This window comes from Anolis carolinensis, chromosome 1 (assembly GCF_035594765.1).
Source record: "Anolis carolinensis isolate JA03-04 chromosome 1, rAnoCar3.1.pri, whole genome shotgun sequence".
NCBI classification, from domain to species: domain Eukaryota; kingdom Metazoa; phylum Chordata; class Lepidosauria; order Squamata; family Dactyloidae; genus Anolis; species Anolis carolinensis.
The window spans coordinates 64,976,545-65,120,723 of NC_085841.1; the positions used below are offsets into that span (position 1 = coordinate 64,976,545).

Consider the following 144,179-nt stretch of genomic DNA (forward strand, 5'->3'; position numbering starts at 1 on the left):
ACTGGACATATAACTTCATTTATTTGGACTATTTTTGATCTTTCCTAAAAGGACAATTGCTTGACTATATACTCTGCATACTTTTGTTTTATTCTTTTATTGCATTAGTAAAGATATTAGATTGTTTATTGGCCTCCGCGTTGGTTTCCAGTGCTCACGCAGTCTAGGGGTGTTACAGGAGGCAGGGGAAAAGGCTTTTGTCAGTGGGAGGTGAGGAAAAAAGACTTTTGGAGATGAGGGAGAAGCAGGAAAGAGGAGGGAACGCTTGAAGGGGAAGGGGGAGGGAGGGGGAGGGGGAGGGAACAACAGACACCTCTGTATGTTTTGCAGAGCCCTAGCCACCCCCACCCCCCGGAGCACACTTTGAGAACCACTGATGTAGTGAGTCTTCTAGATAATACCAAGTAAAAGGGCAGGTTTTCTAAAGTTTGCATTCATAGAACTTTATGTACATAGACCAAGTATGGGTGTGTGTGCTGTGTGTGTGTGTGCTGGGTGTGTGTGGACATGGGAGGGGGAGGGTCTAGGAGAGGGTGGGGCCAGGAGGGGGCAGGGCAGGGCAGGGCAGGGCAGGGCAGGGCCTGGGTCATCCTCAGGTGGTTCTCCCAGCATAAGGATGGGGCTGCTCACCCTATCTTTATGCTGGGAGGAAGGCGGAACACACAATGACTGCCCTGTTCTTCAGGCTGTCATCTTATGTTGGGAGGTGGCGGCAATTGAGAGTGCTCTGGAAGGCTATCAGCTGCTATGTAGCTTCCTCCCCCATCTTTTTGGCATAAGGACACGGCAGGGTGCGTGTCCTTTTGCCAAGATGACAGAGAAAATGAGGAGGGCTCAAGCCCTCCTGTATTTTTATTTTGTTTATTGTGGAAATTTGGGCTTGGCTCCCAATGTTAGCTGCCCTGAGTCCCTGCGGGGAGATGGAGGCGGGGTATAAAAATAAAGTTGTTGTTTTTGTTGTTGTTGTTGTTGTTGTTGTTGTTGTTATTGTTGTTGTTATTAGGGGCTGCATCCGGTCCCCGGGCCTTAGTTTGCCCATGCCTGACATAGACAAAACTGATCCTGATATGCCTGTATGGAACGTACAGAGATATCAGAGACAGAACAAGTTTTTAATGGAGAAAGTAAGACACGTATTGATAAAGAAAATTGGCTCCTGGATAAAACACTTTAATCTGATCAGGTTCCTCCACAGTTTTCAACTGAATTTAGAAATCTACACACCAGAGTGTTTGTCCCTTCAAGATGCATGTTGGCTTATGGTGAACCCATTAATTTAAAAGGGTTTTCTTAGACAAAGCAGTGTTTCCATTTACTTCCTCTGAAATGTAGTCTACAGCACCTGGTATTTGTTGGTCATCTCCTTTCCAACTACTAACAAGGACTGATCTTGCATAGTTTCCAAGATCAGACAGGATCTAGTGTCTTAAGGGTATTTATACCATATTCTATGCATCTGACTCTACTCTGCCAAACTTCTAGCTATTATATATATTGATATTTAAGAAACCTCAATGCTCTTTTTATTGCTTTTCACTGTTCTCTGAAAATATAAACTCATTGGCCTTCATTGAAATTTTGGTCCAACTAGAATAATTAATACATTAATAAACACCTTTATAAACCCTATTGATTCAATAGTTCTATTCAAGTTAGTACAAGCAAAACCTAAATTATTGACCTTGGAAGGATTCGATTTGAGAAAAGGTTGGCACAATGTGTTCTGTCCACCAATGTCCAACATTTTCATGGATTTACGGGCACAGAAACAAAGTTACACAAGTAGAAGAAGGACTTTCACAGTGAAGAAAACCCAATTGAACAGGAAATAACAATTTCAAAGCAGGAACAGATTTCTGCAATTTTTTAAAAAATAATTTCTTATATAAGCTATGAAAATTCGCAATAAATCTGAGGATATGGCAAATGTTCTGCAATTTCGTGAGCAAGCAGTGCTCAATGTGTCCTCCCAATGTACCAAATTTGATCAGGATAGCTCAAAAAATGAGGGTGCGAGAGCCCCATAAAATTCCCCCCTGAGGCTGTTTTTTTGTGACTGTGCATGCACGTCCGCCATTAATGAATTATTTTCAAATATTACTAATATTCGTTAGGTTCCGCAAATTTTGGAGACAAAATTCGGAAGTAACTTCAGAAACGAAGCGCCAACGCCCCTTACTTTTGAAGCGAGTTTAGAACCATTTTTTTCATGGATCACTCATGCCTAATATCCACATCAGCACTTATGAGGTCCAGCTCATTTTGGAGAGGCAATTTAAAGAAATCTTCCAGCGTATGTCCCACATCCATCTTGCAGATTTCTAAAATATGCTATAACCGAACCTGTCTGGATGCTGGGGGACTATTTTCTGGGACTGACAGCTCCGTGTTTGTACTTGCTTTCAGGTACTGTGAAGGCACGCTGGGGGAAAATGGCTATCTCTAGGTCTGGCTACCCAAGCGGCTTCGGTTTACCCTTTAATTATACCTCAAACCCCAAAGTAAATACTCTAGAAGTTGATTAAAGATAACCAAAAATATATTTATTAAACACAGGAAACAGTCATTTTAATAATATGAGGTAAAATTGCTGAAATAATACAGAAATAAAACTATATTGAGAATGAAGGCTATAAAGACTATAAAGGATAAACACACAAGCTATGAGGAAAGGTAGGTACTATAGGGTACATACAATGCTATGATAAGCACTATCTATAATGACTATAATGACTCTGAGGTAAACTATCAGCTATAACTATGTGGTAAATACCAGCTATAGTGAACTATCTATAATGACTATGAGGTGAACTATAAGGTAAGTACAAGGCTATGAGGTAAGCTATGAGGCTGAGGTAAACTGTAAGGTAAGCACATAAAGCTATGGTGCTATCTTTGAGGTAAATACTTTACTATGAGGTATACTATCTAAGCTATAGGTAAGTACAAGGCTATGACGTAAACTGTAAGGTAAGTACGTGGCTATGATGAACTCTATCTGTAATGGTAAGTATGAGGCTATGAGGTAAATACTATCTATAATGACTGTATGGTAAGTACTATCTATGATGATAAGTACATAAAACTATGATGTGACTATAAGGTAAGTACGTGATTTATGTTGCCTGTTTGAATTTGCCAGGTCAAAGAACCCAGACCAAATTCTAAGACCTATCTCTAAGAGGTTTTTCTCTGGAATTGCAATTGGAGGGAAAAAAGCCTCTAGAGATTAGCTCCCAGGCTGAACCATCTCATCCAAACCTTAAGGGGAGTCCCAAGCTCCACCCCCAAAATGAGAGCCAATGGAACATTCCTCCCAAGAACAGCAACCAGGAAATAAGCAAGGGAGGGAAAGCCAAGTAGGACAGCACAGGTACCATGTTTTCAAAACACAGTTCTTTGTCCCGCATTATGAAGTTTTCTGGAAGGGCCCTAAAAAGTCTAAATCATGACTAGAAGATACTCTCTTTTATTAATTCTATGCACAAATCTTTCAAATACTCTCAAGCAACACCTAGAATACTAATTTAAAAATTTAAACAATCAGAATATTGTTGTTGCAGTATACATTAGCGGTTGCCCTTTTTTCAGAGTCATGCAGCAGCAGTATGGAAGGCAGACAAAAGCTGTCCACTTGAGCAGCATATTTCTCACTGTGCGTGATGGTAGAACTGACTGGCCCCAAAGTTGCTATGCATTGAAAGGCTTTAGCTTCACCCGTTTCCTGATGTACCTGTTCCCTGTATGTTGTAATCTATACCCCCGTATAGGGGAGTAGCCTATTAAATGAAATCCACAACTGAGGTTGACATCAAATGACGGTAGACATTTTGGATGGATGCAGTCTAAATCCTCATTATCCCCCCAAATCATCAGAAATGGTTAAAATCAAGTCAGATCTATCCTTGCCTTGCAACCAGAGCCGGTCCAACAATTAGGTGAATTAAGCTGTCGCTTCGGGCGCAAAGCATACGGGGGCGCAGTCGAGACTGCTTTTTCTGATGATTTGTTGTAAAACATGATGTTTTGGTGCTTAATTTGTAAAACCTTAATGTAATTTGATGTTTAATAGGCTTTTCCTTAATCCCTCCTTATTATCCAACATTTTCGCTTATCCAGCGCTTTCATTTTTCAGTGATTGGTTTGGGGGGGGGGGGGGCGCCAAAATTCTGTTCGCCTACACTTGAAAAATACCTAGGGCTGGCTCTGCTTGCAACTATAGACTTTTAAAGAAAAGTAGTCCTTCTGTGTGATTTTCCAGCAGCTGGAAGAGGTAGCAGAGATACGTCTTTGTGGGTAGCTTTTCACTTCATCTCATATACAAGGGAATAGTAGGGGCCCTCCCCCCTTTTGTAATTCTTCTAGAGATATTTTTACCTCCTTGGAGAGAGTCTCAAACTTCCAGGAGTGCTTTCCAATCACAATACTAAGAGCAAGATGTATTTTTTTTGGTTGGGAAAGAATCCATAGTTTCAACGTAGATCCTGAACTGGCCAAAACAACATCAGGTGCTGCAAATTAGAAAAGTAGGGAAAAGGGATGAATGGAAATGATGATTTACACAGAGAGAGGCTGCATACCTTTTTCCAGACTTAGGAATGTCAAGCAATAAACGTCTGAGTGGGAAAGTGTGGTTTTGAGAACATTTTCTCTGAAATTAACTGTTTTTTTCTTTTGCCTGTTTTGGCTCTTGATTTTTTTTTCTTAGCAAGAGAAACATATTTGTTTCAGGATTCACTCATTTTCATATGTTCTTTTTATTGCTTTCCTTAAAGTGTATTTATGCTTGGTGGTTTTGTTGCATCTGACTTTCCACCCGCTGAAAGGGGACAATTAATGTCAAACACACAAAGGCAGCCTGTCTCCTTTGCCTAATGGTAGGACTATCCTTGCAAAGAAGCAGTAGTCAGTCACCAAATATGGCACAAAATTACATCTCAAGAGCTTTTTAGAAGAAAATCTAATTTGGTTTTATTAGGAATATTTTTATGCCTACTATAGAGAACTGTTTACATCTTTCTTTGAAACATGTTGATACTATCTGTAATGTTCTAAAAATAAGAATTAAATTATACGGCTGTAAAAATCACTTAAAGAATGTTTATTTTATCTACTGGTCAAACTAGGGTTCTGTCACACCAAATGCAAAAGAAAATAAAGGAAACACAGAAGAAAACACTTGCCTTTTTAGTGTTAGTTTCTCACCCATATAGGGCAATTGCAGGTTTTGATTATGTTGTTTGGGCACATTGGATATCCACAATCCAGATACAATCTAGAACTTCAGCATATCTATAAACCATTTCTTTCAGAAGAAAGGAACCCGTGCAGACCTGTGTAGTGCACACAGTGGATTATCTAAACTAAGCAAGAAAACATATCATGGGAACAGTAGAACCACTTTACTACAGGTCATTTCCCAGTAAGCCATCTCCTAGGATCTCCAGATATTTTGTGAGATATGCTTACATTGTTGTTGCAACATTAAACTATAGCTTCTAGAAGCCTGTTGTTGTCTAATCATTCAGTCATTTCCGACTCTTTGTGACCTCATGGTCCAGTCCACTCCAGAGTTTCCTGTCGGCCGTCACCGCCCCCAGTTCCTTCAAGACCAGGCCAGTCACTTCAAGGATACATTCCACCCATCTTGCCCTTGGTCTGCCTCTCTTCCTTTTTCTTTCCATTTTCCCCAGCATCATGATCTTTTCCAAGCTTTCCTGTCTTCTCATGATGTGGCCAAAATACTTCATCTTTGCCTCTGATATCCTTCCCTCCAGTGAGCAGCTGGGCATTATTTCCTGGAGTATCTTATTGCGGCCCAAGTGTCACGACCCAGGCTGCAGAGCACCAATAACCATACACAGAGGCCAGAATCTATCTAATATCTTTATTGAGGAAATATATAAAGTTAATAAAAGCAAGTGTAGAAAATAGTTCAGAAGTAGATCTTTCAGGAAAGGTCAAAATTAGTCCAGAGAAACAATGTCCAATATGACATATTAAGGTCCAAAGTTGTAATCCAATAACCGAAACACTCACTTTGCCAAGCAAAGTGAGGGGAGAAGACAAGGTCCTTAAGTCCATGAAACTTAGGCAAGGCAAGGAAATAACTTGATTCTTGGATACAAGGCTTAATTCAAGGCAACAAAGAACAAGGAGCAAAAACAGGATCCGTGGTAAATTCGTGGCGAGGTCAAGGAAGGCAAGGCTGGGTCCGCGAAGCAAAACAAGGTCCTGGGAAGCAAAGCAAGGCTGGAAACGGGAGCGTAGTCCACACACAACCTACTCCCGTAGTTGACGAATTGACTCCGCAAGATTCCTACGAGGGCAAAACACCTAAGTAGGGTCTCGGTTTCCCACCAAGAGCAGATTCTCTGGGGAACCAGAAGCGAAAGCCATTCTCTGGGTCCAGATGCATGACTCCTTAAAGTTTCTCATGGGAAGCAGGCTAATCAACCATTTGTTTGGCCGCGATTCTCAGGCTTCTGCGATTAGCCTGTTGAGCTCCTCTCTGTTGTTGACAATAATCACGGCGAGAAAAAGGGGGAGATTTTGGCTCAGGGCTTGTTTGGCAAACTTCTGGAAAGCAAACCTCCTGCAGGTGCAAGGGTTCCAGTTCTGGCTAAGAAAGTTCCAATTCTGACTGAAACGGAGGAAAACCTAAGTTTTCCTCTTCATCTGTCACAACAGCGCTAGGAACGGGACTACATGGCCCATGAGTCATCACACTATCCCCCTCCTCAAGCCCCCTCTCAAAAATGGGCTCTCTCCCCGAGGTGCGGGGCCGCGGCTTGGCGGGGTAGGTCTGATGGAAGCGGCGGGTTAAATCGGGGGCATGGACTGTGGAAGCGTCTTCCCAAGAGCGTTCTTCGGGGCCAAAACCCACCCAGTCAATGAGATACTGAAGGCGGCGGCGATGAAAGCGAGAATCCAAAATGTCCTGAACCTCAAATTCCTCCTCCCCATCCACTAAAACAGGAGTGGGGGCCGGCCGGTCTGCATCAGGGCGCACACCATCCGCCGGAAGGAGCAGGGAGCGATGAAACACTGGATGAATGCGCATAGAGCGCGGAAGTTGGAGTTTGAAAGTCACGGGGTTTAGTTGCGCCACCACTGGATAGGGACCAATGAAACGGGCATCTAGCTTCCGGCAGGGACGGTGGGAGGGCAAGAAGCGAGTGGACAGAAAAACCCGGTCTCCTACCTTGATTTCGGGGCCCGGCTGGCGATGACTGTCAGCGTGGCGTTTATAGTCCTCCTTGGCTTGGTCTAGTTGTTGGAGCAAAAGTTGTTGCACCGCTGTGAGTTCTTGCAGCCAGTCCTCTGCTGCGGGGACTTCTGAGGTTTCAATGACAGAAGGAAAGAAACGTGGATGGAAGCCGTAGTTTGCAAAGAACGGGGTTTCTTTAGTTGAAGCCTGGACACCATTGTTGTAGGCAAACTCCGACAGCAGCAACAGGGAAGCCCAATTGTCCTGTTGATAGTTTACATAACAGCGAAGGTATTGTTCCAAAGTGGCATTGGTGCGCTCAGTTTGCCCATCCGTTTGGGGATGGTGAGCCGAAGATAAACGAGAGTCTATGCCTAATAGTTTTTGTAGTGCTTTCCAGAAACGAGAGGTGAATTGAGACCCACGGTCTGTGACCAAACTCTTGGGCAATCCATGTAATCTGAAAACATGCTGAAGGAATAAATCTGCGGTCTCCTTGGCCGTGGGGAGGCCATTGCAGGGAATGAAATGGGCTAATTTGGTAAAAAGGTCCACCACCACTAGGATCGTGGTGAATCCAAAGGAAGGTGGTAGGTCGGTGATAAAATCCGCAGAAATTATTTCCCATGGACGGGATGGTGTAGGAAGGGGATGCAATAGCCCCGAGGGCTTCTCCCTTCTTGTCTTGGAACGCTGGCATACCGGGCAGGTATTGACATATTTTTCCACATCCTTGCGGATCTTGGGCCACCAGAAATCTCTTAGGATCAAATGCATGGTTTTAAATAGTCCGAAATGCCCTGCTGGCTTGCAGTCATGACACAGACGAAGGGCCTTTTCCCTGCCCGGTCCGGGAGGGATGTAGACGTGATTTCTATAGCAAAGTAACCCGTCCTTAAGCGAGAAGGGAAATTGTAGTCCTTGACGAAGTTGATCTTGAGCCCAGGCATCCGCCTGTTGACTGGCCCTGATTTCCTGAGCACAAAGGGGCCCTGGAGAAGAGGGGGTTGATTCAATTGGAGTGGATTTGGTGTTCCCCACTGTGAGCGTGGCAAAGTTCTCGGGCTGCAGCAATTGGGATTCAAAGGTCTCTCTGCGCCCTGCAGCATATTCTGGTTTCCGTGATAGAGCATCTGCTTGCTTGGTCTGAGCTGGGGTTACATAATGAATCTGGAAGTCAAAACGTTCAAAGAATAAAGCCCAGCGCTGTTGCCTCTGATTTAACTTGCGGGCAGTTCTTAGATGCTCTAGATTCCGATGATCAGTATGGACCTCAATGGGAAATTTGGCCCCTTCTAACCAATGTCTCCAAGTTTCAAAGGCTGCCTTTATGGCCAAAAGTTCTTTTTCCCAAATAGTGTAATTTCTCTCTGGGGCTGTTAGTTGACGGGAGGAAAAGGCACAAGGGTGAAGATGACCTCCCACTGGTTGCAAGAGTATAGCCCCAATTGCCACATCGGAGGCGTCAGCCTGCACAACAAAAGGGGTTTTAGGATCTGGGTGCTGAAGGATTGGCTGGGACGTGAATAATTTCTTTAGTTGCTGGAACCCTTTCTCTGCTTGTTCCGTCCAGCGGAAGGGCTGTTTCCCACGGATGCAGCTGGTGATTGGATCAGACCAGCGGGCAAAGTCTGGAATGAACTTGCGGTAATAGTTCGCGAACCCCAAGAAACGTTGCACCTCTTTCTTGTTGGTTGGTGCCCGCCATTCCAATACTGCTGAAACCTTTGCCGGGTCCATGGAGAGCCCTAGTGGTGAGACACGGTATCCCAGAAAATCTACCTCTTGTAGATCAAAAGCGCATTTTTCCAGCTTGGCGTAAAGTCCATGATCCCGCAATCGTTGTAACACCATTCTGACGTGGTTCTCATGTTCCGATTGTGATCTAGAAAACACCAAAAAATCGTCCAGGTAGATGATCAAGAACCGATCTAGATAATCCTGAAAGATATCATTGACAAAATGCTGGAACGTTGCGGGAGCTCCACATAAACCATAATTCATGACCAGGGACTCGAATAATCCGAATTTAGTCTGGAAGGCGGTTTTCCACTCGTCCCCCTCCCTGATGCGAACTAGATTATAAGCCCCCCGAAGATCCAGCTTGGTGTAAACCTTGGCCCCTCGTAGCCGATCTAATAGGTCCGAGATCAAAGGCAGGGGATAACGGTTCCGCTTAGTGATATTGTTCAATGCTCTATAGTCCACCCCCAAGCGTAGATCCCCTGACTTCTTTTTCACAAACATCACTGGGGAAGCGGCTGGGGATTGAGAGGGTCTAATGAATCCCTTGTGGAGGTTTGACTCTATAAACTCCCTGAGAGCTTCTTGCTCTGGTTCAGTCAAGGAGTAGAGGTGTCCTCGCGGGATCGGGGCCCCCTCCACCAAGTCAATGGCACAGTCATAAGGCCTATGCGGGGGTAGTCTCTCGGCTTCTTTTTCATTGAAAACATCCCAAAAGTCTGAGTATTTCTTGGGCAAGGTGATGATGGGTTCAGCGTCTGTGGCGTGGCAGACCTTGGCTACAAGACAATGGTTTTGGCAATATTTAGAAGCAAACTGCAGTTCTCTGTTGGTCCAAGAGATGCTAGGGTCGTGGAGGGTCAGCCATGGGATTCCCAAAATCACAGGGAAGTGAGGAACCTCGGTAACAAAGAAGGAGATCTCTTCCATGTGTTCCCTTATCCACATTCTGGTGGGTTCAGACCATTGGCTTACTGGACCTGTCTTGAGGGGGCGGCCATCTATGGCTTGCACCACCCGGGCGTTCTTGAAATCGTGATATTGTAATCCCAGAGAGTCGGCATACTCTCTATCAATGAAATTGTTTGTCGCTCCTGAATCTATCATGGCATGGATCATGACGGGTCCTTTTTTTGCTGACCACAAGGTGACCACTAGGAGAAATGGGACCCCGGTTGGCGGCTCTTGAATGGGGTTTTTGACCGGGTTGGCGAGCCTCTCTACGCCCGGTCGCTGGCTTCCCCCGCCGGCTTTGCGCCAGCCGCCTCGGACGTCTCCACGGAGGACGCCGCCGCCAGTCTTGCGGCGGGCTTTCCTTTGGCTGGACACTCTCTGGCAAAGTGGCCCCCGTTTCCGCAGTACCAACAGAGCTTTAAACGTTGGCGGCGCGCCTTCTCGGCTACATCCAATCTGGGACGCACATTGCCCAACTGCATCGGCACCTCCTCGTTTCCTCTGGTGTACGGGGCTGGTGGCGGGGGTCTCCACGCTGGACGCGGCTGGATGCCGGCGGGAGCGGGAGGTTTTGCTCCGGCTCTTCCACTCTGGCCTCGGATCCACTGCTTCCTGTTGGCAAGCATGACTTCAGCTCGTAAACATTGATCAATGAGTCTTTCAAGAGAGTTTGGAGGGTCCACTTTTGTCACGACCCAGGCTGCAGAGCACCAATAACCATACACAGAGGCCAGAATCTATCTAATATCTTTATTGAAGGAATATATAAAGTTAATAAAAACAAGTGTAGAAAATAGTCCAGAATTAGACCTTTCAGGAAAGGTCAGAATTAGTCCAAAAAAGCAATGTCCAATAAGAAATATTAAGGTCCAAAGTTGTAATCCAATAACCGAAACACTCACTTTGCCAAGCAAAGTGAGGGGAGATGACAAGGTCCTTTAGTCCATGAAACTTGAGCGAGGCTAGGAAATAACTTGATACTTGAAACAAGGCTTGAACGTGGAACAAGGTAACTAAGAACAAGAACAAGGTCCGTGGAATAACTTGATAAATCCGTGGAACAAGGCAAGGATTGATCCTGGGAAACAAGGCAAAGTCCGTAGATAAACAAAGGCTGGGAAGCAAGGCGAAGGCTGGATAGCAAGGCGAGGCTTGAGCAGGAGCGAGGCTTGAATCGGAGCGCGCTGTCCAGACACAACTCGCTCCGTAGGCTGACGAATTGACTCCGCGAAGTTACTACGCGGGTAAAACACCTAAATAGAGTCTAGCTTTCCCGCCGAAGCAGTTCTCTGGGAATCAGAACCGAAAGCTAACTCTGAGACCAGATGTGAGACTCCCCAAAGATTCTCACGAGAAGCAGTCTTAATTGGCCACATTCTTAGCTGCAATCCTCGCACTCCTGCGCGAAGCTGATTCCAAACTTCTCTGTTGTTTACAAAACTCCCGGCGCAAGAACACGGGAGAAGTAGGCTCTGGGCTTGTTTGACATACTTCTGGGAGACAACTTTCTTGCAGGTGCAAGGTTCCCAGATCTGCCTGGGAAAGATCTGGCTGAGAGGAATCCAGTTCAGACTGGGAAGGTAAAAAACCCAAGTTTTCATCTTCATCAGGAATTACAATGTCCTGAGCAGGACTACAAGGCCCATGGGTCATCACACTATCCCCCTCCTCAAGGCCCCTCCCAAACTGGGGCCCTCTCCCCGAGGCGCGAGGTCGCGGTTTGGTGGGATAGGTCTGATGAAAGCGACGGGTTAGATCAGGAGCATGGACTGTGGAGGCGTCTTCCCAAGAGCATTCCACAGGGCCAAAACCCACCCAGTCAATGAGATATTGTCACGACCCAGGCTGCAGAGCACCAATAACCATACACAGAGGCCAGAATCTATCTAATATCTTTATTGAAGGAATATATAAAGTTAATAAAAACAAGTGTAGAAAATAGTTCAGAATCAGACCTTTCAGGAAAGGTCAGAATTAGTCCAAAAAAGCAATGTCCAATAAGAAATATTAAGGTCCAAAGTTGTAATCCAATAACCGAAACACTCACTTTGCCAAGCAAGGTGAGGGGAGATGACAAGGTCCTTTAGTCCATGAAACTTGAGCGAGGCTAGGAAATAACTTGATACTTGAACAAGGCTTGAACGTGGAACAAGGTAACTAAGAACAAGAACAAGGTCCGTGGAATAACTTGATAAATCCGTGGAACAAGGCAAGGATTGATCCTGGGAAACAAGGCAAAGTCCGTAGATAAACAAGGCTGGGAAGCAAGGCGAAGGCTGGATAGCAAGGCAAGGCTTGAGCAGGAGCGAGGCTTGAATCGGAGCGCGCTGTCCAGACACAACTCGCTCCGAAGGCTGACGAATTGACTCCGCGAAGTTACTACGCGGGTAAAACACCTAAATAGAGTCTAGCTTTCCCGCCGAAGCAGTTCTCTGGGAATCAGAACCGAAAGCTAACTCTGAGACCAGATGTGAGACTCCCCAAAGATTCTCACGAGAAGCAGTCTTAATTGGCCACATTCTTAGCTGCAATCCTCGCACTCCTGCGCGAAGCTGAATCCAAACTTCTCTGTTGTTTACAAAACTCCCGGCGCAAGAATACGGGAGAAGTAGGCTCTGGGCTTGTTTGACATACTTCTGGGAGACAACTTTCTTGCAGGTGCAAGGTTCCCAGATCTGCCTGGGAAAGATCTGGCTGAGAGGAATCCAGTTCAGACTGGGAAGGTAAAAAACCCAAGTTTTCATCTTCATCAGGAATTACAATGTCCTGAGCAGGACTACAAGGCCCATGGGTCATCACACTATCCCCCTCCTCAAGGCCCCTCCCAAACTGGGGCCCTCTCCCCGAGGCGCGAGGTCGTGGTTTGGTGGGATAGGTCTGATGAAAGCGATGGGTTAGATCAGGAGCATGGACTGTGGAGGCGTCTTCCCAAGAGCGTTCCTCAGGGCCAAAACCCACCCAGTCAATGAGATATTGTAGGCGGCGGCGGTGAAAGCGAGAATCCAAAATGTCCTCAACCTCGAACTCCTCCTCCCCATTCATCAAAACAGGAGGGGGGGCCGGTTGGTCTGTATCAGGTCGCACACCATCCGCCGGAAGGAGCAGGGAACGGTGAAACACTGGGTGAATGCGCATTGAACGCGGAAGTTGGAGTTTGAAAGTCACGGGGTTTAATTGCGCCACCACTGGATAGGGACCAATGAAACGGGCATCTAACTTCCGGCAAGGGCGGTGGGAGGGCAGAAAGCGAGTGGACAGGAAAACCCGATCTCCTACCTTGATTTCGGGGCCCGGCTGGCGATGTTTGTCAGCGTGGCGTTTATAGTCCTCCTTGGCTTGATCCAGTTGCTGGAGCAAAAGTTGTTGCACCGCTGTGAGTTCCTGCAGCCAATCCTCTGCTGCGGGAACCTCTGAAGTTTCAATGACAGGGGGGAAGAAACGTGGATGGAAGCCGTAGTTTGCAAAGAACGGCGTTTCTTTTGTAGAAGCTTGAACTCCATTGTTGTAGGCAAACTCAGACAGTGGTAACAGAGAAGCCCAATTGTCCTGTTGATAGTTTACATAACAGCGAAGATACTGCTCCAAAGTGGCATTGGTGCGCTCCGTTTGCCCATCTGTTTGGGGATGATGAGCTGAAGATAAGCGAGAGTCTATGCCCAATAGTTTTTGTAGTGCCTTCCAAAAACGAGAGGTGAATTGAGATCCACGGTCTGTGACTAAACTCTTGGGCAATCCATGTAGTCTGAAAACATGTTGAAGAAATAGATCCGCAGTTTCCTTGGCCGTGGGGAGGCCTTCGCAGGGAATGAAATGGGCTAACTTGGTGAATAGGTCCACCACCACTAAGATCGTGGTGAATCCACAGGAAGGTGGTAGGTCAGTGATGAAATCCGCGGAAATTATTTCCCATGGGCGAGATGGGGTAGGAAGGGGGTGTAAAAGCCCTGAGGGCTTCTCCCTTCGTATCTTGGAGCGCTGGCATACTGGGCAGGTGTTGACATATTTTTCCACATCCTTGCGGATCTTGGGCCACCAAAAATCCCTTAGGATCAAATGCATAGTTTTAAATAGTCCGAAGTGTCCTGCTGGTTTGCAGTCATGACACAGACGAAGCGCTTTTTCCCTGCCCGGTCCGGGTGGGATATAAACATGATTTCTATAGCAGAGCAGCCCATCTTTAAGCGAAAAGGGGAAATGCAGACCTTGGCGAAGTTGGTCCTGCGCCCAGGCATCTGCTTGCTGACTAGCCCTGATTTCTTGAGCACAGATGGGTCCTGGAGTAGGGGAAGTTGAACCAATGGGAATGGATTTGGTGTTCCCCACCGTGAGCGTGGCAAAGTTCTCAGGTTGTAGCAGTTGGGATTCAAAGGTCTCCTTGCGTCCTGCAGCGTATTCCGGTTTACGTGACAGGGCGTCTGCTTGCTTGGTTTGGGCTGGGGTCACATAATGGATCTGGAAGTTGAAACGTTCAAAGAATAAAGCCCAACGTTGCTGCCTCTGATTTAGTTTGCGGGCAGTTCTTAGATGTTCTAGATTACGATGATCAGTGTGGACTTCAATGGGAAATTTGGCCCCTTCTAGCCAATGTCTCCAAGTTTCAAAGGCTGCCTTTATGGCCAGTAGTTCTTTTTCCCAAATGGTGTAATTCCTCTCTGGTGTGGTTAGTTGACGAGAATAAAAGGCACAGGGGTGGAGGTGATCTCCCACCGGTTGTAAGAGTACAGCCCCAATTGCCACATCAGAGGCGTCCGCTTGCACCACAAAAGGGGTTCCAGGATTTGGGTGCTGTAGAATTGGCTGGGAGGTGAATAGTTTCTTTAGTTGCTGGAACCCTTTCTCTGCTTGATCAGTCCAGCGGAAAGGCTGCTTTCCACGGATGCAGCTAGTGATGGGGTCGGACCAGCGGGCAAAATCTGGAATGAACTTGCGGTAGTAGTTCGCGAACCCCAAGAAACGCTGCACCTCTTTCTTGTTAGTTGGCGCCCGCCATTCCAATACTGCTGAAACTTTGGCTGGATCCATGGAAAGCCCTAGAGGCGAGATGCGGTAACCAAGGAAATCTACCTCTTGTAGATCAAAAGCGCATTTTTCCAGCTTGGCATAAAGTCCATGATCCCGCAATCGTTGTAACACCATTTTGACGTGGTTCTCATGTTCTGATTGTGATCTGGAAAACACCAAAAAATCGTCCAGGTAGATTATCAAGAACCTGTCTAGATAGTCCTGAAAAATGTCATTGACAAAATGCTGGAACGTTGCGGGGGCTCCGCATAAACCGAAATTCATAACTCGGGACTCAAATAATCCGAATTTGGTCTGGAAGGCGGTCTTCCACTCGTCCCCTTCCCTGATGCGAACTAAGTTGTAAGCCCCCCGAAGATCCAGCTTGGTGTAAACCTTGGCTCCTCGAAGCCGATCCAGTAGATCCGAGATTAAGGGCAGGGGATAGCTGTTCCGCTTGGTGATATTGTTCAATGCTCTGTAGTCCACCACCAAGCGTAGTTCCCCTGACTTCTTCTTCACAAACATCACTGGGGAGGCGGCTGGGGATTGAGAGGGTCTGATGAATCCCTTGCGAAGGTTTGTCTCTAGGAATTCCCTGAGAGCTTCTTGCTCTGGTTCAGTCAGGGAGTAGAGATGCCCTCGCGGGATCGGGGCCCCCTCCACCAAGTCAATGGCACAGTCATAAGGTCTATGTGGGGGTAATTTTTCGGCTTCTTTCTCATTGAATACATCCCAATACTCGGAGTACTTCTTTGGCAAGGTGATGATGGGCTCGGTGTCTGTGGCATGGCATACCTTGGCTACGAGGCAATGGTTTTGGCAATACGGTGAAGCAAACTGCAGTTCTCTGTTGGACCAGGAGATGTTAGGGTCGTGGAGAGTCAGCCATGGAATTCCCAAAATCACAGGGAAATGGGGGACCTCGGTAACAAAGAAGGAAATCTCTTCCATATGTTCCCTTATCCACATCCTGGTGGGTTCCGACCACTGACTTACGGGGCCCGTCTTGAGGGGACGGCCGTCTATGGCTTGCACCACACGGGCATTCTTGAAATCATGATATTGTAATCCCAGAGAGTCGGCATACTCTCTATCGATGAAATTGTTGGTAGCTCCAGAGTCTATCATGGCGTGGATCATGACGGGTCCCCTTTTTGCTGACCATAATGTGACCACGAGAAGGAACAGGACCCCGGTTGGCGGCTCTTGGATGGATTTTTTGACCGGGTTGGCGAGCCTCTCTACACCCGGTCGTTGGCTTCCCCCGCCGGCTGTGTGCCAGTCGGCTCAGACGCCTTCGTCTCCGTGGAGGACGCCGCCGCAAGACGGGCGGCAGGCTTCCCTTTGGCTGGGCACTCTCTGGCGAAGTGGCCCCCGTTCCCGCAGTACCAGCAGAGGTTTAAGCGTTGACGACGGGCCTTCTCGGCGGCATCTAGTCTGGGACGCACATTGCCCAACTGCATCGGCACCTCCTCGCCTCCTCTGGGGTATGGGGTTGGCGGTGGGGGTCTCCACACCGGACGTGGCTGAACGCTGGCGGGAGCGGGGGGTTTTGCCCCGGCTCTACTGCCCTGGCCTCGAACCCACTGTTTCCTGTTGGCAATCATGACTTCAGCCCGTAAACATTGATCAATGAGTGCCTCGAGGGTCTGGGGAGGATCCACCTTGGAGATTTCTTCCAGCATTTCAATGTTGAGACCCTCCCGGAATTGTCCCCTGAGGGCTACATCGTTCCAGCCGGTGTTGTGGGCCAGCACTCGGAACTCGGCTATATACTGAGACATAGGTCTGTCTCCTTGGAAAAGGCGACGGAGTTTGTGACCGGCTGCCTCCAAATTGTCCTCGATTCCCCAAGTCTCCTTGAGGTGGTCCAAGAAGTGTTGCGCTGATCTTAGGTGTGGAGAGGCTTGGTCGAACAGTGCCGTCGCCCAGCTGCCCGCTGGCCCGTCTAGAAGACTGTAAACCCATGCCACTTTGATGTCTTCTTGGGGAAACTCGGCAGCACGGGCCTCCAGATAAGCTTGACATTGGCGACGGAAGACATGAACCTTAGAAGCTTCTCCAGTAAACTTGGTTGGCAACGCCATGGCCGGAAGACGAACTCCGCGTTCCTTCAAACCCCTTATTTCTCCATCCTGTGCATTGAGCTTATCACGGATTCGGTCCACCTCTTCCTTGTCGATGGTGTAGGTAATCGGCTGGCCGCTCGGCCCAGGTACGACTCCGGTAGACATTCTGGCCGAGGTTAATTGGTGCTTAGGGTGGCGGAGTCAAACTGTCACGACCCAGGCTGCAGAGCACCAATAACCATACACAGAGGCCAGAATCTATCTAATATCTTTATTGAAGGAATATATAAAGTTAATAAAAACAAGTGTAGAAAATAGTTCAGAATCAGACCTTTCAGGAAAGGTCAGAATTAGTCCAAAAAAGCAATGTCCAATAAGAAATATTAAGGTCCAAAGTTGTAATCCAATAACCGAAACACTCACTTTGCCAAGCAAGGTGAGGGGAGATGACAAGGTCCTTTAGTCCATGAAACTTGAGCGAGGCTAGGAAATAACTTGATACTTGAACAAGGCTTGAACGTGGAACAAGGTAACTAAGAACAAGAACAAGGTCCGTGGAATAACTTGATAAATCCGTGGAACAAGGCAAGGATTGATCCTGGGAAACAAGGCAAAGTCCGTAGATAAACAAGGCTGGGAAGCAAGGCGAAGGCTGGATAGCAAGGCAAGGCTTGAGCAGGAGCGAGGCTTGAATCGGAGCGCGCTGTCCAGACACAACTCGCTCCGAAGGCTGACGAATTGACTCCGCGAAGTTACTACGCGGGTAAAACACCTAAATAGAGTCTAGCTTTCCCGCCGAAGCAGTTCTCTGGGAATCAGAACCGAAAGCTAACTCTGAGACCAGATGTGAGACTCCCCAAAGATTCTCACGAGAAGCAGTCTTAATTGGCCACATTCTTAGCTGCAATCCTCGCACTCCTGCGCGAAGCTGAATCCAAACTTCTCTGTTGTTTACAAAACTCCCGGCGCAAGAATACGGGAGAAGTAGGCTCTGGGCTTGTTTGACATACTTCTGGGAGACAACTTTCTTGCAGGTGCAAGGTTCCCAGATCTGCCTGGGAAAGATCTGGCTGAGAGGAATCCAGTTCAGACTGGGAAGGTAAAAAACCCAAGTTTTCATCTTCATCAGGAATTACAATGTCCTGAGCAGGACTACAAGGCCCATGGGTCATCACAGATATTGTAGGCGGCGGCGGTGAAAGCGAGAATCCAAAATGTCCTCAACCTCGAACTCCTCCTCCCCATTCATCAAAACAGGAGGGGGGGCCGGTTGGTCTGTATCAGGTCGCACACCATCCGCCGGAAGGAGCAGGGAACGGTGAAACACTGGGTGAATGCGCATTGAACGCGGAAGTTGGAGTTTGAAAGTCACGGGGTTTAATTGCGCCACCACTGGATAGGGGCCAATGAAGCGGGCATCTAGCTTCCGGCAAGGGCGGTGGGAGGGCAGAAAGCGAGTGGACAGGAAAACCCGATCTCCTACCTTGATTTCGAGGCCCGGCTGGCGATGTTTGTCAGCGTGGCGTTTATAGTCCTCCTTGGCTTGGTCCAGTTGCTGGAGCAAAAGTTGTTGCACCGCTGTGAGTTCCTGCAGCCAATCCTCTGCTGCGGGAACTTCTGAAGTTTCAATGACAGGGGGGAAGAAACGTGGATGGAAGCCGTAGTTTGCAAAGAACGGCGTTTCTTTTGTAGAAGCTTGAACTCCATTGTTGTAGGCAAACTCAGACAGTGGTAACAGAGAAGCCCAATTGTCCTGTTGGTAGTTTACATAACAGCGAAGATACTGCTCCAAAGTGGCATTGGTGCGCTCCGTTTGCCCATCTGTTTGAGGATGATGAGCTGAAGATAAGCGAGAGTCTATGCCCAATAGTTTTTGTAGTGCCTTCCAAAAACGAGAGGTGAATTGAGATCCACGGTCTGTGACTAAACTCTTGGGCAATCCATGTAGTCTGAAAACATGTTGAAGAAATAGATCCGCAGTTTCTTTGGCCGTGGGGAGGCCTTCGCAGGGAATGAAATGGGCTAACTTGGTGAAAAGGTCCACCACCACTAAGATCGTGGTGAATCCACAGGAAGGTGGTAGGTCAGTGATGAAATCCGCGGAAATTATTTCCCATGGGCGAGATGGGGTAGGAAGGGGGTGTAAAAGCCCTGAGGGCTTCTCCCTTCGTATCTTGGAGCGCTGGCATACTGGGCAGGTGTTGACATATTTTTCCACATCCTTGCGGATCTTGGGCCACCAAAAATCCCTTAGGATCAAATGCATAGTTTTAAATAGTCCGAAGTGTCCTGCTGGTTTGCAGTCATGACACAGACGAAGCGCTTTTTCCCTGCCCGGTCCGGGTGGGATATAAACATGATTTCTATAGCAGAGCAGCCCATCTTTAAGCGAAAAGGGAAAATGCAGACCTTGGCGAAGTTGGTCCTGCGCCCAGGCATCTGCTTGCTGACTAGCCCTGATTTCTTGAGCACAGATGGGTCCTGGAGTAGGGGAAGTTGAACCAATGGGAATGGATTTGGTGTTCCCCACCGTGAGCGTGGCAAAGTTCTCGGGTTGTAGCAGTTGGGATTCAAAGGTCTCCTTGCGTCCTGCAGCGTATTCCGGTTTACGTGACAGGGCGTCTGCTTGCTTGGTTTGGGCTGGGGTCACATAATGGATCTGGAAGTTGAAACGTTCAAAGAATAAAGCCCAACGTTGCTGCCTCTGATTTAGTTTGCGGGCAGTTCTTAGATGTTCTAGATTACGATGATCAGTGTGGACTTCAATGGGAAATTTGGCCCCTTCTAGCCAATGTCTCCAAGTTTCAAAGGCTGCCTTTATGGCCAGTAGTTCTTTTTCCCAAATGGTGTAATTCCTCTCTGGTGTGGTTAGTTGACGAGAATAAAAGGCACAGGGATGGAGGTGATCTCCCACCGGTTGTAAGAGTACAGCCCCAATTGCCACATCAGAGGCGTCCGCTTGCACCACAAAAGGGGTTCCAGGATTTGGGTGCTGTAGAATTGGCTGGGAGGTGAATAGTTTCTTTAGTTGCTGGAACCCTTTCTCTGCTTGATCAGTCCAGCGGAAAGGCTGCTTTCCACGGATGCAGCTAGTGATGGGGTCGGACCAGCGGGCAAAATCTGGAATGAACTTGCGGTAATAGTTCGCGAACCCCAAGAAACGCTGCACCTCTTTCTTGTTAGTTGGCGCCCGCCATTCCAATACTGCTGAAACCTTGGCTGGATCCATGGAAAGCCCTAGAGGCGAGATGCGGTAACCAAGGAAATCTACCTCTTGTAGATCAAAGGCGCATTTTTCCAGCTTGGCATAAAGTCCATGATCCCGCAATCGTTGTAACACCATTTTGACGTGGTTCTCATGTTCTGATTGTGATCTAGAAAACACCAAAAAATCGTCCAGGTAGATTATCAAGAACCTGTCTAGATAGTCCTGAAAAATGTCATTGACAAAATGCTGGAACGTTGCGGGGGCTCCGCATAAACCGAAATTCATAACTCGGGACTCAAATAATCCGAATTTGGTCTGGAAGGCGGTCTTCCACTCGTCCCCTTCCCTGATGCGAACTAAGTTGTAAGCCCCCCGAAGATCCAGCTTGGTGTAAACCTTGGCTCCTCGAAGCCGATCCAGTAGATCCGAGATTAAGGGCAGGGGATAGCTGTTCCGCTTGGTGATATTGTTCAATGCTCTGTAGTCCACCACCAAGCGTAGTTCCCCTGACTTCTTCTTCACAAACATCACTGGGGAGGCGGCTGGGGATTGAGAGGGTCTGATGAATCCCTTGCGAAGGTTTGTCTCTAGGAATTCCCTGAGAGCTTCTTGCTCTGGTTCAGTCAGGGAGTAGAGATGCCCTCGCGGGATCGGGGCCCCCTCCACCAAGTCAATGGCACAGTCATAAGGTCTATGTGGGGGTAATTTTTCGGCTTCTTTCTCATTGAATACATCCCAATACTCGGAGTACTTCTTTGGCAAGGTGATGATGGGCTCGGTGTCTGTGGCATGGCATACCTTGGCTACGAGGCAATGGTTTTGGCAGTACGGTGAAGCAAACTGCAGTTCTCTGTTGGACCAGGAGATGTTAGGGTCGTGGAGAGTCAGCCATGGAATTCCCAAAATCACAGGGAAATGGGGAACCTCGGTAACAAAGAAAGAAATCTCTTCCATATGTTCCCTTATCCACATCCTGGTGGGTTCCGACCACTGACTTACGGGGCCCGTCTTGAGGGGGCGGCCGTCTATGGCTTGCACCACACGGGCATTCTTGAAATCATGATATTGTAATCCCAGAGAGTCGGCATACTCTCTATCGATGAAATTGTTGGTAGCTCCAGAGTCTATCATGGCGTGGATCATGACGGGTCCCCTTTTTGCTGACCATAATGTGACCACGAGAAGGAACAGGACCCCGGTTGTCGGCTCTTGGATGGATCTTTTGACCGGGTTGGCGAGCCTCTCTACACCCGGTCGTTGGCTTCCCCCGCCGGCTGTGTGCCAGTCGGCTCAGACGCCTTCGTCTCCGTGGAGGACGCCGCCGCAAGACGGGCGGCAGGCTTCCCTTTGGCTGGACACTCTCTGGCGAAGTGGCCCCCGTTCCCGCAGTACCAGCAGAGGTTTAAGCGTTGACGACGGGCCTTCTCGGCGGCATCTAGTCTGGGACGCACATTGCCCAACTGCATCGGCACCTCCTCGCCTCCTCTGGGGTATGGGGATGGCGGTGGGGGTCTCCACACCGGACGTGGCTGAACGCTGGCGGGAGCGGGGGGTTTTGCCCCGGCTCTACTGCCCTGGCCTCGAACCCACTGTTTCCTGTTGGCAATCATGACTTCAGCCCGTAAACATTGATCAATGAGTGCCTCGAGGGTCTGGGGAGGATCCACCTTGGAGATTTCTTCCAGCATTTCAATGTTGAGACCCTCCCGGAATTGTCCCCTGAGGGCTACATCGTTCCAGCCGGTGTTGTGGGCCAGTACTCGGAACTCGGCTATATACTGAGACATAGGTCTGTCTTCTTGGAAAAGGCGACGGAGTTTGTGCCCGGCTGCCTCCAAATTGTCCTCGATTCCCCAAGTCTCCTTGAGGTGGTCCAAGAAGTGTTGCGCTGATCTTAGGTGTGGAGAGGCTTGGTCGAACAGTGCCGTCGCCCAGCTGGCCGCTGGCCCGTCTAGAAGACTGTAAACCCATGCCACTTTGATGTCTTCTTGGGGAAACTCGGCATCACGGGCCTCTAGATAAGCTTGACATTGGCGACGGAAGACATGAACCTTAGAAGCTTCTCCAGTAAACTTGGTTGGCAACGCCATGGCCGGAAGACGAATTCCGCGTTCCTTCAAACCCCTTATTTCTCCATCCTGTGCATTGAGCTTATCACGGATTCGGTCCACCTCATCCTTGTCGATGGTGTAGGTAATCGGCTGGCCGCTCGGCCCAGGTACGACTCCGGTAGACATTCTGGCCGAGGTTAATTGGTGCTTAGGGCGGCGGAGTCAAACTGTCACGACCCAGGCTGCAGAGCACCAATAACCATACACAGAGGCCAGAATCTATCTAATATCTTTATTGAAGGAATATATAAAGTTAATAAAAACAAGTGTAGAAAATAGTCCAGAATTAGACCTTTCAGGAAAGGTCAGAATTAGTCCAAAAAAGCAATGTCCAATAAGAAATATTAAGGTCCAAAGTTGTAATCCAATAACCGAAACACTCACTTTGCCAAGCAAAGTGAGGGGAGATGACAAGGTCCTTTAGTCCATGAAACTTGAGCGAGGCTAGGAAATAACTTGATACTTGAAACAAGGCTTGAACGTGGAACAAGGTAACTAAGAACAAGAACAAGGTCCGTGGAATAACTTGATAAATCCGTGGAACAAGGCAAGGATTGATCCTGGGAAACAAGGCAAAGTCCGTAGATAAACAAAGGCTGGGAAGCAAGGCGAAGGCTGGATAGCAAGGCGAGGCTTGAGCAGGAGCGAGGCTTGAATCGGAGCGCGCTGTCCAGACACAACTCGCTCCGTAGGCTGACGAATTGACTCCGCGAAGTTACTACGCGGGTAAAACACCTAAATAGAGTCTAGCTTTCCCGCCGAAGCAGTTCTCTGGGAATCAGAACCGAAAGCTAACTCTGAGACCAGATGTGAGACTCCCCAAAGATTCTCACGAGAAGCAGTCTTAATTGGCCACATTCTTAGCTGCAATCCTCGCACTCCTGCGCGAAGCTGATTCCAAACTTCTCTGTTGTTTACAAAACTCCCGGCGCAAGAACACGGGAGAAGTAGGCTCTGGGCTTGTTTGACATACTTCTGGGAGACAACTTTCTTGCAGGTGCAAGGTTCCCAGATCTGCCTGGGAAAGATCTGGCTGAGAGGAATCCAGTTCAGACTGGGAAGGTAAAAAACCCAAGTTTTCATCTTCATCAGGAATTACAATGTCCTGAGCAGGACTACAAGGCCCATGGGTCATCACAACTTTGGAGATTTCCTCCAACATCTCGATGTTAAGACCCTCCCGAAACTGTCCTCTGAGGGCTATGTCATTCCAGCCAGTGTTTTGGGCCAGCACTCGGAACTCGGCTATGTACTGGGACAAGGGCCTGTCCCCTTGGGAAAGGCGCCGGAGTTTGTGGCCGGCCGCCTCTAAATTGTCCTCGATCCCCCAAGTCGCCTTAAGGTGATCCAAGAAGTTTAGCGCGGAACTTAGGTGCGGGGAGGCTTGATCGAACAGTGCCGTCGCCCAATTGGCCGCTGGCCCGTCTAGGAGACTATAAATCCATGCCACCTTGATGTCTTCTTGGGGAAACTCGGCATTTCGGGCCTCTAGGTATGCCTGGCATTGGCGACGGAAAACATGAACCTTGGAAGCCTCTCCAGAAAACTTGGTGGGCAACGCCAGGGCAGGGAGACGGGCTCCACGTTCCTTCAAGCCCCGTATTTCTCCCTCCTGCGCATGGAGCATATCACGGATCCTGTCCACTTCATCCTTGGCGATGGTGTAGCTGAGTGGTTGGTCACCCGGTCCGGCTCCGGTAGACATTCTGGCCTAGGTTAAATGGTGCTTAGGGTGGCGGAGTCAAACTGTCACGACCCAGGCTGCAGAGCACCAATAACCATACACAGAGGCCAGAATCTAATATCTTTATTGAGGAAATATATAAAATTAATAAAAGCAAGTGTAGAAAATAGTTCAGAAGTAGATCTTTCAGGAAACGTCAAAATTAGTCCAGAGAAACAATGTCCAATATGACATATTAAGGTCCAAAGTTGTAATCCAATAACCGAAACAATCACTTTGCCAAGCAAAGTGAGGGGAGAAGACAAGGTCCTTAAGTCCATGAAACTTAGGCAAGGCAAGGAAATAACTTGATTCTTGGATACAAGGCTTAATTCAAGGCAACAAAGAACAAGGAGCAAAAACAGGATCCGTGGTAAATTCGTGGCGAGGTCAAGGAAGGCAAGGCTGGGTCCGCGAAGCAAAACAAGGTCCTGGGAAGCAAAGCAAGGCTGGAAACGGGAGCGTAGTCCACACACAACCTACTCCCGTAGTTGACGAATTGACTCCGCAAGATTCCTACGAGGGCAAAACACCTAAGTAGGGTCTCGGTTTCCCACCAAGAGCAGATTCTCTGGGGAACCAGAAGCGAAAGCCATTCTCTGGGTCCAGATGCATGACTCCTTAAAGTTTCTCATGGGAAGCAGGCTAATCAACCATTTGTTTGGCCGCGATTCTCAGGCTTCTGCGATTAGCCTGTTGAGCTCCTCTCTGTTGTTGACAATAATCACGGCGAGAAAAAGGGGGAGATTTTGGCTCAGGGCTTGTTTGGCAAACTTCTGGAAAGCAAACCTCCTGCAGGTGCAAGGGTTCCAGTTCTGGCTGAGAAAGTTCCAATTCTGACTGAAACGGAGGAAAACCTAAGTTTTCCTCTTCATCTGTCACAACAGCGCTAGGAACGGGACTACATGGCCCATGAGTCATCACACCAAGGAAGTCTCAAGATTTTCCCAAAAACCAGTTAAAGCATCTATTTTCCTTCGCTCAGCCTTCCTTATGGTCCAGCTCTCGCATCCATAGGTTACTATGGGGAATATCATTGCTTTAACTACGTGGACCTTCGTTGCTAGTGTGATGTCTCTACTCTTCACTACTTTATTGAGGTTGGCCATTGCTTGCCTCCCAAGAATTTATTTATTTATTTATTTCCGATATTTCTACCCTGCCCTTCTCCCACTACCAGTATATCATAATACAATAAAATAATGCAACAATTAAAATAGTTAAATAACATAGTAAAATACAATATATAAAAGATTTAACACAGTGCAACACCGAATATATATGCCAGTCATCCATCAGACCTTGTGCAAGAGCCTTAATCCAATCCATGTCAACGCTAATTGAGTTCATTCATTAAACGCTTGTGCACATAGCCTGGTCTTCAACTTCTTTCTAAACCCCAGAAGGGATGGAGCCTGCCGGATGTCACTGGGGAGGGAGTTCCCTAGCTGAGGAGCCAGCATGACTGCATGGAGTACAGAAGCCTCCTAGAGCAGCTAAAAATGGAGTTGACCAACTACACCACAGATCATGCCAACTCCCTGGGCCCTTTTACACAGGCACATAATGTGGCATGAAAAATGCAAGTTCTGAGTAGCACTGAGGTCACACAAAGGTGTACTGAGTCACCTTGGAGGCGAAACACTAGCAGCACAGTCCAGCCAGGCTGAAACCAGTTTCAGTGTGGATGGGAATGGAGTAGGATTCAATATTTCATGCATTGGATGAGTTTTTTAAAGAAAAAGAAATACCTCTGAGTAATATCTTTTCAGTAGCCACAGATGGTGCTCCAGCGATGGTAGGGCACTACAGGGGTTTTCTTGCATATTTAAAAAGGAGGTGCCGAATGCATTCACAGTACACTGTATCATCCATCGTCAACATCTAGTTGCTAGAAATTTAAGTGCATGCCTACATAATTCATTACAATATGTAATTAAAGCTTTCAACACAATCAGAAGCAAATCATTGAATAACAGATTATTTAAATAGCTTTGTATTGAAAACGATGAAGAATTTAATCATTTGCTGCTTCATACAAAGGGTGCCTGTTTAGATAGATTTTATAAGCTGTTTAACTCAGTACTGGAGTTCTTGAAAGGTAAAAATGATGCTTTACAATCCAATTTAATTCAATCCAAAAGTGACATTGCTCACTTGACTGACTTGTTTCAAAAATTTAATGAAAGCAATCATCAGCTTCAAGGTGATGAACTGAATTTAATAAAAACAAAATCTGTTATTTCTGCTTTTGTGACAAAACTTCTTCTGTAGAAATGAAATTTTGGACGGGGGGAATTCAGCCAGTTCCCAAATTTATCAGAAGCAGAAAAAAAAAAGATGAAGACATACTTTCTTATTGTGAGCACTTGGATGCTCTCTATTCAGATTTTAATCAACGATTTGATGATATTTTGAAAATGAACATACCTGATTGGATTTTGGATCCCTTTTCAAGTGTAAACGCAGAGGATCTCCACAGTTACAAGAAGAACTGATGGAAGTAACTACAAATGATGAATTGAAATTTAAATTCAAAAGCGGCTAGCAACAATTCTGGCTGCAAAAGGAGATCCCTATGGCTTATCCTGAAATATGGGCTGTAATTAAAAAGTTCTTAATTGCATTTCCTTCATCATATTTAGTGGAATGTGGATTCAGTGAGGTAACCAATTTATTAACAAAAAAGAAAAAAAAGAAACCGATTGCAAATAGTCAATCGTGGTAATTTAATTTACACCTTTCTTTACTATATTTTACAAAAAAGGTAGAATATATATCTTATATATCATATATCTTTCTGTTTAATTGCTATTAAAAATTTAAAAAATTAATTTCCAGGGGGCACTGAGTAATATTTTTTCTGGAAAGGGGCGGTAGGCCAAATAATTTTGGGAACCACTGGTATAGATACACCCGTTCTTTCAGACCATTATTTCATTCTTTCAGAGGTCTGTGGAGAGAGTTGAAGCTATGAACTTTATGAGACTGCATTGTTACAGTGCTTTATTCCAGTTTAACTGCCAGGGCAACATCCAATGGGTTCCTAGGGTTTGCAGTTTAGAGAGAAGCATTTAAGGGAATGTGAGCTCCTGGACCCCACAAAATTACAAACCTCAGACATCTATAGAATGTTGCCATGAAAATAAAAATGGAATGTAGTGCAATAATAAGATAGTTTGATAAGGACCTATAGGTGGGCAGAACCAGAGCAGAAAGTTTTCTTTTCTCTTCTCTCTTACTCTCACCATACATACAAGGCAGATACAGATATGTTTGCCAGGAGTCTGAACTGATAGCTTGTTTGCAGAGGGCCACACATGACCACAGGGCCCTAGACTGTTCACATCTGATTTACATAAAACATAAAAGACCAAGCTGCAAAGCAGATGGCACAAAAAGCATTGACAAATGCAATGTGTTATCACCCGAGACAGAAACATCACAGCCATGGCCTAACTCTTTCATATTGCATGCTTTTGCTCTCCTGGCTTGATAGAGCAGGAGCAAAACCACACTGAGAACATGTGGACTGCATATACACTGATATAACACAGTCTCAAAATAATTTGCCCTGACTTGTAGCAACCATGTTCCAAAAAACCCCTATGGCCACTACTGGTTTTAAAGCTTTTGACAGAAATACAACTATTCACTGTATCCACTGAAGGCTGGAGGCAGGGTGGCAAAAGTATGACCATTTCAAAGAGATGACTGCTTCTTCCTAGTTCAGTAAGATGTTTACTAGAAGAGAACTATCACTGTCTCCTTCCCTGCTTTCTGCCCCTCTATATTTATCATTTCTCTCATCAATGTATCTATCTGTTCCATCTATCCATGCGTCCTCATACATCCTTCTGCCAGGAAAAAGGCACTCAAGGCTTTCTGACACACAGACACATACAAATATTCCAGCATGTGCCAGACAGATTAAGAAACAAAGCTCTGGCAGGCATTCTGTTGTGGAAGCTCTGGGAAGCATTATTGGCTGTGATAAAACACTTTCACAAGCTTCTGTAACGTGGAAGCTGGACAAGACATACTGAAAGGAAATTTCTAAGAAAACTGGTCTTCCAAGCACAAAACCTCTCCCTTTTACTCTACAAACCAATCCAGATATTGTGTTTCCTCTGTACCTCATATATTATTGTATGACAGTGATTTTTACATGCCAAATAGCTGAACTCCTAGTGAGTTTTCCCAAAAAGAGTCACTTCAAATGCTATCTTTCTTACCACATGGCATATAGCATCAGTAGTCTGCCATTGCCATTTGGTTTTTTGTCCACCATCTCTCTCTCTTTCTCTCTGATACATACACACGTGTGCATGCACACACATCTGTCTTTTCAATATGTCATGCTGACTCTTATGCAAAAAGTGAGAATAGAGTAGAAATGATCTCATTATGACGGGAAAACCTTCGTATCTGTTATCTATATTCACATATTTATATTGAATAAATGAACAAGCATTGTAGACCAATGTGTGAACATGAAACTATGCCACATATCATAAGGTTTTTTTCCAATGCAAAAAAATGTGGGCAGTAAAATCATTTTTTTAACAAATTTACTATTGAAGCCCCCTTGTAGTTCTCTGATAGTCACTTGATTGAGCTGGTGTCAGTATGAGAATGAAAGGGGTAGCAATTTTCAAAGAATAATATGTATGCATGCCTATTCAAAACTTAGTAATGAACCAACAGAATGGAAAGCACACAAAGGATCATAGAATATGGAGCAGCAAGGGCTTTTATTTTATCATTGCTGTCCTGTTTGAACGGGTGTAGACAGCACTGACAGGAATAGAAAGCTTTAACTTTTTGCTCCTACCTCTGGGCCAGTGATTCTCAACCTGTGGGTCCCCAGATGTTTTGGCCTTCAACTCCCAGAAATCTTAACAGCTGGTAAATTGGCTGGGATTTGTGTGAGCTGTAGGCCAAAACACCTGGGGACCCACAGGTTGAGAACCACTGTTCTGGGCTTTTGAGAGTGTGGGAAAGGGACACACACTTGATGACTCCAGTTATAATTGGAAGTTGGGGTTGTGAAGCTCCTCCTCGCCCCACCATGTGGCCATTAGCATATGGGCTGCCACGTGAAACTATCTTGTTGTTTCTCTAGATTTTCCAGGATAAAGATACTTTAAAAATTCCTTATTTTATGAGATAATATACAAGTTGAGTATCCCTTATCCAAAATGCTAGCAACCAAAAGTTCTTTGGAGTTCAGATTTTAAAAAATAAGGTCAGCCCTTCCTATCTACAGATTCTGCGCCCATGGATTCAACCATCCATGGTTTGAAAATATACCCTCCCCCCAAAAAAATATCAAAAAGCAAACCTTGATTTTGCCATTTTATGAAATGCCATTGTATATAGTAAGACTTGGGCATGCATAGATTTTGATATCCATGGAGAGAGGAGATGTCTTGGAGCAAAAGTCCCACAGATGTCTTAAATGTGCAAATCAGAATTATAAAACTCTCCAGATTAAAATTAAAATCTACAACAATATAGGTTTTGTTCTGAATTTTCCATGTTGAAATAAACGGCAAGCAAGCCTTCTTACCAAGATATCATTATTCATGATTTTCTAAATGTTGGAATTATTGACCTTTTACTTGGAGCATATCTGCAGACAAATATGGCAAATTTCCCTATACACTAAACACTGTAGGTACTATAAAATATTTTATGATTGAAGGACTTTAAACATTGAGTCCTAAGGCAAATTCAGTTCTCTCTCATGTTTTTATCCAGTAGGCAAAGCCAGGCATTGTGCTTTGAAAAGTTAAATCTCAGTTTAATTACTTTTAATGCTATAATGTCAGCAATATAACGGACATCCTACTCCTTTAAACTGGAGATAGGCCTTTTTTTTGATCTGGTCTAACCACAGACAAGGCTGGTGTCAGGTTAAATTGAGTAAGCCTTTCACACTCACTGGGGTTAGAGGCACAGGACCCCTGTGAAAGTAAAATAAAGAAATGAACACAATAATTGCTCTTTTTTTTACCCAAGAGAACACCTCTTTAGGAATATTTACTGGAGTTCTATTGTGGCTCCACTACAAAATCCTATTAAAAATAAAACACAACCGCTGAGTTCATCTTGATGTCACCCTCAGCCAAACCTAGTGGCTGTTTTATATAATTTCTTTTTATTGCAAGGAACCACACACTTCGCCCAGCTCTAAGACTGGCCCTGATCACAGACAATGGAATAGTTATTCTCTTGTTCTCTACTCTAGGTCTTCTCAACTTTCCTTGGACACATGTTGGGGCCTCTGTTTTCATTTGGTCATTAAACATGATACAGTAACCACAGAGCTCAAAAGCATGTCATTCAATAAAAACTCTAAGTTTAGTGCAGAGGAAAATGCCTTTCCATGTGAAAATTAAGTTTCCTAAGCTCTGCACTGGTGGTTTGAACAGAAAGAACAACCCACCGAAGTTTTCCCAGCTCCATTTAACACCTTTGCAAGCCCTAATTTTAACACCCTGAAAATATAGTTCAACTCAAAAAACCTTTTCAAGCCAAAAGAAGTTTTGCAAACTTTCTTTTAATTTTATATGCTCATTACCAGTATTCTCAATTGACTAAATTTTATTTTCTATTTATATAGTTAGATTCAGGAATTGAGGAATCACTATAATCATAATCATAGTTCTTAAAATCACCATATATTTTGCAGAAGGGGAGATGGAATAATCTTAGCTGTGGAAATTTACTCAAAAGCAAGCCATGTTGCGTTTAATAAGATATTGGGTCTTCTTAGAATTCATACAGTTTGGCACCATTTTAACTGTCATGATTCAATACTATGGAATCATGGGAGGTGGTGTTTGATAGGCACCAACACTCTTTGGCAGCATTAAGCCTTGGCAATTAAAGTGGTACCAAACTGCATTAGTTCTATAATGCCATTGCAACCCTTACATTTTAAAATAGAGAAATGTATCATATATCAGTCACGGTTCAAGGGCTTCTTTTTTGTAGGGATGAAAAAGTTGAAGGCTGGATCTACACTGTCATATAATCCAATTTCAGAATGCAGATTAACTCCATTGGATTATATGAGACCCCATCTACACTGCCATATAATCAAATGCAAGGCAGTTACTCTGAGTTCTGAAACAGGTTTATATGACAGTGTAGATCCAGCCTATGGACTTCATCAGACATATTGCAGAAAGTTTACAAATCAGACACTTTAAGTTCTCCAGCCTTCTCCCATTCTGTCTCATGTTCTGACCATCACACCCCGCTGCTCAACAAAATAATTTGTTTATTTATAAGTTCATGCTCTTCGCCTTTTCTTCTTCTTCCACCATATACTGTAAGAGTAAATCTGATTTTAATCTTGTAACTGGTAGAAGCAAGGTTTATTTATTTAATTCGTTTAAAGTATTGCTGCTCTGCATTTTTCTACACATAGGCCTAGTGCCATGGTAGTCCATATAAGCTCATAAAACAAACTGACACATTTAAAATAATATTATCAAACAAACTAAACAGAAGGAGAGCAGCAGCAAGAAAGTGGCACTGGAAAATATTAAAAAGGTTTAAAAAGACCAGCATGGGCCTGTGGAAACATTTCTTTCCAGAACTGATGTGTGAAATAGGTCTTGCCAGAGAGCTGTAAAATGACACCATACTATCTCAGGATCATAGAGCTGGGAAGGGCCACAAGAGCAGTCATTTCCAACTCGCTGCCATGCAGGAATGCACAACTGAAGCACTCATGAGAAATGACTATTCAACTGTTGTTATAATACTCCAAAGAAGTGAACTTCACCACCCTTTAAAGCAGTCTATGCCATGGTCAAGCAGCTCTTAACTGAGTTGTCTTCACTAGTGGAAGAACACCTGTAACATCTTCACTCTGCATTTAATGCTAGTAGTCTTCACAACATGAGCAGTAAGTATCTAGAGTATTGTGCTCCTAGCCTGATTTTACTTAGCACTAAAAAACCCTCTGGAGATATTCTAGAATTTGCAGGAAACTGGAGCATCTTTGGGCTTTGGGTCTGATCTATGGCTCACACACACACAGTGCTGCCACTACTTCTTCCCTGCAAACACCTGGCTCTCGCAGTCATGTCTACTAAGTTCCCAGTGATTAAGTTATAAACCGTATTTGGAATATGGGGTTGGCAGAGATAATAAAGTTTGTTGAACATAATTAATGATTTAATTACAATTAGTAAGTTAAAATATATTTAAATCACATTTACATTTCAAGGGGAAAGCAAACCATAAATTTAAGTTAAATTGTCATTTCCCCCTCGAAATATGTAAGTAAGGAAGTAAAATTGTCATTTAAATTTATGTTAAGTGAGTGCATTAAAAGACTACAGGTATGAGAAGTTGCAAAATGAGATTCATATACAGCAGAGTCTCACTTATCCAACATAAACTGGCCAGCAGAATGTTGGATAAGTGAAAATGTTGGATAATAAGGAGGGATCAAGGAAAAGCTTATTAAACATCAAATTAGGTTATGATCTTACAAATTAAGCACCAAAACATCATGTTTTACAAGAAATCGACAGAAAAAGCAGTTCAATTCACGGTAACGTTATGTGGTAATTACTGTATTTACGAATTTAGCACCAAAACATTGCAATGTATTGAAAAGAGTGACTATAAAAACGCAAGACTACTAAAAGGCAGACTGTGTTGGATAATTCAGAATGTTGGATAAGCGAAGGTTGGATAAGCGAGACTCTACTGTATGTTGCTTAATAATTTAATCCTTTTTACTAATTTCCTTATGCCCCCCAGAAACCATCCCATAAGCTTCATACTTCCATTTCAAGGGACAGAGGAAGAGCCTCTATGTGGTGTATGTGGTAGCAGACAGGAAGAACAAGATCACCCTGTTTTAAGGTGCCCTTACTATGATTGGTTTAAACATCTTTAAAACTTGGAATTAATTAACATATCCCAAATTCTGTTGGTTCGTTAGCAGTCTCTCTCATTAAATTAAATTAGCCGCTTTGACTCTCTTTTGTGAAGAGAAAAAGTGAGGTATAAATGAACATAACAACAACAACAACAACAACAACAACAACAACAACAACAACAATAATGCAATTAATAGCAGAATTAATTCCCAACTTTCTAATTTTTCAGGGAATGAGACACTGAAAATAATTCACACCTAGAATTTTTCATGTGCTGTGTTTTTATTATTTTGGTCCCATTTCTTACCTCTTTTCCTTGGATGCCTAAACTGTATTTCTAAATGCTCAATTGAAGTAATAAATCACTACAATGCTGGAAATTTGAGGACTGAAGGAAGATTTCCTTGCAGAATTCTTTTTTTGCAGGGCAATGTTCTCATTTTACTTTCTCCTCTGTAGCTGTACTCATGGCTTATGTTAATTATTCTCAGTTAAAAATAATATTGAAGTTATCCTTTTTCATAAGAAAAATTCCATGTAATTGACAATTTGATTGATTTTAACAAGTTAGCTTCTATAGTTGGGAAATTTCCAGGCTTTGCTTAGAAGCAGGAGGCAAAAAGGTAAGAGGGATCTTCAGCTACTTTTTGAGACTTGTCACAAAATCAATCTTCAGATTGAGAGGTGTGGCAGAAACAGATTCCTATACGTGGCTCCAAGGCTGCCTCCTGTATGGCAGCCTGTAGGAATGAAAGGGGTTTCCCTCCCTGCTCTATCCTTGCAGCTGAATCTTGCAGAGCACACTGTCTCATTTTCCTCAGGAGCCCTGCTGCTCTGCAGCTTCCATCCAGCATGCCAGTATCTATCCAGAAGTGAAATATGCAGCCCTCCCTTCAGTCCTATTCCCTTTCCTCCCTGTTCCCCCTTCCTCTATATTCTCTGGTTGGAACTGGGAAGACAGAGGCAGCTGCTGCTATTTCTATTGCTATGTGGCTGCAAGCCTTGCACCGATCCAGCTAATGAGGGCCAGGTTTATTCCACATGCTTCAGGAGGCTGCCAAGGAGACAGTTCTTGTAGAAGATTTGAGAAGGAATCCACGTCAGGCACGACTTCCCACTGCCTCTTTCAGTCCAGCAGTTGGAGCAATTGGTAATGTAATGAGGGATTTGTGAGACTTAAACACAGTTGCAGCCAGCCCCACTGCCCTTTCCTAGAAAAGCAGATATTTAACTTTGATCATGATGTTCAGGAAAACCAGGGCTTAGAAACATGACTCAAAAACAATGTAGTTCATCATCATTATTGTTCCAGAATAACACAGAATACTCGTGTGTGTGTGAGAGAGAGGGGGGGGGGGGGGAGAGACCTCACTCACTTTAGATCACTACAGAAGATGCACTATAGTTGAATTGATTCAACCAAGAAAGCCATAGCCCTGAGGTTGCAAGATCTGCCAAAAGTAGTTGATGGTCAGGAATCTCAGAGGCTTCTCTTTCATAGGATCACCATAAACCATAATCAGCTTTTGGGCTGATTATTGATAATACATCAATACAAAAGACAACAGTCCACCTCACCCCCAAATTCCTCAAACTTTGGTAGTTGTGATACGCTTTTCAGACCACGCTGAGGAGACTGAAATTGCCTTTCAGGACTGAGGTTGCTGATGCTGGGGAGGAGATGAGTGATGTCAAAGTTTTGAGATGACAGTCTTGTGCTAGGCAACCTGCTTTACACTCCTGAAAAAAGGGTACTGTGCTGATTTGAAACTGCCACTTGCCCGTCATCAGCTCAACAGTGACATGGTGTAGTGGTGTAATGGTTTGAGCACTGAGCTATGACTCTGGTGATAAGGGTTTAATTTCCACCCTATCTTGGCAACTTACGGGTGACTTTGGGCACATCATACACTCTCAGTCCCAGAAAACCCCTTGGGGTTATGATAAGTATGAGCCAAATGAAGGCATGCAGCAACAACAAAGCTAGGAGGGCTGTGGGAATTGCTCCCCTAATAAGGGTATAGTTGCTGTTGTTGTATGCTAGTAGTTTCCAACCTGTGGTCCGTGGACCACCAGTGGTCCGCAAGAACTAAAATATGTTCTGCGGCCTCACCATTACTACACTGTTGCAACAAGAGTGACTGGTCTCACAAAACCCTCTTATAGTGCTGAGGCAATGGGGATGTCAGGAGAAGAGAGGCTGACAAAAGGTGTGACAACAAACTTACTGACTGCTGCTTCTCCTCCTTCTCCCTCCTCCTGAGCGGAGCCATTCCATGTGGTGCTTGGAAGAGGGGGTGCTTTAATGTCTTCAATTTTCAGCCTGTTCCTGGGGTTGTTTGGGGTGCTGATTCAGAAAATTGCATTGGATAGACCACATCAGCTCTAGATTATTAAATATGGTTTTCTGTCGGTGAGCAGATAGTGCCTATTGGATGGCATATGTTCTGTATCAGAGACTAGAGCTGTTTTCTCAAGGTAGTTTTCTGCACCCCAAATAATCAAACCAAATCTAAAGTTGTCCAAAAACTGATTTGTAACCCTTTTGGTACTAATTCCTGTTTTATTGACTATTCTAAAGCTTTTGACTATGTGGATCATAATAAATTGTGGCAAGTTCTTGGTGGTATGGGGATACCAAGTCACCTTGTCTGTCTCCTGACGAATATGTATAACAATCAAGTAGCAACAGTAAGAAAAGACCACGGAACAACAGATTGGTTCAAGATTGGGAAAGGAGTATGACAGGGCTGTATACTCTCACCCTACCTATTCACCTTGTATGCAGAACACATCATGTGATGTGTGGGGCTTGATGAATCCAAGGCTGGAGTTAAAATTGCTGGAAGAAACATTAACAACCTTCGATACGCAGATGATACCACTTTGATGACTGAAATTGAGGAGGAGCTGAGGAACCTTATCACCAAGGTGAAAGAAGAAAGTACAAAAACTGGATTGCAGTTAAACATCAAGAAAACCAAGATTATGGCAACCAGACTGATTGATAACTGGCAAATAGAGGAAGAAAACATGCGGGCAGTGACAGACTTTATATTTCTAGGCACGAAGATTACTGCAGATGAAGACTGCAGCCAGAAGATATTTACTTCTTGGGAGGAGGGCAATGACCGACCTCGATAAAATAGTGAAGAGTAGAGACATCACACTGGCAACAAAGGTTCGCATAGTTAAAGCAATGGTATTTCCCGTAGTAACCTATGGGTGTGAGAGCTGGACCATGAGGAAGGCTGAGTAAAGGAAGATGGATGCTTTTGAACTGTGGTGTTGGAGGAACATTCTGAGAGTGCCTTGGATCACAAGAAGATCAAATCAGTTCATACTCCAGGAAATAATGCTCGACTGCTCACTGGAGGGAAGGATATTGGAGGCAAAGATGAAGTACTCTGGCCACATCATGAGAAGACAGGAAAGAGAGAAGAGAATGATGCTGGGGAAAATGGAAGGAAAAAGGGAGAAGGGCTGACCAAGGACAAGGTAGATGGATAGTATCCTTGATGTGACTGGCTTGTCGTTGAAGGAACTGCGGGTGGTGACAGCTGACAGGGAGCTCTGGAGCTCTGGCGTGGGCTGGTCCATGAGGTCATGAAGAGTCAGAAGCGACTGAACGAATAAACAACAACAATTGGTACTAATGTTGGAGAGTGGTCTCTGGTCAAAAAAAGGTTGGGAGCCACTGTTGAGCTGCCCAAGTCATTTAAATCACTATACCACATTTTATTCCCCTTCTCTGTTCCTTCTCCAAATGTCTAGCAGGGCAGTAACTTAAAGCGCCAATGGAGCATTTAGAAAGACAACGAAGGCATCCAAAGAAAACCACTAGGCAAAGATACCAAGGAAATGAAAAAAAAATCAGCAAGTACTGTATTGGAGTTCTGGATGTGAACTATTTTCAGTTTGCACTCTTTCAGATTTTAGAATCTTTCCATCAAAAGCGCCACTGGCTCTTCCTAGTTTTGGCCTCTAACTTTTCCAAGCTCCTATTTATTTATTTAACCCTTCTTTTTCTGGTGCAGCTGAGTGGCACAGGCGTGGCAAAGGTGCTCCTCTTGGCCCTCTTGCCCAGCCACCGCCAGACCCTGCTTCACTATGAAAGTCTTGGGGGTGGGGAGGGGGGGGGGGTCATAGTTTGGAAGCAAATAAAGCCCCGTTCCAAGTCTTTCGAGGTGGGGGTGGGAGACAGAGGGGAGGCTTGTCCGTCCGTCCGGCCCCTCCCCGAGTTGCCAGTTGAGACTGGGGAGAGAAGGCGAGGGGGCTGGTGCGGCGCAGGCTTGGGTCTGGCTTGGAGCTGTTTTGGGGCTGGCTTTCCAGGTAGGCGAGAGCGCAAAGGGTCGGCTCGGCGCAAGGAATTATGTCATTGCGGCGGAGAGGCAGGGAGCCCAAAGCGCTTCCTCCGCTCGCTGATTGACAGCCCCTCGCCTGGCCCAGGAGCCTATATAAAGCGGGCCAGCGAAGGGCCGGGAAGCCACTTGAAAGGCATCCCAGCCCAAGGCGCTTTCCTTTCCTCTTTCCAAACTCCTGCCAGGGAACATCCTTGGAAGGACCGGCTCGGCGCGGCACTTTCCTTCTTCCACACAAGCTTGCTTTTAAGAAAGAAAAAAGCCCATTATCTTCTTCTGGGGCTGGATTGGGCAGCTGCAACACTTCGGAGGCTCTCTGGAAACATCGGAGACTAGGTAAAAGTTTGGGGATTGAAGGGAAAGGTCTTGGGCCGGACGGCTTTGGGAAGCATCCCCATTGCGGACACGTGGAGCTGTGCGCGGGTGTATTCCGATTTCAGGGCGCCCTTCCTCCTCATAAATCGACACAACATTAGTAGTAGCAGAAGTCGGGAAAAGTGGATGCCAACTCAGAGCATCCCCCTGCCTGCACAGTAGCCATTGACCCTGCTGGGTGCGGGATTTGAGGAGCATGGATCCACTTTAAATCCGGTTTTTGCCTCCTGCAGAATTCTGGAGTTTGTAGTTTGGTGAGGCCCAGGACTTGCCCTCCCTAAACTACAAGCCCCAGAATCTGCAGGAGGCAGAAACCGGATTTAAAGTGGATCCATTCTCTAGTGTGATGAGGTCTCTAGTACATCTGGGAAACGGGTTCCTCGAAATCAAAGGGGCAAATGACCCCTAAGTCCTATACATAGTGTGTGGGGGAAATCAAATGCTGCTGGGATCTGATCCATTGAGTCCTTGGCAATCCATGGGATTTGCTCCCTGGCAGTTGCAGAGAGGACTGCAGACGTCCTCCAGCCCAGGTGGCTGGGATTGCAGCCCACATCTCCTTTTCTCACTCTGGCTTGTAGGTGTTTGTGCTGTTGTGTTCCTACTTGCTTTGTGTAGAAGAGCTTTTCAGCAGGGTTTTGAAAGAGAGCCAAGTTTTTGGACATATGAAAGACAAAATTAATCAACCACTGGAAAATTTTCGTATAAGAATGGAATGGAAATCATTTCTAAAGCATTACAAGAAGTATGCCCACCAGTTATACGCTTTCAGGGTAGGGATTTTCTCCATCTGGCATCTTACACAAGCCTTACAGACCAATAATATGTGTCCAGCAACAGTTTAAAGATTGCATCCCCAAAACTGGGAAGGTTGAGCCTTCCCAGGCCTCATAATTAGGGGAATACAGTAGAGTCTCACTTATCCAACATTCGCTTATCCAATGTTCTGGATTATCCAATGCAGTCTGCCTTTTAGTAATCAATGTTTTTGTAGTCAAACCTTTCAATACATTGTGATGTTTTGGTGCTAAATTCGTAAATACAGTAATTACTACATAACATTGCTGTGTATTGAACTGCTTTTTCTGTCAAATTGGTTGTAAAACATGTTTTGGTGCTTAATTTGTAAAATCATAACCTAATTTGATGTTTAATAGGCTTTTCCTTGATCCCTCCTTATTATCCAACATTTTAACTTATCCAACATTCTGCCGGCCCATTTATGTTGGATAAGTGAGACTCTACTGTAATAATAATAAGCTTTATTTGTATCTGGCCACCATCTCCCCAAAAGGGCTCAGAGTGGCCCATAGAAAGCACTCAATAGTGCAACCATACAATTGAGGAGTCCTTCACAAATTGAATGAATGGGTCTCCTTGAAAAGTCTGGCTCATTTCACTGGTGTCTGGCATTAATGGGGACTTCAAAAGAACCTTCATTCATTTCACTGGTGTCTGGACAGGAAAACATCAATTGGAATTGTACCCTTAATCAACAGCATTCTTGCCCAGGGATGGAATCTACTACATTTTTTATTTTGATTGTTCTACAAATATGGGGAGGGAGCCCCCTGTGGTGCACTGGGTTAAACTGCTGTGCTGCTGAACTTGCTGACTGAAAAGTTGGCAGATTCAGGGAGTGGGGGTGAGTTTCTGCTGTTAGCCCCAGCCTCTACTAACCTAGCAGTTCAAAAACATGCAAATGTGAGTAGATCAATAAATACCACTCTGGCAGGAAGGTAACAGTGCTCCTTGCAGTCATGTCGGCCACATTACCATGGAGGTGTCTAAGGACAACACTGGCTGTTCAGCTTAGAAATGAAAATGAGCACCAACCCCCAGAGTCGGACTCAATGTCAGGGGAAAACCTTTACCTTACTAATAATGTATCCATATCTTGAGAAAGTAAAGAATTCTTCAATGTACAATAAAATCAAAGAGGTTTAAACATTCTTGGTGTGGTCTATCTTATGTATGTTTGTATGTATGGATTTAATTATTGGCAGAGTAGCTAAACAGCACCTTAGTCCTTTAATAGAAGCAAAGGGACTAAACAGGGCTTAACTCTTAACTCTCTATGTGCCCACACTTAGCCTTGAACTACTGTTGAATGGATATTCTTTTGCTGTAATTAATTGTAATACATTGTGCAAAAGGACCGGATAAATTGAGAGGTGTCTAGGAACTATAATATCATATCATGCAAAATAAATATGATCCCACTTGTGGAAATCAGTTATGATACACAAAAATTCTGTTTTTTGTATGATCTTTCGAAATGTGCAACCGACATTGTTCAGTAGAGCTGTGAATATGAGAGATTTTCCATTCAAGTTCTGTGCATTTTCTCAGAAGTAAATCCTATTGCATTCAACTGGGTTGATGCCAACAGGCAATACATTTGTAATTTTATCTAAATTTGTATCTAATCAAAGTACTATATAGATGAGCCTCCTCCAAAGAAATCTTTCCAAGAAAGCCCTGGGATAAATTTATCTTTGGGTTGCTATAGATTGACTTGAAGGTACATAGCCCACTATTTTTCCAGTGATGGGTGTGTGCCTGTGAGTGTAGGTATGTGAATGTATTTGTGTGAGAGACAGAGTTAGACAGAGAGACTGGGATTTATTGCTTTAGATTAATATATAAGTTAAATTACATGTGAAACCCTTCTGGAAATACCATTATCATCCAAGAATGTCGCTCTATAGCAAGCCAAAAGTGGATTTAAGAGCAGTTACTTGTAGACTATTTGAGTGCCTAGACGTCTTATGGAAAACTTTTGAAGACAATTCTGGATATACTATATATATATATATTTTCCATGAATTTATTAAGAAGGTTATTCAACAGCTGGAGTCCACCTTCTAGCTGCTTTTTGAGTGAGCATTCTCACTAATATTGTCAGAGTCAAATCTGGATCAAGCATAGGGATTATAATACACAAATACAGAAGCATGCTTGAAAAATACAAATATATGGTATTTTATACAAATGGCATGATTTATAGAAGTCCCACATTTAGAGTAAACTGACAATAAAATACCATAAAGGACCAGAATTGTGTGTGTGTGTGTGTGTGTGTGTGTGTGTGTGTAAGGTGGTAGTTTTTTGTGTATGTTTATGGATGATGTGATAGTCTTTAAATGAACCAAGAACATTCAATAATACATATATTTTACTTGGCAGGCATTATGTTACACCGGAGTTGGCTACTGTGGCTGACAATCTTGTTAACTTTGTGGATTTCATCAGAGGCTCAAGGTATGTTTCAAAGTATGTGTAATGTTTGGGTCAAAGCATTTAACATGTCCAGAGTGGATAGAAACTGCTACAACTCTGAGTTCTAAAAAGAACTAGCTTGTACACTCACTTGGCTTGGCTTTAAGAATAATTGCTCAAATATTTCTATCCATTGCATGGCTGGAAAATGAAAGTTTGAATAGACAATATGTCTTACAAGAAATATATCAAGAAAAGAGCCAACAAAAAAGATCTGTGGAACAAATTTTGATTGCACATCAGTTGTTCAGAAGTACCAAATTAGCTTGCAATGTGGAAGATCTTTTCCATCTAAAACACTAGCAACTCAGCTGATTATTATTGGATTCACTTTGCTGAAAATTCACATGCAGCAAGCCATCTGAAAAATTGCCATGTCCCTTTTTTTGGGGGGGGTTGTATCCTGCTTTGTCTAGAACAAGCATAAGCAAACTTAGGCCCTCCAGGTGTTTGGACTCCAACTCCCACAATTCCTAACAGCCTATAGGCTGGAGGGCTGAAGTTTGCCAATGCCTGGTCTAGATCATGATCAAGCGTAGTTTATATATGGAATTATTAATGCTGACTGGTGGCTCTTTATGTCAATAAGGGAGTGTATCTGCTTTAGAGTTGTAGCCATATGAGTAGCCTTCAGAACCTTGGAGAGCTCCCTTAAAGTTCAAACTAAAAGCCAGAGTGTATTTCTCCTCTTGTCACTGGGATTTTTACTGATAACTCTAATTGCCTTAGTTTCAGTAAATACTATAACAGTAATGAGCATTCGTAGACAGCTTGTTAGGCCCAAGGCTATGAATCTGAACATTTATTCAGCTTCACAAATAACTTCTACAACTTCTCCAAGAATCAATACCAAATAAATGGAATTGCTGGACCTGGTGTTTGATGCTTTGTGAGCACAATAATTCCTAACCCACCAAGAAAAAAGCAGAGTCAGCAGGAAAGCCATGGAAGAACTGTCATTGTCAGTATAATTAATGGTCTTAGCTGAAGAGAAGGAAGCATAACACTGACTTTCCCAAGCATAGGTCCCAAAATATTAACATATTCCCATAATCCCTGGCCAGCAACTCTCAGTCATTTCCATGACGGGCCTGATATCTTGATACTATACAAATCCAAATATGGGGAAATTTGAGCTTCTGTCCTGGATCTGAGAAGTCTCAGATTCAGTCTTAGGTGGCAGGTCTGGGAAAAGGTTCTTACTTGTGATCCTTTAGATGCCTATAAGATTAGATGGTCACACAGACTAGGTGTGTCTTAATATAAAGCACATCTTTGTAGCCTATACAGTGCAGAAAACTATTTGTAGAAGTTCATATTGCAATCTTTCTGTCCTATGAAGACACTTGACTTTTATAATGTTAGTTCTGTGGGCAGTGCTGCTTCCCCCAGAATCTCTTTGTGACATGAATGGTATGGGAATATATGAGGAGAACCTATGCGATGATGAGACTCCTCTCCACACTAGCAGTAAGGAGGAGGTGCAATATGGCTCTTCACCTGTGATAGAAGGAATGGTGCTGAAAGGAGCATCTCAGAGGGTAATGTTATAAGAAATAGGCCTGGAAGGTAACCTCTACTCCTGAAAATGAAAGGGGCAGCATATTTCCGTATAGTATTTTATAATCAGAATGTGTGGGATTCCTTGAACATTTGAATAACTTGAATGGTAACCCACAATTTAATTTCTTCATTATTTATCCAGTGCGGGGTTCAAAGAAACCAGGTGCACATTTCTATTCAGCTGGGGCTGACCTTGACTCATGCAAACTTTCTATCTGTTTTTAATCCTTTGTAAATTAGGGCTTTGGGTGGCCATATTATTGTTTGCACGGATGACCTAATTGCTACAAATTGCACTATAGTTGATTTTTAATGGCAATTGGTGATGTTCAAACTGTATTTTGGTATATGACACACTGACTAAATAAACAGAACTGAACTATACATTTCTTTATTAATAATTTCTAAATGACTTTGCAGATGAAGATGGAGGGGATGAAACTACATATGACTTGATGCAAATCAGCAACATCAACAGGAAGACCATTGGAGCAAAAGCATTCAGGGGTAATATTTCTGGGGTTCCAGCGTACCGCTTCATCCGGTTTGATCATATACCTCCACTTAACTCTGAGAAATTAAAACAGATTGTTAAACTGATCCAACAAAATGAAGGATTCATTCTTACTGCCACCTTCAGGCAAGACAGGGACTCCAGGGGCACCATCATTGCTTTGGAAGGCCCTGGCATCTCTCAGCGGCAATTTGAAATTATTTCCAATGGCCGAGACAATACACTTGAGCTTTCTTATTGGGTAGATGGTTCCCGGAAGGGGTATCCTTTGGAAGATGTGGACCTAGCTGATCTACAGTGGAAAAATATAACTATACAAGTATTAGGAGAAAACTACAGCCTGTATGTTGGATGTGACCTCATTGACAGCTTAAGCCTGGAAGAGCCTTTTTATGAAAACCTGAAAGCAGAGAAAAGTAGAATGTACGTGGTGAAAGGATCTACAAGAGAGAACCACTTTCGGGTAGGTAACTTGCAAAAAATATCTTCTATGGGTCAAAGTACATACAGTGCAATCCTATTCACATATGCCTGGAAGTAAGACCTTTTGAATTCAGCAGACATAGTCCCAAATAAATATATATACAATTTTACCCTTACTTGCCTTGAGATGATGATCATGGTATCAGGAGACACCAGTCTTGGTTGAAAGTTCCTCTGAATCAATGAATCTTTATCTTGATAAGTATACTTAATATCACATTTTCATAGGCCAGGACTAGACAAAAATCAACTAATGGAGATGTAACTGAAAGCTATAATCTGATTTTTATCCTTCTTTTGTAGCCTTCTACTTTTTCCAGAGTGTTATCATTAAGCGCTATAGTATTTTAATAAATGTGACAGATATAGCCACACACCCATTTTTATCCCCACAATTGCAGATTAACCTAAGAGAGAATGACTGGCCAAAGGTCACTGAATGAACTTTTTGGCTGATTGGGATTTTGGATCTGCATATTCTTAATCAGCCTGGTGGTTTTTGTGTTAGTTTTGCACTAAATCCACCTTAGGTATTAGTCTGAACTTCAAAGGAACAAAGGGTGTTGAACTGTATGGTCAAAATTTCTTCAGCACCTTGGAGAATGCTCTTAAAACTTGTGCTAAAATCTGGGATAGATTTACTGCTCAGCTGATGTGGGAGCCACCAACCGCCATTGATTATGGAAAGAGAAAGCAGAGTCTGAGTGGGGCTTCTAGATGTATTGCAGGTGATTTTACCTTTTCTGTCAGAGAAATAAATAAAAAAGTTCACCATATAAATATGCCAAATATTAGTATATTTGGGAATAAGCTGAATCCTGACTGAATAACTCTCATTAAGAGAGATTTGATAAATGTCTCAATCAAAGCTTCATTCGGATGCAGAACAATCTAGTGCAAAAACGGATTCATTTCTTCCCAAGTGCTCCATATAGAAAGTGAAAGGGGGGGGGGGAGGAAGGACTGTGGTTTTGTGATTGGCAGTGCTAACTTTTAATTATTTCATTGATTATGATATATGAGAACTTACCATTTCCAGTGTTTAGGGACAAGGGTGTTGAAATAATGTACATCAGGATGCTCTAGTATTCTGACCAGTTCTATCTCTTAGGAACAGCAGCATTACATTAATCCTTTGTGGAGTCTGTGGGACCTGGGAGGGTGAAGCAGTTGATATTTGGTCTCTGCCAGTGCATGATCCAAAGTCACCACAAAATGAGCTATTGCATGTCTTTCTGACACTTCCATTGTATGCTCCACATTCATCATCACCTATTATGCTTCCCTGGCTGGATACAGAGCAAATGAGCCTTAAACTATTTATCATTCTAAACAGTTTTCTATTTCTTGTACATCTGTAATGTGTGCCATTGCTGTTGTCATATAGACAATAAAGCATGTGTTAAGGGGAAACAAATAATTACCAAATCAAGATTTTGAGAAAAAAATGTGTTAATGTTCTTCAATCATTGTCAGAGTTGTTTGTAATAGCTGAGAACACCTTTACGCTAATTCTTGAATGTATTTGTTTTCAACTTGGCAGGAACATGTGGAATGGGTTTTGGTGAAAAACATGTGGTGGCTTCGTAATTCATGAAGAATTTACATATATTTGAAAATGCCAACCAATTTTGACAAACAAAACATCTACTTGTTGATTTATAATTACAGACATGGGGTACACATGGTGATATGGATTACTGAATCAAATCAAATTAAATAACAAAATGGGTTTGAAACAAATTCTGTCTTCTGAATGTCTGAAATAAGTCTTGGAGTAGTTTCTTCTATCATTCCTAAAGAATTTCCTTAAGTAAAACTATTGTTTAAATAAATACCTGGAATTCTGATGGATATATGGAATGCTTTTGGTGAAGATTATAAGCTTGCTACATGGTTCATTAGTGGCTATTGAGCAGATGTTGCGATGTACCAGGAAAATAGCAAGGAAAAAAGGAGCCCCCTAGAGTAGAGTCTTGCTTATCCAACATAAATGGGCCGGCAGAACGTTGGATAAGCGAAAATGTTGGATAATAAGGAGGGATTAAAGAAAAGCTTATTAAACATCAAATTATGCAATGATTTTAAAAATTAAGCACCAAAACATGTTTTACAACCAATTGACAGAAAAAGCAGTTCAATACACAATAATGTTATGTAGTAATTACTGTATTTACAAATTTAGCACCAAAACATTGCAATGTATTGAAAATATTGACTACAAAAACATTGACTACTAAAAGGCAGACTGTGTTAGATAATACAGAACGTTGGATAAGCGAAGGTTGGATAAGTGAGACTCTACTGTACTTATATATTTTCACTGGAAAGAGGGGGGGGGGAAGGGAGGGTGGCAAATTGGGGCTTCCACATGCAGACACAGATGGTCCTGTATGAGCCAAGTGTCTTGTTCATGTATGAGCTATCTAGCTGTTTTGTTTCACATATCCCCTTGCTAGCCTATGTGATCAATTCTGTACCCAAGTATTTCACCCATTACTTAAAAAGTAAAATGATTATATTATCCCACTTGTAATATTTTTGCTCTTTTTATGAAATGTTCCTTGAGTCCCCAAATCTCTAATATTGCAGAAAGTTAGATACTGAAAATCATTCGCAACTCGGGCTTCTACACAGCCAATTAATCCAGGTCAGGACGCGAATGTAAAAGATCTGGTTCACTTTGGAGTATCTTCACAAGCACCCCATGAACTGTCTGGAAGCTGTAACAGTTGCTGCAAGATCTACTGAGTGCAGTTCAAGTTATCCATGTTCCTCCCCCATCCCCACTTGGAGAGCTGCATCAGCAAAAAACAGATTTTCAGCACTTGACCGGATCCAGGGCCATAGCCAGAAAAAAATTCGGGGGGGGGGGGGGGGGTTGAAACTTTTAAAAGTGAATCATGAAGAGTAGTTCCATAATGCAAAATAATTTAGAAATCAGGCTCCATCGATAATGTTCAGTGGACACTCAAGATGGATAAACTTCAGTGGACACTCATGAGGATATGGTCAACCAGCTGAAACTCATGAGTAAACCAGGTTTTTTTAAAACCTGAATTTTGGGGGGGGGGGGGTTGAACCCCTAACCCCCCCCCCCCCTTGGCTACAGCCCTGATTGGATCACAGCAAGGCAAGATACAACAATTGAGCATCTCCATAGGAACACAGCAGATTGCTTTCCAGATAGGATGTGTTTGTTGTATGAACCTGTCAGGGCCCTGAGATCTTCAGGAGAGACCATTCTCTGAGTCCCACTTCCATCTCAAGCACAGTTGGTGGGAATGAGAGAGTGGGCCTTCCTTCTCGGTGGCTGCTCCTCGACTCTGGAACCCCCTACCCAGGGAAGCCAGAATGGCCCCCTCCCTGCTATCCTTCAGGTGGGAGTTTAAAACCTTTTTATTCAGGCAGGCTTTGAAAGAAGAAGGTTTTTAAGATTATCAGGGGCTGCTGTGATTTTATATGCCTTTAATGATGTTCAATACTGTTTTAATATACTGTACTGTATATTTGTATATTTATACAGTAGAGTCTCACTTATCCAACTTAAACGGACCGGCAGAATGTTGGATAAGTGAATATGTTGGATAATAAAGAGGGATTAAGAAAAAGCCTATTAAACATCAAATTAGGTTATGATTTTACAAATTAAGCACCAAAACATCATGTTATACAACAAATTTGACAGAAAAAGTAGTTCAATATTCAGTAATGCTATGTAGTAAATTACTGTATTTACGAATTTAGCACCAAAATATCATGATGTATTGAAAACATTGACTACAAAAATGCGTTGGATAATCCAGAATGTTGGATAAGCAAAAGTTGGATAAGTGAGATTCAACTGTACTTGTATATATATTTTAAGTTGTATTGCAGTGTTTTTGTTATGAGCCACTTTGATTCTCTGTATGGAGAGAAAAAGTGGGATATAAACATAACAAGAACAACAACTAGTTTACCTTCTGAGCTGTGTATATGGGTTTCTTACCATGATTGCTGCTGTGTTAGCCCTGTCTGAGTGCTCTGCACTTGGCATTTGGTTTCCACCTGTGCAGTGTTTATAAAACAGGTGAGCTTCAATGGATTTTATAGCTTGATCTGGAATTTCTTTTGAGTATTTTTTATCACATTGTTTCCTGCTGGATTTGTGTTGGAGATCACATTGGTGAAATAGAATGTTTTCTAGAACCTCTAAGCTTGAGCCAGCTTCAAGCCAGATTTTAGTGCCTGTGTAGAGGGACTCTGGTATTATGTTTGCTTTTCCATAGTAATTTCGTCTGACTCCTCTCTTTGGGTGTCTGCATTGTATGCCTAAATGCTTAGTGGATGTTTTAAGTCACTACAATGCTAGACATTTGGAGATGAAAAGAGAATTTCAGTGAAACATTTTAATCCCTTTGCCACTGCCATAGCTCCACAACTCTTTGAGAGGATCAATTCCATGTAACCAGTTGTGCCTCTTTGCAAATATAGCTTTCAAATATGAGGTTGTCATAAGAAAGGAAAGGCTACACAATTTCTGCTTGCTTGCTAAGGTTCCCTGTTTGATGGAGCCAAATGAAAAGCTGCATATTGGTGATGTGTATATTTCAGCATATTTCTTCAAAATAGGTCCTATGTGGCTGTTGCTAAGGATGTGTGAAAGACTGCATTCTAAGAAAACCATGGTATGACTCCAGTGCCTCATCACTTTAGCCTTAAAATAGAATGTAAAGTCCCCTCTGTGGTATTAGCTAATCCTACATTGGCACTATGGGAGGCTACTCCGAGTATCTCTTATTTGTCCCTTCCTAGTCACCAAGAGCCCCCAGTAGCGCAGAAGGTTAAACCGCTGAGCTGCTGCACTTGCTGACTGAAAGGTCTGGGGAGCAGCATGAGCTCCCACTGTTACCCCCGCCTTTTGTCAACCTAGCAGTTTGAAAACATGCAAATGTGAGTAGACCAATAGGTATCAGCTCCTCCTGTATCATCTGCTTCATACCCTCAGGTCCTCTGGATGACAGTTACTCCAGTCAGCCAGGATTAGATTTGCAACTGTTTCATAGAAGAATTAGAGAATTTCACTGCTTGTGATGATTTCTCATAGATAACTTCCTTCAGTGGTTTTAACTTTCCTAGTTCCTCAGGCTAATATATGTTTCATATTATTTTAGGTCTGTTTTTGTTTTGCTGAAAATGAATTTTAATGACAAATAAAAATTACAGATACAAGGAAATTGGGCTGTAATATTATACCAGCTTTGTGTAGAGTGAACCCCACTTAGTTCAATGGGAATCACTTCTGAGTAGGCAAATGTATGGTAGAATTATAGTGCTGGAACAGACTGCAAAGACCATACAGTCTTGGATAGAATTACCAAGTAGCCATTCCATTTGCCCATTGAATGTTGAGGACTATAATAGTGTGGAATTATTTGGGTTATCTGTCCTGGACTTTCCGGTACCAATCTATGAACCTTTTTCTTTGGAAAATATAATAGTTATGTGATGTAAAAATAAATTAATCTTGTAGTTACCTATATTATGAATTGCTTTCTTATTCAGATCTTTCAAGGAATCAAGGTGATGTATTTTATTCTCTCCTACTTGAGCATATCTACACTGTAATTTTTGAAGTAGAGCAGGCTATGAAACTGGCCCAAGACCACTCTGTGATTTCATTGATATCTAAGGATTTCAACCAAAGTCTCTTGGTATATTGTTCCCACTGAGTACTATGTTTCTCATATGGAATCGTCCTATGTGCCAATATCATGAAGGTTGGTATATATGCTAGCACTCTAGAGTGTTTGAATATTCTATCTCCTGTTGAAAAATTCCTGCTTTGGTCATGTATAACCATGGGGATAATTTACAATTCAATATTTTTGTGTGTTAAGGTAGAAAAATGGAAGTAAGGATAAGGCTACAAGATGGTATTACCCTCTTATCTTATCCTCATAATAATATGAAATACTTTCCTGTCTTGTGTGTAGGGTCTCATACAAAATATTCATCTGATTTTTGGAACTTCAGTAGAGGATGTGTTACGTAACAAAGGATGCCAGAAGAGCCAATCAGGTAAGAAGAAGATAGTGTACTGTTATTCTTTTATGACTTGTTTTGTATTTTACTGTCTAGCAGATTATAGAAAGAAGTGTGAATAATCAGAAGAGGAGGGTAAATAATTAAACCCTGGAGTATTCCTAGTCAATTGTAATTGTGTGGAATGAGAATTTTTGTATGGTTATTAGTGAATAGAATTGGATAATTTCTTCTGGTCATGTCCTATTTAAGATACTTATAGTGCAGATAAAATGAGATTCTCCTATTACTTTTGTTGAAATTCTTGCTTATGTGATATATTTATAGGTTGGTGTAAATGACTTTTTGCTATATTGGTTGGTGTCACAAAGCTATTGGAAGAAATACACTTGACATGTTCTTGCTTTGCCATTTTGTATCTTATTATGTAAACCATCAATCTTATTATGTACGCCGTCAAGAAGAGAAAAATAAGGCATTGAAACTAAATATTAATCTATTATTTATCATAGGCTTCTAATAGTATCAAACTGATATTTTCTTGGCTCCAAAGATACACAACTCAGATTCCAGGTGTTGCTTTCTGCATATTTTGAAGAAAGATTTTCAGTTCTGAGAGAAGGGGAAATAGATTTATTTATGAAATACTCTTCACTTATATAAGAATGCTGAATGGAGAAATGTTGTAAAAATAGAAGGGCCTGAGTTAAATATTTGATAGAGTACTCAATTTTCCAGCTGATTATTTAAAACTCCTTATTTCCCAGACTAGAAGAAGAGGGGTCAAATGCTGGATCTGTTTCAATTTCTAAAATTCCAGCTGAACTCATTGGACTTTTGGATAGGCTTTTTTCATTCTTTAAAGAATGAAATTTATGGATGACTCTGCACATGATCAGTCTTGCCAGAGTGTTTGTTTTTGTATCTGCTGCCTAGCCATATCATGTGATGACTCAGGACATCAACATCTGACTTCAAATAGCTCAAAAATGTCACATGAGGTAACCTAACTAAGTTACTGCATTTATGTATATGACGGGAATACCTCCTTTCACTTGCTGAAGATAATCCTGAAACAAGTGGCAACTCATAATCAATGCCTCTATTGTGCTTTGCTGTATTTCTAGAGCTTCTGGTCTAGATGCTGAGACAGCCAAGTTATTCAAATTTCTCAGTGCTGGAAACAATTTATTACAGACTTTAGAAAGTGGTTAACTTAATCATTGTTACAGTTGTGAGATTAATTAGCCTAATTAGCCCTAATTGTCATTCCCCTTCCAAAGAAATTCTGCTCATAACCATATTTCTAGGCTGTGGATCTAATGCCCAATTTTGTGCTCCTTTAACTATGTTCACAAAAGCTGGTAAATCTTTTGGCAGCCTTGTTTTGATTGTTTTTATTGATGTTGATGTTTTTTACTGGGATAATTGTTTTATTGCTTTGTTACTGTTATTTGTTTGTTTTATCGGGCCAGGCCCCATGTAAGCCGCCCCGAGTCCCTTCGGGGAGATGGGGCGGGGTATAAAAATAAAGGTATTATTATTATTATTATTATTATTATTATTATTATTATTATTATTATTATTGGATTACTTCTGATTAAAATCAATGTGTCTGAGAGTAAAATTGTGATGCCCCTCTATTGCCGTTCCCACAGTGTCACTGGAAGTGGCAATACAATGTGCAAACAAGCTTTATCGCTAGAGCAAGGGTAAAAAATCTTTGGCCTTCTTGGGTAATTTGATTTTGCTGCTAAGTTATAATTTTATCACAAGTACAGTCGAATAATTTGGAAAATGGTGAATGGGCAAGAAGACACAAGGCTGCTTAGATGGTTTTAATAGAAACTGGACAGTGCTAACAGATGGTCAGCTGCCAATGAGGGCCAGAGCAGATACCTTCAACACTACTGTTTTACCGGCAATGTTATACACACCTGAAACACGGGCAACAGCACAGTTAGAGGAGGAAAAACTGGTGGTGACTCAGGGAGCAATGGAAAGAATGAGTGGCATGACAATAGGAGCTGCATCAAAGAACCGGGATACATGAAATCTATGAGGCAAAAGGAAGATTGACAGGGCATATAGCATGAACAAAAGACAACCGACGGACATGTCGACTAACAAACTGACTACCAAGAGACCACAAGCAGCCCTTGGGTAGACTTCTTATTTGATGGGATAAACCAATGGTTAAGCTATTTAGCCAGAAATGGAAAAGAAAAGCACAGGATAATATATTTTGGTAAATGGTAGATTTGTGTGAAGCTCAAAGGGATGGATCAACGACAAATCGGATAGGATAGGATAACATTTTTATGTTAAATGCAAACAGGGAAATGAGTACTCAAAGCAATACTGTTGAAAGTGAAATGTTAAATACACTTTTATCAAACAGCTTTCTAGTTTATGCCAAGAAACACCATAGCATAATTTACTGCATGGCAGGGGGTTGGACTAGATGGCCCATGTGGTCTCTTCCAACTCTATTATTCTATGATTCTATAATGTAGGGTACTTTAGTTTATAGTCTTGTTTTGATGTTTCTGTCTATGTTGTTTTGGCATATGTTTGGGAAGGACCAATGCAGGGCTTTTTGTCTGTTGGGATTACAGCCAGCATGATGCCCACCTCTCATCTTTCCACCAACTGGCTGGCTCAATCAACAAAGTGAAATTGTGATCCTGTGATGGCTGGCCTGTCATTGCAAAATTTGTATTTTTGGGTCCCCATATGATTTGAGGTTTCATAAGAACCTGGAAATCTCATAAGAGGAAGGCCTCTTATGAGATTTGAAACAGACTTACACAGGTCTGCCTCATATGACCAGGCAAGTCTAAGGCTGGCATCTTCTGTGTCCTGTATTGCTCTTTTGAAAGCAACTCTGGTAGCCCTCTATTTCTCTCATTCCAAATGGGTATCCATTTTCACTTCTTTTTAACATAATCCATACATGTGCCAGAAATAATGTGCTTCTTCAATAACTGCTGAAATGTCCAAAAAGTCCCTTCTTTTTGCTTTGGAAGTCTGTAACAACAATGAAGTATCTTTCCAATAATTTATAGAATTCAAGGCCATCGTCTTTGCAAACAACTGGTGGGATATATTGTTTGGGCTGATCCCGTTGAAATCCTTGAAAAGGGTGATAACAATTTCATTAATGAATTTGTTTATGCATTCCTGCCAGAATTATTGTAGCTTCCCTCAGTAGCTTATCAAGCAAAATATTTGCTTTATCAGCATTGCATTGCATTTTATCTGTAGTTTTCAGGGAACAGAATGTTGACAAGATTTCAGAATGTATTATCCCCCCTTCAGAATATTTATGGAACATTTGATGTATTTTAAGTGGATTGTGTCTAGCATTACATATGCTTGATAGTATGTCCCTAAAGGACTTTTCTATTTCATTGCTCCCAAGCTTGCAAATTTGGCTCTTTCACAGCTGGGATATAAACTGTGAAAGAGCTGTAATTGGGCAGGTCTTAACATCCAAACCTTCTGTTTTTCTCATGTGTATAATTTGGCATGATACAATTGCATTCCCCCTATAGCAGCAATGTATAATTTGAGCCAAACATTATAATCAGTGGAAAGCTGTTGTATATAAGTCATGGTCTTTCTTTGCTTTCTTCCTGCCAGCTGAAGTGAACACCATCAATGAGAGCACAGAAATCCTTCATCTCACCCCTTCGGTCATGACAGAATACATTGGGGACAATACTGAGAAGAAGCCAGAATTCTGTGATCGCTCTTGTGAAGAGCTTGGGTCTATGTTTACTGAACTCACTGGGTTGCGCATTGTTGTCAATGGCTTAACTGAAAAGTTAGAAAAAGTGGTAGGTGTGACCAGTCAGTTCAGTTTTAGATATTTTGTTACTCACCTTTGGTTGGCATGTGTTGTTGAACTATCAGATCTGGTAATGATGACCCGTGCTGTAATTACAATTCATTGGATCATTGAAACATGCGTAGTTGTAGCTGCCTTTCTGGTCTAAAGCAGGCATGGACTAACTTTAGCCCTCCAGATATTTTGATCTTCAACTCCCATAATTCCTAACAGCCGGTAAACTGGCTGGGATTTCTGGGAGTTAAAGTCCAACACTCCTGAAGGAACAAGGTTTGCCCATGTCTAGCCTAAAGAAATGCAGCCAGCTTACTATGTACAACTGGCTACAACTCCCTTGTTACAATAGCTCTAGTTATTGATGATCCATTTCCTGGCACAATTCAAAGTGATGCTTCTGACTTACAACCTCACAAGACCTTATGAATGTGGAGCTACTGAGGTTGTAGCCTCTGGAAAAAAGAATGAAAAGGGGTCAAAAATAAGAAGGGCATTCATCCACTGGCCCAAATGTAGACAAATTCAGAATAGTATGGATAGGGTTGTTGTATGTCTTTCAGGCTGTGTGACCATGTTCCAGAAGTCTTCTCTCCTGACATTTCACCCACATCTATGACAGGCATCCTCAGAGGTTGTGAGGTATGGATAAAAACCTTTTTAAGGGCAAAACCTTTCCAATGCTAATTAGGGTGATTAACTGAAACATTAATGCTGGCTTCCCAGTGACAAAGGACTCTTGCCACATCCTGGACTCTCCACAGATATATATTCTTTCCTTTCGTTACCTAGTTTATCCATATGTCACAACCTCTGAGGATAACTGCCATATATGTGGGTGAAACGTCAGGAGAGAAGACTTCTGGAACATGGTCACACAGCCCGAAAGACATACAACAACCCTGTGATCCCGGCCATGAAAGCTTTCGACAACACATAGTATGGATAAGTTACTGAGATATTTGAGAGTTGTCATGAAGTCTGTACAGCTGTGAAAAAAGAGGACCTCATTAGTTCATAATGTTAATTGTAGGACAGCAAATGTGTCAGCAGCTGTATTTGACATTCTGAGTCATTAGGGCACAGCTTTTGTGGACGATGTCTTCTCAGCAAACAAAGAAATAATCAGCAACCATATATAGCATGAGCTCTCAGTGGTGCAGCGGGTTAAACTGCTGAGCAGCTGAACTTGCTGACCAAAAGGTCAGCAGTTTGAATCCATGGAACGTGGTGAGCTCCCATTGTTACCCCAGCTTCTGCCAACCTAGCAGTTCAAAAACATGCAAATGTGAGTAGGTCAAAAGGTACCACTTAGGCGGGAAGGTAATGGCACTCCATGCAGTCATGCTGGCCACATGACCTAGGAGGCATTTACGGATAATGCCAGCTCTTTGGCTTAGAAAGGGAGATAAGCACCAGCATTGGACACGACTAGACTTAATGTCAAGGAAAAGCCTTTACCTTTACCTATACATAGAATAGATTGATTTCTAACTGTCCTGGAAAACAATAATGTCTACACAGGTCTTCAATGGCTGGTTCTGAAAATATTTATCTGTTGTATACAGCTTGTATATGGCATTTTTGTGGTGGTGGGCTTCTCATGGGGAAAGTGGTTAATCACTATGTGAAGAGAATAGGCCTCTATCTGGGCTCTTCTTATTTCTTTATTTCCTTGTAAGAAATAATGCCATGGTACCTATTTATCTGTTTGGAAGTATGGGAGCTTAGTCCAAAGGAGGACAACCCCTACAGGTAGACTTTATACATGTGTATGTCCCTCCATTGGTAAAAATCACACAGAAATGAACCTACTTTCTCATATTTGCCTGTTTCTGTCTTCATTGTGCCACATTCTGTGCTACAAATGAAGTTCACACATTTAAATTGGATCTGAAGTCATCTGATGTTCTTTTCAAGAATGAAATCATCTTCCATATTAAGGGAGACAAGTTCTTCTGGCAGAAATGATTTTCAGGAGAATGTATTGGAATCTGTGTAAATTTGGCAAGCACCACGTGCATCAGCTGACAAGTTTGCACCCAGAGGAATAGTGCAGTCGCTGAATTCTTTGCTTCCATTTTGGCTAAATACTCATTGGGTAAAAAATTACTTTTCCAAATGTTTTAACAATCTAAATTTAGAGGACGTAAAATTTCATGCTTGTCTGCTTCTGATGCATTGCACAAAGGCTGTATTCAGGGTTTTTAAAAATGCTAAAATGTGTGCTTTCATTTTGTAATATCAGTTAAAATAACGAATGTGTGCTGATCTCTTAATTTTATTGTACAGTCTGAAGTGAATGAAAAAATTGTGTCAGAATTGCTTGGCCCAAACAAGACACTGAAGAACCAATCAGCATGTTGGCAAGATGGTCGTGAATTTGTAAACAATTCACACTGGGTGGTGGACAGCTGTACAAAATGTCACTGTCAGGTGAGACTTCAATATATGTCTATATTTTTATATGACATGCCATTTCCTCAGCCCCACAGACAGACAAATAGACAGAAGAAATGTAATTAGATATTTTTTGTAGCCCATTACATTCTAGCTCTGCTTTGCTCTACAGTGGTGTTTCTTTCCCCCCTCAAAGATACGCTTAGATAAATGAAACACAATCTTTGCAATAGGCATTTTCTAATCCATTAGATGAATATTCCAAGTGTTTTAACAAGGAAGTAACATTTTGTGCTTGTCTGCTTCAGGTGCATTGCATAAAGGTTTCATTTAGGATTTTTATGTCAAATGGTAGGACACTTGGTTCACCCATTCTTTGAATAATGGTTGTATTTCTGCTTTTTTTGCCTGTAGAACTCTAAAACAGTATGCAATAAAATCACATGCCCCCCGGTGCACTGTGTCAGCCCAGCTTTCATTGATGGCGAATGTTGTCCTGTCTGCTCCCACTGTAAGTATAATCTACAAAGGCTAAGTAGAACTTGGAGGTTGTGTTAGTATAATAACCCACATGCTTTTGGAATACAACAAGCCATATTAGACTATATGGAATACTGATATATTAATTAATGAACCAGGTAGTATAGTATGCAATATTTAATTATGTTTAATGTAAGAGAATATCAAAAGATCTTTTAATGCCAGGAAAACAAAATTGTCAGACTATCTATAAAGATGATATGTAATTGTACAACAGAAATTATAAAATAGTCGCATAGTTCAGATGGAATGCTTTATTATTTTAATTAATATATTATGTAATAGAGTTGTGTGCAGTATTTGTTTCAGCCATTTAATTCATGTATTTGTTTTGTATCATCCATCCGGATGCACAAAATGAAAGACACCATTTTCATATGAAACAAATGGCGAAATGAAAGAGAAAGCTGCACAGGCACCATGCTTGCTTTCATTTTCGGGCCATTTAACAATAGGTACTCTAAGCAGGTACGGACAGAGAGCTGCTTTCCCATTACAGCTGATGTGTGCCAAAGGGAGCTAATATTAATATTAATAACAATAGTTACTCTGGGACCCTAAGCAGGATATGATAGAGGGCTGCTTTCCCATTACAGCAGATGTGTGCCAATGGGTGTTAATAATAATATTAATATTAATAACAATAGTTACTCTGGGACCCTAAGCAGGGTCTGACAGAGGGCTGCTATCCCATTACAGCTAATGTGTGCCAATGGGTGTTAATAATAATAATAATAATTATTAATATTATTTTATTTATTTATTTACAGCATTTATATTCCGCCCTTCTCACCCCGAAGGGGACTCAGGGCGGATCACATTACACATATAGGCAAACATTCAATGCCTTTTAACATAGAACAAAGACAAGACAAACATAGGCTCCGAGCGGGCCTCGAACTCATGACCTCCTGGTCAGAGTGATTCATTGCAACTGGTTGCAGCTGGCTTGCTCTCCAGCCTGTGCCACAGGCAGGCAGAGTGGATGGGAAGCCTCCAGTTCTTCCCACGGTGGCGTTAGGCTCCCGCGAAGTCCAGCGGCCCTGGCGAAGATGCAGGAGGAGGAAGTGCTTCCTCAGAGCCATGGCCCATATTTCAGCTGTCATGGCAGACCCGGTGGGAGAAGAAGGGATGGAAATACTTTTAAAGGGGATTTTACTTATAAATAAAATAACTAAAAATTGGGGGAAGACCCAAATGTTTTAAAAGTTGGTGGGCTAAAAGGGGTCATATGCCCTCTGTATGTGGTGAATTTCACCCCTCTAGCCCTAAAACCGAGCGGGAGTCGAGCCTCAGAAGCCCTCCTATTGCTGCCAATGGCCCAAACATTTTCATTTTTTCATTAGTGAGATGAAAAACTATTCGTATAGGCACCCCATTTTCGGAAATGGGGACAAATACGAAAATGAGACAAAACAAATGGAACAAAACAAAACAAATAGCTATTCCATACAAACGCACACCACTAGTATGTAATACATAATCATGCAACCTACTTGAGTGATATTTTCATTGCTTTCATATTGGCAAACACATCAATTATATTATCAAAAGAAATATGATGGTCCCTTAGCAATTTCAGGCTACTGGTATCATTATCTAATGAAACTAAGCACTCAAGATTTTTTGGGGGCTTTAATGTACCTTTTAAAAGTTTTTCATGCTTTCAGTATGCATTTTTGAAATTTACGAAGCAAAATCAAATAACACAAGTCTTGCCATTTCCCACTGAGTTAAAAAAATTATAAACCTTGGCTGACAATTCATTCTATAGGATATACAGGCAGTCTTCAAGTTACAAGCATCTGACTTCTTACTCATAGCTAAGAATGGGGGTGAGAGAAATCTACCCCTCAAAAGGGAAATTCACTCCTGGAAGATTTATCATGGGAAAAAGGCATCTCCACTGAAGTTGGAGATGAAGTTAAGCCGCCCAGAGTCCCCTCGGGGAGAAGGGCGGGGTAGAAATATTGGAAATAAAAATAAATAAATACATAAGTTTTATCACCAATCCTTTTTTCCACAATGAGCCAAATCTTTTTCAAAATGCAGTTATCACAGGGACAGAAAGTGAGGTGAAATCTTCTGAACAGGACCACAGACAGCAGAACAAACGCCATAGGGTTGTGAACTCTTCCCTATTCTATCCAAAGCTAATATATGTGTATTTTTGGCTGGAATTATACTTAACAAATGTACCTGTTCTAACTTACAAACAAATTCAACTTAAGAACAAACCTACGGAACCTACCTTGTTCATAACTTGGGGACTCCCTGTATAGAATGGGAAGCCTTCTTTCAGTGGGTATTGGATTCTAGTCAACCTTTCCCTCCCAGTTTGGGGTTGTTGATCGATTGAACCATCTCCAGATCATTAGCAGGAATTCTGACAGTAGACTTTCCCTTTGTAAGCCAATTCCATGAATGTAAAAAATGAAAGGTTATATGAGCCATGTCCTTGGTCCAACTATATAAGGACTTGCCAGCCCTGTCTGCCTACTTATACAGAAAAGGGAAGTATAATTTCACACGCTTCTTGCAGTATCTAGAAGACTGGTACTTGCTAGACTTCCTAAGTCAGAGATTTGATTGGCTTTCAATTACTAGTACTCTCATCACTTTGTTAATCCTTTTGTGGCTTCTCACTTGCATAAATTTCTTATACCAGTGAGAGATTAGAAGAAGGTATGATAGAGCAGAAATAAAAGAAAGGTATACATGTTCTGGGTGGATTACTCAAAAAACATATTGCAAAATGCTACAGTTCTCAAAAAAGGACTTTCTATATGCTTTCAAAGTATTGGGGTTGTTAATTTCACTTCACGTGAACATCAACACTGCAACTGAAAAAAAAAGCATCAACAGATGGGGAAAACTTAGGAAGCAATTGTTTTTTTTTTAGACATGGGATACTTTTTAAGACTTAAAATCAAATTTTGACATAGGAGTTGTTAACTGCCATCAGGTCAACTTCAGCTTATGGTGACCCTGTGAAAGAGTGACCTCCAAGAGCCCTGATCATCCTGATCAAGTCTTGCAGATAAAAAAAAGCTTAGAATGCAAAATTTGGGGCACTGAATGACCCACGTGTTGGACATTACTAGAAGAATTAAGAATTAATAGCAATATATGATTGTGTTCCACCCAGTATTTTTTTCTGCTATTAGCCCAAAGTTAGGAGAACTAGTAGTCCTTCAGATTGCAGTGCTTGAGTCTTCTGCGTATGATATTTTGGGACTTTTACTTGTGAATATTTAACATAACGGTGTATTTCAATGCTCCTTCTGATTCACAGCTGATGACAGTGAAGAAGGCTGGTCCCCTTGGTCTGAGTGGACAGAATGCTCTGTCACATGTGGATCTGGAACCCAACAGCGGGGGAGGTCATGTGATGTTACCAGTAACACTTGTCGAGGCCCCTCCATTCAAACCAGGACGTGTTCTCTTGGCAAATGTGACAATCGTAGTAAGTGCTATTAGCTCTCAGCTTTCATTTAATTCCCAAGCAAAACATATACTGTGGAATTAGTGCTATGTGAAAAAGAACATATTTGTATTTTATTGGGTTCATTGGTTCACAAGATAGTGAAATAAGTTGTAAACCTCTCTGAGGTTCTCTAAGATTTTCTGCTGTGAAAATAGGTAGGAGATAATTGACATATACTGAAGATACTGCTCTACAGGATCTGCAGGAGTTTTTGTTTTGACGTATCTCAGTTCTATTGATCTAACTTCAAATCTTTGTGAAAAATAGACATATGAGCACCTTGCCATAAAATGACATGGCTATATGTTTGTATGGACTGAAGGGCAGGGAGGGAAACCTGTTATACACATTTGTAATTCACATTGAATTAGTTCTAGCTACATTGTTAGACAGCAAAGGGAATTTGTGTTGGAGCTATTGTGGCTGTAAAGATAAACAATTGAATTATGATTCTTCTTCCTTTGACCAGTACGTCAAGATGGGGGCTGGAGCCACTGGTCTCCTTGGTCTTCCTGTTCTGTGACCTGTGGAGTAGGCAACATAACTCGCATACGTCTCTGCAACTCCCCTATCCCACAGATGGGTGGGAAAGGCTGCAAAGGAAGTGGGCGTGAAACCAAAGAATGTGAAGGACCACCATGTCCAGGTAGGTTTGCTAGTTTAAACCTTTATTTTAGAGTAAGGAAACAGTTGGGAAATTATCCTTTGCCAAGGTAAAAGAGTTGTCCTTGCCAATGAAGCAAGTGTTTTGAGTGATGGAGAGTTTTCAGACTCTTTGAGACCATTAACAAGAACAGCAGCAAAAATAACAAGAATAGTAAAGTTTATTTGTTAGCCACCTCTGCTCTCAATCCAAGGCTGGGTCCAATGTAGTTAAAGCACACAGATTAAACACAATACTATTAAAATAATATATTAAAATACATAGAACAAACATTAAAACACAAATACTAATACAGTGTTCCCTCACTTATCGCTGTGGTTAGGTTCCAGGACCACCCGCAATAATTGAAAATCCGTGAAGTAGGGACGCTATATTTATTTTACTATTTATACATTATTTTAGTAGTTATACACTATTTTAAGTCTTTATCAACCAATCGTGTATTCATAAATCGCCTCCTCCTCCCGTTGCCGCTTGGGCTCCTTTTCTTTCCCTTTGGCTTCTCCTTCCTCCCTTCATTAGGCTGTAAATTGTAATTTTTTATTATTTATAATAGTCTTTTAGAGTGTATTGAAAAAACGCAAAACAGCGAATCCGTGAAAAGTGAACCACAAAATAGTGAGGGAACACTGTACATGTAAAGTTAAAGTTCATAGTTTCAAATTGATTAGGCAGGCTTTCCAAAAGAGATGGGTAATTGTGTCTTAAATTTTGACAGCTCATTTAGTTGTCAACATTCTTCTGATATGCCATTTCATAGTCTATAGATAGCTGATGAAAAGGTCCTCTGGGTGACAGTTGCCGGTTGGGCTTGGCTGGCTGAAGTAAGCATCCCTCAGAGAACCTAATTGCATTGGGTGGAGTTTTTGAATTTGTTACAGGAGTAGCTCAATGTACAATGCATTGCAGAAATCCAACCTTGAGGTTACTAGCATGTGCACTGCCATATTTAGGTCTTCCAGTTCTAGAAAGGGCCCCACAGCTGACATATCAACCAAAACTGATAATAAGGTCTCTTGATCTTGGCCTCTATCTAGACTAACGTTTAGAGAGATGGACCCAGGAGTGTGTCGAAGCTATGAACACAGTCTTTTCAGGGAGAGTGTTCCTCATTCAGAACTGGTTGACATATGCTCAATTCCAATTTAGGAATCTTAATGGCAAGCACCTATGTCTTTTTTGGATTCAGTTTCAATTTGTTTTTCTTCATCCAGCCCATTACCTCTTCCAGGCATTCATTTGGAGGAGAGACATTATACTTAGCTGAGGCATTTTTGTAGGCATGGAGAAATAGATTTGGATGCCATCAACATTTGAAATGGTTCAAGAAAATGTGTATCATCTGAGACTACCTGGAGTTGGAAGGCAAATGCCTTCTCAATTACCTTGCTCAAAAAAGGAAGATTAGACACTGATCTGTCATAAGTCCAGGAAATTCAGGGAGAACATTTACAGCAGTGGTCTAACTACTACTTCTTTTAAACAGGGCAGAAAGTTCCCCTCCCTGAAAGGATTTACATTCATTGAATTAATAAAACAACTGATCAAATGACATCAACATATGTAGACATTAAACTTACCTTTTAATTGTGTTTATTATTAATGTTAATTTCTCCTGTTGTCTGGATTATTCCAGTTAATGGTCGATGGAGCCCTTGGTCTCCCTGGTCTGCTTGTACAGTTACCTGTGGAGGAGGTATTCATGAGAGATCTCGTCTCTGTAATAGCCCAGAACCTCAGTATGGAGGAAAGCCCTGTGTGGGAGATGTTATACAGCGAGATATGTGCAATAAACAGGATTGCCCAATAGGTAAGTTTGGAGTGCAATGGGTAGTTATTATCTTTCATCTAAAACAGTACAGTATACACAAGTTATTATATTTCACACATGCAGATGTGGTACACCAAGTCTGCCTGCAAATGCATCTTAAGATTTTGGAGGACCCACAGCACAGTGATAAAGCACATGATTTTCCCAAATAAGACTCAGTTCAATTTTATTATGTATTTAATTCTTGTTGCTGTGCCTTTGTACTAGGTATATTAGTTATTTTCATTCCCATGGGATAATAGATGTATACTCTGGTAGCTAGGTGCATGATGATGAAGGCAACCTGTGGGACCTCTTCAGGGACCCTGGAGGATGATGTTATAGTCATATTTATGGTTTACAGAACATAGCTGTCTATCTTTAGCTGTCCCATGCCTTACCTGACTTGTGAGGGGGTTTGCAGGAAAACAATGAATTGCTAAAGATGGGAGTGAGGAAAATGGTGCAGTTATGCTGATGTTTCTTGTGAGGGCCCGGGGTTTGTCCAGGATTTTCCTCACTAGGATTCCCTGAAACTCAATACATTTCTTTTTTATACCTCCCCCCGCCCACCAAACCTGGCATTTGAATATTTTTTCCATCTCTGCTTTGTACTGGGTTCACCTTTTCATATTTTATATGAAATAGAGCAGGGAACCATGGATACGTTCCCCCTTTAGTAGACCTTGGAGGGCAGTACCCTCCCTGCTATACCCACAGAAAAAAGCCCAAAATTTCTCCCTTAAATTCCTCAGGTTTCCCCTGGAGGCCCGGGGGACATTTTTGCTATGTTTTTAGGCATAAGGTGGGCACTTTATGTTCACTAATTCTTATTAACTACAAGAAATTACCTCTAAAAGCAATTTGGGTCTATTTTGGGGAAATAAAATGGTGAATAGATATTTCAGAAAAAATAGGCATTTTTTAAACATGGGTGCATGTTTTCCTCAACCATGAAACACAATGGTTTATAAAGCAAATTATTACAACTGTGCTGTGTCTAAAAAGACTAAATTAATAAAACACTTTTAATATGTGAATGGTGTAAACAAGGATTGTTTCTTGCCCCTTCATATTACCCAGTAAAGAAGATTTACTGGATATCTAATGAGTTTTCACCCTGTTTTGGCAGATGGATGCTTGTCAAATCCTTGCTTCCCAGGAGCAGACTGCAACAGCTACCCTGATGGTTCTTGGTCTTGCGGTGCATGTCCTGCTGGATATCTTGGAAATGGAACGTTTTGCGAGGACCTCAATGAGGTAGATGTGGTTCCGGTTTGCATGGAAATGTTGTTTTGGCCCCACCCATTAAAACATTAGATTTTTTGTCTTCCCTAGTGAGATAACCAAGTCTGTCTATCTTCAGCTATATTTATTTTTGTTTTTTCTTTCCCCTGGCAGTGTGCGGTAGTGCCAGATGTTTGCTTTAAGTTAAATCAGAACCACCGTTGTGTAAACACAAATCCAGGATTCCATTGCTTGCCGTGCCCTCCACGCTACAAAGGAACTCAGCCATATGGGGTAGGCCTGGAGGCTGCCAGAGCGGAAAAACAAGTAAGTACTGTTGAAACAAGGCCAGTGGCCTATAGCAGAATGGAAAATACGATACATCTGGTATAAAAATGTGACACAAAGAAGATGTGATGAAGACTCATTGTTTTATAAAGTCATGAAGATATCAAGTGCCATGTTTAAAATAGGAGGCATCATTCCACACCAATGCTTAGAAGTTAGGTTTAGTCATTTGTTTAAGCAAAAGCAAAATAAATGTAAGCATTTGAAATGGATTGGGGCCACATTAAAATAATCATGGACAGAGACAACCATAATATTGGGTAGATTTAAACAGCTGACTTTGGCATCAGATGTAGGTGAATGTGGACATGTGATGGGGTTGAAAGTGAGTAATGTGTGTAAAGGGTGAAACTGCAGTATTCTCCAATGCAGTCCTCAAGCTAGTTCACCAATATCAGGTGAAGTGAAGGAGGCTATGCCTTAACTTTTATTGAAATAAGATTAAATTGTCAGTTCACTTAGCTTCAACATGCAGAATAGGAAGCTACCACATTGTCTTTTATCTTAGATACTGGCATATCTGGAATGCTATGCAGTCAAGAACTACAACATTAACATAATGGAAACGGGTGACTGGGTTCATAGTTTTTCATTTCTAGTTGACACAGTTCACAGAGTTTAAATGCAAAACATCCATTAGCATTAAATTACTTTTGCAAAATTATCAGTCAAACAATAGCAATATAGAAGTATTAGTCAGAACTCATTGAATGAAAACCACAGCCCATTAGGTTGTCTTTCTATTTCTAAAACAAAGGCTAAACAAAGGCTGGTTGGGTGCTACATCTGAAATTGCTGCAGAGGAAATGGGTGGGATCAGAAGTTTTTGCCCCACAAAACGTTTGTTAGTTAATGACATCCAGAAGTCTGCAGATACAAGGGGGAAATTTGTGAAGTAACGTGCAGTAATTCTACTTAAGGTCATTAAAATAAATAAATAAGAGTTTATTCATAATGGCTCCATTGACAAATGTGTATAACTTACTCAATAAGCAAACATTCCTTTGGTTTTCAGCCAAGTTTTGTAAAGAATGGTTGTTAAATATCTGACTACTGGGAGCACAGGGAAGCCCAAATTTCAACAATATTATGGGAAACTAACCCTTAATTAGCCAGATGCTTTAGATATGCTTTATCTGTTTGAATAAAAGACTGAATGCCTGACTATTCATACTTATACAATTTCATGCAGGTCAAAATGTATTTTTAAATTGAGAAAATAAGATTCATGAGATCAAAAAGCTGTCTTCTCCTTACTAAAATTATAGAAAGATACAGTTGGAAGGGACAGCAAGGGCCATTTAGCCCAACCCTCAAGAGCCATGGAGGAATATTCAACTAAAATACTCTCGAGATATTGCCACCTAACCTCTGTTTAAATGTGTCCAAAAAAGGATAGTCTGCTCTCCTCTGAAGCTGGATCTACACTGCCATATAATCCAGTTTCCAATTCCAGATTATCTGCTTTGAACTGGATTATATGAGTCTATAGTGTAATATAATCCAGTTCAAAACAGATAATCTGGAATCAGAAACTGGATTGTATTGCAGTATAGATCCAGCCTGAGATGGTCTATTCTAGTGTCAAACAGTCCTTAACATTGAAGAAGTTCTTCCTAATGTTTAGGTGGAATTTCTGTTATTGACATTTGAATCCACTGATTTATGTTCTAGCTTCTGGAGCAGCAGAAAACAAATTCATTCCATATTCTACATGGCACTCCTTCAGATCATATAATTTTTCAGTCTTCTCTTTTCCAAGATAATATACTCAGTTTCCTAAGCCTTTCCTCATAGACCTTAGTTTTCAGATCTTTGATAATCTTGCTCTCCTTTTTTTAGAACACATTCCATCTTGTCAATATTCTTCCTGAACTCCAGTGCTCAAAAGTGGAATCCTATTTCCAGAAGTCCCACCAAAAAATTCCTAGAATTCCACAGTCAGTTATTTTTCCAAGTTCTCCCCAAATGTAATGTACTCTTTCTAATGAAACATGGTCTGAATTATTTCTCATTTGTTTTTCAGGTATGTGAACCAGCCAATCCTTGCAAAGACAAAACACACAACTGCCACAGGTCCGCAGAGTGCATCTATTTGGGGCATTTCAGTGACCCCATGTACAAGTGTGAATGTAGGACGGGCTATGCTGGTGATGGGTTCATTTGTGGTGAAGACTCTGACCTGGATGGATGGCCCAATAATAACCTGGTCTGTGCTGCAAATGCTACTTATCACTGCATGAAGGTAAGTGAGAAGGAAGTACGAAAATGCTGTTAGCCTTTACATGAATGAGGGAGAATTAGGAGCATCTATTGATTGCTTCCAACAAATAGTTCTTGCTGAGGCATTTCTTATATCTGAACAATGCTGTGCAGAATATTTCCATATTGGCTTATTCTCTCTCCCATTCTCTCACCCCTCCCTCTGTTCTTCCCTCCCCCTCTCTTTCTCTGTTTCAGGGGAAGCTCCCCAAAGACTGGTAGTTGCTAATTAGATTTGTTCCATTTTCTAGGTTCATCTTAGAAATTGGGGTTTATCATTTATGGATTTGTTTAATATGGTCTTTCCCCCAGTAGTCCTTCTGGGAAAATTTCATCACAGAGTTGTACTAGAAGACCTAGTGATTATTCTCACAGGTTAAAAATTAGCATTTTTTTTTGCATGCCCCCTATCCCAGCGAATGTGGAGATCCTACTGAACTTTTTTCTCTCATGAATTACTCTTCCCTGGGGTAATAGTATAAAAAAAAAACTATTTTAAGTTTATCAACATTGTTAAAAGTGTGTGTTTATTTTTATGTAGCATGTTTTTTGTTGCACATTTGCTATATGTACCCACAGTTTGTATGCAAATTCTAAGCAGAGAAGTGCTTCTTAGAATCAGGGGACTTTTTGATTTAAAGAATAAACAAGTTCCCAAACTGCAGATTAGTTCACAAAGTGGAAACTAGGTAGGTTCACCTAAAAAGATGGAGCAAAGAATGTTTCTTCCATTTCTTTCTCAAGGTATTTTCTTCTTGATGGTAAAAGATTTTTAAAATATGTTTGTACCTTGCTTCAGAGACTCAGAGAAGGGTTTATAATTTAAAAACTGGTTGTGACTTTACAAGGCTGGGGAAATGGAACTAGAAATTGATTCCTTTCTTCCTGATCTTTCATGAACAGGAAGTGAATCCTAGACTTTCATTGAACATACCCATTCAGATGTTGGATTCCTTCAGTCCTGGGCTGAAGTCTGCTCAACTAATAATGTTGCCAACTCAGCATTTGCAGTTCATATTTTTCTTTTTCTTTTTGTTCCTGTCACCAGGACATCCTTCATTTAATTTAAGAAGTAAAACTCATGATATGTTTCCATTAAAAACAAAACCCTATAACTAACATGCTGAATCCATTTAGAAGAGGTTCTTCCTCAAAGCCCAAGTCATTATTTTTTTAAGCACATATGTGGATTTTATAGAGGTCAAATACCTTTCTCTTACAGCCTAGCAAAAATATCAGGTGGTACCCATCATTAGATAGCATTTCAATTTAGTAACGGTCTTTCTGTCCGTTACTAAATTGAAATGCTATCTAATGCTATCTCAGGGTACCACCTGATATTTTTGCTAGGCTGTAAGAGGAAGGTATTTGACCTCTATAAAATCCACATATGTGCTTTAAAAAAAAGAAAGAAAAGAAAAGAAAAGAAAGACCGTTGGATAGAGCTGCTTGAGAACCTGGACATGTCCAAGAGTAGCCAAAAAGCCTGGCAATTGCTGAGACGCCTGGATAGTGACCCTCTGGTCAACCCTGGACACGCGAACGTGACACCAGATCAGATAGCTCACCAGCTAACTCAGAATGGGAAAACCAACTGCAGCAGAATAAAGATGAAAATCAACAGGGTGCCAGAACTTGAAACCCACCAGTTGTCTTCTCCTCTAAACCTGAAAGAACTCAGAGAAGCCATCAAGCGATGTAAGACTGGTAAAGCACCTGGCCTAGATGACCTGATGATGGAGCAAATCAAACACTTGGGGGCCAAAGCTGAAAACTGGCTTTTGAAATTCTACAATCAATGCCTGGCACACAAACAGATTCCCAGAGCATGGAGGAAAACTAAGATAATTGCCATCTTAAAACCTGGTAAAGATGCCTCCAATGCCAGGAACTATCGACCAATCACCCTCTTATGTCATCTATATAAAGTCTATGAGAGGATGCTATTAAATCGACTAGGACCTGTTATTGAACCCAAGCTTATTGCACAACAAGCAGGTTTCAGACCAGGGAAAAACTGTACAGGTCAAATTCTTCATCTGACTGAACATATCGAGGAAGGCTACGAGAAAGGCTGCATCACGGGAACAGTTTTTGTGGACCTTACGGCAGCCTATGACATGGTGCAACATAGAAAAATGCTGCATAAAGTCTACCATATCACCCGGGACTTTGACTTTACAAAAACTGTCCAGACCCTCTTAGAAAACCGCAGCTTCTATGTGGAGTTTCAGGGCCAGAAAAGCAGATGGAGGAGGCAAAAGAATGGTTTACCCCAAGGCAGCGTTCTTGCACCAACCTTATTTAACATCTTCACGAACGATCAGCCACTACCACCACTCACAAAGAGCTTTATATATGCTGATGACCTTGGCCTTACAACACAAGCAAAAGATTTTGAAACAGTTGAAAAGCAACTCACCAATGCCTTGAAAGATCTCTCCAGCTACTACAAAGAGAACCACCTGAAGCCTAACCCTGCCAAGACACAAGTGTGTGCTTTCCACCTACGTAACCGCGAAGCCAACAGGAAACTGAAAGTTACTTGGGAAGGCCAAGAGCTCGAACACTGTTTCCATCCTAAATACCTTGGTGTCACCTTAGACCGAACACTAACATATAGGAAACACTGCATGAACACCAAGCACAAAGTAGCTGCACGCAATAACATCCTGCGGAAACTGACTGGCAGCGCATGGGGTGCAGACCCACAAGTAGTAAGAACATCAGCCCTGGCCTTGTCTTTCTCAACTGCTGAGTACGCCTGTCCTGTTTGGCACAAGTCTGCCCATGCAAAGCAGGTGGACATAGCACTGAATGAAACATGCAGAATCATCACAGGATGCCTTAAACCTACACCTGTTGATAAACTCTACAAGTTAGCTGGCATTGCCCCTCCTGACGTGCGACGGGAAGTTGCTGCTAACGGTGAGAGAAAAAAGGTTGAACATTGTGAAAGCCACCCACTGCATGGCTATCACCCTCCTCCCACCAGACTCAAATCAAGGAAGGGCTTCATGAGCAACAGCAAGGGTGTCCCTCTGGGCAGCTAAACCTGGCAATTCTAACTGGATGGCCCCCCAAGAGGGTCTTCCTCCAGGGGCAAACCAGGAATGGGCAACTTGGAAGTCCCTGAACAGACTCAGAAGTGGAGTGGGCAGATCAAAAGACAACTTGGCAAGGTGGCACTACCTGGAGGAATCCTCCACCTTGTGTGACTGTGGAGCTGAACAAACAACTCAGCATATGTATGCTTGCCCACAATGCCCTGCCTCATGTACGGAGGAGGAGTTGTTTAAAGCTACAGACAATGCGGTTGCTGTTGTCCGCTTTTGGTCTAAAACTATTTAGTTGCTTGTGATTTCTTTTCTTTTTTATTTTATTTCCATTATTTGAAATGTATTTGCTGTACCAATGCTTTTGACACAAAATAAATAAAAATAAAATTTAGTAACATCATCCAAAAGGACCAAAGGATGCCTTCCATTACCATGGAACGTGTATGAATATTAATTGAATCCATATGCATTAAAAAATAGTTGTCTAGAAATAATTTCAGAATTTTCAATTTATCTTGCCTACTGATGAATTTTATGGTATTTTCAGGGGCAAACCTTTAGTCAAAGTTTGGAATACTTATCATCTTATGAAGCAGATGTGTGTACTATGTGTGTTATGTTTCTATTGACAGGATAATTGTCCCCTTTTACCTAATTCTGGACAAGAAGACTTTGATAAAGATGGGAAAGGTGATGCCTGTGATGAAGATGATGACAATGATGGTGTAGAGGATGATAAAGTAAGCTCTCAATCTTCCCCTTTTAAAAGGAATCAGTAAAGGGTATCAGCAAGTAGTTATTAGTCTCTTTAATGAGTTGTAACTTCTTTAAGTCAAAGCTTGGGGTTTGAGCTATAAAGCTTGGACTACCACACTATTTTTTGCAAAGCTTTATCTTCTTCACGTTTCAAGTCAGTATATGTTTTGGAGCATTTTAGGGCAAAAAACGTTTTGAAAAATGTTTTAAAATTTGTTTTTGACCTGGGGGGATGTCCTCTATATTCCCCTCAAGTACATTTAAGAATATTCTGAACAAAACATTTTTTTTTTACAAAAAAGTTTTGCTTGCAGAAAAAAAAAGTTTGACCCTAACGATCCTGGGAACCTCATGCTGCCCATACACTATACCAGGCATGTGCAAACTTCGCTCCCCCCCAGGTGTTTTTGATAACTTCCACAATTCCTAACAGCCTGTTAGGAAATGTGGGGGCAGAAGACCAAAACACCTAGAGGGCAGAAGTTTGCCCATGCCTGAGATACACTCTTCCTCCCTTGATTTAGGATGTTATCAATATTTGATATTGGCTCACTCATCCATTTTTCATTCTGTTTCTATCTTACTCTTTATAAACTCTGAGTATGGTGGTATTTCTTGTCTTTATATTGGCATTGGCATCAACTTGAGGCTACTTTAAAATTTGAATGGAAACATGGTTCTTAATTTTATTTGGTTTACAGAAGGCGAATTTGTTTTTGCTGGGAATGTTTTAATAACTTCTGAACTATGCTGATATTGATTTTATTTAATCTTGTTTCTACTTTCAGGACAACTGTCCCCTTCTTTTTAATCCCCGTCAATTTGACTATGATAAAGATGAAGTTGGTGACCGTTGTGATAACTGCCCCTATGTGCACAATCCTGCTCAAATTGACACTGATAATAATGGAGAGGGTGATGCATGTGCAGTGGATATTGATGGAGATGGTATGTTCTCATTAATTTGTATGCATTTTGTTTATATTAAGGTTTGTAGCAACTCACTCAGAATAAACCATTGTTCCATATCATAGTCAAATAAACAAGAACAAATTATCCCTTATGAAATATTTCACCTCAAATGATGGTTCTTGGTTTTCAACCTCATCTATACACAAAGCTAAATATGGATAAAACAGCAGTATTAAGATATTAGCATGTGGTGGTTTGTTCCCACCTGTCTGGTATATGTTTACCATTTCAAGAGAAAAGGAGTATATATTTGAAAATCTTGAGACTTTTTTTTCCATGTCAGGAGCGACTTGAGAAACTGCAAGTTGTTTCTGGTGTGAGAGAATTGGCAATCTGCAAGGATGTTGCCCAGGGGATGCCCAAATGTTTGATGTTTTACCATCCTTGTGGGAGGCTTCTTTTATGTTCCTGCATGGAGAGCTGACAGAGGGAGCTCATCCGCTCTCCCTGGATTTGAACTACCAACCTATCAGTCAGCAGTCCTGCCGGCACAAAGGTTTAACCCATCATGCTACTGGGGGCTCCGGTAATCTTAAGATGAATATTTAGGATGAGACTGATCAGTGGGAAAACACATCCAAATATATTTGGTTCTATTAATTGGTGATATCCCATTGAAATAAATATCTTGTTCTACTTGACATTTCCATTATTTCCTCTTGCATTTTTGTTCCATCCTCCCAAACTGATTTAAAGGTTTCCTCCACCCTCAAAACCAGATTTTATGAGCTACAGGTAGTTACAAGGGGATTGGTTAAAACTGCCCTCTTCTGTTCTAGTCATGGAAACTTCCACTTGATCACAGAGATTTCCTGTGTATGTGGGGATGTTGTCCCTGCTTGCACATGGACACAGATAAATGACACCATGTTTGAGTAATAAAAAGGCTGCAACTTTATTTAGTTACAGCTTACCAGGGTTGGATTCCTATGGATTTGGATCCTCTCCTCAGCCACCCTGCCTGCTGGCCAATATTATTACATGACCAGCTTGCTACTGATTGTCCACCATGGCTGCCTGAGACAACCTGTTGGGCCATGATCTGTCTCAAACCCCAGGCTCTTGGTGTCGTATGTGTTCCCTAAGCAGGACTTCTAACCACACACCAATTAGCGCCCCCTCCAAATACTTGTATTCATCAGTGCCCCCCCCCCCCCCCCGTCCCTTTCCCTCCAGAGCCCAGCATGCCTTATGTGTCCTGGCTGGCTGGGCAGAGCAGTTAATTTGGTTCCTGGCAACTGATTGGAAACTTTTAGTTCTAACAGGTCAAAGCATGCCTGGCAAATTGGGTGCTGTCTTTCCAGAAAGGGAAGAACACCTTTTTCAATGAAAAGATACCATTGGGTGAAGTCTTACAATACCTTTCCAGTATTATTTGATTGTTCATGATGGAAACAGTGTGGTGTTTTCATAGAATCAAAGAACCATAAAGATGGAAGGAATCACATAAGCCATCCAGTTCAACCCCCGTTATGCAAGAAAAGCAGAGTCAAAGCAACCCTGACAGATGGCCATCCAGCCTCTGTTTGAAAGCCCCCAAAGAATGAACATCCACCACACTCCAAGGCAGAGAGCTCCACTATTGAACACCTCTTACGGTCAGGAAGATCTTCCAAATCTTCCCATTTTGCCAATATTAAGCAATTTTTTCATTTCATTAATATTGGCAACATAGGTTCAAATCCAAATTCTACTAATCAAGGGTTAAAATATGACTGATTGAGGAACAATGGGATCAAGGGTGTACATTTGAATTAAATTTAAAATGTGCATCCAAAATAATATTCTGTAGAGAGACTGCATTCTATTTGATGTTTGTCTGGATACATAGTTGGATGTGTATGATTTATGTACATTGTTCCTAACCCAGTAAAAGAAAAGTTACTCTAAAAGTGTCCCACCAGGGCTTTAGATTACATTTTATATACAGAAACCTATTACTTACATCTAAATATAAATCTAAAAAGAATAACAATAGTAAAGTGAGCCCATCTACACAAAATAGTATTTAAAATATATATTTAAAGCTACTCACTATAAAGTAGTTTGCTAAATTCCATACAATTTAAATATAAGACTGGTAAATTCCTCAAGGTGGCTGAGGAGAGGATCCAAAAGGAATATGTCTACAGTATTATGATTTTCTGCAGGCTTATGTACAATACTAAAAAGTTATCATTGCCTTTCCCTTTCTGGGCAATAACCAAGTGTCTCTGGCCCTTTCTACACAGCTGTATAAAATCCACATTGAACTGGATTATATGGCAGTGTGGACTTCGATATTCCAGTTCAAAGTGAATATTGTGGATTATCTGCCTTGATATTCTGAGTTTATTTATTTCCAACATTTCTATCCCACCCTTCTCACCCGGAGGGACTCAGGGCGGCGTACACAATTGGCAACAATTCAATGTCAACATATAATTAAAATCATAGCAATATATAAAATCCATTACAAACAATTAATACAGTATAAAATATAGAACATATGGTTAAAATCCGTTCGTCCAATATCTTCGTGCTTTAGCTATACATCAGTCCGGGTCATCTTTGTCATTTATTCGTTAAAAGTCTGAGCACATAACCATGTTTTTAGGACTTTTCTAAAGCTCAAAAGGGTTGGGGCTTGCCGTATATCTCTGGGGAGGGTGTTCCACAGTCGGGGAGCCACCACCGAGAAGGCCCTGTCCCTCATTCCCACCAGCTGCACTTGTCTTTTGGGGTAAAAAAATATATAGTGGAAGAAGTGTTTTTTTCAATGTTCCATTCATTTTTGTGTTAATGTAATGACAAATGTAAGTGCAATTTGGAGAAAAACCATAGTCTTCTATGTTTGTTTGTTTTGCTACATTTATCAAGGCCACTCAACAACATATGTTCTTTGAGCAGCTCACAAGAAGTGAAAGATAATATATTAAAACATTTCAGCAGGATATTCCTGCATGAAGGCCCACATTTGACATGCCAGCTAAATCAAATGTCTTCGCCTAGAGGGCTTGCCAAAATGCCTTAGGGGCAGAAGAGAAATGTATTTTGGATGTTAGAATAATAAGGATCCCAAATTACATTTTTGGCTCTGAAAAGGAGGGGGGAAACCAACAGTGATATTTAAGGTTATTAAACTGGCAAAACTGGCTTGAACAGTAGCCCAGTGCTGAAAAGCCTACCAACCCAAACATTGTTGGTATTTTCACAATGCTCTTTTAGGTTTGTGGGTTTTGGCAAGTGTTGGACACAGAAGCATCTATGTTCCAAGGATGTTTCTACAGCATTTCCTGGCAGATAAATTCCGGTTTTCAGCACCTAAGGAAAAATAAACCCTTATTAAGCCCTGGATTTCATTCAGTGATTGAGTAAAATGTTGGATGTGTCTATCAGGAGAATCTCTAAAACTTTTGAAGGTTTTCCATAATATAAGGTTTCTATCAGCATTCAGTTACTTAATTTATTTCTGTAGACATTTATAGCTCATCTTCTGTAGATAGTCAAGGCAGTTTCTAAGAATTAAAATGCTTTTCATTAAAAATGCACATAAAGATGGAAACAATATTTGAAAATATTCAAAAATAAGAAACCCTAAGTAGTTTTTCAAATCTCAAGAAATATTGATGAGGAGAATCTTGGATGTGTAAAAATCATCACTGTTGAGAATGCCAGATTATCTGTGGTTTTGCACACAAGATCAATATTTTCTATATAGAATATATGATTTTCTGCACAGGAAGTGCTATAGTAGGGAATTACTTTCCATGCATCCCTAAGCTTGATTTATCTCAATAGGACTCCTTTGAGGATGAAATAAGTAGAAGTCCATTCTTGAACTATTGGTCTTTGCCAAAGGAATCTGAGCCCTGGTTTGCTTTGGTGAATTAGTTTTCATTGCCTTTTTTCTTGACAGATGTTTTCAATGCACGAGATAACTGCCCATATGTCTACAACACTGATCAAATAGATACAGATGGGGATGGAGTTGGTGATCAATGTGACAACTGTCCTCTGGTTCACAATCCTGAACAGGTAAATGAACTAGCATTTCTATATATAGCTGAAATTATGAGATCGACAGCTTCCTTGGTCTTAGAGATTCCTTAGACTACTACACAGTTAGGATATGAGGTGAAACCTAGGCTTGTTACAGCAAACAAAGGTGCTTCTTTTCAAGACCTAAATTCAGACCTGGCTGATAGGGAAGAAATACATTGCTGGAAAAACACTCCACATTCCCATTTTGTGCCCATTGACAAAATCCCTTTAAGATGTTAGAGAGGAGAAAGAATGTTTTCCTATCAGGTGTTCTTCCAGCTTGAGGGTAAGTTCACACATGCATGTTTCACTTTGGTAAATAACAATCATACATCCAACACTTCAGAGATCCTATATTACTTCAAGTTCAGTGCTTTCCAATGTAGTCTATTCAAATGTTCAGTTCTGAGCCACTGAGTGGTGTGTTATTAATATCTGAAAATGCACATGCATCTGTACATCAACCCTGCATAGTTAAAAGACATTAGGATTATTATGCAGTATTTTGAAGGGAAATACTTTTTGCCATATCCTTAGAGTTGCAATGATGCACTGGGGAGGAAAAACAGTATTTGGCATTTTGAAACATTTTACAGCCTATTTTTCTTGTAATAAAAAATTGATTAGCATCATGAAAAAGGGTGAGGTTTACAGAAACCTTTTGGTGCCTGCGACACAAACTCAGAATGGTATATCCTATGGCAGTGGTTCTCAGCCTGGGGTCCCCAGATGTTTTTGGCCTTCAACTTCCAGAAACCCTAACAGCTGGTAAACTGGCTGGGATTTCAGGGAGTTGTAGGCCAAAACACCTGGGGACCCCAGGCTGAGAACCACTGTCCTATGGTAATAAATTCAGTAATTGATTATATCTATATAATAAAGTTATGCTATTTAGAATAGTCTTTATGTCAAAATAGTCTTTATCAATGGTTCTCAACCTGTGGGTCCCCAGATGTTTTGGCCTTCAACTCTCATAAATCCTAACAGATGGTAAACCTGCTGGGAGTTGTAGGCCAAAACACCTGGGGATCCACAGGCTGAGAACCACTGGTCTATATAGTTTTCCCAGCAGTAGGTTAAGGTGAATTCTCAAAACCAGGGAATTATGGACATTGTGGTGTAATTCCTGAGAGATGCAGCTGTACACTGCCTAATGATAGGACCACAGCTGGGACAGATAGATAAGATTATTTAATGATTCTCCAGAGTAGTGAAATATAAATGGCGAACGAAACAATTGAAGTTCTCTCTCCATGCAGTTTGTTTTTCTTTTTTTTTTTAATCCTTTTATTTATTATTATATAGATAGAATAAAACAGGGGAACACATGCGAACCACACATAGACATAGAGAAAAGAGAGAGAAAAAAGAAAAAATAATAATAATAATAATAAGGAGACATAGAACATACGAATATACACAGATACATTTCCCCTAAACCCCCCACCATCTATAGCCTTCCAGCTTCCCTGCTCTGCGTTTGACATTCGAAAAAATTCTCTTTTATTCTCATGTCCCGTGGCAATTAACTTGATCCCCGAGAATGCCGCCTTTATGTGTCCAAATTCCTTTTTTCCTTTAAGTATGTACATAGTTTACTCCAGTTTGTTTTTCAGAGTGCTCTTTTAAATAGCTTCAAAGGGTACAGAAACTGAGGGAGGAGAGCATAAGGTAACACATATTTCTGTGTATGTAAGTGAAACACACTATCTGCCTCTGTTTGTGTGTGTCTCTGTGTACATGCATACACAGGCTTCTATTTTATTTGGCCACCAGACATTTTAAAATTGCTGACATGATTCCCAAACCACAGTGGGCTTTCCAGCCTTATGTTGCAGCTGTGCTGTGTTTCATTCAGAGCTTGGAAAAGATTTTTGGCTTGCTGGGGCATTGCAGGAATTGTGGTTCAAAGAAGTAACTTTTCCAAGTGCTGGTTGTACTTACGCTGAATTTAGAATGGAAATTTGCATAGAACTAAGATGGTTCTGTGCAGTAACATGACAAATCATTACATTAAATATGAAGATTCATGGAAAATAGTAGAGTTTGCATTAAAGTGGATGCCCAAATTATTAAAACACAACTTCTCAAATTTTTCAGTGCTCCAGCGTGAAGTATTTGCCTTCGAGTGGGTGAATGGTCTGGAATTTCTAATTGTTCAAAGTTATTGCCACTGGCTTTGGGGAGGGGATTATCCAAAGAATAAGAAAGAAAGAACATATTAAGCACCACTGAGGTCGATATCAGCCAGTCATGCCTTAAGAATGTTTCTAAGCTAAGAAAAAATTCACATAATAGCAGCACAGATTTTCTTCATTTGTACAATCCTATAAAGGAAGCTAAGGCTAGAACTGAGATCTTTTGAAGTCAAGGTCTTTCTCTTCATTAAAACAACTGTGTTGTATTTTCATCTTGCAGTGCTCTCAAGAGATATTGTGGGCCATGATGCCAAATATTTGCAGAATTAAAGCAGACATTGTAAAGTCTCAGTACTACAGGAAATTAAATTTGAGCTAGTCATAATTACATTTAAAATTAAACTCTTTTACTGGAAATTAATTATATGCATGGTGCATTATGAAATGGTACACGATCTTTCCCTTACCCCTTCAGCTGAACATAGAAGGCAAAGGAAAAAGTGGGTTACAGAAGTAGCTCTGTTCACACATTATCCCATCATAAAATTGCCATTATCTGAAGGGAAGATAATGTTTGTTTGCTTTGGGAGAGAAATCTGAACCTGGGAGCCAGCCTACACTAAGTAAATAGATATTTAGAATTTTGCAATATAAAGCCTGGAAATGTGGAGTTTGAAATTCAATTACTTATCCCAGTTAGAGTAAAATCAATTGAATCAGTGACCCAATGGGATTGACACAAATGTCAACACACATGTTAATTTGCTATTCAATAAGCACTTTTTGGAAACACCGATTCTTCTAAGAGGAACAAGCTTCCCCCTTCAGATCTTCTGACATGCTAAAGATAGCAAATTGAGCTGAAAATGTAATCACAAAGGGGCAGAACCAGTAACAGTGAGTGGGAGAATGAAAGAATATAGTTAGTGCTTTCAAAACTTCCCTTACAACTAAATGCACATTTCACAGTCTGTAAATTGTTTTGAGAACAGGGGTGGCCAAAATGTGGCCCTTCAGAAGTAGTTGGACTGCAACTTCAGGCATTTCTTACCATTAGTTGGGCTTGCTAGGGCCAATTATAGTTAGTTACAGTCCATCAACATTTGGTGTGCACACTTTATCCACCCCTTTTCTGGGCTGAGTGAAAAAAAGAATGCCTTGGAAAAGCTAATTCTCATTGTGCCTTTGCATGAGTCATTATTTAAGACTCCCTTATTCTTGGAGAAAAGTTCTTTCGATGTAGCTGTTCTTCTGGAAGGTTGCAGCCTAGTTTAAGAGCACCCGACTCTTCCATTTGGCATTGGGAGACATGGAAGGACCGGATGGTGTTGGATACTAAGAAAGCCGGGATTTTATTGAAAGGAAATTTTGGAGCAGCAAATTCTACAGAAGTTTGTTATTGTCTAGATGGGGCTTTTGGGTTCAGTGGCAATGTTCAACACTCAGGGCCCTTCCAGACAGGCCCTGTATCCCAGGATCTGATCACAGGTTTTCTGATTATCCCAGAATACTTCCAGATATTCTGGCAGTGCAGACTCATATAATCTAGTTTAAAGCAGAAAATTTGGGATCAGATCCTGGGATAGAGGGCCTGTCTGGAAAGGCCCTCAATTACATGTAGGCTGCTGAAATGTCAGATCCCCAAAAATAATCTATCATGTTTTAGACAGTTGAGGTTGAGGCTATTTGGCTGACCATAACCTCTCATACCAGTGGTTCTCAACCTGTGGGTCCCCAGGTGTTTTGGCCTACAACTCCCAGAAATCCCAGCCAGTTTGCCAGCTATTAAGATTTCTGGGAGTTGAAGGCCAAAACATCTGGCGACCCACAGGTTGAGAACTACTGCCTTATATGAACCTGCTCAGGTCCTGAGATCTTCAGGAGAGGCCATTCTCTCAGTCCCACCTCTATCTCAAGCTCAATTGGTGGGAACAAGAGAACGAGCCTTCCTTCTCAGTGGCTGCCCCTCAATTCTGGAACTCCCTTTCCAGGGAAAACAGAATGGCCCCCTCCCTGCTGTCCTTCTGGTGGCAGGGTAAAACATTTTTATTTAGACCAGTTTTTAAAAATGAAGGTGTTTAAAATCAATTCAGGGGGTGCTGTGACTTTTTAACTTTGAATTTGTTTTAATGATTTTAACTGGAGATTTTTAATACTATTTATATTTAATCCTGTTTAATGTCCGTATATTTGTATATTTTAAATGACTATGCTGATGCTTTAATGTTAAGCTGCTTTGAGTCCCCTTTGGGGGAGATAGAGCAGGGTATAAATAAATGTAATAATAATAGTCTGGGTGCTTTGAAAGAAAAAAATGCCTCTTAAGTATTTGATGCATTGCGTCAGTGTAGACACCCTTAAAGCTTCCACATATTTCAAATATAGCAGAATTATATTTAGTCTCATTTAAGTCCTTAAGTTTAGGACTTAAATGAGACTAAATTACACTTTTAGACACAATTGCTCATGAATAAGAGTGAAATTTGGTTTTCTAGGAGTCCTTCACATATAGGTTCTCATGCCAATCTTCCTATAATAATGCCAGTTGTTTTGGAAATTGATCAGCTTATGTCTGAGTAGACATGCATACAAATGACATGTAAGGAGTCCTGTAAAAGAACTGAGTAAGGATAACACCAACTGAGCTGAAGGAGTTTTCAGCTTATACGCTTAGGACTGCATTGGAAGGAGTACTTCCATGCTCATCTACTTGAGAGTAAGTCCCCTAAATAAAAGTGAGTCAAACATCTGACTAGTGCATTTATTCATGATTAAATCCAGGGGATGTGAACCAGAGTTTCAATCAAGGATCATGATACAAAATGTACTGTTTATGAGTCTAGAAATCTTATTCAACATATCAACTCAAACCTGGGTCAGCGTATCCATGGGTCAATATAATTGTAACATAAAGGAACCAACAACCCCTTCCAATCTTTGCTATCATGCCATTCCTGATGGGTTTGAATGTTTGGGCAGGAAAATCGCAGTGGCCAGGGGGCCTAGACCCCTGAGATGGTGTTAGTGCTGTTCCCTTTCTGCAGAATTATTCATCCATAGACCATATTAAAGTACATCATTTTGACCCCAAAGCATGCCCCTTGACTTAATCATGAGGTTAACTTGCACATTAGTATATATAACAATTTATTCTTTAGGAAAACCCCTGTGGGTACAAGGACCCAGTGGGCATGTATTCTTCTCCCACTGTCTCCCCAGTTCACAAGAAGTTGCCTGAAAACATGTGTTTGCTCTTTCCCTCCTGCCTCCATGCTTGCTTAGAACCAAAAGCAGGCTTGACCACTGTCTCTCTACTAAGATAAACACTTAGCAGTTCACTGTTTGTTATAGTTACAATTTAGTGCTACTTACAAGCTTACAAACGAAAAGTCATGGCAGGAGGTCAATGCTGAAAGAGAAATAACACCTCTTAGTATCCTGATTTATAGCCAAAAGCTTATCAGGAACACCTTAGATAATTACTCTGCCCGCAGGTGTCTTACACTGCCTTTTAGGCGCTCACTGAAACATCATTTTTAACCCCTTGATGATCTTGTTTCTTTACATGCCTTAAGGATGATCTTTTTCCTAATATATATAACTCCAAAAAATCTCCAATGTCTTTAATATGATTTCATGACAATGATGGTGGTGATTTAGTATTGTCTTAACTGTATATATTGACATATGATTCTTCTCTATAACATGCACTTTGAGGTCTACTGTTGACAGTTTCTTTTCTCTTTCTGCCATTCAGACTGATGTCGATAATGATCTTGTTGGTGACCAGTGTGACAACAATGAGGACATTGATGAAGATGGTCACCAGAACAACAAAGACAACTGTCCGTACATTTCTAATGCCAATCAGGCAGACCATGATAAGGATGGGAAAGGAGATGCTTGTGATCCTGATGATGACAATGATGGTATTCCAGATGACAGAGACAATTGCCGTCTCACATTTAACCCGGACCAGAAGGACTCTGACGGTAAGGCAATTTCACAGACATAGAAACTGCAAAGGAAATGAACAGCTACAGAGGCCCATCTTGTTTTTCTTTTCCAGGGCCCCTTCCCACATTTTCTGCTTTGAAATGGAATATATAGCAGTGTGGACTCAGATAACCCAGTTCAAAGCAGAGATTGTGGGATTTTCTGCCTTGATATTCTGGGTTATATGGCTGTATGTAAGGGCCCCAGGTTATAGACTACATATCTTGGAGATGTTATTTGATTGGACTACAGATCTCAATTAGCTAAACTGTGCCATTAAGATTCTTTTTTACTTCTAATTACTAAGTTTTTGCACAAAAGAAAAACATATATTTAAGTCTAAACTGAACCTCTATGCTGGAGGCCGTGACTGGTTTATCTCATAGATGAGTCTCTTGTAGATGTATTAACTAATTACTTCTGTCTTGGCCTGGAGGAGGGTTTTCATATGATTACCCTGACTGTGATTAAACTACTGAAGTAACATTTAATTATTTTTGAAGACGGTGTTTCAAAGGCAAGTAAGCTAGCCTGTTAATCTGAAAATTCAGAACAAAACCATTCATTTTTATTCTGTTTTGGTCGTGCTAGCTCAAAACCTTATATGGGCCTCCTTGATCTTCGTCTTGAACTCCTTGAACCTAGGCCCCTTCCACACAGCTGTATAAAATCCCACATTATCTGCTTTGAACTGGGTTATATAACAGTGTGGACTTAGATAACTCAGTTCAAAGCAGATATTGTGGATTATCTGCCTTGATAATCTGGGTTATATGATTGTGTGGAAGGACCCTTAGATTCCTTGAGTAGTTGTTGTGAAAGGTGGTCCTGGCTCTCATTCAGAACCCTAGCAGATCACATGTTTTCACTTATTTTTTCAATGTGATTCCAATAACTAGAAGATCAATTTATTGCTAGGTGTAGAAGTAGCCATTTTTGTGACAGATTCTTCAAAGGTGAATCCATGTCTTGTGTAGTTCTTAGTTAAGGTCCCAAATTTCAAGGAATAAAACTAAATGAGACTTTGCAATCGGAACTACTACAGTAGAGTTCCGGTTATCCAAGATAAACGGGCGGGCCCATTCTCAGATAACTGAAACTGACTGAAAGCGGGGAAGGTGCCTCGAGGGAGGGAGGCAGGCTCCGGAGGAAGTTCTAAGAAGTTCCATTGGAAGATTTCTCACCTTGAGGAGCTCAAAGGCTCCCACCAGCTGCTCTGAGGTAGCGGACGGCAGAAAAGGGCGTGGAGCTGCAAGCAGGCCCAAGAGGAGGCCGCAGCCACCGCTGTGCTCATGGCTGCCTCTGCTTCCCCCTCCACTGATCCTCCTCCTCCGCATCTTCCAGCCAGAGGAAGAGGGAGAGAAAAGTCCTCCCCCCTCTCCCTCTCCTTCTCTCGAGCTGCGGCGGTGGCCGCCTCTGAGAAGCTGATGGGAGCTTTTGAGAAATCTTCCATTGGAACTTCTTGGAACTTCCTCCGGAGCCTGCCTCCCTCCCTCAAGGCACCTTCCCCCTGAGGCCTGGCCAAGCCCCCGCTCCTCGGATAATGTGACTCTCGGTTAACCGGAACTCTACTGTATCTCTCAGAGGGCAGGCCTCTGACCTGTTTATGAACATGGCTGCTGGAGCAAACACTTTCCTAAATTTCTTGGTGTAAAAGTAGCCTTGTCAGCAGCAAACATCACCACAGGGGATTTGGACAGCATTTGCACAAAAGAATTAAAACTTAATTCAGACCACAAATGCCTCTTTGATGTCAGCAAGAGGAATAAAACTAGGAACACACTCTTTTCTCCTTAAGTGTTAAGATAACACATGTTCAGGAGCACACAGCTGGTTAGAATTTTGAGTTAGGTTTTGCAGCCAGCCAGTTAGATGGTGGAAAGTGGAGCCATTTTCTCACAAAGAAGAATGGCAAAAACCATTTTACCTACGTACTTGACTATTTCTCTTTCTGGCTGTATTTTCAAAAACCTTTTTGGGCACCACATTACAAAAATTGGTCCTGGAAAGTGTGATACATTTTCTGAAGAAACATGCCTCTGAAATAAGTGATAATGGGTCTCTTTACTGATTAGCTAAATTAAATGTGCAAAAATAGATGGAGTGGGAGAATTATATTGATTAGTATACACAGAGGTATCTGAGATTTTCAGTTAAAATGCCCCGTGATTATATAAATAAGTTCAAACATATATTGGCGATATCTGGTAAAGTGTCAGAAACCAGAGGGCACAAGGAGGAGTCATACATAAATAGTAATTTCTGAACAAACTGAAAATTTTGAAAACTTTGTGGTATAATATTTGTGTATGTGGAAAATATAGTGACTTTGCAGGATCTGATGTGCAAATTGTTAATTGGTGAATACTGAAGACATGGTGCCATTTCAGTTTGATGTTTTGACATCTTTTTAAATGTCTACTGTTCTTCACTCTAAATGACTCTTTAACGTGGTAAATATTACATTCTGAAATAGCCCTCAAACTATTTACCAATTGCCATTAGGAAGGTTTCTCAGTATTAGGATATTTTTTTGGTTGCACTCTACTCCCTAGAATAGCTCTGCCACATAAATCAAGTAAGAGTTTGTTATAGGCACATTCCAGGATTTAGAAAAATGATTATTGCTCTTATAGCTTATCACTGCTGATCTTTTTCATAAGCTAACATTCCCCCCTGAATTAAAGTATGGCCAAGAGCTATTTTAAATATGATTTCATGTAATGCCTTATTCACTAATATGATACAAATGTGGCAAGAATACATGACCATAATCTTAAATGTTTATAAGGAGAATATTGCTGAAGGCATCTAATACTCAAATTTTTAAATGATTTCACTTTGTTAGTGTGTAAAGCAATAGCTCTCAGCCTGTGGGTCCCCAGGTGTTTTGGCCCACAACTCCCACAAATCCCAGTCAGTTTACCAGCTGTTAGGATTTCTGGAAGCTGAAGGCCAAAACATCTGGGGATCCACAGGTTGAGAACCGCTGGTGTAAAGGATTCAGTGATTTCTCCATCACCCTATTTTTAAATCAGTGAGTGATATTCCAGTTCATGTTGTGCCGTCCGCCGGACAATAAAAAGCTATAAAACTGAAACGTGCTGTCCTTTATCCGGGCGAACTGCAAATCCCTATAAGCTGTCCTATAGATATTGAACGACTGAGTCTGGATAACTTCAAAAAAGGATGTTTATTCATACAAGGTTGTAAACCTGGCACAGATCTTAAAGTTGCAGAAAATGAAACAAATTTCTATAGGTTTTAGTCACAGAATTATCCCTGGTTCCAGAAGGCAAAGGTGATTATAAAACCACTATACCCTAATCACGCTGCCTATATTAGAAGGAGAAACTCTTTCCTTCCCTATCTTTACAGCAAAGATTAGTTCTAGAAGCGATGGAATAACTCTGCTCCTCTAACTAGATTTCCTATTCCAGATCAATATAATTCAATACTTATCTAATTTGGATAGGCTTAGATTGGCCTGGTTTTGAGGATGATTTGTCCCAGTTAGCTTTGCACAGCTCCAGCACGTTGGAAGACTATAGCCAGAATGAAGCTCTAAAATGGAGACTAGACCCTGGTAAAAAGGGCGGTCCTAAGATGTTGCACTCTTTGACCAATCACTGCAAAGAAAACTGCAGCCAGCTCTTGCAGATTCCAAGCCACTTTTCCTGGGCTTTGCAGCCAGAGGCTGAAACAAAATGCAAAGGAGGGAAAACAAACAAACGACCAATAGGTAAGGCAAACCATCGTCCTGGGGGACGGAACACTCCCCGCTAAATTCCCAGGATGTGGGAATTTACCAATCAAAAACATACAAACACCTTTGTATACACAACAATACAAACACTATAAAACTTACACACTTTGGACAAGCAACATGAGATTGCTGGTTGGTCTGTCCAGGACAGACATTTTGTCCTTACTATGAGTCTTTACCTGAACTTTTCTAACCTTACCGTCAGGGCAAGGAAAGGTCTTTAGTGTAATGCCCATAGGCCAGGCATAGCGGGGCAAGTCTTTGTCCTTTAGCAACACAAGGTTTCCCACCTTGAAATTGTCCTCTGGGGTTTGCCAGAGTCTTCTGGTTGGAAGCTGGCTTAAGTATTCGGCCTTCCACCTCTTCCAGAAGTGGTTGGCTAAGGTCTGCACATGCAAAATTGGTGCCACAGTCCGATCGAATTGACTTAATTGGCCCTCTGAGGGCTATGAACCTTTTCAATGCATTTAAAAATGATGAAGTGTCCATCCCTTCTATGACTTCTATATGGACAGCTCGTATTACTAAACAAGTAAACAAAACTGCCCACCTCTTGTTATTTACAACACCACCCCTGGTTTTCCTAGTGACAACCTCCCAAGGACCAAACACATCGATTCCCACATGGGAAAAGGGTGGGTCTGTCAAAGTCTTATCCTGAGGTAGTTCTGCCATCAACTGACTTTGACAGTTTCGTCTGAGTCGCCGACATTTGACACATTTGAAAATACAACTGTTGACCAAACTTTTAGCATTTACCACCCACAGACCTTCATTTCTAAGGGCTGCCTCAGTTAGAGTTCTACCCTGATGATGGATTTTCTCATGGTAGTGACGAACCAACAACAAAGCAATATGGCTATTGGGGGGTGCAATGATGGGGTTCTTTGTACACACTTTGAGTTTAGCCTTAGCTAACCTCCCTCCCACTCTTAAAATGCCCTCCTTGTCTAGAAATGGGTTTAACTCACGCAAGAAACTCCGGCTGGGGGTGTCAAGCCCTTGTTCTAACCTGGCTATTTCTAGACTAAACTCATGCCTCTGAACTGACCTGAATATTACTCCCTTAGCCTTCAACATGTCCTGAACTTGCAAAGGCTGACTATCTTTGCAGACTAAGCGATGTATAAGCCTAGCAACTGCTCTAAGAAGACTGTGCCATTCCGAAAAACGTTCAAAACGGTGTGGTTCCAGGCAAGATCTTTGGCCCATCTTGATTTCTGTGGTTGATTTGCAGGCTTTCACCTCTGCACTTCGTGAGACTTGAGCATTCATAATGTCCGAAAACCTTTGCTCATCTTTCGAGAGCGCTGTGGCTTCGTCTCTCTCAGAGACTTTGAAGATGGAGGAATACTCTGGAGTTATTGCTTGGCAGTAGACCGAGATATGACTTAGGCAACTGCGCACAAGTGTAGGACGTCCACCTTTAAGCACCTGTGCTTGATTGGAGTCCAACGACGATGGTGGGTGCATCTTGTTTATGCACACTGGGCCTATGACTGTCCAGCCTAATGGCAATTGTTGTGCGATAGGTGCACCTGGAGGTCCTTTAACTTGGTCGTTCACACAGAACAAGCTCGGGCAGTCCGAGCCAAGCAAAAGGGCAATGTCCACATCTGGCCGAAAGGCTGGTATAGCATTCTTTAACCGTCGCAAATGTGGATGAGCCTCCACAACTTCTCTGGTGACAATCTGCCTTTTGTTCCGGGGAATAGAGGAACACTCAATCAGGTCTGGCAACTTGAACTGTCTCTTCTGGTCGCAAGAGGAGACAACGAAGCCAGATGCTATGCGACCCTGCAACTTCTTTTTTCCTGCACACGTAGTCATAGTGTAGTCGACCATCTTGGTTTTAAGGTCAAACATGCGGAAGAACTCTGGAGTAGCCAGGGAGGCGTCGCTCTGTGAATCCAGGGCCACATAGAGTCTCTTTCTAAGCCAAGGGCTCTTGGCTGGATATACATCCGCTAGGCAGATAGGATGACAAACTCTGTACTGGTGCGAGTCAGAACACAGCTCTGTACAGGCGACTGCTGAAACTTCCACCTGCATCTCTGGTGCGGCTGGCTTGTCGGTGTCTTCGACTGCTGACTTTTCTTTTGGTGAAGCGTTCTCTTTGGGGTGGGAGATGATATTGGAGTTGTGCATTGCGGTGCAATGCTTGAGGCTGTTGCATTTCTCACACTTGATGTTTTCTTTGCAGTTGGATGCAAAGTGTGGAGTTGCTCCACAGCATCTAAAGCAGATTCCCTGCTTTTGAACTAGCTGTTGCCTTTCTTTGTATGTCTTTCTACTAAACTCCCTGCAGTTGGCCAAGCTGTGAGGCTTTTGGTGAATAGGGCAAAGCAACTCTTTTACCTCCGACCTGGGTTCGTCAGTCTTGTGTTGAGTTTCGACTGCCTTTACGCTGACAGGTCTATTGGCCTCTCTAGGTGGTTTCTTGTCCACTTCAGGTGCCTTCTCTGGCTGGGTCCCTTGGTATAAGGTGGGGAGGCCCGTCTGCGGATCATTCCTTTCTCTGGCCGCCCTGGTGATGAACTGGACCAAATGAGAAAATGGAGGGTATGCCTGGGAGTGGGCCTCCTTGTAGTTGAAGACCTCCTGTCCCCAGCGTTCTTGCAAAGTGAAGGGCAGCTTGGTCAAGATCTGCCTCTGGGACAGGTGCTGATCGAGGCACTTCAAACCGGGCAGTTCTGGATTCTCCTTGGCCGACTCTAATTCCGCAAGGAGATCGCTGAGGTCCCACAAGAGTTTGAAGTCTTTGAGTTTTAAAGCTGGGAACCTTTGGAGCTTGTCCATAAGAGATGCTTCAATCTCTGTGCTGGCCCCATACCTCTGCTGCAACCTGGCCCAGGCCTTTTCCAGGGCTTTGTCGGGATCGGCTACGTGGGCTGCGTAGATCTTCTTAACTTGTGAGGATGAGGCTGGGCCCAACCATGCAGCCAGAAGAGTCAGTTCTTCCTCCGGCAATAACTTTAAGTCTCTGATTGCTCTCTGGAAGGTGGCCTTCCAGAGAAGAAATTCCTCAGGCTTGTCCGAAAACTTTTCGACACCCTTGTCCTTAAGATCTCTTCTGGGGCTTCTTATGATGGAGACAAGCTGGGACTCTGGCATCGAAGGGAACAATTGAGGAGTTTGCTGTTGTGGAGTGGACTCCCACCGTGTACCTTGCGTCAACCTTTGGCCTCTTGGAGGGATGACATCGACCACTGACGAATCGATGGTTCCCTGTGCAGCTGTCTGTAGGGGCCAACTAGCGCTCGGCCTTGGGGCCCTGATTGACTGACCTAGGGTTTTAGCAGGAGGCACAGGTAGCTCGAGCAAGGGTGAGCTCCCCGCTATGACGCTTTGCTCTGCAGGAAACTCAAACGTGACTTTGGGGCCCTGCTCTGGGTAAGGAGAGAAGTCTTCCTGTTCCTCATCCGAAAACTGGCTGTACATGCTGCCAAGGTGCGCAAACACTTTGGCAGAAGGGTCCTGTATTGGTAACTGGCTTACATTTTCTTCTGTGAGTGGCTCAATTAGGGCCTTGGCCAAAGTCTCAGCCCTTACCCTTTTGGCTGCGGCATCCATCTTTATTCTAAGCATCTCTATACGAGCCTGTTCTATTTGCATTTCGCTTTGTCTACGGGCCTGTTCCATTTGCATTTCGCTTTGTCTATGGGCCTGTTCTATTTGCATTTCGCTTTGTCTACGGGCCTGTTCTATTTGCAGTCGTTGCTCTTCTTCTTTAAAGGGAAGGGTGAGATCAGCTGCCTTAGCATCAGCCTCCGCCCCCGCTACCTTGCTCTTTAGCTCTAGACGTGCAGCCTCCTTAATGTGCAAGGCAGCTAGGGAAGAGATGGCACTCCCAGCAGCAGAAGACTTGCTAGAGTGGCTGTGTTTAGACGATGCACGCTCCCTTAGTTTAGATACCTGGCTAGAGCGGTTGGACTTAAGACTAAGTGCCACAGCAGGTGATTTTAAAAGATTGGTCTCATGGCTGTATAAGGAAGCTAGGATTGCCCTCACCCTATTTTCTTTCTCATTAGTGTCAGCTAAAACACTCCCTATTTCTAACTCTGAATCCTTGGCGTTAATGCGCTCGAGGACCTGGACTATCTTAGACACTAAACCCCTCCAAAGACCGAAGGCTTCTTCGAGGTCTGTCTGTAATATGGCTGGCACCCTTGTGATACCCAAGCTCTCTATTCTGTCCATTAATGTTACAATTCGCTCCCATGCCGAACCTAACCTCACATGGAGGAGCTCCTTTTCATCTATTAGATGGGCTAGCATCTTGGCTGAAGGGTGCTTTATCCTTTGGGGCCTTTCATTCCTACTTTCAGCCTCAGAAGGAGGTACGCCATCTGTATCATCTTGAAATTGCATAGACATTATGTATTCTTAATAGCAAGTAAATTTACAACAAAGGCAAATGCAATATACCTGCAAGTAAATTTACAATAAAAGCAAATTCAATATATAATACAATTCACAGCACTTAACCATAGCAATATATATCACTAAGTAACTATACTTTACAAAGATTGTGACCTTTGGCGCCAGACTTTGGTGGGCAAGCTGCAAAATGTCAACTGACAGCAACTTGCCACTTGATACCTCCCTTGCCCGAGTGACGTAAACTGCCAAAATGGCGACTTCGCCAAATTTTCAAGCACCTCGTGCTCTGCGGCTCGAGGCCTGCCGCCGAAGGAGCACCGAGGCTGGCTTTGGAAAGGAGGAGAGAAGAGACGACTCCTCCCCGCAGTGAAGGGAGGTCACCACCGCAGGTCGATGAAGCAGGTCACCACCGCAGGACGATGAGGCAGGTCACCACCGCAGGACGATGAGGCAGGTCACCACCGCAGGACGATGAGGCAGGTCACCACCGCCGGACCATGAGGCAGGTCAAAGCTGGCCGAGTGCTCCGGCCGAACTCCTGATGAAGAGGCTGTCAAAGCCGGTTGAGTGCTCCGGCCGAACTCGCAGCAGCGTTGCCAGGCCTGTCCAGGTTCTAGCCTGGTTCTGGTGGGCTCCACGCCTCAGAGCCAGCCAAAGAACTGTCGCTGGTGCTCCGCGGCTCGAGGTCTACCGCCGAGGGAGCCCTGGACGTTGCTGGGAACTGCACAGCCTGTGCAAACCCAGAAAGCCACTGGGCTACGTGCGCACACGCGAGCCAAATAGCAAGGAAATAGAGCCCCACTATTTGACTCCTTCAGGTCTGAGAGCGGGCTCCACTGCCTCAGACGCTGGTAGAGTCTTTAGGTATGCAGACTGAGCTCAGGCGGAAAAGCCGCAGCCTATACTAAAACTTCCTAAACTATAAAAAACTATAAAGCCGTGCAAGCTAGCTGAAGCGGAAAAACCGCTGATCGACCTCAAAACTGTGCCGTCCGCCGGACAATAAAAAGCTATAAAACTGAAACGTGCTGTCCTTTATCCGGGCGAACTGCAAATCCCTATAAGCTGTCCTATAGATATTGAACGACTGAGTCTGGATAACTTCAAAAAAGGATGTTTATTCATACAAGGTTGTAAACCTGGCACAGATCTTAAAGTTGCAGAAAATGAAACAAATTTCTATAGGTTTTAGTCACAGAATTATCCCTGGTTCCAGAAGGCAAAGGTGATTATAAAACCACTATACCCTAATCACGCTGCCTATATTAGAAGGAGAAACTCTTTCCTTCCCTATCTTTACAGCAAAGATTAGTTCTAGAAGCGATGGAATAACTCTGCTCCTCTAACTAGATTTCCTATTCCAGATCAATATAATTCAATACTTATCTAATTTGGATAGGCTTAGATTGGCCTGGTTTTGAGGATGATTTGTCCCAGTTAGCTTTGCACAGCTCCAGCACGTTGGAAGACTATAGCCAGAATGAAGCTCTAAAATGGAGACTAGACCCTGGTAAAAAGGGCGGTCCTAAGATGTTGCACTCTTTGACCAATCACTGCAAAGAAAACTGCAGCCAGCTCTTGCAGATTCCAAGCCACTTTTCCTGGGCTTTGCAGCCAGAGGCTGAAACAAAATGCAAAGGAGGGAAAACAAACAAACGACCAATAGGTAAGGCAAACCATCGTCCTGGGGGACGGAACACATGTGTATTTTAGATAACTGCATTAATTGGCTGAGATCCAAGATTGGGCTTGCGCGGCATAAATCACCACCTTCATACAGTTGTGTACCACTGCTGTTATAATGAATACTGATGCTGCTTATTCGACAATTCATGCACAGTCTTGTGGAATAGCTAGCACATGATGCTAATTCTATCTATTAATCACCTATCTATGTTTTCCCCCAAAAGCTGGACAATTATAATCTGAAGTATACTAATATCTTCACATAGGAAGATCACTGTTCTTCCTTAATATACATTCTGAAACCTTCTGCTTTCTGTTTCCACTACTTAGCACCACTGAACTGTTGAGATACATTCACAGCTCTCTGATTTAAGTTCATTGCAATATCCATTGTCCAAGGTTGGTTATATGTCATCCAGTCGTATTCAGCAGGCTATACAATTGCACTCATGAAACTCTGCTCTTGCAGCTGTAAATTGAACACGACTATGGTGGAATAAATAAAAATATGCCTTCCCAAAGACCTTTGGGATAGTATTGGGCCACCCAACCTCGCCCCCCCCCCAAAGCCTTAAAATAAAATAAAAATTTTCCGGGCCACCATTAAGCTGCTGTGGCAGCCCTCCTGGCGCATGTACCAATAATGCACTATGTTGTAATCCCCACCTCCTGGTGTGTCATTGGTACATGCCAGGAGGCCTCCAGAGAAGCCTAATGACCGCATGGTAAGTTTCTCTTTATTCTTAAGGCATTTGGGGGGGGGGGGAGATGGGGGTGCCTCACGGAGCCTGAAGAAGCAAATTGGGCTGTGGGGACAGACTACTGGGATCTAATGGGCCCAGATCTAATGGGGTATCTAAATAATTCAGGGTTTACCTGCTTTGTCTTGAATTATTTCACTTTTATCTGAGGCGTTGTTTGGACACATTTTGGGCCCTGTCTGGAGGGACCCTTACTCTCAAAGGAAGGCAAGAGAAACTACTCTCTGAACAAATTCTGCCAAGAAAACACAATTACAGACTTGCCTAAGATCCACCATCAGTTATAAATGACTCAAAGGAACACAATAATAACTATCTTATATTGATCAGGAAGTTAAACTATATGATCTCAAAAGCTCTTCCAATTCATAGATTCTGTATTATATTATTAAACCTGTGAAGACCATTTCATTGACAGTTGATGTGTCTGTCTGAAGTACACTTTATTAAACAACAGCCTCAATTAAAGCTTACTAAATGCCTCTAATGTTAGTTCCTCTGAACAGTTCTTGAGAATTTGCTATTCAATTTTCAGTGTTTATATAATTGCTAACATTTAGTACACAAGTTGCTGATTTTAAAAAGTAATCTTGGAGAAAAAAAAGTTATGAATGTAAAATAAATAATTATGTTTTGTGGGGTTTTCAACCTTCAACATACACATTTTAGGTGATGGCCGAGGTGACATCTGCAAAGATGATTTTGACAATGACAAAGTGCCAGATATTTATGATGTGTGTCCTGAAAATGATGCAATTAGTGAAACTGATTTCAGAAAGTTCCAGATGGTGCCTCTGGACCCTAAAGGAACAACACAGATTGACCCAAATTGGGTCATTCGTCATCAGGGCAAAGAACTTGTACAGACGGCTAACTCAGACCCTGGCATCGCTGTTGGTGAGTATTTGTAGAACTGTAATACAACACCAGAAGCTTTTCTAAGGCTGACACATGAAGAGTTATAACCACCAGTCCAACTATACTTCAGAGTTATTCAGCTTTCCAGAAGTACTTTGGATTTTTGTTTTAGTTGAATCAATATCTCTCATGTCCTAATATGAACTGCTTTTGAAACTCTCCATGGTTGTTTTTGTTATATTGGGAAGTACAGCTAAAACATGGAAATTTAAAGCCCCTTTGGAAGGTGAGAACTAATCATATCGTACTTTGAACAGAAGTCTATTATTATTTTTTGTGAATGCTTGCAAGCAAGTTGTACATTCAGCTTAAGAAATTAATTCCAAACTTCATATTCTTCAGTTGTCTCAAATGACTTTTTTTTGGAAAAGCTAGAAGACCTTATCACTTCTGAAGAATATTTGGCAACTACACAAATATTATGTAATAATGAATTGTATCATATATATGGCTTGACATGAGTGTTTTATAAAAGAGAACAGAAAGAGTAGTGCATGTTGCATTTTTCACAATTAATAAAGCAATGTAACTGATTTTTCCCTTGTCTGGAGTGAATCAGAATTGTTGTTGCTAAGATAAAAATTCTTGTATTCATACTAAGCTATAACATATTCTGATGTTTGTTTGAATGCATGGATTACTGAAGGGTGGTGGAAATGTGTGTGTATCTTCTCTCTACATGTTCCTACACACGCATATCCTTTTCCTTAGCATGCATTGAACTATACTCAGGAGAATATCTGAACAATTTTGAAATTAAATAAACTGAAGATGAAATCCTATATCTACTTATCTTACTATCTATTGTGACCATGGAACTGAATTTTTAAAAGTACAATGACCCTCACAAGTCTATTTATTTATTTCCGATATTTCTATCCCACCCTTCTCCCTGAGGGGACTCAGGGCGGCTTACACAACTGGCAGGATCACTACCAGTATAGCATAATACAATAAAATAATACAACAATTAAAATAGTTAAATAACATAGTAAAATACAATATAGAAAAGATTTAACACAGTGCAACGCTGAATATATATGCCAGTCATCCAGCAGACCTTGTGCAAGAGCGTTAATCCAATCCATGTCAACGCTAACTGAGTTCATTCATTAAATGCTTGCGCACATAGCCAGGTCTTCAACTTCTTTCTAAACCCCAGAAGGGATGGAGCCTGCCCGATGTCACTAGGGAGGGAGTTCCACAGCGGAGGAGCCACCACCGAGAAGGCCCTGTCTCTCGTCCCCACCAGCCACACTTGTGAGGCAGGTGGGATCGAGAGCAAGGCCTCCCCGGATGATCTTAAGGTTCTCGTGGGCTGATAGGAGGAGATGCGTTCAGACAGGTAAGTTGGACCAGAACCGTTTAGGGCTTTGTAGGTCAAAACCAGCACTTCAAATTTGGCTCGGTAGCATGTCGGCAGCCAGTGGAGCTGGCTTAACAGGGGGGTGGTATGTGTTGGTAAATAAATGTAATACTCGTCCAATGATTTCATTTTAAATCAAAAAGTGAAAAGAAGTTGTAACATTTAGAAGAAAATAAACATATGGAAGATAGATCATATTAACTTGTTCACAGTTGGAAATAGGAAAAGTACCAAACAGAAGACTGTCTGAAAGCAACTTGATCCTTGTTAGCCACTCTGAGTCCCTCAACGAGGGAGAGAGGGCGGGTAATAAAACAAAGTAAATAAATAACTTTATATTTATAAAGCAAGACAAAGCATGAACATTTATGGCCAAATTGTTTTTCAATTTCTGTGATGAGAAAATGGTTGCTTTCCAATACCAAAGTTCTCAATGTGCTACAATGGTTGTGAGACTACCATTCTTTTGTCCTGTTGCAGGTTATGATGAATTCAGTTCTGTTGACTTCAGTGGTACATTTTATGTCAACACAGACCGGGATGATGATTATGCTGGATTTGTTTTTGCTTACCAGTCTAGCAGTCGCTTCTATGTCCTGATGTGGAAACAAGTTACTCAGACCTATTGGGAAGACAAGCCCACTAGGGCTTATGGTTACTCAGGAGTATCACTTAAAGTAGTGAACTCCACAACTGGCACTGGTGAACACTTGAGAAATGCTCTTTGGCATACTGGAAATACAGCTGGACAGGTAAGAGATGCTGTATAATTCCCATTTAGTAATGTGCTGTCTGTAGGAAGCACAACACAAAATCCCTGCTGGATCAGACCAAAGGTCTATCTAGTCCAACATTCAATTTGGTCAGTATCAGGTATTGTTGGTAAAACACCACAGATTTAAACCCATGATACCCAATTGTGGGTTACCACATTTTCCACAATGACCATGAATGGAAGCTAAGCAGATTTTGAATTGTAACAGAGATTTAATTCAATATATTTCCATTATGTTTCATGAGTGACTCTGAATTGATCACTTAACTGAGCTCCAAGAGTGCCCAGTGGAATGACTAAATATACCTTATCCAAGAAACTTGGGTTATCAAGAGAAGCTTCAACACTTTTCCCAATGGCACCTTAAACATGCTAATTACTCATGTGGGTGAATCACTTGGGGATACATTAACCAAATATGTCTGTTACACAGAGTAGAAAAGCCTCTCAACTGAATGGATCCCTGTGTGGAATTGCAGAAAAAACCATTGCACCCCTTATAACTCTTCACAATATACTCGACTTTTCTCAGTTGCCTAACATTCCATACATGCATTTTATTGGCACATCATAGTGCCAAAAAGTGACCTCACCAAAGGATGAGGATATAAAGATGAACACCAGCACATTTTAAACTGTTTTTTTTTTTTACTTTGGAACTTAAGCGGTTGTTCTCAGTCTTTGTCCTCTAGTTGTTTTGGGACTTCAGCTTCCAGAACTTGAAGCTGTCATTCCTAATGATTAGGGATTTCAGGAGTTGAAACTCAAAACATCTGGAAGACCAAATATTGAGAAACACTAATCCAAAAGATAGAAACCATGGAAACCTGAAATATTCTAGTTATAACAAATCATTCATAAGGTTTTATTTCTTTAAAAAGTTTATTTTTTATTCTACCACAGGTGCGTACATTGTGGCACGACCCCAAGAATATTGGCTGGAAAGATTACACTGCCTACAGGTGGCATTTGATCCATAGGCCTAAAACAGGATTGATAAAGTAAGACTTTTTTTGAAGTATATGGTGTTGCTTTCCAATTTGATCATAAATGAGGGTTTACTTGATTATGTGTAACAAATTATAATGTTGTCACTCCGTTCATGGTCATCTTTTCCTGCTTATTGCTGAAAGATTTGGGAGTATTCTGAACAGTATGCCATTGTTCAATTTTCCGTTTGATCATAGATAGTCATTTTTTGTTGAATGATTCACATAAACAAAGCCCATTATTCAATAAAAATAAGACTTGGACAGGGGTGGGATTTTTTTTCCATGAAATCATTGGATCTTGAGGGGAAGAAATGACTGAAGAAGGTAAAAAGAAAATTGAAAGAAGGGATCCTTCCCTTTTTCTTTAGGGAGAATTAAATGTACAATAGCTATAAAAGTTCTAAATGTGTCAAATGTACAATATGCTTTCTCAGAATAGATATACTCCTATCAGCCTTGGTTGATCTGAGTAGAACAGAGAACTCTTTTGTCAATAGTATCTATAAAATTACTGATGAGCCAACAACATAAAGAACCTTGAATGCTGGTCAGATTGGTTCATGTTAGGAATCTGAATGGAGCAGACTCTTGTGTTAGAACACTACTGGGAATCTCAACTTTCACAATGCTGTTAAACTCCATTTCCCATAAGCTCTAACTAGCCTGGCACACAATGGTATTGATGAACATTTGGACCATCACAGATTCCAAGTCATGTGTTTTAGATATTTGTGGGTATTTGATATTTCATGTCTTTCTTTTATCTTGAAATGTAACTACACACTTCAGCTAATCTACATGATATTCATCCTTCAGGGTTTTAGTATATGAAGGGAAGCAAATCATGGCAGATTCTGGAGCCATCTATGACAAGACCTATGCTGGTGGGAGGTTAGGTCTATTTGTCTTTTCACAAGAGATGGTGTACTTCTCTGACCTCAAGTATGAATGTAGAGGTAAGTAAAGACTATCAGCATCAACAATTTTGTGCTCGAAGTCATTTTAGCTTCATAAAGCAAGAAAAAAGATTCCTATATAATATTCTTCGTCAGCTGGGATAGATGGAAGTGGGTGCAATTTTGATTCATACACACAAATTTGTCACTTGGTTACTATATAGTAGAAATGTATATATTTAGCTATTTCATTCTTGCAAGTGAAGAACAATTCCCATTGTTTTCTCCCACTGTAGAAAAATCTTTCTGCACTTTCGGCACAGTCATTGCATATTCTGAAGTGCTTTGTGGAACTATTTTGTTCAGAAATACACATGATTTTATGTGGAAAAGATATCATTTTTACCCAGAACAGAGGGTTTGTCTTAAAATATTGTGGGTTTTCTCCCATACCACGTGCAATTCTTTCTGTGGAATTATACCTGGGATTTCTCAGTGGTCTTGCAAACAATTGCTTAGTTTTTAAAAATATTTTTATTGAATTCAGGAAAAAGGAAAAATATTGTTTACAAGTGTATGTATAAAACAAGACTCCTCTGAGCCTGACAATAAAGGTATAAAGGGTAGGAAAGTGTCAAGAAACAACAACAAAAACAACAAAAAAAAACAACAAAAAATCTATATAGAAAAAAGGGGGGCAAGAAAAATAGGAAAGGAAATTGTTGCCTTCCAATCTAGTTTTATAGTCATTATCATGCAAAAGTGGAGCAATAATTGAATGACTATAATTTCTAATTTGCCTTTAATTCCTATTATTTAATAAGGTAGAAAAATGTTTTCTTTTTAGATGTTTTAAAACTTCAGATATTTGAAATAAACAGGCTACCATTCTAAGCACACTTATTTCAAGGCAGTGACCATGATGGCTGGTCAGTTGTGGAGGCTGTAGTCCAAAAATATTTTTTCTGACGTTTGAGCAAGTTCCTGTGAAATCGATCTATGATCTGATCTACACTGCCACATAATGCAATTTGAACTGCATTATAATGGTCAGTGTAGATTCATATAATGCAGACTGAACTGCATTGACCTGGACTATATGAATTTACACTGCCATATAATCCAGTTCAATGCAGTTAATTTGCATTCTGAAACTGTATTATATAGCAGTGAAGATGGGGCCTATGAAATTAGTAGACCACACTTATACACTGACCTGTTTAGGAATGGTATATTGAGTATGAAGGCCAGGCAAACAGCAACACATTTTAAATGATAATTTGACCAGCAGACTCACATTGCACATACTATAGCATGCATCTAATTCCCAGATGTGAGGTTTTAGCAGTTGGTTTTTGTGTGTGAGTTTGTCTTTCTTGTATCTAGTGAACATTGTGTTTTTTCTCTGTATTTGTTGTAGATGCCTGAGCAAAAGCTGCTTCATAACCAGCAAAGTACTGTAGATCTCATTCAACATAGACACCTCTGTATATCCTGGTACTCCAAATCTCTCTCTTTTTTCAACTTGGCCTCCGATATGTTTCCCTGACTATGTGCCTCCCTGTTGCCTAAAGGGAGCCCTTTAATCTTACACCTAAGTGCCTTTTAAGAACCTGGGCTGAAAGAGCCTACAAGTGACCATCAAACCCACCACTGAAGGAAAACCAGAATGCTATGGAGAGTGAAAAATTGGCAGACATGTTTGTTCATTTGCTTTTTTTCCTGATGACGTTTACAGTTAAATTGTAAAAGTGTAATTACTTAATGTACATATGGATATATTATAGATATGGTGGGATGTGAAGTTGTGTGGGAAGACTGATGTGAAGAAGTTTTGGGTCATCAAGTGGCAGACCACTTTTTTAGCCAATATTGTTCAGATTGAGGCTGGGCCTTGGTGATAAAATAGTTTGGGAGATAAATTTCAGCCCAGTTTACAAAGGATTAAACACTACCTCCCTAATTAAGAAACCATAAGAAATCAAAGAGAGGGCTAGGTTTAAATATGATTTCATGAACTATTGATTTCCTAGCACCTTTTATTATGGACCTTGGGATGTGAATCTTTGCTTCCTTTGTTCCCACATATAAGATGAAACATTTCACAGATTTTTCTTTCCAAGTGAGATTATGTGATTGTTTTGTACATTTTGGATAATTTTTCACATGGGAGTTGGGTTGGTGAAAATTTTGCGATGATTTTTTTTTGGACAAAAACATTGTATTTTGCACAAAATATTGTTCTTTGACAATCATACAGCATTCCTGTGGCAAAATAATTTTGTGTGGGAAAGCACCTCCTTCCCCAGCTTGTTTGTTTCATTCTTTACATGTGTGAAAAATGTTGCCATGGTTGACAGTTCTTTCTATAGGATGTTTTAGTGTGTTGAAACCCCATTTTATTGACAATGAGAACATTTCTGAATATTCTTGATATCCCTAGATCAAATGTGTGCTTTAAATTAAAAATTAAAAACAGGTTTTTTTTCTAATGGTGGGTACTGGCCCTTGAGCAGTTATAGTAAATTCACAGTTTAATAGCTGATGTGAAAAATACAGATGTGATATTTGTTTCTCTTCTACAATTATTTCCCATGGAGACATGCCTGTAAGAGAGTGCTCAGGTGGAAAGATCCCTTCTGAATGGATCTGACTTGAATCAGACTTCTCATGAGCAATAACTTACTCGTGGTATTGAATTTCATCAGTTGTGCATGTATTTTGAAATATTTATCCCTTAACAAGAATTGTTCTAATAGTACTTAGTGGAAATGCTTTAGTTCTGTAGTAGATAAATCTTCCACGTTTGAAAGGTCCCAGATTCAATTTTTGGTATCTCCAATTAAGGCTACGGGTATTTGTATGTAAAAACTCTGAAAACCACTGATAGTTAGTGAAGATGAGTTGAAGAACATGTGGTCCTCTAAGATGTTGACCTGAGGCTGAGTTGAACATATGGTTAAGCAGTCTATGTGTGTAACTCTGCTATGGTTCCTTGTCACCCTACCAGGGCTCACTTTTGTAATATGTTGTCCTCATGACCATTTCATTGCTGGCAGAGGCAGATGAATGAAGCATCTTGTTTTGTCTCTATAACACTATGTAGCATGATTTTCTAATTGGTTCTGTTATAAAACATGGAAAAAGTTTATTAGGACATCTTGCAGCACATTTTGCTATGGTTTTTCAATTAATATCTCATAGAATCTCAAACAATTCAACCTAGTTTGTAGCAGCCAGAAAAATGAAGTTTCTGGAGTATAACAACTACTTTCAAAGTGTGCACCACACAATTGAACAAGAAATAACACTTTCCAACCCAGGAACAGATTTTTTCAGATTTTGTTACATAGTGATATAATTGAAGCATACTAAAAACGCCTTCTACTAAAGTCTGCTGAGATCCTCTAGAGGTCTCAGTGAATGATGTCCTGAATTTATATCTGGATATTAAAACAGATGCATCAGTCTTATCCAGCATAGACAATGATGAGAGATTCTGGAGGTGTAAGTCCAATTTGAAGGACCAAAAACCACATAGACTTGGAATATATTGCCTTTTAGATGAATGAATGGCCTGCCTCAATAGAGGTCGCATTTCTGTATTCTTCTGCAAAAAATCAGTAGTACATGATGCCAGGCTGCAATAATCCACACCACATATATAAAATTCTTTTTTTACTTGAAATAGAAATAGAATTTAAAAATGGTTTTTGTATATCAGAATCAACTGTGGATGTTCTTTTTATAAAATAGGTTCACTTGGCTTTGACTATAAATTGCCTTCTTATCTGGTGCTTGGCCACTGTGTCTTTCATTAATTTTCCCACTTTCACCATGACACAGGTGTTAATTGGTGAGACAGGGTAGAAAGGAAGCAAGCTTGTTTGCCAGTTAAGATTTAGAATCGATCTGTAGAGATTACTGTAGGAAGACACACCATCAGGGAGATAATATTTCCACTAAGAATAGAAACAAGTATGTTATGAACAGCAGTTTTTGAAGAGCTATTTGACTCTGTGCTTAAGGTATCCATGAAATCAGTTGAAGACCAGGTGAACCATTTCCCTAACTATTCCAGCAAGCGCTTCAGTACTTTCCTAATCTGATGGCAACATGTTAGGTAATATGTTAGGGCTCCAGTTACAAGGTTTTTCACAATCTATTTATTATTGTGTGGAGTAGATGTCTTGTCCAGTAATTTATCAGAAATATGTAACAGAGCACATTAACAGTGAAAAGCCTCAAAGAAACCAGCTAGAATCTGTATCCTCTGGGTTATATGTATGATTTATATGAGTTAATTTTTGAATGCTCTGATTCACCAAATAAATTAGATGGCCATTGAGACTTTGTAAGTGGAATCTTGATATTCACAATTCTCTTCGGTGTTTGTATTTTGTATGTATGCTTGCCGTATATAGGTATTTTACAGAAAGATTGGTGAAAAGAATCAGCATTTTATCATACCAGAGACAACAGTTATTCAGTTATACAATAGTATATACATATTTAACATTATCTTATAGTTGTATACTTCAACATTGGATGCCCATGTTAGTATAACCCAGAGGTGGAGATCATGTAACCCTCTAGATGCTATTAGACTGCACCTTTCCCAGGCACCAGGGATCAGAGCCAACCATGGGAGGTTCAGTCTAACACTATTTGGAAGACTTTGGTTCTTAACCTTTGTGTAGTCTTATTCTCAGATGTGGTTTAGCAAGAGAAAAATACTGTTCATCCTGATTGGGAGTCTAGTATACAATCTGCTATATACATTGGCATTGGCTGAGAAGAATGTGTACATGCAGTATATAAGATCTGAGTGTATAATAGAGTAAAACATGAAAATCTGCCAGTCTGTTACTTGGTTTCAGATGGGGAATAGAATTCATTTTCAGTGACTCAACACAGTTAGGCTAAAATCTAGTTCTACAATGTCTGTTAATTTTATGTTGTTTGGTCAGATCAGGAGTTACATCCTTTCTGATCCAGCTGGTGGTATACATTATAGAGGTCCCTAGTACAAGTTAGATGATAACCTTTATTTAGAGGTGGATATTCCTGTTCAAATTAATTAGTGGACAGAACAGTTTCCACCATTGGCTGGAGACGGTCCTGGAAGCAATGCTTCTATTTTTGTAGGGTTTTTTTTGCATTATAACTTCCAGAATGCCATCCCCATTCCCCAGCCGGCTCATGGGGACATTTTAGGAGTGGGCATCTGAAAAACTCTTTTCTCAAATATACTCAGAACTCTTCTTATCCAATCACCAAAGTTAAGGTGCAGGTGAGGTAGATTGCTATCTGTGCATGAGGGGTAGTGCACATGGACACTATAGGTGAATTGGGATAATCTATTTTACTTCATTTGAGAACATAGTGAGCCAAAGGTCAGTTCTGCCATTTTCCAACATCTGATTTGATTTTGACATTATATACCATATAAAGGCTTTAATGCACTTTTTTAGTTGTCATATTAATGTAAACGCATATTAACATAAAATCCTTTTGATAAGGTTTATAACTTGTTTGTTGGGGATGTTTTTGCATTTCATATTTTAATGTTTTGAAATTATAGCCTGAAGTCCCACAAAGAAGAGTGATGGAAGTTTCATTAATGTAATAATGTTTATGTATTCTTGAAATAAAAAGGAGACATCAGTGCTGGGACTAAGATGTTAATATTTGGATTGTACCATAATTGCTTATATACTATGTAAAGTATTTATGATTTCTTTTTTCTTGTGTGTTTGTGCGAGTATGGGTGTGTGAGAAAGAGAGAGCAAGGAAAGAGTGTGCTTCTGCTTATGAACACGAGACCAACAAGACTTACATTTTGTTTTGCCAAAGATTGTAAATAACTATTTATTTGTTTGCCCTGATAGTATTTCACCATTTAATGTCCCTCATTTATTCACATTCTCTTTTTGATACATTCAACAATAGACAATAAACTGTAAAAAGGTTTTATTGAAAGTGTTATTTTTTACTTTTGCATTTTTTTAAAAAAAAAATAGTGATTAAGAAAAAGAAAAATGTCCATCCTGCAGATTTTTAAATTATTGAAATCAAGCATCCTTTATAGAATGTTCTTAAGGAGCTAGTATTGGGAAGAACTGAATTCAACTTGAACCTTTTATATGATCATAGAATCATCCTTTTGTGCATCTCCACTTGTTCATATTGGACTGTTATTTCTATATGTATGTATTGTAACATAAATTAAATTGCTCTTCCCAGCTTCCCAGAAAACTAACTGTTTCATAGTAAGTTAAGAGCAATGTAAACTTCATTGATTCCATTAGTTTTCTTTAGTTGCAATTAGCAACTGGATCTGGACACAAGAAATTCATTTTTCATATAACATCAATGCTAAGCATGTTTTCCATACAGAATTCGTGTTGACATTTTTGAACAGATGCATGCATAGGCTTATTTTTATCCTTTTAGCAGCTTTTCCTGACCCATTACTCATACTGGAAGTAGTTCTATGATATAGCTTTTGTCCTGATCTGGAAAAAAAGTTGGCATATAAAAAAACAAACTAACAAATGTATTTGGTGCCCACCAATCAATGCCTCCTCAGATGGTTGGCACAGAGGAAGGTGTATTAATTTAACTATTTACTATGCTTTAATGTTGCACGTACTTGCAGTGTCTTCACTTATTTGTTTGTTGTATATCTTGTCTCTCTCCCAACACAGGATCCAAGTTGATAAAACAATTATTTTACCCTAGACTTCATCTACATTACATATGATGCCATTTCAAACCACATTATATGGCAGTGTAGATGGAGCCATAGTCTCCATATGGTTCAGCCTCATTAACCAGTCCTTGTAAAATGATGTGGGCAAAGTCAGAAAATAAAATTGTCAATCACCTCATATAAAGCATATTTCATGTACTATACAGTGAGATCTTTATCTTTTGAATGACGATGTAGAATAAGCTTTTTATTAAATATTTTTCTCATATTGGTGTGTTTTTAAATTGTATTTTAAAGTATTTGTGCATTCCTTTGTTTTAAGCCATTTTGAGTTAATCGTTGGAACACTAAAATAAATAAATGAAATAGTTTTATATGAATGAGCAGGCAATAGAGTGGCTATCACTCACAGCCCTTTATTAGTCCAAACTAGAATAGACCCATTAAATCGATTGGATCATGTAAGCATTGAAAGTGATGGCTGATAGCTTCCATGTAAGTTGGGTAATGAATCTTCCCTGGTTTTGGATTCAAAGGACACATCTAGCTACTGAACAAATTCACATTATTCAATTGAGTATGCTCTAACTAGAACTAACAATAAGATTTAGGCCATAGGATCTCCCCCCCCCTCCAAATGCTACTAATCAGAACTGTTCAACAGGTTCAAGGTTTTTGGTGGAGAAATGCGACATATATGCAAGTCCATGCAATTTCATAGTTGAGTTGGCAGATTTCTTGAAGTGGACGCTGCATTCTCAACTTCATAGTTCTACACAGATGTTTCCCTGCCATTTTTCTGGGATGTGTTCATTAAGCCAGTCATGCCTCTGAGTCCCATAAATATCAATATAGGTGACAAAATATGCAGTTGAGAAATCCTGATCATTGCCAGAATGTTTTTCAGTACTGGAGTAATCTAATTGTCTGGTCTTTATTAAAATAGTTATGCCTTTATTTACATTTCTTTCTCACACACTATTTCAAAGCAACATTGTTTGGAAAACTAATGGAAAATCATAATAACTTGCGGAAAGATATCCTTTTACTTCCGTAACGCCTGTTTCTTCAGGCTTTGACTGAAAAACTCTCTGGTACCTCAAATTCTTTTCCCTACACCATTTTCTTATTCAAAAACTGCAGTTTTGCCTAGTCTGTGCCTTAATACGAAAAAGAAGTCCAAAAGCATTATCTTATTGTTCTGAATTCAGCCATGTCTCTAATATTCATATGGGTTAGCATTGCCTACTTTCAGTTTTTTCGTATAACACAAACATTGGATTCTCTGCAGAACACAATAACATGCAAACAAGATGATACATATATATTCCAAAATAAGAGCAAGCATGGTGTAATGTTTTCATTTGAGTGTGGACTAGGAATTCTGAATGACTGGATGACTTTGGGCAAGACAGTTTCAGAGGAAGGCAAAGACAAACACCTCTGAAGAAATCTTGCAAAGAAAATCCCATGTAGGTTCGCCTTGGGGTCACTGTCAATTAGAAATGATTTGAAGGCACACAATGACAACAAGAACAATAACAAATAACAACACAGCCCAAATATTCCCTATATTTGCAAAGGCAAGGAGGGAAGTTGCCAGAGTCCTTTTTAGACTTTCATTCTAGAAATAATTAATTTAGGGGAGTGAGAGAGGAAATGAGGGAGGGAACATTGTATTCCATTGAAATAGTCATGTGAAATATGTTAACAGCCCTTCATTCATACAATAATACGTGGGGGACCTCTCTCCTGTTGTTCTAATGAAAGAAGATAAATAAGAGGAGGGTTATAGTTCCAGTTTATTACCATTAAAAGAATTATCCAAAACGAGATGAGGCAGCTTATGCATCAAGTTCTCCATATCTTAATCAATGATCTTTCTACTATTAGCAATTTCCTCCCAACCACTGGAAGTTGGAACATGATACACAACTAGGATTGTGCCAGATAATGCAAGAGTCATTTGCATACTCAACAGCTGAAGTAAATTGGTGTTTAAAGCCTAAATAAACAGTAATAATGTTTTCTTTGACAAAATGATATTCAGATTAAAAATCTTGGCAGATAGTCCAGGAGGTTAAAAAAGGAACAATTTGTTCTGCATCTAAAGAGGGAGACTTAGTCTACATTAAGCTATTAATTTCACTCTCTGTGTTAAGTCTCCAAGAAGCTACAAGATCCCTTTGCACTCTGAATTGCTGGACATTGCTATTACTTTTCTGCTCTGTACTTATTTTATTTTTGTACAAAAAAATTAGCTACATACTTTGATTTTTCCAAAGATTATTGTAATGTTGATTTAAAATATAAGAACTACAAAAATTCATCTTCCCAAAGTACAGTATTATAAGTACAGTGAAACTATTTCTTGGCATGAAGAACCTTTTACTATTGAAAATACTTGCCAAATTGGTTAATGTACAAATGTTTGGCCTGTGTAGTTTTGGACATAAAACAAGTTTTAGTCATGATTACATACTCTGTGATTGTAGAACATTAATCTACATTGTTTAAATGGTTTTAAAAGTCATTTGGGATAACAAAACCAGCCTTATGTAACTGCTGTTGAATATATGCCAATTTGGGGGACAATAACACATGATTGCAAAAGGAAAGGCCCAGTTAGAGAACCTTTACCCTTTTATTGGCCAATGTCTAGAATGGAACAAGAGATCCCCCCACCCTTACCTACATCTGCTTTCATTTCAGTATGTGAAAATGTAGAGTATAAACAAATGTATGCTGGAACAAGCCAAACTGGCATATGGAGTACAAATATACTTGTCAACTTGCAGTTTCATTCTCAAACATAGTGTTGTAATACATATTACACAGAAAAGTGAAAGGCTGAATTAGTATTGTTCTGCTCACAGGAGCATTGAGGGCCAAAAAAAGACTGTCCATGTAATGGCACTGTATGGTCGTTGAATGTATAACCATGCATAATCATACAGTTAAAATGGATATGCAGAGTGACATTAAAATTATGGCAGCAATCTGAAGGAAGGTTGGTAGAAGTAAGAAAAGAAACAGGCCCATAGCAATTGGACAACACCAAACGAAAAGACAAATCTGTTGATAGGACTTAAAATTCTGTGTGAATAATTGGCTTTTTTCAGTGATCCTTGGCAGACGTTCCTTTGTTATTCATGAGGAAATTAAAGAAATGATGAAGTTCTTGACTGACTTGGTTTCATGCCTACTGATATTCAGAGAAGTTTTGATCTAATGGGAAGGGCATCAGCATCAGTCCAGCAACCTTCTGCTTGTGTTGTCTTCTATCCTCTTAAGACTAGAATTCTGTAAATGGCCATATGAGCCTCACACGTGGTGCCCTTTTTGGAGATGTAGCTGCAAACCAGAGCTTATTTCAAAAGCATACAGTAATTTAAGAGCAAACCCACAGGAACTGAAGTGACTGCAATGCTCAACCAAATGTAGCACACATTCCATCTTAACAGTGAAGGCAACCACTGTGGAACATTCTTGAAAATTTCTGGGAAAGCAGGCAGAAACTGGAAAGGAAAGCCAATGGCATTGTAAAAGCAAAGATGCAAAACCACATGCAAAAATTCCTTGGTATGAACATTTTATAAAAGGGATAACATTTTATTATGCCATTGTATATAATGGTACTTGAACATTCATAGATTTTAATATCACATGCGGTGGATGTCCTGAAACTAAACCAAGGACCTGGTGTTGTACTAGTAACAATACTTAGAGAGCATGGGCAGTCCTCTAGTATTCTTCTTATATTCAAACTATTGCATGGAGAAAGATGAGCCCTGTGGTGGGAGAGGTAAAGATGGAGTTGATTCCATCTTGATGAAATGTTATGATTCATTTCTTCATACAGAAGGTCAGCCTTTATTTTCTCCATTACTGAGGTGTGCAGTTATTTTTTTTATGTGGCATCTCACCAAACAAATATTTTGTGCTTGAATCGAGATGATGGGTTATTAGCAATGTTTATCCTTGGAAATTCTGCTGAAATATAAATTAGGGAACACTTTCACATTAATAATAATAAATATTTATATGGAACAGCAGTGCTTTTCTTATATAAGAGAAGACAGGAAAGCTTGGAAAAGATCATGATGCTGGGGAAAATGGAAGGTAAAAGGAAGAGAGGCTGACCAAGGGCAAGATGGATGGATGGTATCCTTGAAGTGAATGGAATGACCTTGAAGGAACTGGGGGCGGCAATGGCCAACAGGGAGCTCTGGCGTGGACTGGTCCATGAGGTCACAAAGAGTTGGAGACAACTGAGTGAATGAATACACACAAACACCTCTTCAATTAATCCCAAAGTTTGAAATATTTTTCCAAGCCATGAATGGAAATCTGCAATGTGATTATAAAACAAAATTCCCAGTAACAGATATCCCTTACTCAATCATTCAAGTCTTTCATCTGTCAACATCTCATTGGAGTCAACTAGGATCCTCTATGTAATTTTAACAAGTTGTTCAAAATCACACAAAGTATAGATATCTGATCGACAATCAAAGTGCCAAATGGAAACTTTTGTCATCCGGTGGAAAGTCTGCTCACTTGAAAAGTAAAAGATATGGGTCTAAATCCCATGGGATCCCATGGGAAAATTATTTGTTGGGCAATAGCTTCCAGAATGCTGTCCCCACAATGAACCATAATGGAGGATTCTGAGAGTGGTAGTCCAAATGCATCATTTCCGTGGTGTAGTTGAATCAAGGTTTACATGTGCACAATTGGGCTACCTGAAGTGGACCTTTATATTCCATTGTCTCCACAACAACCCCTCTGAACCCGTGCAAATGATATACAATAGTGCTTGAGGAGCCTGCTAAATGGTATCAGTTTAGGGAAATGGGAATCCCCCAAAACAAATCAGAGTACCTTAAGTGAAGAAAGCAGCTCTTTCCATGGAAGATATATCCTGGATCCATGAAATCATTGTTGTGTATCTCCAAATCATATCTGACATACGGTGACCCTAAGGGAAACCTATCACAGAGTTCCATTGCAATGATTTGTTTGGGTTTGCCATTGCCTTCCTCTGAGGCTGGGAGTATATAACTTGGGGTCTCTCCTCCCACAGGACTCATCTTTCTCCCAGTGGGCTTTCATAGCCAAGGGGGGATTTGAAGCCTGGTGTTCTAGACCAACTTTCAAATCATTACAATATTCTGACTCTCATATACATTTTAGTGTTACTGGAGTCCACAGTTCTGAAAAGTGAAATAACTGAATAACTACATCTGTACAGAAAGAGTGTCATTTAATTTGAAAAACATGATGGAAGCATTGGAATTAATTTGAAACAAGAATGTACTATGTTGAAGGGGGAAAGATGGCACTAGTAAGAATATCAAACCTGCAATATTTTAATCCTCAAGCTTGTTTGGTCAATGTTCCAGATGTTTATATGTTACAGCTCCTGTTCTTTTTCATCCATTGCCTCCTTCCTGTTGTGCTTCTGGAGAGATTTCATTTTCAATCTCAAACCATATGCTCTCCTTAAAGGAAATATGTCTCCTTATCCTTTCATTCAGATTATTTCTCAGTTTACTTTTATTTTTTAATTGTCTCTCTTAGATGCACTGGACCTCACATGTGCTGATTCAGATATCTAAATGCGCACACAAACAGATTTCTTATTATTTATTTATTTATTTATTTATTACAATATTTATATCCCGCCCTTCTCACCCAACAGGGGACTCAGGGCGGCTTACAATAAAACACACATATAAAAATTATACAGTGCAATATAAATCAGTTAAAAATTTATTATTTACTTACATCAGTATTCATAAAACACATTATAAAATACAGGTAGGCGTGTTCAGTTCAAAAAACTGGGTCTGTCGATTGAGTTCAGCGTACATGATAATAATTAACGCTGCCAATTATTATTCAAAAGTCTGGCCCCATAACCAAGTTTTAACCTTCCTACGGAAGGATAGGATCCCGCCTGACTTCAATGGGGAGGGCGTTCCATAGGCAGGGAGCCACTACTGAAAAAGCCCTGTCTCTTGTCCCCGCCAGCTGCACCTGTGAGGCTGACGGGACCGCGAGCAGGGCCTCATCTGATGATCTTAAGCTTTGAGGTGGGTCGTAGCGGGAGACACGTTCAGACAGATAAGCTGGGCCGGAACCGTTTAGAGCTTTATAGTCTAAAGCCAGCACCTTGAATTGTGCTCGGTAGCTGGTGTAACAGAGGAGTAGTATGCTCTCTGAACGCCGCTCCAGTTATTAACCTGGCAGCTGCCCTCATCCAGTCCGACACAGCGGCCAAGCACCGGTTCAGGACCTGAATAGCCTCCTTAGTGACAGGTGGGAAGGAGTGACAGAGCTGGACATCATCTGCGTACAGATGACACCGGACTCCGAAACTCCGGATGATCTCTCCCAGCGGCTTCATGTAGATGTTAAACAACATGGGAGACAATACAGAGCCCTGCGGGACCCCACAACTCAACGGTTGTGGGGCCGAGCAGGCGTCCCCCAATGACACCATCTAGGACCCTCCAGGAATGAGTGGAGCCACTGCAGAACAGTACCATGGAAAGCGCCTTAAATGTATATTTAAATGTATAATTATGTATATTTTAATGGATATTCTTAATTTTATTGTAATTTTTAATCTTGATGGAGTTTTAAATTTGACGACAACTGTTTTTAATGTGTATGTTTATATTGTAAGCCGCCCTGAGTCCCCTGATGGGTGAGAAGGGCAGGGTAGAAGTGATGTAATAAATAAATAAATAAATCCCATTCCCGCGAGGCATCCCAGAAGGATACCGTGATTGACGGTATCGAACCAGCAGGGGACACACTCCCCCTGTCCAGTTCCCAGTGAAGATCATCAACTAAGGCGACCAAGGCTGTCTCAGTACCATGCCCCAGCCTGAAGCCAGACTGTGCCGGATCCAGAAAATCAGTGTCAACCAAGAATCCCTGGAGCTGCGAGGCAACCACATGTTCCAAAACCTTGCCCAAATAGGGGAGATTGGAGATAGGCTGAAAGTTTCCAAATTGAGTGGGATCCAGTGATGGCTTTTTCAACAGCGGCTTGATCACAGCCATTTTTAGGCTTGCTGGAAACTTGCCCTCCTGAAGGGAGGCATTCACCACCACCTTCACCCACTCGGCCAATCCCCCTCTGGCTTCTCTCACCAGCCAGGATGGGCAGGGGTCCAGGATGCATGTAGTCAGTCTCGCCTCTCCAAGGATCTTGTCCACATCCTCGAGCTCAACCAATTGAAATGAATCCAACAAAACTGGATAAGCAGATGCGCTCGATACATCTCTCCTCACCTTCTCAAATTCAAGCTCTGTTTAATTTAATAAATATCAGAACAAAGGAGTGGTTGCAGAGAGTTCTAATTGTAATCACTTTCCAATTTTGCTTCCATTTGGCCACCTATGTGGCTCCATTTGTTGATAACCCTCGTCAGCTGTTTCAGGATTTTTAAACGTGCACATGTGTTTGAGCAGTCCACATCAGCATATAGGAATGAAGTCAAGTGTTTTCCTTGACTGCAGAATACACAGTCATGCAAATATGAGTCTTTTTGGCCAAAATCGAGTTTTAAGCACAGCTTTTTAACACACGTTTTTCAGTTGTTAATGTGAATCAGTGTGAATTTTCTTTAAACGCCATCTAGCTACCCTCCCCCTTTTACTCTCAGTTTCTTCTGTGTTTTAGGGTCTGTGTAGAAGGGCCCTCAGATACATCCATTCTTCCCTTTCATTGAATTTGCATTTCACCCTCCCCCTCTAATTTCCCTAAAATAAGATCAATATTATAGACAATTCTTGCTTTGAAAATATTTTTCCCCTGCTTCATCCTCCCTCCCACCTGATGTGGAAAATGCTTATATTTTAAGATTTGGTTTTTATTGGTTTTCTTCTCTCCACTCATTTTGCCACCTCCATGTGTGCATTCATTTCCACAGACACATACAATTGTATTTATTGATTTGTTTTTTTTTACATTTTCCTAAACTTATTATTTGAATTCCAAGTTTGCCTGCTAAAAATAGGATTGTGTTCTTTATTAATACTTTTGCCCTCTTGTGACCTGGTCATTGTCATTTGATTACACTCATGTTGCTTGGCCACACATCCCTATTTTTATCTGTAAAATATTGGAGGTGATGGTGAATCATGTACGTGTTGACTTACCAATTTCCCATTAATTTAATGAGTCTATGCTGATAATGTTATCAATTGGATTTAGCCCATTCTTTGCTGAACATGTTAGCACAATGATCCCATGGAGGTTCCGCTGTGGGATCACATGCAGATACAAAAAAAATAGATGATCACACCCCATGTTACTAAAAGACAATGATGTAAATGCACATGCTTTAGCATGTCCACATCCCTATCACTGTCACTTAATAATATGGAGCATGAAGATTTGTGGTCAGTTGAAATCATAGATCTGAAATCTGTGAATCAGCCAGCACATAGTTTTCTTTTTCATCTTGTGAGATGTTATAGAAAATTGAAAGCAAGAAAAATTGATCAGCTACTTCCATGCATGATACTTCATACAAATCCTGTTGTTTTATCTGAGTGGCAATGATACTTGTGTTTTATAGGTGGCTGAGACCGTGTGTGCCATCATTGTATGCCTTCAAGTCATTTCCAACTCATGGCTACCTTGAAGTGAACCTATCATAGGATTTCCCTGGCAAGATTTGTTTTGTTTTGGTTTTTGGTTTTTGCATTTTCCTTCCTATGAGATTGAGAGAGTGACTTGTCCAAGGTCACAGCATGAGTTCAAAAAGTAAGGAGGAGCTTGTACCAACTATTGTTAGGATACATACCTAAGACAGTCGTCTCATTGGGTGTTACCATGACAAGCTCCCAAACAAAAAACTTGTTTCAACTATCTGGAGAACAAGGACATTGCCTCATGAAGCTGCTATCCCATGGCATTCATGTAACCTGGCATTGCAGCTACTTACTGGCATTGTCATCCTCCTCTTCACATCATTACATGACTATAACAATTTGCCAACGTGAGACTGCATATCAGGGCAGGCAGTGTCACTCTGCATCCCATGGAGTACTGTGGTTTGTAGTCTGGTGAGACGATCTTGCTCTCTGGCTGAGAACCTCAAAAAGCTTCAATGAGCCCTCATTGAAAATTACCCCAAAAGTGCTAATCCTGGAAGTAGGAAAAGCAAAGATTTTAAAATCCACAAACCTCATGAAAGCTGGCCACAAAACATGAGGTGACTTCCAATGTTGTTTTGGGTAGATGATGGCCCCCTTGAGGTTTTGAGGAAAAGGTAGGATAAAGGACACAATGATGATCTTTTTTATACCTTTTATACCAATATTAAATTCAAGACAGGTAAAAACAAATACAGTCTAGTTTAAAATACTTCAATACCCATTGGTTCTAAAAGACTGGGGAAATAAAAAATCTTTACTTTATGAAGAAGGGTAACAAGGAGGGATCCATTCTAGCTTCTATGAGGTGAGAATTTCAGAGCCTAGGGGCATCCACTGAGGAACTATCTCCCATTCCTTCATCAACTGTACCTGTGAAGGAGAAGACAGTCCCTCCATGCTGTGATTTCCTTTGGTTGCCATCATTCATTGAAAAATAAACAGATTAGTTAATGGTGCAGATGGGATAAGGGGGCAAAAATGTCACGCTGCTCCTTCCATAGATGCCCACTTCTGTTTTAGGCCAGTTATCCTGGCAGCTGATACCAGAATCCAACTGATTGCTCCTTTGGCATGAGAGACTTATTTTCTACTCTGTCTCTCATGGAGAAGTTATAGGGAGGAGAGATAAAGCTTGTTTTCTGCTGCTGTGGAGGCTAGGACGTGGAACAATGGCTTCAAACTACAGGAAAGGAGATTCCACCTGAACATTAGGAAAAACTTCTTAACTGGGAGAGCTGTTCGGCACTGGAAATCTCTGCCCCAGAGTGTAATTGAAGCTCAAGCAAAGGCTGGATGGCCATCTGTTAGGGGTGCTTTGAATGCGATTTCCTGCTTCTCTGCAGGGGGTTGGACTAGATGGCCCCGGAGGTCTCTTCCAACTCTATGATTCTATGATTCTCCCCCATTGCATCTTGGATTTCAATTACCTCTCCCAAAATGGCTTTTCTAGTTCATAAAGGGCCACTGACTTTCCACATGGAACTCCTCAATTGCCTAAGCTCCCAACCACATGAAGGAATGAAGGAAAAGGAGTAACCATATTTCTAAAGCTAAGTTTAGCCATTTACTGGAATGTTTGTTCTCCGAAAGGAAAGATGAAATAAAAAATGGATCATTTCACAGCTTTCTTTAAATCTCTGTGAACAGATTTAATTTTTACTGATTTTGTCACTTTTAAGCTATGAAAGTCCCACCACAAATATTTCTGTCAAAATTACTGAGCTGACCACAATAGATCCCAAATGAGCAAAGAATCTCAGAGAAAGGGGTGATTTGCCAACAAGGCTGAACGTTGGTTCTTTAGGTTCTTTAGCCCTGTAAGCATGTGGTCAAAAACAGAGAAAGGGGGCGGGGTCCTAATGAGCTTGGACTGGAATACTCTGTAGAGCTTAAATTAATAGGTTTTTAGTTACAGTGCAGAAGAGTATATGTGGAACAAGTTACACAGACATAAAACAGATTTTCTCTTTCTCAGTGGGTCCCTTAGGATGTGGTTGGGCAGATGGATATATAGACATAAATGTAGAGAAATCCTCACCAGTAATTCTAAGGGGAGTAAAGGGGGAAAGGAAAGCTTTTTATATAAGAGAAACACAACACTCTTCTTGACAAATGAGCAGGACAGCACACCAATGCAAATTTGCTAAGCTCTCTATAACATATTGCATTTAATTTAATTTTTGGACAAAAACCAGTCTGGGGTTTGGCACTCATTATTTACATAGAAAACTGATGTGAGAGAAAAAGAAGAAGCAGCACCAGCAAAACAATGGAAAATCAAGAGGGTTTTGAAAGGACTTTTGTTATAGGTCGAGACCATTGCTAAATGCATCAGTTATGTTTCTAATTAAAGGATTTGGCACATATGTAATTTTGCTTGAAAAAAACTCAGCTTTAACTTGTCTTTGGTTACCAGACAGAATAAAAATGGCATTACCTGGAATATACATCCAGTTTGTCTTCTGAATGATCTCCTGCAAGGAAAATATTTAATTGGAAAAGTTGGTTTTTGGACTACAGTTCCCACTGACTTTGCTGGCTGGGGTGGTTTCTGGGAGTTTTGTTCCAAAATAATTTTCCCAGCTCTCCAATATTAATAATATAAAAGACAGATTCAGAGACAGAGGACAAGAGTCTGATGTGCTCATTAGGTGATATATTTTAAAATATATTTCTATTTGGTAAGCTTGATTTTGATGTTTTGTCTGAGCACCTTTGCATGCATAGCATTTCACGTCCACTGCTCTACCAGCTTCACTTCATAGAAAAAAGGGAAAACTAGTTGATTAAATGAATAAGCAAACATGCATATTTGCAGTAGGAATCCATCATCCTAGAAAATGCAGCTGCTATAGTCATGTGGTAGGACATAAACGGATCCTATGAACATACATGCACACATTAGAAACAGCCCTATGCACTGACATTGCTATGTAATGGAGGTTGTTGCTTTCCAAACTGATTTCAGATGAAGTAAAAGTAAAGGGACCAGAGTAGGGTTGGGGTACTACTAGCCTTGTGCATTTTGGGTGAATTGCTATCTGTTTCTGCATGCCGGGTACCATAAGCCGCCCATATCGGTTTGCTCAGGCTTCTCGAAAACGGGTGCGCTGCCGAATGGGTGCTTTCATTCTGCATCTGAAAAAAGCATCTCTTTTCAGCCCATGAGGCTTCCCATTCCCCTGGGAGATTTTCCTTACTTCTCTTCAAGGGAGCCTGGGTGTCAGCAATGGGATTAAGAAAGCACCCTGTCCAGCCCATTATTGGGGTGGGAGGGACTTCCCACAGGCTTCCCTTCCTTATCCTTCATTAAAACCTGTATTTTAAAAAGCATCAGAGTTAAGATACCAGTCTTTCTGGATCCTTTCCCTTTTGTTTGTAGAGGAGGAGACCGGGTTTAGTGGTTCTTAAAGCTGTTTCTACTCTAGAGGAGAGGCGGGCACACACACTTTCTCTCCTATCACCAGCAGCATGCCACACAGCTTTCCAAGGCATTTTAAGGAGGCCCAGGTAAGGAAGAGCAATAACCTGGAGCTCTGTGGAGCTTTCCTACCTGGACTACTTTAAAAATCCCCTCTCTTGTCTGTTTCTACTCTATACTCTAGAGAAGAGGTAGGTTTCTCTTTTGGTTTGCTGGAATTACTATTATTAATAATAATTATTATCTTTTAGAAGTATTTTCTGAAAAATAGGAAGCGAAGGAAGCTAAAAGAGTGATTCTCCAAGCCCCCAAATGCATGTGCACCACACTCACCGTTTCTCAGGTCCCCAACTCCTAGTAGGTCCAAATAAATAAAAAGAATCAGGAAAATAAAGGAAAATCAAAAATATTCAACTGTAATGCCGAAAAGGGGAGGAGGAGCCATGATCGGCTGCCACATGGTCCCTTTTCAGATGGGAATCCATGATAGCTGGGCCCTTGCCATTACAGATACTTTCAAACTGAAAGAGCCGGATGGGCAAAGGGATCAGCTAAAAACAGTTCCGGACTCAAGTCTAGGTACTACACAGTTTTGCTAAGATAAAACCCTTGTGTAATTTAGCCTTAGTCTTTGAAAGGTACTTAAATGCATAGTAGTTAACTACACCCAAAGGGAGCATGCTGCACATTGCTAGCAATGAATGGTTTCATTATCCACGAATTTGTGTGCCTTTGTAATAACATTTCCTGGGAGCATGTGCTGTGGCAGCTGGCCTGCTTGTGGACTTCTCAAAAGTACTTGATTGATTTTTTTGTGAATAAAATACTGGACAAGCTAAGCCTTTTGTCTGATTTGGCAGATCTCTTATCACTTCTCACTTTATACTGTCCTTCCCTTCAGTTTCCATCTCCTTACAACAGAAGTGGAAAAGTAGGGGAGATTTGCCATCCCTATTTTCCCCAAATAGACCTGCAATTATGAATCTAACACAACTAGAAGTGACCTCACATTACTTCTGAATTGTCTTTTGGCCAACATTTGGGGGATTTGGGATTAGCTTTTAAGCACAGTGTGGTGTCTTGGTGGCTGGGTAATTGCCTGCTTGTGAGGTTTAGAGGCTACAAAACATTGTGTTATGAGCTGCAAGCTCACAGGCTCCACTTTTACCAACCCTTCCTTACAAGGTCATTGTTATTCCAATAGGACTTGACCCTTTCTCCTGGTGCTGAACAGCACACAGATTTGCAATTCCTATCGAAGGATCACTTCAAAGACATAGCCATGTTTTTGGTTCTTTATGTGAATTCCCCCACACAGTAAGGTTCCATTGAAACTTTAGAAAGATGTTGGCCTTGAACCAATGCTATATAGAATGTTAGCATTTTATCTGAATTTCAAAAAGACATCACAGGTTTCAAAATCTTCCAGCCATGACAGAAACAAATATTCGGAGTGATTTAAAACAGCTCTGAAACAAATGACAAAAATACTTTTTTCATTCTCACCCAAGGCAAAACAGAACACAAATAATGAATAAAGTCAGCCAAAGAATAAACAAGGCACTTTTTCAATATATGGGATTATAAGAATAAATGTAAAGGAGATTTATAAAAACTGGCTTTAGGCATAAATGGAAAAATAGACATTACTGAAAGATCTTTGTACAAGTGCCAACCAACAAGTTTATTTTCACCAGTAACTTCATCCTGAAAGTATTGGAATTAACAATTTCTGCAGTGCTTTAGTTGGGAATTAATTAACAGATGATCTGGATTTGTGTTTTGGGCACTGGTTTCATGCTGCCAAATTATTCAAATAAATTGTTCATCAATTTATTTATTTGAAGTATTTTTATCCTGCTAATGCCTCAAAATTCAGTTCTAAGAATATCTTAAAGATCATCAATAATAGGCTATCCCAGCCCACAAATTTAGAATCCAAAAAGAATAATTCAAAAGGAAAGAAAGGACAAAAGAGAAAAATGAGCAAAATGAGTTTTAGATGGAGTGATTTGGTGGCTGTCATTTCCTTTATATCATCTCCTGTCTTGAACTGTTGGAATAGCTGCTGGGAGGCTTAAATACCAAACCTCCTGGATGGTGGTCTATCATCAGAGCTGGTGGATGACCATGTTCTCACCAGGTCTTCTTTTGCTGTAGCCTGATAGTGTCTGCTTGTGGTCATCTTGATATAACCTTTGATCCAGCAGACATGGAGAGTATACTACTAGCATATCACTACAGGAAAATGTCTTGAGTGTTATAGTAGTCTATGTCAAGAGACCTTTCTTCTAAGAACAAATGCTGAATAACAAAGATAGTCACATATACATAGGATGTGTTTTTTGCTTTTTTTTACCATAAACCCCACCTTGCTGAATCAGAGGGAGAAATGAAAATACCAAAGTGTTCACATGGCACTGAGGACTTTGAAGTAAAATGAAAGCGGTAGCTCACGCTGGTTAGCAACTCATGAATCCTGATGACTCTTGTATTAAGGTATATGTTTTCAGGACAAGATCTGTTTCCCCTTTCCAGATTTCACACTGGCCATGTGGACATTAGGCACAGGGCTGGTGAGTTATGTTTCAACAGGTATTGAATCAGCTTTGAAAAAGTTACTTTTCTACATTACAACTCCAATAGTCCCTCAATGTGATATCTCAGAGAATTGGAAGGAAACAATAATGGCACTGATTCTCTTCTTCAGATGGACTGAATGTTTGAGGAAAATACACAAAAACTGAACAAGATATGACTCTTTTCATTGGCTCTTTTCTAAATCAGTGCCTCACTGCCATTTTTGATTACCATACTGCCACACTGTATACAAAATAATCCTCAATTTTGCATGGAGAGATTTGCTGCCATATGATGACCATAAAAAGAAGAAAAAATACAGACTCCAAAGCCGCCCTTATTCCCCTGATGGATGAGAAGGGCGGGGTAGAAGTGATGTAATAAATAAATAAATATTGACACACACTGTAGTAGAGGTTGGTAAGTAGAGAGGTACGAGGCAGGTACAATTTCTATGACTTTAAAACTTCTGTGATCCTTAGAACAATCTTTTAGGGAACAAATATGACTATTTGGAGGTAATATAAAATTCAGGGGACAGGAAGGCTTAACTGGAAGATGTGATCTTTATGTGGCTCATGGACTGCACATCTGCTATTATTATTCTATAGAAATAAAGAAAAAAGCATCTCACTCTGTAAAGTACATGTTAGAGTTTTTCTTTATGCTTTACCCTCTCCCTTTTCCTAATTCAATAAAGAAACATTTATATTACATAATATTTGTCTCCAGAGAGCCTGGAGTTGTAGTCCTCTCGACACACCTACATATAGTGAATCCTCTCCCTTTTCCTTTGGCAAGATGGAAGAGACACACACATTTCTTCTTTTTTTCCTTCTGGAAATGAATTCTTCTTCCAGATGTGATTCTTCCTCTTTTTATTATTTGCATTCTAGAACTACAACTACTCTTAGACCATTGTCTTTATATGAGTTTGAATTTGTTACTGGATGTTTGAATCCAGATTTGGCCATGACATTACATCAGGAAATGTAGCAACAGGAATTAGTTATGATATAACCTCCCCATCCAACCCACCTATTCTCAGTTGCACCTCCTTCTCTGTCACGACCCAGGCTGCAGAGCACCAATAACCATACACAGAGGCCAGAATCTATCTAATATCTTTATTAAGGAAATATATAAAGTCAATAAGAATAAGTGTAGAATGTAGTTCAGAAGAAGACCTTTCAGGAAAGGTCAATTATAGTCCAGGAAAACAATGTCCAATATAAAATATTAAGGTCCAAAGTTGTAATCCAATAACCGAAACACTCACTTTGCCAAGCAAAGTGAGGGGAGATGACAAGGTTCTTAGTCCAAGGAACTTGAGGCAAGGCTAGGAAGTAAACTTGATTCTTGGAACACAAGGCTTGATACAAGGCAGCAAGGAACGAGGAGCAGGGACAAAATCCGTGGTAAAATACTTGGCAAGGTCCTGGAAGACAAGGCTGAGTCCTAGGAAGCAAGGCAAGGTCCGTGGAGGTAAACAAGGCTGGGAACGGGAACGAAGGCTTGGAAACAGAAACGAAGGCTTGGAAGCGGGAGTAGCGCTGTCCACACACAACCTACTCCAGTTGCTGACGAATTGACTCCGCAAAATTCCTTCAGGGCAAAGAACCTAAATAGGGTCTAGTTTTCCCACCAAAGAACACTTCTCTGGGGAACCAGGACCGAAAGTCAATCTCTGTGTCCAGATGCATGACTCCCTAAAATTTCTCATGAAAGCAGTCTTAATCAGCTGAATGCCTGGCTGCGATTCTCAGGCTTCTGCGATTAGCCTGCTGAACTCCTTTCTGTTGTTGATAATAGTTACGGCGAGAAAATGGGGGAGATTTTGACTCAGGGCTTGTTTGGCAGCTTTCTGGAAGACAAACCTCCTGCAGGTGCAAGGGCTCCAATTCTGGCTGGGAAAATTCCAATTCTGGCTGAAACGGTGGAAAACCCAAGTTTTCCTCTTCATCTGTCACCACAGCGCTAGGAACGGGACTACATGGCCCATGAGTCATCACATTCTCAGTGGAACATTGGCAGATAATCACAAGCTTCTAGCTCTTTTGCTGTATCTGAATGCACAGTGACAGGCATCCACAGGGACTTTCAGGGTTGCTGTCATTGCATTCAGCAGCAGAAAAGGAGCTGGACACCTGTGTGCTGAAGTAGGTTCAGAGACTGCAGATGAAAAACAATGGAGGGAAGGGATTTTAGTCATTGCACAGTCGATAGCTAATTCCAACATCCACAATGACAATAACTTGTGCTTCATGGCAATTCCTCAACATTATGCCAGTTGGCCTGTTATGATTATGTAAACTATAATGGGATAATTTTTATGAAGACTGAACTAGGGAGATTTCACAAGATCAGACAAGAATAGCAATTCCCAGAGTAACTCTGTTGACAAATCCTCTGACTATACATTTTGACTCCCTTATTTTTGGGGTGGTCATTTGTATCTCCTTGCCTTCTCCAGCGGTCCATGTCTGATAAAGTCTAACTATGGCTAGGGGAATCTGGCTTTTTCTTCTTTCTACCAGTCTCTTCTCCTACTTCAGTTTTTTATGCACAAAATTATTAAAGATATTCAATAAAATTATCCTTATCCTATGTGTATAAAGAGTTTATGAAACATAAATGAATTTGTGTTTAGATTTTGGTTCCATCTCCAAGATATCTCATTATGTCTCTAGGTGCAAATACTGGTATTCCAAAGTTTGAAAATATTCAAAATCAAAAACACATTTTAATTAAGGGATACTCAGCCTATATATGAAATAGTGGTTGACAGTCTAAAGGAATAATCAAAAATAAAAACTGTCATCCAAAGTCATAACTGCTAGTATTTGCCTCCCAAGAAAATATCAAGTTAGAGTTTGTAACCCAGCCCTAAGTTCAGCACAAGAAGGATTCTGTAGGTTTGTTCGTAAGTTGAATTTGTATGTACATTTTTAAGTGTAACTCTATCCCTAAAAAAAGTCTGCAGCACCAAAAATGCCCTCTGGTGTGAGTAAGGAAGATTCAGCCTGGGGGGAGGGGGCAGAAGGGGAGGAGATCCACGGAACAGTCATGGCTGGTGGGGAAGAGGTCTGGCATGTGAAGCTGACTGAGGAGCTTACGTCCAGGCCCACCTATGGCACTGCAAATAATGAGGGGAGTGTCAGCCAAGTGCCCCATGTCCTACCACCATCCAGCAGTCACTGCGGCCAACCTGGCAAAAGGTCCAGCATATGCGGCTGCCTCCCATGCTGGTGCAGCTTCTTCCCATGCCTGCTTATCGACATCTGTGATGAGGTAAATGCTGTTGCCCCAGGACAGCCAATACTTTCCTGTGTGTCTGGCAGCCTGTTAGTGGCCACAGTGGCTGTTCTGTGGAACTCCTTCCCCCCCGCCTTCCTCCATGCCTAAATTTTCTCTGTGGCCTGGGACCCGCTACTGCACAGTAATAGTTTCAGTTCGTAAGCATGAGTCGTATATAAGTCAGATGTTCATAACTGAAGCGTTATCTGTATAATATTTTCAACATCTGTATTGAATGACACTTTGGCAGGATATCTCATCAGCATTCTTAGATTTTTCTGCCGCCACATTTTCTTTTCCTACCTCTATGGCTTTTATAACCCCTGTTTCTCTATTTTTCTGTCATCCTTTTATATGTATTGCAAAATCACCTTTACCTCTCATTTTAATATTTTTCTGCTGCTAAAGATCAGTTCCTTGTTGTTTTTGGTTTAACTGTCTACCATTTAACTGTGTTTGAGCTGTTGTAAGCTATTGTAAAAAAAAAGAGAAGAAGATGGAATTAAACTTTTACTTTTAAAAAAGTAAGCAAATTCCTGGCCTAATTCCTGGGTTTCTCTGAACTTGCTATGGAGCCTTCCAACTTTGGTATACTTGAAAGAAAACATCAGCAAGAGGACCTCTGTTCTGATATTTAGTTAACAGCTCATTTTTCTTAATATTTTGAAAAGGTAAAGGCTGTAAGCTGGCAAATGGCATCCTTTCTGAATATTTTGTGGCACGCTTTGAAATTATTTTGTTCTGAAAGATGGCCTTCTCTTTGCTGATCATCTTATTTATTTGAACATATTCAAATGGGATCCCCCATATTCATTTGTTTTGAGTTCTCATTCTACTACTTCTAGACCCTATGTTGTGAAAAACATTTAAAAAACAAAGTCATACAATTATATTATTCTAATAAACTTGGAGGCTCTCCATTGCTGTTAGATGCTTTCAACCAGCTCTAACCGTACAAGTGCTGCTGCCATTTTTTTCCGGCTGCAACATATCATGTGGCTGTCGACCACGGCTACTTTCAGTTTCATTCAGCTCCACATAGAGCACGGAGAGACAGCTGCATGCTCAAATGGGGTTTCCCTGTAAGCCCTGCCAATCAGAACAGAAGAAAGTCATGAAATATTTTTTAGCCAAGCTGGGCCTCCATTTTTCTGTTGCGAGCAGTCTTCTGACGCAAACAGATTGTGCTCCAGTCCACTTGTGATCTAAATGCTGCTCACAATTCTTCATCACTTGCATTGCTTTTTGACTCAAATAGCAATAAATGTTTACTTTCTACACACTTAAGAAACTGCCACTGATGGTGCCCTTCATGACGCAAACTTCAAATGTTCGGTAGAAGTATCTTGCCATTTCTAAAGCCACCATAAAATGAGGAGGTAATTTATATCTTTTTTTAAAAAAACCTGGCTAGCTAATATTCTAAGGGAAGTGAGGAGAAAGGATCCCAGAAAGTGTGGTTTCTTAAGTCTGATGCTTTAAACCCAGGTGTTATTGAATGATATTAGGAAAAAAGATCACAGAAAGGGTGGTTCCTTAAATCTGATGTTTTAAACCGAGGTGATATTGAGGGATATAAGGAGAAAGGATCTCAGAAAGGGTGGTTTCTTTATTTTGATGCCTTACCACCTTGTCACACGGCAGAATTGCTCCGCTTTGTCAGGGGGCATGAGGAACCTGGTGTGCCATGCCTCAAATCACCGGATATAAGGAGAAAACATGATGGAAAGGGGGAGCCTGGGAAGTTCCCCCATTGCTGTCAATAGGCCAGATTTTTCCAGATCTTTCAGCTACTGAAAAATGGAATTTGCCCAACAGAACTTGGGAAGCTCCTGAAAAATGCATTGGGAGTCCGCTGAAATCCAGACACTGAAAACAGTACAGGGCTTAGCTGAATTGCACACACCTACTACACATACCTTTCACGATCCAACTTGAAGTACTGGCAGGTATGGGGAGGAGGCCTGATAAAGGATGATGAGACCCATCCAGAGATCCATGACAATCCCTCCTAAGATGGATCTGGGCCAAACTTGGTACCCTTCATGATCCAATTTCAAACACTGGCTGCATTTTAGATGGGGGGAGACTAATAGAGCACGATGGGAGTTGGAGTCCAATCATATCTGGAGAGCTGCATTATGGCCACCAGCAATAGATCCCTACCAACTTTAGTACACATATCCTTCATGATCCATCAAAAATACTGTTGAGATTTGAGTGGGGAACTGATATAGGATGTTAAGAGCTGTAATCCAGCCACATCCAGAGACCCACATCATTGCAAATTCAAACTTAACCAAATCTGGGGTTGATGAGATTTTCATCTGCCCAGATCTGTGGATGCTGGGACAAGTGAACCAGATCTGGGCCTGATGGGATTTTCAGCAGAATAGATCTAGAGATAATGGGAGTTTCAGCTAACCACATCTGGAGCTGATAGGGAGTTGTAGCTTTACCAGGTCTTGGGCTAATGGGATTTCCAACCCATCACCCATGCAATTTTTATAAAAAGTTCCATTATATGGGTATACATTTTTTAATGGGATCATTCAGAAAATCGTAAACCAACAATGAGTATTTCTAATAAATAGCATACCCAGACAATGATGAGTACATAAATTAGTGAGGTTCTAAATATGAGCAACACAAGTCAATCTTCTTTGGAGATTGAGAATTTCCCCAACCACCTAGCTGACTCTTCTTGAAAATAAAGTATATGATCATTTTAGTCATAATTATGTCCAACAAGGTAAAGAATTTTTATATAGTTCTCACATTCTAGAACTTAACAAAGACAAGTCCTATAAAATAAACTGCTTCTAGCAAGCTTAGCTAGAATGCCAAGATCTGAAATTAAATTTCTCATCCCAGATTCCCCCTAAAAGTTGCTTTAATCACAACAGTTCTCCTGAAAACTTTGCTAGATCTTGATATTCAGCATCATCAACAAAACGATGTGGGTGAGGAGGAGAATATTACTTTTTTGTGGTGGTGGGAAAGGCAATGTGATAGTTAATAATTTCATATCTTTTTGGAAAGACACTTAGGAAGAAGCAGGAAGGGAAAATAGTGCAATGCTCCAGGAAGCTTGAAGTTTCATAAGTCATAACACATTTTTCAAATTTTGAACTCTCCATTTTCCTTTTGCACAAATTAATTTCCTTTTAATGAAATGCAATAAAAGTTGGTTAGTGGCTCAGGAAATCATAAACAGCAAATATTCTCAGTGGCTTGGAGAACAAGCTGAAGAACATTTGCACTAATTAATTCAAAATACAGAAGAGTAAAAATATTAGTCACTTGCAGCAAAAATAGCAAGTAGTCTCTTCCTCTTTATTCCTGTTAGGGGTGATCATTGAAAATGAATGCCTCAGAACTTCCTGAAGTCTGAGACTTAACCGCACTTCAAAGAATCCAATAGGTTCAACTCCACATCAGTTAACATGAAAAAATATAAAAATTCCTATTTTCTTACTTTTTTTTACATAAAAACACATCTATCACATTTTGATTTCTTGGCAGAATTGAGTGAAATTTGTCACCCTGTTGCCTTTTGAGGGAATGAATCATATAAAACTTCAGACAGTATTTTTGCAGCACACTTATCTACAGAGCCCCATGCCGCCCATCACACACCACAAACTCACTTCTGGTGGGGGTCAGTAGATGAACGGGGCCACAAGCATCATAGGATGCTCCACCCAGACCACAGGAGGCTTTCTGTGTTCAATAGGCAGCAATGGGACCAGTGCGGGTGGAAGCTGAGCAGTGATGCTTTCCCACATGTGATGAGGAAGCATTGCTGTGGTTGATGTAGAGCACGAGGGGACGGGATTGCCCCGCTGCCTCATGGATTCACTACGGAGGCTGGCAAATCCCCATGAATCCAATGGCAAGCGTGAAATGCAAAGTCCATCACTTTATCATTATTTCCATGACCTGCAGTCAGATTTAAGTCTAAGGAATGTTTTTCTCGATTGGATGAAATGAAAACCTATTTTGACAAACTACGAAGAATGGTGCAGAACTGCTATTCCTAGGACTGAAAACAAGGTGCATTCTTCTATATATGTCTGTGGAACAAGCACATGAAATCAATATATTTGCATAGAAAGGAGGAGGAGGGGTTCCTTAGTTACTAGTCTGATCATTTTGGAAAGGTGAATTAACAGAAACAGCAGCACTTTATGGGACTGATTCAGTCGTAGATGTGATGTCACCTCAAGAAAACCACAACATCTGGAAAGATCCTTCTTGAAATTAGTAAAGTATAATGATTTGAATCTGGTTGAACTAAGATAACTCTTTTTATATAGCCAGTTCCAATTCCACCACCACATGCATGTATGAACATGTGCATGCACACACACACACATACACACAGAGTGTCAGCAAAAGGATAGTGTAATATCATAATTTTGTTTATATTTGTAAATTGAGAAGTGACCACAGACAGTCAAAGAAAGCTTGAGGGAAAGATAAACTGCAATAACAACAACAACAACAACAACTATTATTATTATTGGTTGACCAACAAAGATTGATAATCAGAAACAAAGTAGAACTTGAAGAAATTCAGAAAATCTGCAAAGCAAAATTACCATCAGACCACAGCACAGACAGCAGCAAAGACTCCAGCAACACTTGGAATGGTGGAACAGATTGAACCAGAAGAAAGTGTGGAGCTTTTGCAAGAATTTGAAGAACCAGCACTGGAAGCACTTGTTGAACCACCAGGAACCTTGACAGCAAGACAAGAGCTCAAGGATAAAATCATGACTCATGCTGCAGCAAATGCAATAAGGAAGCGACTCCCAACTCTAAAAACAGTGCCCAAGAGACACCTGGCATCTCTCATGAAAGATGTGAATACAGTGCTTTCCACTGTCCAAATAACATCAATTGAACAAACAAACCAGTTTGCCTACAGTACAGCAATGATAGTAACAGAAAAGCCTGGGCTTCTACAACCAAGGCAGCCCCAAAGAAAATCGACTGGAAAACCAAAATGGAAGGTCAGGTTACGATCAGATGCAAGTAATCTGAAAAATATGAAAGAGAAGAAACTGAAGAATGACCAAATTAAGCAATACCTGATCAGAAAGTACTGGCTGAACACCAGAAAAATTGTAGAAGCTTTGGAAATAGTGAAAGAACAAATTACAGCAACAGGCAGAAAAAATGAAAGATATGAAGCCAGAATCATCCAGTACAGACAAAATCAGCTGTTTCAATCAGACCAAAGACGGTTCTACCAGAGTCTGAACCAAACAACAGACACAGTAACCACAAAGCCTGAGAAAACTGCAACAACAACGTTCTGAAAACAAATTTGGGGAAATAATAAGAACTACAACAAAAAAGCAGGGTGGATAAAGGAGTTTGAAGGAAAATTCTCACAGAATAAAATGGAACAGATGGAAACAACAACTGAAATGATCAGCAAACGAGTGCAAAAAGACAAGAACTGGACACTGCCTGGTAGTGATCAACTACATGGATTTTGGCTCAAATATCTGATTAGCTTACATGGAAAAAATGGCACAACAATTCAATGAGACGCTGCAAAAAGGAAGTATAAGTGAATGGCTAACAACTGGGAGAAAATATCTGATACAAAAGGATCCAGCAAAAGGAGCAGCGCCAGGAAACTACAGGCCAATAACGTGTCTGCCCACTATGTTTAAACTACTGACTGGCATCATAGCTGACAGAATTCAAGACTATCTTGAAGAAAAAAACATCTTGCCAGATGAACAGAAAGGCAACAAACGGAAAAGCAGGGGCACAAAAGACCATTTATTAATTGACAAAATTATTCTGGAGAACTGTAAAAGCCGAAAAGCTAATATTCACATGATGTGGATTGACTACAAAAAGGCCTTTGACTTCCTCCCACACAGCTGAATCATCAAGTGCCTGGACACCATTGAGATTTGTAAAAACGGCACTTTTATTGAAAATATGATGGAGCACTGGAAAACTGAACTGTTGGAAATGAAAGCTACGGACTTGTCAACATCAGAAGAAGAATTTTCCAGGGAGACTCACTATCCCCACTGCTTTTCATTATTGCCATGATCCCTCTGTCAACAATCTTACAAAAAACAAATCTCGGCTATCAAACATCTAAGAAATCTCACAAAATTTCACATCTGATGTACATGGATGACCTGAAGCTGTATGGGAAAACGGAAACTGAAATCCAGTCTCTGACTAACACTGTCCGAATTTTTAGCACTGATATCAACATGGAGTTTGGCTTGGACAAATGTTCGACAGTGGCATTGAAGAAGGGAAAAATAATTGAAAGTGAGGGCATAAATATGCCTAATGGCCAAACGATAAAGTGTCACCAGCCAGAGGCCTATGAATATCTGGGCATATTACAGCTGAACAACATCAAGAATGAACATGTGAAAACTGTAGTTAGCAAAGAAGACACACAAAGGGTCAGAAAAATTCTCAAAAGCAAGCTTAGTGGAGGCAACACCATCAAGGCCATAAACACCTGGGCCATACCTGTCATAAGATATACTGCTTGCATTATAAACTGTACACAGGTGGAACTGGACAATTTGGACAGAAAAACAAGAAAAACAAGAAAACCAGCGAGGCTGGTGGGGACGAGAGACAGGGCCTTCTCGGTGGTGGCTCCTTGGCTGTGGAACTCCCTCCTTAGTGACATCCGGCAGGCTCCATCCCTTCTGGGGTTTAGAAAAAAGTTGAAGACTTGGCTATGTGTGCAAGAGTTTAATGAATGAACTCAGCGTTGACATGGATTGGATTAAGGCTCTTGCACAAGGTCTGATGGATGACTGGCATATATATTCGGTATTGCACTGTGTTAAATCTTTTATATATTGTATTTTTATTATGTTACTTAACTATTTTAATTGTTGTATTATTTTATTGTATTATGCTATACTGGTAGTGATCCTGCCAGTTGTGTAAGCCGCCCTGAGTCCCCTCGGGGAGAAGGGCGGGGTAGAAATATCGGAAATAAATAAATAAATAAACTCATGACCATTCATCATTCACTACACCCTCGCAGTGATGTTGATCGGCTATATCTGCCTAGAAAATCTGGTGGCAGAGGACTCTTACAAGTAAAACAAGCAGTCAAAGAAGAAGAACATGCCCTGGCAGAATATGTAAAGCAAAGTGAAGAACCTGTTTTGATTGAAGTCAAAAACCAGAATCTTCTCAAAGCACAACAGACAAAGAATCAGTACAAGAAAACTGCACTACAAACTAGAGCTGACAGCTGGCACAACAAAGCATTGCATTGAAGGTTCCTTGACAAAATTGAAGGAAAAGCTGATAAGGAGAAGACCTGGCTATGATTCATGAATGGGACCCTGAAGAAGGAGACAGAAGGCCTGATCCTTGCAGCCCAGGAGCAAGCCATCAGAACAAATGCAATTAAGGCCAAGATCGAAAAATCAGGTGATGACCCAAAATGCTGACTGTGCAAGGAAGCTGATGAAACCATTGATCATATCCTCAGCTGCTGTAAGAAAATCGCACAGACAGATTACAAACCGAGGCACAATTATGTGGCCCAAATGATTCATTGGAATTTATGTGATAAGTACCACCTCCCAGCAGTAAAAAATTGGTGGGATCACAAACCTGCAAAGGTAATGGAAAATGAACACGCAAAGATACTGTGGGACTTTTGAATACAGACTGACAAAGTTCTGGAACACAACACACCAGACCTCACAGTTGTGGAAAAGAAAAAGGTTTGGATTATTTATGTCGCCATACCAGGTGACAGTCGGATTGATGAAAAACAATAGGAAAAACTCAGCTGCTATCAGAATCTCAAGATCAAACTGCAAAGACTCTGGCAGAAACCAATACAGGTGGTCCTGGTGGTAATTGGCACACTGGGTGCTGTGCCAAAAGATCTCAGATGGCATTTGGAAACAATAAACATTGACAAAATTACGATTTGTCAGCTGCAAAAGGCCCCCTTACTGGAATCTGCACGCATCATCCGAAAATACCTCACACAGTCCTAAATGCTTGGGAACTGTTCAACTTGTGATTTTGTGGTACGAAATCCAGCATATCTATCTTGTTTGCTGTGTCATACTATGTTGTTGTGTCAATAATAATAATAATAATAATAATAATAATAATAATAATAATAATAATAATAATTTATTTCTTAACCGCCTCTCCCCACGGCTTGAGGACGGTCACAGCACAGTTAATCAAATCCTTAAGAGTGAAAGGAAGCGCTCTCCATATTAAGATGAGGACATGTCTAGCAGCTCCATTTCTAATCAGCTATTTTAAACTTCAAATTATTTCTATCCCAGATATAAATCAATTTGTGAATGCTGATCCCCCTGAAAACAAACAAAAGTAAATGGTAACCAACTTGTGGAGACTTGGGCTAAACATCATCGGGAGAGACCTCTAGAGGAAGCAGGAGGTATTGACTTATGGAGCCCTCTTATTAGGAAAGAAGCTTCTGTGCTGCTTGCTGCATTACATCCATGCTTATAAGGACTATACCATCGTCCCCATATTGTCCCATACTTTGCTAGTAGTTCCTGCGGCAACCAAGTGTACAATTATGGCCTGGAGCCTCCTCCTCAACTGGGCGGAGTTTCCACACAAGACTAAAGGCACATTCCATCTTCTGGTCCCTGCTATTCAGGGAGTCAGCTTGCCAATCCACTCAGTCTGCTGACCCACTTAGGCCAGCAGGGCCTGTGCATTGTCTTCCCACCCAACCATCACTGGTCTGCTCCAGCACCGCATTCCATCTAGAAATGCACTGTTAGCACTTTATTGATGATCATCTGGTCTGAGCACTTTATCTAGCCGTCATAATTGATTGTTATGAATTTTCCATGCTGCTATGAATTGTGTTCAGCCGTGTTAACTCAGAGCTACAAGTTGAGGGTTGGGGTGGGTTGCCTAAGAAGCTAGGGGAGGGTGTGCCTTCAGAACAGCTGTAGTCTTACTGGGGATGTTGAAGCACAAAGTCACCTTATTATTGGAAGAACTGTATAACGCTGTAGTAAGAGCTAAAGCTTCTGGCACTTTAATGGTGATTTTATTGTAATCCCTTAGCTTGTTGATCTACCTCCCTCACCCCATTGATTCTATTAGAACAATCTATGAACTAGATTCCCCTCCACCTTTAGCACTTTGCACTTTTGGGAAATTAAAGAACTTTATATTGCACTTTACGCTAGTAACTCCCAAGTGGGGGGAATGGGGAGATGAAAGAGCTACATCCAAAGGAGAGTGGAGTGAGATACAATTTAAGCAGGGATCTGGCTCATATTTGAAAGCTAGTGCCAGCCCAATGATGGAAGAAGGGGAGAGGGGCCATGGAGGGGGGGGAGGATGTCCACTAGCCGAGGGGCCCCCATAGAGGTAATCCAGGGGAGGGGGAGATACGGGAAAGGGAGGCCAAAACTGATTCGGCCTAGGGAGAGGAAGAGATTTCTTGTAGATTTAAAACGGCCTCCTGATATGGTAAACTTGGATACCCAGGTTGGCGGTTCCTCCGGATTAAAGGTGGTGCTGTTGAACGCCAGGTCTGTAAATGGAAAAACAGCAATCATCCAAGACCTCATCTTGGATGAACGGGCAGACCTGGCGTGCATAACGGAGACCTGGTTGGATGAGGCGGGTGGGGTCAATCTCACCCAAATTTGTCCTCCCGGGTATGCCGTGCAGCACCAACCAAGATCTGGAGGACGGGGAGGCGGTGTTGCACTGGTCTATAAGGAGTCTATCCCCCTGATCAGGTGCCCCATCCCGCAGTCAAACTTGTTTGAATGTGTCCACCTGAGGGTGAGTGACCGGGACAGATTGGGGATTCTATTAGTGTACCGCCCACCCCGCTGCACTACAGTCTCCCTACCTGAGCTAGCGGGGATGGTCTCGGGCCTGGCATTGGAGTCCCAGCGGCTTTTAGTGCTGGGGGACTTCAATGTCCATGCTGAGACCATCCTGACTGGTGCAGCTCAGGACTTCATGGCCTCCATGGCAACCATGGGGCTGTCCCAATTGGTATCTGGTCCCACCCACAAAGCGGGACCACACACTTGACTTGGTTTTCTGCCAGGGATGGGAGGAAGGTGGCGGTGTGGAGGAGCTTACCATCGCTCCTTTGCCATGGACCGACCATCACCTGATCAGGTTTAGGCTGAATGCACCACCTAACCTCCGCAGGGGTGGGGGACCTATTAAAATGGTCCGCCCCCAGAGGCTTATGGATCCAGATGGATTCCTGACGGCTCTTGGGGAGTTTCCCGCCGCCTCGGTTGGTGATCCTGTTGATGCCCTGGTCTCTCTCTGGAATAGGGAGATGACTAGGGCAGTAGACACGATTGCTCCGGAACGTCCCCTCTCGAGTAACCGAGCTAAACCAGCTCCTTGGTTTACTGAGGAGTTGGCAGCGATGAAGCGAAAAAAGAGGGAACTAGAGCGCGTGTGGCGTTCAGAGTGGAACGAATCAGACCGAACACGGCTGTGTCTCTACCTCAGGGCATATGCCGCGGCAATAGATGCTGCAAAGAATGCTTTCTTGGCAGCTAATATTGCGTCTGCAAAGAACCGTCCGGCGGAGCTGTTCCGGGTTGTCAGAGGCTTGTTAAATCCCGTCGCTCAAGACGGGATCCCTGACAACTCGGTAGCCTGCTGCGAAGCATTTGCTCGGTTCTTTGCAGACAAAGTCGCTCTGATCCGCTCCGGCTTTGACACCATATTAACGGCAGTCTCCGAGGATGTAACATGAGCACCTGCTTGTCCTATTTTGATGGATTCTTTTCAATTGGTTCAGCCTGAGGATGTGGACAAGGTGCTTGGAGACCACAAGGTGCTTGGCGACCACATGCATCCTAGACCCCTGCCCATCCTGGCTGGTGAGAGAAGCCAGAGGGGGATTGGCCGAGTGGGTGAAGGTGGTGGTGAATGCCTCCCTTCAGGAAGGCATTTTTCCAGCGAGCCTCAAAATGGGTGTGATCAAACCGCTGTTGAAGAAGCCATCACTGGACCCCACTCAATTGGAGAACTTTCGGCCTATTTCCAATCTCCCCTTTTTGGGCAAGGTCATGGAACGTGTGGTGGCCGCACAACTCCAGGCATTCTTGGTTGACACTGATTTTCTAGATCCGGCGCAGTCTGGCTTCAGGCCGGGGCATGGTACCGAGACAGCCTTGGTCGCCTTAGTCAATGATCTACGCCGGGAACTGGACAGGGGGAGTGTGTCCCTGCTGGTTCTGCTGGACCTCTCAGCGGCCTTCGATACCGTCGATCACGGTATCCTTCTGGGGCGCCTTGCCGGGATGGGGCTTGGAGGTACTGTTTTGCAGTGGCTCCGGTCCTTCCTGTAGGGTCTGTCCCAGATGGTGTCCTTGGGGGACACCTGCTTGGCCCCACAACCATTGACTTGTGGGGTCCCACAGGGGTCAGTACTGTCCCCCATGTTCAACATATACATGAAGCCGCTGGGAGAGATTATCCGGAGTTTTGGGGTGCGGTGTCATCTGTACGCAGATGATGTCCAGCTCTGTCACTCCTTCCCACCTGTCACTAAGGAGGCTGTTCAGGTCCTGAACCGGTGTCTGGCCGCTGTGTCGGACTGGATGAGGGCTAACAAATTGAAATTGAATCCAGACAAGACAGAGGTCCTCCTGGTCAGTCGTAAGGCTGAACAGGGAATAGGGTTACAGCCTGTGTTGGACGGGGTCGCACTCCCCCTGAAGACACAGGTTCGCAGTCTGGGGGTTCTCCTGGACTCATCGCTGAGCCTGGAACCCCAGGTCTCGGCGGTGGCCAGGGGAGCCTTTGCACAACTCAGACTTGTGCGCCAGCTGCGCCCATTCCTTGGGAGGTCTGACTTGGCCACGGTGGTCCACGCTCTGGTTACAGCTTGTTTGGACTACTGCAACGCGCTCTACGTGGGGCTGCCTTTGAAGACGGCCCGGAAGCTTCAATTAGTACAACGAGTGGCAGCCAGGCTTATAACTGGAGCGGCGTACAGGGAGCACACCACTCCTCTGTTGCGTCAGCTCCACTGGCTGCCAATATGCTACCGAGCCCAATTCAAAGTGCTGGTTTTGGCCTACAAAGCCCTAAACAGTTCCGGTCCAACTTATCTATCCGAACATATCACCTCCTATGAGCCCATGAGAACTTTAAGATCATCTGGGGAGGCCCTGCTCTCGGTCCCACCTGCCTCACAAGTGCGGCTGGTGGGAACGAGGGACAGGGCCTTCTCGGTGGTGGCTCCTCGGCTGTAGAACTCCCTCCCCAGTGACATCCGGCAGGCTCCATCCCTTCTGAGTTTCAGAAAAAAGGTAAAGACCTGGCTTTGTGAACAAGCGTTTAATGAATGAATTATGATGGCTTTAACTCGGTCTGGACTAAGGTTTACGTGCAAGGTTTATGTGGACGAATGGATTTTATTATACTGTTTTAAATGTATTTATGGGATTGTTTTAAATTGATTGTTTTATATTGCTATGTTTTATTTTTCTACCGTATTGTGAGCCGCCCTGAGTCCCTTCGGGTGAGAAGGGCGGCATATAAATGATGGAAATAAATAAATAAATAAACTTATTCTTCATGTGCATTCATTAGATTCCAGGATATCTCAGGATATAAAAAGGGGTGGCAACCATATTTTCCAGCATTGGTGAAAGTACAGGGATTCAAACCCTGATTCAAAGTGAAGTGCTCTGGATTGACAAATGTATACATTTTGTTTTACTACATTCATTTTTTAATTTTTTAAAAATCTCAATATCTTTCCATCTCAAATATGAAGACATTTGCTAGTTTGAAATTCTTTATTAAGACTATATTGCACTCAAATGTTCATGTTCTCCTTTTTTACCAAATGCATATCTCTATGTATTTTAAAAGTCTCTCCACCACCCCCAATATGTTATCTGCATCTGAAAGACTTCCCTGTTTCCCTTCCTATTACAAGACTAAGGAATACCTGAGTAGTCATGCAGTGGTGTTGATATACAGTCAGGTACTTTACTGTGCTGCCTCAGGTGAGAAATAAAGAGAGGCCTATTCATACTCCTTGAGAAAGCCAGAGCACACAAAATACAAACCCAGTCAAAATATGTTAGCATCTCTTGCAGAAAATCCCAAAGAAATCTCATTTCTTCCTGCTGATCTATTACAAGCTGCCCTGAATCCTAGTCCATATTTTCCAACTGTCCCAATTTGACATGGACAGTTCCAGTTACCATAATTCTTTGCTGTCCCACTTTTCCAGCTAGATTCAAAGTTTCTTTCCTTCCTCCTTTCTTTGTCCGTGCTCACTTTTGTTTTTTTTGGTTGACCAAGGTATCACTCTTTTGCGAATTTTTGATTTTCCTGTATACTACAACCCCTGTATCCATGGGAAGCATGTTTCCAGGTTTCAAATGGATATATAAACTGTGGATAATGGCAAACTCTGCTGAAATGAGGGACTTCTGCCTCAGAAATAGCGAGTCGAGAGAGGACATATTTTATTGAACATGGATAAATAAAACCTCAGATACCAATCCCACAGACACAGGAGTCGTATGGCATTTTGCTGCATGGCCAACATATCGCTGAATATGTTTCATGGACATATCAATATTAATACTACTTTCAAATATCCACCTTTGTTAAGGACATCTTGCATTTGGCAAATGTTGAATGTATAGACACAAAAACCAGAGAAGGGATATCAAATAATACTCTTAAACAGGGAAAACTGATAGCAATCTATAGAACAGGATAATTTTATTCTGAAGATGAGTAGGAACACATTAAGCATCTCTACATGGTTTCTTTTTAAGTATATAACTTACAAAAAGAAAGTCCCAAAATATTTTTCATTATTACCATCAATTGCCTTAATTAAAGCACATCAAATTTACATTTCATGCATTACCACGGCGTTGTTGTGTGTCTTTCGGGCTGTGTGGCCATGTTCCAGAAGCATTCTGGAACACACAACAACCCTGTGATCCTGGCCATGAAAGCCTTCGACAACACATTACCACGGCTTTTATGTTAAAAAATAATGCTCCTACTCATAACTAAAGAATTACCAAAAAATGCATGCAGTTATAATTAAGCAACGTTTTTCCTGAAAGGATACAGTTTGACTTGATTTCATGTATATGAATGAAAACACATTAAGCATGTCATTTACTAAAATTTGACACTGAACTAAGACATTATAGATTTAAATACTGAAAAACCCATCCACTATCTATAAATATTCCACAATAAAGTAACAAAATGAATACTCTCTACCCTGGTCCCGGGGTATCACAGGGCAATGGCTTGCGTTTTCTTGAATCACTGGCCATGCTGTCCAAGGAGTTCTCCCCTAATCCACTCATTCTGATCATACATCAGCAACTCAAATCATAGAAGAAAGGTGAAAGAGTGCAGATGCATTCAAAGCAGCATGCTATTCATCACCAAAGCACGGTTTGTCCATACATTCCATGACAATTCCATTCTACTGTGGTACGTCCTTAAAATCCAGGCAAGTTTGGACGGTTTTTCAGTGGTCATCAGGATCAGCAGGCACTTGGTGCCACATTCTAGTAAGAGGGCTTTCCTTCCTTCAATTCCTTCATCACATTACCCTACCCCGATAACAATACACCTGAAGAAGGGTAAAAAGCTCTCCACGTTTCCTCACACACTGAGGAGGCGTCTCAAAACTCACTTTTCCTCTTTGTCCCTGGTTCACTTCAAAAGATGCAAACTGAGTTCAAAGTGCAAAAATAGTTTGTCTGCACTTAACTTATCTAGGGAGAGAAGAGGGTAGAGTCTTGCCTTTCCTAGTTGGCTCAGGCAATGGTAAGTTTTTTCTAGTTCATATATTCTTCTTCATTAATAACCTTTGGCATCTTGTTTATGTTCAAATAGTGCTTAGTCACATTTTATTTTGATTTGTGAAATGTTGAAGGGTATGCTAGCCTGTGATCTAAAGCCAATGTAAGAAAGTACATAAGTGGGTACGTAAGAGATGTGCTCGAAATTCATTCTTATCATTTCTTCCGTGTCTTTCATGTCTTCTGTTTACTCGGAAGCACTAAATGGAAAGCCCCCCTCCCCACATGAAACTCAGCTCAACATGAAAACCTGCATTCGTGTGGAGTCAAAATTTCATGCGTTCACACTTCTTCTCTTTCTCCTCCTCCCTCCCTCACACCCACAATGCCCCGCATTCACTCACAGGAGTCACAGCTGGGCAGCCCCACATCTGGACCTGAGCATCAGGGTGGAATGAACCACCTCTCCTCCCTCCTGTGTGTGTGGGTGTGTGACTGTGCTGGCACTTGGCTGCAGGCTGGCACTGAAAGATGAGTGTGCAGATTCACACTTTCTTTCCAGGGAGAGTTTGTGTGTGGCATGGGGTGTGCAGGCAGGCCTGGAAGGCTTGTGTGCACCTCTCAGTGCCTGCCTGCAGCCGAGCGCCTGCACAGTCATACATGCTGCTCTGCCCACCATACTCTCCAAATTGAAAGGAGGGAGGGGCAGTGGTTCCTTTCTACTGGCTTGCTAAGGTCTGGATGTGGGACTGCCTGGCCATGACTCTCATGAATTAATGTGGGGCATTGTGGGCATGAGGGAGGGAGGGGGGAGGAGGGGAGGGAGGGAGGGGGGAGGAGTAAGAGAAGAGCTGCAGTGCCTGCCAGTCAGCCAAACACTTCCGGAAGAGAAGCCAGTGGGTGAGAAGCCCTCCCCTCCATAATGGGCCAATTTTTCAGACCCCCGAAACAAAACAATTGAAACCAACCCTCCTGATTTTGGGAGGCCTTCCGAAAGTGGATTGGGCCCCGCAACGAAAGCTGGAAATGAAACGAGACAAGCTTTTACCTGAATCCACACCACTAGTAGGTAAGCAAATAGTGTGTATAACGGTATATAAATTGACTTCATATGTAAGTCAAGGCCAGTTTCTGGCTCCAAATTATGGATTTTGATATGATTCCTGGGTAAATCAAAGGTCAAGCAGGAAAGGCGCTTCGAATGCGATTTCCTGCTTCTCAGCAGGGGGTTGGACTGGATGGCCCATGAGGTCTCTTCCAACTCTATGATTCTATGATTTCATGAAGAGGAAAAAGTGCTAGTGCTACCTCAAGAGATCACGTATCCCTAATGAACATTGCCACCATTTTCTATATTCAGATATTCCAAAAAAATACCAGAAATGGCACTGCAGCCAAGATTGTAGAGGGGGTTAGTGTTTCTTTTAGATTCTCCTGGGGGTGGTGGTGGTGCTAAGCTATTGTCTTTCACTATTCTACTAATAGAAGAAGATTATGCCTTTTTGGTAAGTTAACATCCAACACTTACACTGACCTGTAGATAAGTTGACCTAGGGTTTTTTTGCATTAATATTTTGACTACAATTTCTAGAATTATATATGAGTATATACAATTGGGAAGCAAGTCAATAAACAAATAAGCCTCATGCAGAAGCAAGGTCATTTAGAACTGTACTCACTAAGTTCTAGTAGGCGAAGCTTCAGAAATCGCAGTAAATAGGAAATCACCTTTCGGCAAGATAGTGAAAAATAAAAGAGTAGAAGGCTCCTAAAATTTCCAGCCTGGTGGCTGGAAAATCTGCTCAGTCTATCCTTCTCATGCTGAACTAAAGCAGCTTACACAAATATTTCCAAAATTCACAATAAATCTTTATTAAAACAATCTCTGGCATGTCACCTTTCCAGCCATCCAACTTCGGTCTACAAAGCTGTCAATGCTCTTCTTTAAATCTGCTTAGGAGGCCTCACTTACGTAGCATTCCAATAATGTTATTGGTAATGCCTTGTTAGAATTAAGTCCAGAACATTTCAGAACCAAGCAGATAATATTCTGCTGATGAGACAATTGAAAACTGTGAAAATTGTATCTGCTCTCCCACAAGCAATGACCACCCACACATTGAACGAGATGTGATTTGGAGTAGAACAAATGTGATTATTTTCAAAAGTTGAATATCAATGTCTGTTGTTGCTATACAGAATCAAAATAAGAAACATTCTCCCATTCTGAGGATTTTCCCATTGATATGTCTGTTCAAGTGGGTTAAACAAATATATTTTATTCTTAGCAGAACACTTGGGCTTGCCCTAGTCTGGGGCCAACAACAATCTCATGTCTCCCCCACACGTAATAAAAGATGGAGCTGGGAGTTTGCTGGAAATGGGTTATTGTGAATTTCCACCTAGAATGGGGAAGACATGAAGCTTTCAAGGAATTCAGAAAACCCCTCCAGATAAGTTGATGACATGTAGATTTCTTCTGCTCTGCCAGAAGGCTTTTCTTTAAGGAAATTTGGTTTGAAATACCACAAAGTTTTCCTTTTTGGAACTCAAAAAGAAAAAAAAATGTGGTCACACATGATTGCAATCTTTACCCATTGTACTGATCCATGATTGGGAAGGCATCAGTATGGCTTGAATTTGAATAGTGTTCAGAGTTCAAAGGAGCATGGGATAAATATGCAAGCACATAATATTGGCCACATGTTCTGCATTTTGTTGCTGCCATAAACATTTCATAGAAACACGAGAGGAATAGTAATGGATGTATCATGCCATTTCAATGTTTGTGGTGATATTTTGCCATTCTGACTGTCCAGCGTAATCCTTTAGGAGAGCTAGAGACCAAAGATTGGTCTAGCATCTCTATGTATGGTGGAACCAATAATCCAAATCCAAATGTGATTGCTACACTGATACGTTTGTTTCTCCCTTTCTTTGTTGTATTCTCCAATTCTGAAAAACAGGCCACAGTTCTGTTGATTGTTTACAACTATATCACTGATTCAATTGCTGAGTGATGAGTCATTCATGAAGAATAAAAAATAACATTATCCACAGAGTTTACTGTAGTTGGTACTAGCCAACATGATCTAGGTCATTCAGTCTTATTATTCTTGCCTCACTATACATCACATGGTTACTTTAAAAAAATAATTGATATGAGAGGTTCATGGTTGTCCCATATCCTTTTCCTTTACAAAATCAACATCCTTTGGAAGATTTCATTTTTTAAAAGTTATAACAAAATGTTTTAGACCTTATTCATACATTGGAACAACACTCCCTAGATTCTGTCCCAGTTTGTGTTGAAAAACACTTGTTTTCTTAATGGTTTTTTGGAAACCTATTCCAATCAGCAGCTGTAGAGGAGCTGTTAGCAAGTTTACGGCTCCCATGACAATTTGCCTTTTGGGAAGTAAACATTTTTAGTCTAAAAGACATCACAGCTGATTCTGAGCTGCTAGTTTCCAATTTGAAGAAGAAATCCTTTTCACTTTTTGACTTACTGTTGTATTGTTTGCACATATTTTGGGGTTTCCTATCCAACCAAGAAGACCGATGGGTTAAATCACACTGAGAGGTGGATTAAGAAAACTTCCCATGAGAAAAAATGAATTCAGTTATTGCATTTTCTGTTCTACTTATGTTCAGATTTTCCAAAGATGTCTCTACTGGAAGGAAACCTTTTCTCCTTCCTTGTGTCAAAAGATGCTTTTGGAAAATATATCAGTCAATTTCATTTTTAAATGATATAAATACATAATTTGGAACTGAGAAAATGAAATTAGTAGTATAAGCTTTTTTGCAGCCTGTGTCAGATGCAACTGTGTCCACACTTCTTTGATTTATCTGTGTTAAAGCACTTTGACACTCCTCTGGTGCAGCCCATGAGCATTTCTGTAGCTGAGCAGGGAGGCTACCTTATGCCAATGCCCAATGCCCACACCTGATGATCTTGGATCAGCAGGGGTGAGTATCGGGACACCCCCTGCAAAATCCCAGGGTTTAGGCCAGTTGTGTGGCCTCCATCCCAAGAGGGAGTGGGATTTAAAATCCCAATTTCTCCTGCATTTTTTGCCTGTCTGGAAGGGACCACAGTCTTAAAGGTGCTTAGGGTTTACTTTATCTCTTTTTAAAGGAGCTCCTGGTGGCACAGTGGGTTTAACCTCACAGGACTGTTGACTGTTGACTTGGGGCCGGGCTGGTTAGAAGCCAGCTGCAATAAATCACTATGATCAAGAGGTCATGAGTTTGAGGCCAGCCCATGTTGGAGTGAGCACCAGACCATTAAAATAAAAAATAGCTCTGCTTGTTGTTGACCTAAGCAACCCGAAAGATAGTTGCATCTATCGAGTAGGAAATTTAGGCACCACTTATGTGGGGAGGCTAATTTAACTAATTTATGACACCATAAAAATTGTCCAGCAGCATTTGGAATGAGGAAGTATCCAAGGACTCGTCGTCACAGTGGATGATGAAGCAGCTGCTCCCCCTGTGGCCGGAATCAAGCATACCCTCAGGAAGCTGGAAGCTGGAAGCTGGAGAAGGTTAAATTGCCTCTGTGTCTCTGTCTCTGTCTCTATGTTCATATGGCATTGAATGTTTGTCATGTATGTGTATGTACTGTGATCCGCCCTGAGTCCCCTTTGGGGTGAGAAGGGTGGAATATAAATACTGTAAATAAATAAATAACTAAATAAATTGAAGGTTGGGTTGCTAACCTAGAAGTTGTCCATTTGAATCCAACCCAGAGAGAGCATGGATGAGCTCCCTCTATCAGCTCCAGCTCCATGCGGGGACATGAGAAAAGCCTCCCACAAGGTTAGTAAAAACATCCAAAAACATCAGGGCGTCCTTGCAGATAGCCAATTCTCTCACACCAGAAGTGACTTGCACTTTTTAAGATGATGCATGCTAACTAGGATGTGTCTAAATGTTTTCACTAACCATTTTATTTTCTTTCTTCAATAGCAATGGAGAAACAGCAGCCATGACTGAAGTCCTGTATCAGTTTTACTCCTGTTTAATATCAATTGCAATTGCAGTAACAACAGGTGAATGCCCTTTGATATTTTCTATTAGAAGCCAGTCTGATTTCTGCACATAATCCAAGCCCCAGAGAACCAGACTATGCGTTTGGTAATTTGGCGAACAACAATTTTCTGGAGCAGGGGGAGTTGAGTGTCTCTCAAATGCTTCAGATACACTGTTAATCATACACTTGTTATAATCATAGAATTATAGAACTGGAAGAGACCACAAGAGCCAACTATTTCAGGAACATATAATGCCATACAGGAACACACAATCAAGGGGCTTGGGTGTTGCTGTTATGTTCTTTCAAAACACTTCCAACTTATGGTAACACTATCTTAGCGGCTTCTTGGCAAGGTTATTCAGATGAAGTTTCCCATTTGCCTTCTCTTTTAAGCTGAGAGAGTGTGACTCATCCAGGGTCATCTAGTATGTTCCTATGGCTAAGTAGGGATTCAAACTCTGGCCTTCCAGAGTCCAAGGATTAACCCAAACCTCTCTCAGCACCATCAGCAGTAATTTTCTGGCTGTAGGTACTGCAGTAAAACAACATGAGGATTTTTTTTATCATGTCAGAAGCGCTTCTGGTGTAAGATAATTGGGTGTCTACAAAGACATTACCCAGGGGACGCCTGGATGTGTTAGCTAGGAGGCTTCTCTCATGTCCCCGTAAGCTAGAGCTGACAGACGGGAGCTCACCCTGTCTTGCGGATTCGAACTGGCAACCTTCAGGTCAGCAACCCAACCTTCAGGTCAACAGTTCAGCCATCACAAGGGTTTAACCCATTGCACCACCACGGCTCTTGAAATGAGGGATCAAAATATCTAAAAACTCAAGGAGAGCACTATAAAATGCTCTTCAGAGCTACATCCATCCCATATTAATGGTAGAGTCATGTCAAATCCAAAAGAGTTTTGCCAAGCAATTATATACATTTGTTGTAGCAATAAAATTGTTTTTCCTCTGAAGCTGTTCCTCAATGCAAGTGATAATGTCTATTACAAATAATTAAAAAATGCTTCCCATAAAGTACTGACATTTTGACTGTTAAGTTTGAGGATTATTATACCTTTTAATGCATACTTCTACAGTTATGAGACTCATTAGCCAAGAAGAAATTTAGTCCAATAACTAATTAAATGGATAACTAGGTCTTATTAGGTCACTGTGACTGACTGACCTTCTTTTGTCTAAAAAGAACATTGCTCAGCTGTGTTTTGAAACTTTTTGTCTGCTTAATCTCACTTCCCTTTGTAAAAAAAAAAAGAAGTCTAATATGTATAATGGGATTCTGAAAGAGTCATCTGTAATGGACTTCAAAATCTGATCATTGGCCACAGAATATCCCAGTCTTTGTTTTGGATGACTAAGATCTAGTATTAAGAGACAGCGTGGGGTGTGTGTGTGTTTGGGGGGGGGGGGGGATAAACCTCTACTTCCCCATCTTTTCTGTTTTTTTGTTGTTTTTTTAAAAAAACTTTATTAAAGATTTTAAATATTGTAAAAGTTATACATAATACAGAAAGAAAAAAACAAACACAAAATAAAGAAAAATAACTATGATTTCTGACTTTCCTTATAGTGTTAATAAGTCTTAGAATATAAAATTAAACCCATACAGTTCTACCACTAATGAAAACTTATAGTTATCATATCATTCTAGTTTTCTGCAAAAAGACAAGTAAGGTTTATCAGTATTTTTAAATGTTGTTAACAATTTTCTCTAATCAAAGCAGGAAATTTGTCCCTTCCAGTACCTATACACCCTTGCATTTTTGTACATATAAATTTTTTGTTTCTGTGATCATATATCTTAATAGTAATTTCATATTTCTTTTCCATTGCTCAGACTCAATAAAAGTAGGATTTTTTTACAAAGCTGTTTTTAATGAACTTTTCCCAGCTGAACTGAAAAGGCCCAGATGTCATACCTTAATGTATTATAGGTTAAAGTACTACTCAGCATGAATGATATAGGAGCATGATCCATTGTGTTTAGCATTCTGAAAAACAGTGCAAGGGCAGTTTGGATCATGTTTGTGTATCCCTTCAAAACCTAAGCGGTAGATCTGCTTTATTTACATTAGATTTTTTAAAATTAAATATTGACAATATTCTTGGATAAAATGTTGGAAAATTGTTTTCTTTTGTTAGTTTTCTCTGTACTGATTTTTGTTTTGTTTTAGTGTTTCAAAATATTCACAATCTCACCAGATAAAACTGTTTTCTTTCCCAGTATGACCCATATTCATGAGTAAATCCAGATGGGTTTGATTCAACCCCCTCAATTTTCCTCCCTTAAGATTTGGAAAAACTTGACCCTAGATCCAAACACTGAGTCACAATATAACAATTCTTGCTTATTTGTCATTTCTAATTTGTATTTTGGTGCGCATATGGGAATGAAATTCTTTGTGAGAGTCAATGTTTTTGTTTAGCATAATTCAAGAGCAACATTGCTACCTGACCAAAAAAACCCACAGAGCTAGCCACTAAACATTATTTTTGGTTACTCTTGTCAGATGACAAGGACAAACTATTTCTCTCACAGCTAAGTTTCCTTCAAAACTGAAATGAGATGGGATGAGATAGTCAGGATTAGGAATTGTGAGTCTGTCTATAAGCTCACAAGGTTTTCACTACTACATTTACTTGGTATGGCTACAGAGACTTGCATTCCAGCAACTACTGGAAAGCTGCATTTTCCCCATCACAGGTAGGTAGATGGGCACATAGATGAGTATTTTCATAAATTACATGCTTATATAATAGGATTAAAATTTACTCACATAAGATTGCCCAGATTTTATGGAGACTAACTGCATTCCATAAAAATTATATCAGTTATTTTGAACATAGATCTGCTCTCCATGCCTTTTGACCATATGAAAAGCTCCCATTCAAAGATGGGATGTAGATGAATCCCATCAAATGACAAACATCTATTTTCGGTGGGGTTCTGTCTCTCAAATTTATTTATTTATTTATTTATTTACAGTATTTATAT

General features: G+C 41.3%; 1 protein-coding gene and 1 long non-coding RNA gene across 3 annotated transcripts; one reads left to right on the forward strand and one right to left on the reverse strand.

Moving 5' to 3' along the window:
• Positions 1-37,343: 37,343 nt before the first annotated feature.
• Positions 37,344-102,593, forward strand: thbs2 (thrombospondin 2). Of its 2 annotated transcripts, XM_008124599.3 has the most exons (22): positions 37,344-37,631; positions 40,860-40,934; positions 42,936-43,492; positions 49,491-49,575; positions 53,185-53,381; positions 55,679-55,822; positions 56,201-56,297; positions 59,622-59,792; positions 60,283-60,459; positions 62,114-62,287; positions 63,420-63,547; positions 63,689-63,841; positions 65,889-66,107; positions 69,816-69,923; positions 70,728-70,887; positions 74,810-74,928; positions 80,830-81,064; positions 92,334-92,561; positions 94,429-94,700; positions 95,627-95,724; positions 96,532-96,671; positions 98,032-102,593. In XM_008124599.3, exons 2-22 carry the CDS (start codon positions 40,865-40,867, stop codon positions 98,037-98,039), a joined length of 3,540 nt encoding a protein of 1,179 aa, XP_008122806.1. In that variant the 5' UTR covers positions 37,344-37,631; positions 40,860-40,864; the 3' UTR covers positions 98,040-102,593. The 2 variants fall into 2 exon arrangements, with proteins under 2 accessions (XP_008122806.1, XP_016854837.1); XM_016999348.2 differs by lacking the exon at positions 37,344-37,631 and having other exon boundaries at positions 39,821-40,934.
• LOC103282075 (uncharacterized) lies at positions 44,097-62,156 on the reverse strand. Its single transcript, XR_010004556.1, has 4 exons — positions 62,058-62,156; positions 53,427-53,478; positions 51,477-51,595; positions 44,097-44,665 (listed from the first exon to the last, which is right to left on the reverse strand). It is a non-coding gene; the product is annotated as an uncharacterized LOC103282075 (long non-coding RNA).
• Positions 102,594-144,179: the final 41,586 nt, after the last annotated feature.

What these genes read in the sequence shown, in the direction of transcription:
- thbs2 (XM_016999348.2), top strand. Translation starts at nt 40,817, where the DNA reads ATGAACCAAGAACATTCAATAATACATATATTTTACTTGGCAGGCATT. An exon ending in TGAAGGACCACCATGTCCAG is followed by an intron (nt 60,460 to 62,113) that starts GTAGGTTTGCTA and finishes GGATTATTCCAG; the next exon opens with TTAATGGTCGATGGAGCCCT. An exon ending in AGTGGATATTGATGGAGATG is followed by an intron (nt 70,888 to 74,809) that starts GTATGTTCTCAT and finishes TTTTCTTGACAG; the next exon opens with ATGTTTTCAATGCACGAGAT.